Raw genomic sequence first — 144,179 nt, 5'->3', positions numbered from 1 at the left:
GAATTCTAAGGTGTCATTGAGGCATCATGTTAGTGTGGGTCACTGGAGGCTAGGTGTGAACGGCGAGTCATTAGAGTGATCAAAGGATTTCCCGTTAGGGTGATCAATGGCAAATATAAGATGCCATTCCTCACTCAATCTGGCAATCTGACTCTCTCTGCAAATTTAGGCATCTTAAAATGTTTTTATTAATGCCAAATAAAATATCCAGCACAAATTATATATGATAGACATAAATTAATAATTTATAAATTTTATTTCAAACACGTTTTTAGTTAGCGGGACTGCAGCTTATCACCGCTCCCGCCCACACCACATATGTGCACTCCCGCTTCCGCCCACGCGCGCATATGTGCACTTCCGGTCCTGCCCACGCCTGCAATGAGCTTTCAAAATTTGTCCCGCGCTGCACTGCTTTGCGGCGGGTCCCACGAGTCCCGCGGGACTCCCGCGGGAGTGCAGGGCTCTAGCCTGCACCTTTTGATCGAAGTAGTCATGGCAGGTCATAAAGGACCAGAACTTTGCTCAGGTACTGTGGTGCGAGACCATTCAGTGCTTTTAAAGGACAATGGTAGTATTTTATAATCAATACGGAATTTGATTGGCAGCCAATGCAGTGTGGATAAGACAGGGGTGGTCATATTTTCTAGTTCTAGTAAGGACTCTTGCTGCTGCATTTTGAACTAACTGGAGCTTGTTTATACACTTGTTGGAACATCCAGACGGTAAGGCATTACAATAATCCAACCTGGAGGTAACAAAACCATGAACTAGTTTTTCTGTGTCGTGACATTAAATTTCTTATCTTGGCAATATTTCCGAGATGAAAGAAAGCTATCCGGGTAATGTTATCAATGTGAGTTTCGAATGAAGGACTGGGGTCAATAATCACCCCGAGGTCTTTTACTGCTGTACGTGAAGAAACAGAAAGGCCATCCAGAGTTACTATGTAATCAGAAAACTTACTTCTAGCTGTATGCAGTCCTAGTATAAGTACTTCAGTCTTGTCAGAGTTAAGCAGAAGGAAGTTAATAAGCATCCAGTGTCTAATGTCCTTTACACTTTCCTCAATTCTTTTTTTTTGAAACATTTCTTTATTAAGGTTTTGTTCTTTTGTACAAACACACAACAACCCCAATCCCAAGGCACAAACTGAAATTATCTAGAAAGTCTCCCCTGAGAGCATCAGCTCCATAGAAGTATCCACCTAATGTAAAGATATAAAGACTCATGAAGACAGTAAGTCCACATTATGTAGTCCAAAAACAACCCACATGTATGTTCCAAGACACATATGTCTAAGCCTCAATACAATACACACAGACAAAAACAATCATGAAGTGCTGTAAAGGTTATGGGCTCTTTGAGAAGGGGAGAAAGGAAAATACATACATTAAAAAAAGAAAAGAAAAATAAAAAAAGAGGGGGTGCTCATTTCAAATTCCAACAGTTTCCCAGCCTTCTACTTCAATATTATTATTTTCAAGAAAGTCACAAAATATGTCCCAGATCCTCCACAACTTGTCTAGCTTGCCTTTTGTGGTATAACTTATTCTCTCCAAAGCAAAATAAAAGCACATTCCTTTCAACCAATGTGCTAAAACACAGGACACTTCTGTTTTCCATGCCTTGGCCAGACAGCGTTTAGCCTCCAAAAAACAAATATTCATCAAGTGTTGTACATTATTAGAGGGGGTGAAGTCTTCTGGATAGATGTGCAATAGGCATACTTTTGGTTTAAGGGGCACCTCTTCCTCAATTATCTGACTTAACAACCTCTATCACTTTCTTCCAAAATGATAAGGTTTGTGGACACTCCCACATACAGTGAAATGAAGACCCTTTGTCGTGTTTACATTTAAAACAAGTGTCTGGAATGTTGGGATTAAATCGGTGTAGCTTGGCTGGAGTAATGTATAGTCTATTCAACCATTTGTATTGAAGTAGTTTAGAGTTTGTATTTATGGTTTGTGACTGGGCTAAAATATATGCTTCAGACCACTCTTCCTCTGTGATATTCTCCTGTAAGTCTGTCTTCCAAGCTTGAAGGATGTTATGTGATGATTTACTTACCAGGAGGTTATACAATAGAGGTCTGCGCGGGTCGGATTTTTCAGTCCCGCTCCCGCCCGCACCCGCATTGTGCAGTCCCACTCCCGCCCGCAAATAATTATGATTTTCAGTCCTGCTCCCGCCCGCGCCCACAAAAAAATTATGATTTTCAGTCCCGCTCCCGCCCGCGCCTGCCATATTTTGGCCCCGCTCCCGCCCGCAAATCCCGCATGATGCAGACGTTCGCGTTATTTTTCAGGAAAGTTCTTGTCTTGACACAGCGTGATGGTGCCCCGCCCCCTACTTTGAGTGGATTTGAGCATAAATATCTACATCTCACGTTTGTTATTGTTTACCTTGTTTCTAAATTCAGCATGTAGTATCTCTAATAATAATAATTAGTGCTGGCAAACGATTAAAATATTTAATCGCAAATCGCACATTTTTATCACATGAGAAACCATTGTAATTCTCTGATCAGTATAAAAAAGTGAATGAGCTTGCTTTGTACCAATGGTGTTGTGTTTTTTTTTTATTGCAAAGCAGAGCTAGTAAAAGAAGTGAATTGATTTATTTGTTGCGTTAGTCTACAACTTTAATCAGAGAGACATGTTACACAGTGACGGTAGGCTTGACTCAATGCTATCCCAGAAATCCTTCCTGTAATATGCAAATGTGGCCGCCTCTGATTGGACAGCCAAATTTGCATATTACAGGAAGGATTTCTGGGATAGCATTGAGTCAAGCCTACCGTCACTGTGTAACATGTCTCTCTGATTAAAGTTGTAGGCTAACGCAACAAGTAAATAAATTCACTCATGGTTCTCTTGCTAGCTGGGTGTGAACTGCGAGTTATTAGAGTGATCAAAGGATTTCCCCTTAGGGTGATCAATGGCAAGTTTAAGATGCCATTTCTCATTCAATCTGGCAATCTGATTTTCTCTGCAAATTTAGCCATCTTAAAGTGTTTTTATTAATGCCAAATAAAATATCCAGCACAAATTATATATGATAGACATAAATTCATAATTTATAAATTTTATTTCAAGCACGTTTTTAGTTAGCGGGACTGCAGCTTATCACCGCTCCCACCCGCGCCGCATATGTGCACTCCCGCTCCCGCCCGCGCACGCATATGTGCACTTCCTGTCCCGCCCGCGCCCGCAATGAGCTTTCAAAAATTGTCCCACGCCGCACTGCTTTGCGGCGGGTCCCGCGAGTCCCGCGGGACTCCCGCGGGAGTGCAGGGCTCTATTATACAATATAGCGACCTGTCCTCTGGAGTGTAATAAATTGAGAATTAATTTTTCTAAAGTAGAAAGAGGGGGCAGTTGTAAGCTGTAACATTGGCTGCTCAGGATAAAGCTTCTCAATTGCAAATATTTAAAGAAATGTTTAGAAGGGATTGTGTACTTAGACTTAAGTTCTTCAAATGACATGAAAACAGACCTGTCATTGTATAGGTCAGCAACCTTAACTATACCCTGAGATGCCCAGAATTTAAATCCTGAGTCAGATCTACCAGGTTGAAAGGCATTATTGCCATAAATGGGGGAAAACTGTGATAGTGCGTGTGGAAGCTCAGCTAAATGTGCACGAACTTTAAACCAGACTGAAATAGTATTTTTGAGGAAAGGATTTTTTGTCTTACTAGTTAGTATGTTCTTACTGGCAGAGTATAAATATAAGTTTGGGGAGATATTGATTTGATGTGATTCTACTGAAATCCAGGATGGAGGATTATTTTTTTCAAAATAAAACATCCCTGCTCTGATTTGAGCTGCCCAGTAGAGCCCTGCACTCCCGCGGGAGTCCCGCGGGACCCGACGCAAAGCAGTGCAGCGCGGGACAAATTTTGAAAGCTCATTGCGGGCGCGGGCGGGAGGGGGAGTGCACAATGCGGGCGCGGGTGGGAGCGGTGATAAGCTGCAGTCCCACTAACTAAAAACGTGTTTAAAATAAAATGTATAAATTATTAATTTATGTCTATCATATATAATTTGTGCTGGATATTTTATTTGGCATTAATAAAAACATTTTAAGATGCCTAAATTTGCGGATGTGGTCTAATCTCGCGTACGTTTCCGATTCCTTTCTGCTCTTCCGTGTTTGAGATCTCCGATCATGGCAGAAGAGCAGAGCTCCTCTAGTGAAGCTCACAGTGCTTCAGAAGTAAGTGCTGCTTTAAAAAGAGGTACGTTTACCATTAAAAAGTCGAGTATTAGTCCTAAGTATTAAAAAGTATTAACTAGTATTAAAAAGGACTGTGTGTCGCACAGATTGTTCAATTTAAAGCGAGAAATAGACAGTGTATAATCTGAGGAGCTGGTTGTGGTTGCGCAGCACTTCATATGAGAGGAGAATGAAATCGCGGTTGGAATCATAACGCCACAGACTCGGAAGTGGGAGTGCGAGTGCGCAAAGCGAGAGCTGTCAATCAAAGCGAGAGCTGTCAACCATGAGCGCATGCAGCGCTCAACTTGGAATGTGTCAGCAGAATGTCAGAGTCTAAACAATAAACTTACAATAAATGAAGGATCAGTCAGTGGAGAGCTCAGCTAAGCTCAGCATGTTTAATTCCCCAAGCCAATGACAAGAACTTTCGTGAGAAATAACGCGAATGTCTGCATCATGCGGGATTTGCGGGCGGGAGCGGGACAAAATATGGCAGGCGCGGGCGGGAGCGGGACTGAAAATCATAATTCTTTGCGGGAGCGGGACTGCACAATGCGGGAGCGGGACTGAAAATTCTGTCCCCCGCAGACCTCTACTGCCCAGTAATACCACTCAAGGTTTGGGAGCTGTAGTCCACCTCTATCATATGGTAGATACAAAAGTGATAGCCTGAGCCTGGGACGCCTATTGTTCCATATGAAGTTAGAAAAAAGCTTTCGGAGTGAAGAAAAAAAGGATGACGGTGGTGCAAGTGGAATTGATTGAAAGAGATATGAAAACTTAGGTAATATTGACATCTTAAGAACATTCACTCTTCCAATCATAGAGATAGGGAGTTTTGTCCATCTGTTCACAAGCTGAGTGACCTTACCCACCATGGGATTGTAGTTGTTGGGAACAATCTTATCAACACATGGAGAAATCTTAATGCCCAGATAGGTGAAGCCTTTTGGAGAAATCAGAAAAGGGCTGTGTATTGGAGGGTTTTGTGCCTCATTTTCATTCATAAACATAATCGCTGATTTAGTATCATTAATCTTATAACCTGCAAAAGTACCAAATAGCCTAATCAGATCTAGAAGAGCGGGTAAAGTATATTTCAAATTAGAACAAAATAAAAGAATATCATCTGCGTAAAGTGCTATACGATGTTCTACATCTCCGATCTTTATGCCCTCTAAATTAGGATCTTTACGAACAGCCATAGCCAGTGGTTCAATAGCCAGGGTAAATAGCAATGGAGATAAAGGGCAGCCTTGTCTTGTACCCCGTAGCAGATGGAAAGGCTGGGAAGTCAGTCCATTGGTTAAGACCATGGCCTGTGGATCAGCATAGATTAGTTTAATCCAACTAAGAAATTTCCCCTGGATACCATATCTTTGCAAAACTTCAAATAGGTACTGCAACTCCACTCTATCAAAAGCCTTCTCGGCATCTAAAGACAAAATGGCAGTGTCATTACAACCAGATTTTTCAAAGAGTATATTAAGCACTCTTTGAATATTATGAAAACCTTGTCTTCCTTGAACAAAACCATTCTGGTCAGGGTGTACCATCTGTGGCAAGAGTGTTTTTCAAGCCGTCTAGCCAACACTTTACAAAGGATTTTAAGATTGTTGTTAAGAAGTTAGATCGGTCTATATGATGTACACAGGGCAGATGGTTTTCCTGGTTTTAAGAGTGAGATCTCTGCCATGTTAAAGGTCCCATGGCATGAAATTTTCACTTTCTGAGGTTTTTTAACGTTAAAATGAGTTCCTCTGACCTTCTTAAGTCACCCCAGTGGCTAGAAATTTCATAATGTGTAAACCAAACTATGCCCAACATTTGAGAATGGCGCGTCAAAACGGCGCATTGATAAACTCTTCCCTTGCCTACGTCAGCAAGGGAGATGATCCCCACGCCCTCCCTCTGGATTCCCACCCACTGTATTGATTGCCTGCCCAACTCAAAAGTTGCTGTTTGTCCTACCAAGCCTACTGCGCATGCGCGAAGCCTACTGCGCATGCGCAGAACACATGACTACATTTTGTAGTGAGGAGCCCATAGAAAAGACAACATGGAAATTGCGCTGTACATGGATGTGACAACACAGAAAGGAGTCTGTTTTTACTGCCGACGGGAGAGCCCCTGAAGACGCAGTGGCTTAATTTTATTTACTCCAATAATATGCCATCGAGTCTACCTAAGACGGTGTATGTTTGTCAGAAGCATTTTCCTGATGAATGTTTCCACAACTTGGGACAGTAGGGCAGGTTTAGCACATCAACTGTCACTGAAGCCTGGGTCTGTGCCAAGCATCCCTGCCGCATCAGCAACAAACACCGAACAAGTAAGTGTATAACTGGTCGTTTTGCCGTGTTTTAAAATCAGTGTGTTAGCCTAGCAATGGCTACATTAGCTGTGCAGCTAACCGCTTCCTGCAGTTAGCCAGGTACATGGGCTCGAGTTGTACCATTTTTTTAGACAGGGCGGACGGACCAGGGCATTCGCCCGCCTGGCCGTGCCCGACGAGGAGCGCTCTCGGCCGGCTTGGGAGGCAGACGGCAGCCCCTCCCCCTATGGCATGCCCCCACCGTCTACCCTTCCCCGTCTCCTGCTTCTCATTAGCAAAATGACACACTGGGAAAAGCGCTGAAATGGGGCTTTCTCCCAGGAGGCTATATCTACGTACTGAGGGTTCATTTCAAGAAAGGCTGCGGATATAACATCCGGAAGCCTCCATGAGCCCGTTTAAAGCATCAACAAACCACCATGCCATGGGCCCTTTAAGAGATGGGGGGAGGGAACCGCTATTCAAAGATTCATTATACATATCTAATAGGGGAGTTATTAGTTTATCCTTAAATATTTTATATATTTCAATGGGAATTCCATCAGGTCCAGGACTTTTTCCTCCCTTCATGCTGGAAATGGCCAAGGATAGATCCTCAGCAGTTAGTTCCAAGTCCAGAGATTTTACAGAGTCGTTGTCCAGAGTTGCAAAACTTAACGAATCTAAGAATTCCTTTTGTGTTTCAATAGTTGTAGATGAACAGTCTGTGTAGTATAGCGCTTCATAGAATTTTTTGAAAGTTCTGTTAATTTCCTGTGGGTCACTGGTTTCTAAACCCTCATCAGTTGTAATTGTATTTATTGTTCTCTCAGTTTCCAACTGCTTAATACGCCAGGCTAAAAGCTTACTGGCTTTTTCACCTTGTTCATAGTAAGATTGTTTCAATTTCATTAGGCTTTTGGTTGCCTTGTTTATTGACAGAACATTATATTTAGCTCTATGTTCATTCAATTCTTTAAATAAGTCTTGAGAGGGGTTTTTTAAATAATCTGTTTGAATGTTTTTTATCTTTTGTTCTAATTGTTCCATTTCTTTCTTCCAACTTTTATGTTTAAAGCTAGTGTAGCTAATCATCTGACCTCTCAAGAAGGCTTTGAAGGCATCCCATCGTACAGCAGCAGATGTTTGATGAGTATTCATTTTAAAGTAATAATCAATTTGTGCCCCAATACATTGTAAAAAGTCTGGGTCCTTTAGCCAGAATGACTGGAGACGCCATCTAGCGGGCCTAAGAAAAGCTTTGGGTGTATTCAAATTAAATGAAACAGAGGCATGATCTGAAATTACTATGCCATCGTACCAGCTATCTGAAATTATAGGTGTCAAATTGGCAGAGACTAAAAAAAAAAATCAATTCTAGAAAATGTCTGACAAGTGCTTGAATAGCAAGAAAAAGTTAGCTTATCAGGATGGTCTTTTCTCCATATGTCAATCAAATTAAATTCTTTAATAAAGTGAAATAACTCCTTTCTGGTCTGAGTATGGGAGGCATCAATCCCTGTAGATCGGTCCTTTTTAGGTTGGAGAACACAATTGAAATCCCCACCTATAATATAACTACCAGGTAATTCCGCCAAGGTTAAGAACAAGTGTCTGAAAAATGAAGGGTTATCATCATTGGGACCATATAGGTTTTACTGATAGAATTTCACACTGAATGATAATATATCTGCCAAGTTTATCTTCAGCCACATTAATAAGTTGAAAAGGTACAGACTTATGAATCAGAGTTATTACCCCACGTGAGTGTGAACTAAATGAAGCAGAAAAGACATGGCCAGGCCATCTTCTCCTAACTCTAATTACATCATCAGGAGTCAAGTGGGTCTCTTGGAGAAAAACTATCTTAGCCTGAAGATGTTTAATCCTACTCATGACTTGTTTTAACTTGACAAGCTTATTTAAACCTCTTACATTCCAGGAGGTAAATTGCAGTTTAGAAGACATGTTGAAATATTATATATGTGAGAGTAGTGGGCTTATTGCTAAAGTGACTAATGAGCCAAAGGGAGATGTAATAATAAAAAAAAAAAACCTGTGCCTATAAACCTGACGAACATGAACCTGCGTATTTCCCCCAATGAAATACACATACCCCTCCCACAATGTAGATTCCCAGTGACTCCAAAGTGGAGCCAGGCTATGGAGGTTAGCTGGTCCACCCATACCCAAAATACAGTGAGGAACAGCATACCTGTTGAGCTCCACAGAGCCCCACCAAAAGTACAACCAAACTTTTAAACTCTTAAAATATATTCAGTTGGATAGTTGATGTTTACTTTGCCATGTTTTCACTGTTCATAATTTGTTGTTACCTTAATTGGCCACAGTTAGCAAAAAGGATTATTCAATGTTCGGTTCAGCCACTTCGCTTGTGTCAGCTTGCTCTGTGCCAGCTTGCTCAGTGTCCGCCGTCAGCCCTCGGATGAACTTTTCTGCTTCCGATGCAGTGACAAATGTGTGTCGTCTTCCCTTTATGGTGATTAGCAGTGTGGCAGGGTGAATCACACCATAGCGCAGTGTCGGGTATGAGAGGGCAGCCAGCTGTTTCTTCACAGGATCAAAGACTTGCCTCCGTTTGCGCAGGCTAGAAGAGATGTCAGGAAAAAACATAATCCTCTGTTCGTCGCACTTTATCTGGCCTGCATCTCTTGCAGCTGCTATGACCCATTCCTTATCAGCATAGTTTAAAAACTTCATTACAATCACTCTCGGACGCACAGGGGATCGACCATTGCCAGACTGCCTCTGCACACTTCCTATTCGATGACCCCTTTCAATGAGTATGGTATTGGGAAACTCACCAAGCACTTCGGGGATCATGTTTTCAAGAAAAGCACACATATTAGTCCCTTCTTTCCCTTCAGGGAGGCCAACCAGTCTAAGATTCGAACGATGAGTCTGGTTTTCTAAGTCATCCACTTTTTGCGTCATCTCTTCCAATGTTGTTTGCATCATTTGAGACTGTGCTTGTAGAGATGTGATTTCGTCTTCATTGGTGCTAATTCTCTCCTCGGCCTCTGTCATGCGTCCTGATATTTCTTTCAGCTCACCTTGTATTCCTTGAATAGCGCCAAGCAGAGCATCAAATCTCGATACGAAATCTTCCTTCATCGATTCGATGGCAGTGATTATTTGACTGGAGTTAGCTAAATTGCCACTGGCCTCGGAGCCTGATGCTAGCCGCGCTGGGCTAGAAGGGGTGTCCAGCTTTGTGTTCGTCTTCGGAAGTTTAGGAGGCTTATTTGACGGCATATTAGTTGACAAATCAGCTTAGGCCCTGTCCACATGGCAACGGATTCAGGTGAATCCGATAAAATTGTTTATCGTTTTGGCCTGGCGTCCACACGGCACCGGCGTTTTGGGTGCCCCAAGACGAAATCTTTTGAGAACGGGTTCCAGAGTGGAAAGATCTGACAACGGCGCCGTTGCGAAGTCGTCTGGATGAGTAGAACGGATTTGTTTACGATGACGTCACAACCACATGTGCTTCACGCCGGGTAGAAGTGTAACGAACTCGATGCGAGTTGTCAACAAATCCTATAACTTGGTTCATGAAACGCGCTTACAAAATATTTTCACTGTGAATATTTATTGTGTAATGGTGCAAAGTGAGAGAGAGAGAGAGAGAGAGAGAGTCAATCCTGCCAGCAAAAATAGGGAAAAAAAGGAGCAATCTCACCTCTTCAGATGTTGGTTTAAGTCCTACAATATATTCCTCAAAAAGGGCGTAGAAGAACAAATTAATCCATCAACGTGTAGCATTCAATTTATTCCGGACCATTAAAGACGCCGCCTTCCGCGTAGAATCATACGTCATCCTCGCCGCCATATTGGATGGGTCAAAGCGGAGAATAAAGATGCCTCATTCATGTGCTGCGTTTAACTGTACCAACAGGTTTATCGTCCAAACGAGATCACATGGGATTACCTTTCACAGGTGAGACTGGAAAAATACTTTTCATTGTATTTGGTCATTATAACGTAATTTTACGAACAGATTTTTCTGACTTTGTGGCTAATATGAAGTCTCACGCATAATAGTTTATGCGCATGCGTCCTTACTTCTTCTATTGTTGTGGTGTCTCTGATGGGACCGTCTTACAGTGCACCTAGAGGTGTGGCATGTGTATTGCATCGTTTTCAGCAAGCGTTGCGTTGCCATATGTACCTGATATTTTACTGATCTGTTGCCCATGTAGACGCGATTATTATTTTTTTTTAAAATCTCGTTGCCATTGTCGTGTGGATGTAGCCTTAAACACAAGAGTGGCTGAGTATTAGAGCTGAAAGCAATACTTTCTTATTGTCTGACTGTTAATAATTTTACTTTCGGTCGGGAGAGCTCTGTCACGCGTCCACCTAGCACAACGCCATAACCCCTCCCCACACATTCCTCAATTCTATTAAGCTGGTGTCTCATCTGGTTTTGCAGAAAATGACTGACTCGATTTCATTGAACTGTATTTATTTATATAACACACACTTCCAAAAAAGTTGGGATGCTGTGTAAACTGTAAATAAAAACAATGTTTTGGGCAACAAAATGGGCAACAAAAGACTAAAAGTTGTATAATTCTAAAAAAAACTAATTTGGTTAATTGGCAACAGGTTAATAACACGATTGGCTATAAAAAGAGCATCCCAGAGAGGCGGAGTCTCTCCGAAGTAAAGATGGGGAGGGGTTCAGCGCTCTGTGAAAGACGGCGTGGGAAAACAGTGCAACAATTTAAGAATAATGTTCCTCAATGTAAAATTGCAAAGAATTTGGGGATCATGTCATCTATGGTATAGAATATCATTAAAAGATTCAGAGAATCTGAAGAAATATCTGTATGCAAGAGACAAGGCTGAAAACTGACATGGGATGCCTGTGATCTTCAGGCAACACTGCATTAAAAGCAGACACATGTCTGTATTCTATATATTTAGGCCGTAAGGTGAACCTCGAAAAGTCCTTCCGAAAAGGGATCCCGCTCCGACCTCCCCGAACCGCACACGCTTCAGTTCATAAAAAAGAATGAGTTGTGGTAAGATTACAACAAAACAGTTCGCGTCACAGAATTGCATTCATTTCTTAAATCGCAACATTTAATGAAGAATTAGTATCTCCAAGGCGTATGTACATATTCGGCAGGCGTAATAACACTTTGGCTCGCGAGAGGTGCCACGGTTGAAATATCATCAGACTGGACGAATCGGGTAGCTGGTAGCTACCAGCTGTGCTAGGTAAACAGAAGCAGCATGGCAGCCACTGGAGTAGCAGTGCTATCATCCAGCAGTACCGAAGAAGAAGAAAACTCGGCCGAAACTGTTGAAAAAACTAAATCTTCGACACGTAAGACTTGTTATATGCACATATCTTCTGTGAAGCATGAAAAAACACAGAATTTCACCAGCATACGGTGGAATACTTACCGAAACAGCCTTTGGCAGTGGCTGGAGTTGAGGGTGAGTGCAGAGACGTATCCGAACATTACAAACACTGTCTTGACTTGGATTTTGATAAAATTCCCGAAGACGCGGCTTTCCATCCCACATGTTACCGGAGGTTCATTGACAAGCGCGAAATTGAAAGAGCAAAAAGGCGTCTCGTGCAAGAGAAAGAGCGGGGAGATGATAAACAAGACCCCCAGACCAGCGAGGCTATCCCTGCAACAGTGGCACGACTCCGACAAGGAAACTTCGTTCCAGATCAAGCCTGCCTATCTCGAGCTCTGGCCCCGTCCTTCCTGCCATCTGTATAATATGCAAGAAAACCTGCAAATATGTCGTCAAGGCTGGCAGACGACAAAAAGAAGCTTTGTCAAAGACACAGACTTTAACTGCAGGTAAGCTAAAAGGCATCTCACCCTCATCCCCCACTACACAGTAGGTAGTCTATGCAAATGCATCCCATCCCCCAGCACGCGCGCACACACACACAGAGAGAGAGAGAGTAGTTGAATGACTATCTACACTGCTACTGACTGCACACAATCTCCTTGCATTTGTCTAGTTTGAATGTATGTGTGGATTTATAGTACATTGACGTACAGATGTATGGATGGCTGTATGAATATGGAAAGATGTCTATTGGTTGTACTTTTGCTGGTGTGTGTGTGTGAGAGTGTGTGAACTATAATGTGTTGTGTATGTGTGTGGGTGAGAGTAAAATAACATTCCAATACATAACTTCCCTATGCCTATAATATTCCAATGCCATAAATGACCAAAATGCAGTGTTTGAGTTAAGGACTGCCCCCCCCTTCTGTCTTAATGCCTGTTGCAAAGATTTTTGACAATAAAGTACACTTTGACTTTAATAGGGTAGTGTGTATGTTTGTATGGATGTCATAGTATGTCTGTGTGCTTTGATGTTAATATGCCACTGAATACCAGTCCACCAGGAAAAATGAAGTCTGACTGTTTGTCTGCCTATCTATCTATCCATCCTTTTTTCTTTTCTTTTGTACAGACTTGTGCAGGTGTTCCAGCTGTTCAAACACAAAGGAAACAGAAGAGAAAGATGATAACTGCCCTGACACTGACAGTGAGGAATAGCATGTCATGTGGTTTTTACCTCTATTCTATTCTATTCTATTCTATTCCATTGATATCATTATCATTCATTTTATTATGATGTTTATATATGTATATAAGTTTATGCCAGTCAATGTATACTTATGATTGTTTTTATGTGTTGTATATAGTTGAGTGAATAAATGAACAAATGAATGTTCCTTATCATTGATAATTAGAATTATTTCCATTTATTGATAAAAATGACAACATGAAAAGGTCTACCTTATCACCCACTTGCATCATTGTTCTTTGTGCTATAAATAAAGCACTGTTTGGAATCCATTTAGCCCACTTTAGAAATACATGAATGGTTATCACTGATAATTAAATTGTTTCCATTTATTGATCAAAATGACAACATGAAAGGTCACTTGCATCATTGTTCTTTGTGCTATAAATAAAGCACTATTTAGAATCCATTTGGCCCACTTTAGAAGGATATTTTGGGAGATTCCTTTATGTTGGTTACATTTGACAACACCAGGCAGGCTGTCATTTTTCCAGTTTGTTGTCGTAAATCGGCTACGCAATTGGTTTAGCGCGGTCACGTGGTGTCTTGTGACGTCAAAATCGCATTCAGCTCTGAAGAAAATAGTTCTTCGGAAAATGTCTCGATTTAAAAAAAAACGAGTGCGATTCTGTGACACGGAAAGTTTGCTATAAGTGTAACATAACTTGGTCCTTTTTATCAGCTAAAGAGCATGTGATTCAGAGACGTCGGAGTGACCTAAAACGAAAACGGGGTTCACCTTATGGTCTAATTAGCTCGTTTTCCTTACAGTAGTTGACTGATTCATGATCGCAAGGCAAGCTCTAAAACTAGTAATCCAACAAGTAATAAAAACCTGTGCAGGTCTGAGTGCAGCCTTTTTCAGAATCAGAAACACTTTATAGATAGTTTTCACTGACGTCACGGCATTCCAGGGAACGCCCCCCCAGCCGCCATCTTGGGGGGCAAACAAAACGGACCATCGCCACTACCGGCTACGTTATCTCGGACGAATTTATGAAGTTATATAGTCAGTTTTCTAAAATAAAGATCAATGTCGGCAAAATCAAGCAAACAGAAGTATATAGATACATTAAACGACATCTCACGACAACGGTATGCAGCCAAACTGGCCTTGATTGGGGGAATTGACCCCTACGAAGTGGACAAAGATGCATTTTCAAGTGACTATGCAGGGCTGCCAAAGCCTGCTCCAAAGCCTGAAACTGACTTCATCAAACTTTAAAGGCTGTCTGATGTATACAACTTTATATATTCACAGCGCGCCTTTTGGTGGATGCCACCTGAATTGCGCAGATCCGATTTTTTTTTTTTTTAGGGGGGGCGTTGGAGTGTCTGATTATAATTTCAAAGTAAATTCTGTATTAAAATTACTAAATAAGCAAATCCATTACAGTCCATGAAACAAGAAGTATAAGGATGAGAAACAAAACAGTTTAAATCGGAAAGCTGCGCACATACAGAATAGACCTAAAATGTTTTTCAAAAATGACCCTTGCGTGAGTGAAGTAACAAGTTTCAAATAGAAACATGACAAACAAGCGATATTAAGTGTACATTACAATGTAAACGTACACTCAGCAGTTCCAGTTAGGCATTCTCCAGAGATTGTTCACATGATGTTTTGGTTTCCAAAAACAAACTTAAACACAATTGATTGTTTATTTAAACAACTTATAAAATGATCGGAGCAGACTTTGCTGTGTTTGGAAGGCTGATAATCCTTGCGGTTGATTCTCGCAAGCCATAGATTTCTCCTTTGTATGCTGAGTTTGTTTGCTCGCCTTCGTGCTCCCGTACAGTGGGAATTCCATAAAAGCTCCGCTTGACTTCATCATCTGACCTATTACGACAGCCGTGAATACAACAGGTGTGCACCATTGCTAGCTTTAAATAGCCTGCTTGGGTTCTTTTGAAGACTTTGTACTCGCGCGTTACAATGCGTGCTCAGTCACCCGTATGGTAAGCTTGACCCGCAAGATGGCCGCCACTAGGGAATCCCTGACTCTGTGACATCATGTGAAAACTATCTATTGCCAGGTATGTGGACACACACGAGGAATTTGACTCCGGTTTCACTTAGCTCTCATAGTACAAAACAGATAAAAAGCGTATACACAAACAACAAAAAAAAAGGGGGGGTGCAATAGGTGCATGGGGCAAAGTAATCCAGGTGAGTCAAGTATGAAATATATAAATAAATATAAAAGTATACAGTGTGCACAGAATGACGGTATGAGTGTTCAGATATTTTACAAGTGATCTTACTGATATGAGACTGGATTTTAGCTGTTTATCACAGAAAGGATTTTCTGTTTTGGTGCAATATGGTGCAGAGTGCAAAGATCTCATCTCATCTCATTATCTCTAGACGCTTTATCCGTCTACAGGGTCGCAGGCAAGCTGGAGCCTATCCCAGCTGACTACGGGCGAAAGGCGGGGTACACCCTGGACAAGTCGCCAGGTCATCACAGGGCTGACACATAGACACAGACAACCATTCACGCTCACATTCACACCTACGGTCAATTTAGAGTCACCAGTTAACCTAACCTGCATGTCTTTGGACTGTGGGGGAAACTGGAGCACCCAGAGGAAACCCACGCGGACACGGGGAGAACATGCAAACTCCACACAGAAAGGCCCTCGCCGGCCCCGGGGCTCGAACCCAGGACCTTCTTGCTGTGAGGCGACAGCGCTAACCACTACACCACCGTGCCGCCCAGAGTGCAAAGATGAAATAGTAAATATAAATATAAGTAACAGTGAGCACAGAATGACTGTATGAGTGTGCAGATATTTTGCAAGTGATATTACTGATATATGAATCCGGATTTTAGCTGTTCATCACAGAGACAGCCTGAGGGAAGAAACTATTCTTGTGTCTGGTTGTTTTTGCATACAGTGATCTATATCGCCTCCCAGAGGGGAGAAGTTCAAACAGTTTGTGACCAGGGTGTGATGGGTCTGCAGAGATGTTACCTGCCTGTTTCCTGACTCTGGACAGGTATAGGTCTTGGATGGAGGGCAGGTTGACACCAATAATTTTCTCTGCAGACCTTATTGTCCGTTGCAGTCTGTTCTTCTCCTGTTTGGTGACCGAGCCAAATCAAACAGTGATGGAAGAGCAAAGGACTGAATGATGGCAGTGTAGAATTGTGTCAGCAGCTCCTTAGGCAGGTTGAGCTTCCTGAGCTGGCGCAGAAAGTACAACCTCTGCTGAGCCTTTTTGATGATAGTGACTGTGTTGGTCTCCCACTTCAAGTCCCGAAAGACTGTGGAACCCAGAAACCTGAAGCGTTCAACAGCAGGTCACAGTGTTGTTGGTGATAGTGATGGGCAGCAGAGTGGGGGGGGCTCCTCCTAAAGTCCACTGTCATCTCCACAGTTTTGAGCGTGTTCAGTTCCAGATTGTTCTGACCGCACCACCAGACCAGCCGTTCAACCTCCTGTCTGTATGCAGACTCGTCACCGTCCCGGATGAGGCCGATGACCGTTGTATCGTCTGCAAACTTCAGGAGTTTAACAGACGGGTCTCTTGAGGTGCAATCATTGGTATAAATGGAGAAGAGCAGTGGCGAGAGCACACACCCTTGGGGGGCGCCAGTACTGATAGTCCGAGTGCTGGATATGATGCTCCCCATCCTCACCTGCTGCTTCCTGTCAGTCAGGAAGTTTGTAATCCACTGACAGGTGGAGGAGGGCACAGTGAGCTGGGCAAGCTTGGTGTGGAGGATGTCTGGATGTATTGAATGCTGAACTGAAGTCCACAAACAGGATCCTGGCGTACATCCCTGCAGTGTCAAGGTGTTGCAGGATGTAGTGTAGACCCATATTTATTGCATCATCCACTGATCTGTTTGCCTGGTAGGCAAACTGCAGGGGGTCCAGCAGGGGTCTGTGATGTCCTTCAGGTGTGACAACACCAGTCTCTCAAAGGCCTTCATGACTACAGATGTGAGGGCTACAGGCCTGTAGTCATTCAGTCCTGTGATGGTGGTTTTCTTGGGAACCGGGATTATTGTGGAGCGTTTGAAGCATGAGGGGACTTCACACAGCTCCAGGGATCTATTGAAGATCTGGGTGAAGATGGGAGCCAGCTGATCAACACAGACCTTCAGACAGGAGGGTGACACACCATCTGGGCCAGGTGCCTTCCTGATCTTCTGTCTGCGAAAAAGCTAACAAACATCCTCTTCACAGATCTTGAGTGCTGGTGTGGGGTCAGAGGCGAGAAGAGGCACAATAGCAGGGGGTGTAAATGGGTCTTTAATGTCTGAGGGGGGGAGAGGTGTGAATGTGTCGAATCTGCAGTAGAACTCATTCAACTCATCAGCCAGTTGATGGTTCACTGCAGTATTGGGGGATGGTCTCATGTAGTTAGTGATATTCTTCAGGCCTATCCACACTGATGCCGGATCGTTGGCTGAAAGGCTGTTTTTGATCCTTTCAGCATAGCTCCTCTTATGCCGCTTTTCCACTACCAACGCGGCTGAGTTGGGCTGAGCCGTGCCGTGCTGAGTCGGGCTGAGTCGAGCTGAGCGGGGCTGTTGGAGTTGCATTTCGACTACAACCGCGCTGAACCGTGCTGGCTGGAAGTGGGTGGACACATTGGGTGGAGTTAGCGAAAGTGGGTGGACGTCACGTGATGTCGTTAAGCAGCGCAAACAGTGACATCAGTGAGCTTTTAAGCGGTAGTCTCACGACCCGAATAGTAAACAATAAACGGGGGACATGGAGTCGTTAGTGTTGCTGGTCTTGGTTCTGTGGCTTGTTGTCACCGACAACGCCAACAGATACTGGCAAGAGCGTATAGATGAGGCGAGGCGCATAAGGCTTCAGAAATTCTCGTAATTCGTAATTCTTCTTCTTCCAGGTTTACGGTGTTTACAGATCCCAGCATGCTCGCTGGGCGTGTGTGGGCATGTGAGGACACTCCTCCTCACCAATCAGTGCACAGGGGAGTGTCTGCTCACGCCCCCAGCCTCACTCAGCTCGGTTTGGCTCGCTTCAGCCCCACTCCAAAACGGTGCGAGTTTTAGGGGCTAAGCAGGGCTGAAGTGAGCTGAGTCGTGCTGTTCATTGGTAGTCGAAACGCGAGCTGTGTCGGGCTGAAGCGAGCTGAAAAAGGGTAGTGGAAAAGGGCCATTAGCTGCTTTTACCTCTTTCGTCAGTGTGTTTCTGGCCTGTTTGCACAGGACTCTGTCCCCACTTCTGTAGGCCTCCTCCTTGGCCTGGCGAAGCTGCCAGAGTTTTGTGGTGAACCAGGGTTGGTTGTTGTTGTATGTGCGGAAGGTCTTGGTGGGCACACACATATCCTCACAAAAACTGATGTAAGATGTCACGGTATCAGTCAGTTCATGCAGGTCTGAAGCTGCAGCTTCAAAAACACTCCAATCAGTGCAGTCAAGGCAGGCTTGTAGTTCCGCTTTGGCCTCATCGGACCATCTCCTCACCGTCTTAACGACAGGCTTAGCAGATTTCAGCTTCTGCCTGTAGGACAGGATAAGATGAACCATACAGTGATCAGATAGTCCCAAGGCTGCACAGGGGACAGATACCCCTTTTCCACCAAATCAGTTCCAGGGCTGGTTCGGGGCTGGTGCTGGTTCACAACTCGTTCAACTTGCAAGCCAGCTGAGAACCAGTTTGCTTTTCCATAGCTCGCGGTGCTAAGGAAAGCCACGTCATTACGTCGCTGTATACGTCAGTTACGTCGCTACGTTTGCATAAACCTTGGTGCGAATATCGAAGCAAAAACAACACGGAAGAAGCAGCAGCAGCAACAATAACAATGGATGACTTCATGTTTGTACAGCTGCTGCTTCTCGTCGCTTAGAAATGGCGATCTTTCGCGGTCTTGTTATTGTTGTTGTTCTTAACAACTCCCCCCCGCTGACGTAAGCGGTTCTTTCCTCTGGCCCAGCAAAGAGTTGGTGCTAGCCTGGAACTGGTTTTTCTGGCCCCAGAGCCAGTTCTTTGTCAGTGGAAACAGAAAACCCGGTTCCAAACCAAGCACTGGCCCCGAACCAGCCCTGGAACTGCTTTGGTGGAAAAGGGGCAAGAGTGGTATGAGTCCTTAAAAACAGTGTAACAATGGTCCAGGGTGTTAGTGTCCCTGGTGGGACACTTAATGTGCTGTTTATATTTTGGCAGTTCGTGGCTGAGGTTTGCTCTGTTAAAGTCCCCCAAAACAATGAGCAAAGAGTCCAGGTGTTTTTTCCTCCACGTTGTTTATCTGGTCAGCCAGGTGTTGTAACACCTCATTAATACCTGCCTGAGGGGGGATGTAGACTCCAACCAGAATAAATCAGGAAAACTCTCGTGGACCATAAAACAGTTTGTAGTTTATGAATAATGGCTCCAGATGAGGACTGCATGATTTGTTTAGAACTGTGACATCAGTACACCAACCTTCATTAATGTAAAAGCAGACTCCGCCTCCCCTCGTTTTCCCCGTGAGCTCCGTTTCGCGGTCCGCTCGGTGCAGGTGAAATCCAGGCAGGTGGAGAGAAGTGTCCGGGATGTGCTCACCGAGCCAGGTTTTGGTGACGCACAAGGCAGCAGATCTGTTAAAATCCGTGTTGATTGTGTTGAGGAGCAGCAGTTCGTCCATCTTGTTGGCCAGAGAGCAGACGTTAGCCAGGTGAATAGACAGGAGCGCAGTGCGAAACCCCCACTGCCTCAGTCTGACGAGCGCGCCGGCTCGCTTCCCCTGGTGTCTCCGGCGTCCTCAGCGTAATCCATAGAGAGCTGCTGCTCCCCCAACAAGTAGCTCCGGAAAACTTTCCGGATCGATGAAAGCCGATGAAAAAACTTTACTGGTGGTTATTCCAATGTTTATGAGTTCTTCTCTAGAGTATGTGACCAGAGAAGAAGCGCAAGAAACACAACAAATACACAAAAACGTAGAAAGTACGAGAGAGCGAAGTGCCGAGGCAACCGTCCGCGGCGCCATCTTGGAAAGTGTTTTTTTCTGATTGTAATATACATCATAAGCCTGGGTATATAATTATTTTCAAGGCTCTAAAACAGGGGTGGGCAAACTTTTTGGCTCAGGGGCCACATTGACTTTTGAAATTTGCCAGGCGGGCCGAGCCAGCACCAAATTCATACATATCGAACATAAACCGGAAAAGCTTTAGTGTTATTGTAAGGCCTTCACTGACAGAGACCCAAATGCAGATCAGCTTGTCATTTATTTTAGTTCTCAGTCAACAAAGGCAGAGCAGAAAAATGTTTGCAGTTCAATAGATTGGCACTGGATCCATCCAGAAAAGTAACTAACACACACACACACACACACACACACACACACACACACACACACACACACACACACACACGTGACAGTAAGAAAAGTAGCACACTTAATTCTTAAATTACATCTTTGAGCTGCCAGGATGAGTAGGATGCCAGTGTATTTGTATATTTGTATCATTTTATACATACAACTAAATTGCATATCATTAAACTGAACTAAATTACATATCAGTACATATCATTTTTGTACATTTCACTGAACTCGTAGATTTACACCTGAGTGTTTTTTTTAACTATCCACTTCCAGCCTGCCAATCCAACCAACCACCATTAGTAGGAGAGGTACCACACCATACCAACATGTTTGCAGTTCAATGGTTTGGCACTGGATCCATCCAGCCCACAAAATCAAACAAAACAGCTCAAGAAAGCAAAAAACTCCAAACTGGTTTTCAGGTTCAAAGTCACTCACTGAAATATTTCCAGTCCTCAAAAAATCAAAACACAGGTTCCAAACAGGTTTTCATATTCCAAAAGGCCACTCATAGATCAGAATAACCTCCACAGGCAAAAGTCCAGGAACAGATATAAGCAGAAGCAAGGTCAGCTGCTCATAATAGACAGGGACATAAATGAGGGGCGGAGCAGACACCCAAAAGCACATGGTATACTTAAGCCTAGGTCACAACCGGACGTACGATTTTTTGGGCGTGCGATTTTTTTTTGTTCGTGGAGAAAGACGCGTGTTGGCTGTAAGTTTGTCTTTCAACCTGAAAAAAAACGTAAGCGCCCATAGAGTTTGTTTGACATGACAAAGAACCTCTGCAGCCGGTCTGCGGCCAGTCTACGGCTCGAAAATCAGCACGTCACACACGCGCCCTCCGTGTGTTTCTTGCGTTTTTTGCACATAGACCGGCCGTAGGAGCACGTACGGCCGGTTGTGACCTAGGCTTTAAAAACAAACACCAGCACTACAGCAGCCACCCACGACAACCAAAATTACTAAGAGTTATACTTTTTATATTATTATGTCTGTAAACATGTGACTACCATCTTATTACAGCTCCAACATAGTTTTAAAAAGAGAAAGTGTTAATACTCACATTCACTCAGCAACCGCTGAGCTGTATTCTTCCGTGCTTGTGCTGACTGGTTGTTAGCATAATTAGCATGCTTGAAGGAAAAGTGCCGTTTGATGTTATATTCCTTTAAAACTGCAACGGTTTCTTTGCAAATAAGGCATACAGCCTTTGATCGGACTTCAGCAAAAAAAAAAATACTTAGTTGTCCATTCTTTATTGAACACCCTGCACTCACTGTCCACTTTTCTTTTTTTAGGACCACTCATTGTCAGGTTTTATCCTGTGTTCTCGAGATCATCAGTGGCACGGGCGCCAGAATGACTTCCATGGCATGCGCTGCACCACTCTGCAAATGTAATCTCGCGTGAATACGACTGACTGGAAAGACGGATCTCTAGAACACCTGTCTATGTGATAACACTGAAGCTTATAGTTTATAGATCTGCTCAATCGCGTTTATATGATTGTCTTCCGCGGGCCGGATTAAAAACGCCAACGGGCCGGATGTGGCCCGCGGGCCGTAGTTTGCCCACCTCAGCTCTAAAAGGTTATAGAAACATAGCAGTATGGTCTCGGCTTTATACAATGCGAAACATCGACAACTTAGTATGGTAAATTCTTCCATTAGATTAATCTGTGGGGAAAAGTCTCAGAAACTGGTGCAAAGGCGCATAAATAGAAGAAATAAATTAACCCACTCAGAAGTATGTTCACGCCAGGATTCGAATTGACGTTACAAAATCTGTTCCTTTCCTGGACAGCACTCTAGACTGCTCAGCCATGGAGGATTACATTGCAATTGAGGTCATGTCACGTGGCACTTACATAGTCGGTATGCAGTGGCACCACACCACAACTGTGGAATCGCTATCTGAGGCTGGCATGCCAATGACCGTCTTACATTCTTAAACACGCTTGAGCTCAGTTAAACATATTCCAGAGATGAAAGTGGAGCAAAGAAAAAAAACCCTGAACTTTTGAAAGCCACACTAAGATGGAGGGGCAGCATCCCCCGAAAATATTTTAATAACACGCAAAACCCTGCATCCTAGTGCATTTTAGTACTTATTTTCACTAAAACAAGTTATAACTTTTAAGCCTTTTTCTTTCATGTACATTAATGATTAACATGTCAAAAATATCAAATTTAATTCCCCTACTTAATGAGTAATTTTCAGGAGTGCATTTAGAAAACGTGGTGATTTTCCTGGCTACACAGTTCATTACTTTGAAAAAATCAGACAGTTGAAGGTCTCATCTCATGTCATTATCTCTAGCCGCTTTATCCTGTTCTACAGGGTCGCAGGCAAGCTGGAGCCTATCCCAGCTGACTACGGGCATAAGGCAGGGTACACCCTGGACAAGTCGCCAGGTCATCACAGGGCTGACACATAGACACAGACAACCATTCACACTCTCATTCACACCTACGGTCAATTTAGGCCCTGTCCACACGGCAACGGATTCAGGTGACTCCGATACAATTGCTTATCGTTTAGGCCTGGCGTCCACACGGCACCGGCGTTTTGGGTGCCCAAAACGCAATCTTTTTGAGAACGGGTTCCAGAGTGGAAAGATCTGGCAACGTTGCCGTTGTGAAGTCGTCTGGATGAGTAAAACGGATTTGTTTACGATGACATCACAACCACATGAGTGTGAGTGCTTCACGCCGGGTAGAAGTGTAACGAATATCACCAGGAAAAAGCCTTACAGAGCACTAGTGAGAGTGAAACACGAGCTTGGATATTATTATTATTATTATTATTATTATGTTCAGTGTTAGTTCACAGTAGTAAGGCAAGAAGCAGAATAGTGACAGTAATAGTGAAGCAAAAACATGCAATTGTACAAACACTGCAGCTCTACAGCAAAATATTCATTTATGAAATGGTCTGATTCTTAACACCAGTAGTGCCAATGAGCTTCTCATTGCGATGCGAGTTGTCAACAAATCCTATAACTTGGTTCATGAAACGCACTTACAAAATATTTTCACTGTGAATATTTATTGTGTAATGGTGCAAAGTGAGAGAGAGAGAGAGTCAATCCCGCCAGCAAAAATAGAGAAAAAAAGAGCGATCTCACCTCTTCAGATGTGGGTTTAAGTCCTACAATACATTCCTCAAAAAGGGCGTAGAGGAGCAAATTAATCATTATTTAATTAGCATTCAATTTATTCCGGACCATTAAAGACACCGCCTTCCGCGTAGAATCATAGGTCATCCTCGCCGCCATTTTGGAGAGGTCAAAGCGGAGAATAAAGATTAGCTGCGTTTAACTGTACCAACAGGTTTGCCATCCAAACGAGATCACATGGGATTACCTTTCACAGGTGAGACTGAAAAAATACTTTTCATTGTATTTGGTCATTATAATGTAATTTTACAAACAGATTTTCCTGACTTTGTGGCTAATATGCATCCTTACTTCTTCTATTGTTCTGGTGTCTCCGAAGGGACCGTCTTACAGCGCCCCTAGAGGTGTGGCATGTGTATTGCATCGTTTTCAGCAAGCGTTGCGTTGCCATATGGACCTGATATTTTACTGATTGTTGCCCATTTGGACGCGATATATTTTTAAATAACATCTCGTTGCCGTTGTCGTGTGGATGTAGCCTTAGAGTCACCAGTTAACCTAATCTGCATGTCTTTGGACTGTGGGGGAAACCGGAGCACCCGGAGGAAACCCACGCGGACACGGGGAGAACATGCAAACTCCGCACAGAAAGGCCCTCGCCGGCCACGGGGCTCGAACCCGGACCTTCTTGCTGTGAGGCGACAGCACTAACCACTACACAACCGCGCCGCCCCCACAGTTGAAGGTAAACTCAGCAAAATCCTAAAACAGTACTGTTAAAAAGTAAAGGTCTGTTAGGCTACGTTTACATTAGACCATATCTGTCTCGTTTTCTTCGCGGATGCACTGTCCGTTTACATTAAACCCCCTGGAAAAGCCAGGAAACGGGAATCCGCCAGCGTCCACGTATTCAATCTAGATCGTATCTGGTCCGGTGCTGTGTAAACATTCAGAATACGCGAATACGCTGTGCTGAGCTCTAGCTGGCGTCTCATTGGACAACATCACTGTGACATCCACCTTCCTGATTCGCTGGCGTTGGTCATGTGACGCGACTGCTGAAAAACGGCGCGGACTTCCGCCTTGTATCACCTTTCATTAAAGAGTATAAAAGTATGAAAATACTGCAAATACTGATGCAAATACTGCCCATTGTGTAGTTATGATTGTCTTTAGGCTTGCCATCCTTCCACTTGCAAGTAATAAGTGATCTGCGCTGGGATCACACACACAGCGGCTCAGTCCCGAATCGTGGCTTGTTCACTTCACTCGCGCGCTGTGTGAGCTGCGCAGGGCCGGAGTGCGCACCCTCCAGAGGGCACTCGCTGTTCAGGGCGGAGTGATTTGGAGCGCAGGATGCCTGCGGAGCCGAGCGTATCCGCGTATTGGCGTTGCTATGTGCACGGCTAACGGTTTTAGTGTAAACGCGAATCGTTTTAAGAACATTAATCTGATGATCCGCTGATTCGACGTAATGTAAACGTAGCCTTAGAGTTTCTAAAGCTTTCAGGTTTCAACGTTCGGGACATTGAGCCTCGTTTATCAGTCTTTTAGTAGAGTTGTGCATTTGCATAAGCTAAAGTGAACTAAAAATTTCCAGTTCATATTTATGCGAGGGGCGGCACGGTGGTGTAGTGGTTAGCGCTGTTGCCTCACAGCAAGAAGGTCCGGGTTCGAGCCCCGGGGCCGGCGAGGGCCTTTCTGTGTGGAGTTTGCATGTTCTCCCCGTGTCCGCGTGGGTTTCCTCCGGGTGCTCCGGTTTCCCCCACAGTCCAAGGACATGCAGGTTAGGTTAACTGGTGACTCTAAATTGACCGTAGGTGTGAATGTGAGTGTGAATGGTTGTCTGTGTCTATGTGTCAGCCCTGTGATGACCTGGCGACTTGTCCAGGGTGTACCCCGCCTTTCGCCCGTAGTCAGCTGGGATAGGCTCCAGCTTGCCTGCGACCCTGTAGAACAGGATAAAGCGGCTAGAGATAATGAGATGAGATGAGATTTATGCGAGTTGAAGCCAATTGTTTACATTAGTTCGTATTGTCTGTAAATTTAAACACACCAATGAATACCAAATTTCTCATGTAAATCAGGGGCGTAGCTAGGATTTTTCGGGGGGAGGGGGTGTCACACACTGACTGGCAGCCTGAGTACATTATGTAACAAAAAATAAATTACCATTGCTAGTTTTAGGTAGCTTAGAAACTGGCTCTTCCATTATTGCTGTTTTCTTGATGTTGTGTTCTAGAAATGGCACTAAAACTTAGCTTCGAAACCACAAAATGCAACTTTGATGGAAAATATATATATAATAAATTGCTTACCTCTCTTCATTTAACCATTCTTCATTTAATCATTTCTTCAATCAATTAACTGCCTTCTTGATATCAAACAGCCGTTTTGATAATTTTCAGTCAGGATTTCGTGCCAATCATAGCACTGAAACAGCGCTGATTAAAGTTATTAATGACATACGTCTTAATACTGATGCAGGCAAAACATCGGTCCTGGTATTACTGGACCTCAGTGCAGCTTTTGATACTGTTGATCACAACATACTGCTATATTGACTTGAACACTGGGTTGGATTGACTGGTAAAGTTATCAATTGGTTAAAATCATACTTAAAAGATAGAAGCTTCTTTGTTACCCTGGGAAATTGTTCCTCAACGTCAATGCCCTTGACCTGTGGTGTCCCCCAGGGGTCGATTCTTGGACCATTACTTTTCAACCTTTATATGCTCCCACTTGGGCAAATTCATCTCATTCTCATCTCATTATCTCTAGCCGCTTTATCCTTCTACAGGGTCGCAGGCAAGCTGGAGCCTATCCCAGCTGACTACGGGCGAAAGGCGGGGTACACCCTGGACAAGTCGCCAGGTCATCACAGGGCTGACACATAGACACAGACAACCATTCACACTCACATTCACACCTACGGTCAATTTAGAGTCACCAGTTAACCTAACCTGCATGTCTTTGGACTGTGGGGGAAACCGGAGCACCCGGAGGAAACCCACGCGGACACGGGGAGAACATGCAAACTCCACACAGAAAGGCCCTCGCCAGCCCCAGGGCTCGAACCCAGGACCTTCTTGCTGTGAGGCAACAGCGCTAACCACTACACCACCGTGCCGCCCTTGGGCAAATTATCAATAAAAATTCAATTTTGTATCACTGCTATGCAGATGATACCCAAATTTATTTTGCTCTATCACCAAATGATTATGCCCCCCTTGAATGTCTCTACCAGTGTATCGATCAAATCAATAGCTGGATGTCACAAAATTTTCTTCAGCTGAACACAGATAAAACAGAAGTAATTCTATTTGGAAAAAAAGATGAAAGACTCAGGATTACCACTATTCTTGACACAAAAGGGATTAAAACTAAAGAAATGGTTAAAAATCTTGGTGTTTTCATTGACAGCGAGCTAAACTTTGACAGTCACATGAAAGCAATCACTAAAACGGCATTTTATCACCTAAAAAACATTTCCAAACTAAGAGGACTTATGTCAAAACATGATCTGGAAAAACTAATACATGCCTTCATCTCTAGTAGGGTTGATTACTGCAATGGCCTTTTCACAGGCCTGCCAAAAAAGACCATCAAACGACTTCAGCTGGTTCAAAATGCAGCGGCTAGGGTTCTCACACGAACAAAAAGAACAGAGCACATTACTCCAATTCTAAGGTCCCTTCACTGGCTTCCAGTAAGCTACAGAATTGACTTTAAAGTATTGCTGCTGGTGTACAAATCTCTAAATGGTACAGGGCCCAATTACCTCTCTGATATGTTGCAGCGGCCTAACCCAATCAGATCTACCAGATCACAACAAAAAAATTTACTATTAAAACCAGTTGTTAAAACAAAGTGTGGTGAAGCAGTTTTTAGCTACTATGCAGTACAACTATGGAACCAACTGCCAGAGGACATTAAAAATGCTCCTGCTGTTGGCAGCTTCAAATGTAGGTTAAAGACCAAGCTGTTTTCAGATGCTTTCTGTTAAATAATTAATATTTTTACATTTTTTATAATCTTTACTTTCTCTGCATGTTTTAAATGTACTTTAACTTTATTCTATTTTATTCTGCTAGTTTCTTTTTTTTCTTTCTTTCTTTTTCTCCTTTTTCTTTTTGGCATTTTAATATTTTATTTCTACTATTGTTTAATTCTTATTATTTTCTTTTAATTCTTTTAATTCTTTTAATTAATTATTTTAGAATAAAGATAAAATTATTTTATGTAATTTTATTTCTCTATTGTTTACTGTTTTTGTTTTTACTTCTGTAAAGCACATTGAACTGCCATTGTGTATGAAATGTGCTATATAAATAAACTTGCCTTGCCTTCATGTCGAAAGAAGGAGGAAAGTTTTGCTTGTTTTGGCATGGCAAATTATTAACACAAAAGGAAATACTCGTAATTCGCAACTAAAAAGACTGCAGCTACACTTGCAGCTTGAACATGCTTTCTAGTGCGATTGTGTTGCGCTTGCGCAGAACGGTGTCAGTCCTGCACGCCTTAGCACGTGCACCTGAAGGCGCGCCTAACGAGCTCCGGCATGCACGCGCCGTTAACAAAGAACACCTGTCTTTAATCAATGAACTATGTTTGGGCTATTTAAGGACTGTGCCCATGCAAGGATGATGTGAAGTATTACACTGCATCTAGGAACGCGAAAAACCCAAAAAATAAATTTCTCCATTCGGAAAACCGGAGATTTTCAAGAGTTTTGTCAAATATCCGGATTTCTGGGTAAATCCGGAAGACTTTCATCCCTGATATACATACAGACAGGTGCCTCTATAGGCTTCAGCCAAAGGCTGAACCAAAAAAAAAGGATTTTCAAATGGGTATGCGATATCTGGCAGAATCCCCGAGGTGGCAAAGGTCTATATTCTGCCCTCGCTATACGTCAGCTCTATACAGCTAGACAGATAGTTAAGTCAAGTTTATTTGTATAGCGCTTTTAACAATAAACATTGTCACAAAGCAGCTTTACAGAATTTGAACGACTTAAAACATGAGCTAATTTTGTCCCTGATCTATCCTCAATGAGCAAGCCTGTGGCGACGGTGGCAAGGAAAAACTCCCTCAGACGACATGAGGAAGAAACCTCGAGAGGAACTAGACTCAAAAGGGAACCCATCCTCATTTGGGCAACAACAGACAGCATGACTATAACATTAACAGTTTTAACATGGACAGTTTCGTTGATGTTATAACTCTTCATTGATGGAAACTTGAGTGCAAAACTGTTCATGACAACTGCAGTCCTAAAGTTAGCAAGTCAACTGTAGTCCTCAGCCATAAAAGCATTACTGTAAGAGTCCAGAGCATAACCCTCACCTGTCCTCATGGGGCCATCCTTCACAGGAGTGATGCGATAAAACTCCGACCAGACACAGGGCACCAGGATGGATCAAGCAGGTCCGAGGGGCAGAAGAGGCCAGCATCTCAATCCCAGGACCAACATGTAACTCAGAGGGACAGATTGGGGGGGGGGGGGGGGGGGGGGGGGGGAGAAAACACAAGTTGTTAGGTATGCCCTAAAAATGACACAATTATTAAATCTGTGTGGTAGGCTTGCAGAGACGAGAGTCTTGATATCAGGCATAATACACAACAATGGCATGTTAATATGCATTGTTAATATGGTTAAAAAATATCATGACCTGCTCTGGCTGGATGCTTGATTGGGTGAGGGGAGCACGCTCCTCAGCAATGATGAGATGCAGATGGGACCCTTAGGGCTGGCCAAGACAATTCAGTTACATTTCACCAGGTCTGGGACATGCGACAGAATGTCTGACGGCCGATTCCCTGCAGGCTACGATAGCCAGTCGAGGTCTCCACCGTCTCCACCAAAAGATTTCCTGTTGGCTCCATGTAACTCAGAGGGACAGATTTGGGGGGGGGAGGGAAAGAAAACGCAGGTTGTTAGGTATGCCCAATGTCACCTGAATAAGTAGGAACAGTATACATATTGCACTGAGTACAAGCAGGGACTCCGGCAACTAACTATGACAGCAGGGGAGAGCCAGAAGGTAACACAGGCATGAGGGAGCCCCGGGACATAAAGCAGCCAGCCACTACACCGTCAACAAACTCGAGTGAGCGAGCGAGTGGGGACTGACAGCATCCATACATCCCAGTTTACCAAAACACTCTATGTCTGAGGACCCTCTAGATCTACACCTTTACCTCATAAACACCATTAACAAAAGGCTTGACTAAACAGATATGTTTTCAGCCTAGACTTAAATGCTGAGACTGTGTCTGATTCCCGAACATTACTTGGAAGGCTGTTCCATAACTGTGGAGCTTTGTAAGAAAAGGCTCTGCCCCCTGATGTAGCCTTCACTATACGAGGTACCAGCAGATAGCCTGCACCTTTTGATCTAAGTAGGCGTGGCGGGTCATAGAGGAGCAGAAGTTCACTCAGGTACTGTGGTGCGAGACCATTTAGTGCTTTAAAGGTCAATGTATTTTATAATCAATACGAAATTTGATTGGGAGCCAATGCAGTGTGGATAAGACAGGCGTGATGTGGTCATATTTTCTAGTTCTAGTAAGGACTCTTGCTGCTGCATTTTGAACTAACTGGAGCTTGTTTATGCACTTATTGGAACATCCAGACAGTAAGGCATTACAATAATCCAACCTGGAGGTAACGAAAGCATGGACTAGTTTTTCCGCATCATGTAATGACATTAAATTTCTTATCTTTGCAATATTTCTGAGATGAAAGAAAGCTATCCGGGTGATGTTATCAATGTGAGTTTTAAATGAAAGACTGGGGTCAATAATCACTCCGAGGTCTTTTACTGCTGCACGTGAAGAAACAGAAAGGCCATCCAGAGTCACTGTGTAATCAGAAAACTTACTTCTAGCTGTATGTGGTCCTAGTACAAGTACTTCAGTCTTGTCAGAGTTTAGCAGATGGAAATTAATAAGCATCCAGTGTCTAATGTCCTTAACACATTCCTCAATTCTATAAAGCTGGTGTCTCTCATCAGGTTTTGCAGAAACATACAACTGTGTGTCATCAGCATAACAGTGGAAACTAATACAATGTTTACAAATAATATCACCCAGAGGTAACATATATAGAGAAAAAAGCAGTGGACCCAAGACAGAACCTTGTGGAACACCAAACTTTACCTCAGTACGTCTAGAAATATCACCATTTATATCAACATACTGATAACGATCAGTTAAATAAGACCTGAGCCAGGAGAGGGCCGTTCCCTTAACTCCCACAACATTTACTAGTCTATCCAGAAGAATGGAATGATCAATGGTATCAAATGCTGCACTAAGGTCAAGCAACACAAGTAGCGAGATACAGCCCTGATCAGACGCCAACAGTAGGTCGTTTACTACTTTAACCAGTTAACAATAATGAAGAGAAACTCTGGAATTTTCGTTGAGGATTTAGGTTTGGTCTTTTGTTCTCCTTTCCTCAGTTTTATTTCTCAGATTTCTTCCCATTAGTTTTTTGTAAGAAGACAAAGATTGTACCCAGCGCTGTATTGAAGCAGACTCGTGTTGGGTATGATTTTTGTGTAATTGCTTGAGTCGGTCCGTCCCTCAAAACGGTCCGACTAGGAACTAAACTCCAAAACGCCGAAGGGCGGAACAGTCTACATTCCTTGATCATACTTTATCAATTCAACCTCCTTCAGTACAGACAGATGAAACCTATATCAGTATGAAGGTGCCAACTGCCAAGCAAAGGTGGGGGTGGGGGGGTGCTTTCTGAATAGCTATACTGTGCCATGGATCAGGCCTGCCCAAATTTAGACTTTTCAAAATTTACTGATGAATGGTGTGCGCACACACATGCTTGGACATAATTAAGGCATTTCATGTGATAAACCTACAAATAAAATTGTTGTAATTGAACAGTTGTCAAGGTATTCAAGTACTCTTGACATTTTTAGCACTGTAAATAAAATCTTTAATTCCCCTTATACATGAAGTATTCAATTGTGTGTCTATAAATACACCAAAAGTCTGTCAAGTCATTGAGCCATACAGCCAGTACTTGGTTGACAAAGTCATTATGCTAAATTAATTTCATACATGAAAATTAAAAAAGGTACTTCATGAATCAAATTACAGGTTTCAAATCATGTTCAAGTTTCTTCTTTTCACTTTAGCTGAACTTCCCACCACCCCATCTTACCACAAGCAACAATTTGTCCAAAAAAAAGACAACAAGAGAAGAAAGCAGACAAAACCTGAGCTCGTGTAGGACAACTTTTTGGAAGACAGGAGTAAGTCTCATCTCATCATCTCTAGCTGCTTTATCCTGTTCTACAGGGTCGCAGGCAAGCTGGAGCCTATCCCAGCTGACTACGGGCAAAAGGTGGGGTACACCCTGGACAAGTCGCCAGGTCATCACAGGGCTGACACAGACACAGACAACCATTCACACTCACACCTACGGTCAATTTAGAGTCACCAGTTAACCTAACCTGCATGCCTTTGGGGGAAACCGGAGCGCCCGGAGATAACCCACGCGGACACGGGGAGAACATGCAAACTCCACACAGAAAGGCCCTCGCCGGCCACGGGGCTCGAACCCGGACCTTCTTGCTGTGAGGCGACAGCGCTAACTGCTACACCACCGTGCCGCCCGCAGGAGTAGGTAATAGCGCATATTTCCTGTTTTTTTGTGGAATCAATACTATTGATTCCACACTTGGTTTTAAATGTTGTGAAGTAGCAAAAACACTCAGCAATTGCTGCTATTTGTTATAATGATGCCATTCTGATTATTAGGAGTCGTAGATTTTCATGTACTTTTCTACTTTCACTCAAGCATTAATATAAATAAAAAACCTTTACCTTACTGCACATACCAACATTGAGATGCGACATGCAAACCTAGCAGAGAGACAGCAAAAACATTAGGTGTGGCCAAATCAATTATTTCGTACATTCTTCAAAAGAATGAATGTACTGGTGAGTGTGTCAAAGTCAATAATCCAGAGAAGACTCTACCTGAGTAAATACAGTGTTTACCACAATATGTGAAACATGGGTAAGCCTCAAAAACAGGAAAACTAGATTAGCATTTGCTAGCTAGCTAGATCGGTAGGCCAGCCAGCAGTTTTGGAACAACATCCTATGGGATTTCTTTGAGACAGAAGTCAACTTGTACCAGAGTGATGGGAAGAGAATGCAGAAGGGAACAAACTGCTCATGATTTGAAGCACAGATCACCACCTTATTACGTGGGCAGATATGGCTGCTAATGGAATTGGTTTTCTAGTATTTATTGATGTGACTGCTGACAAAAGCAGCATGACTTCTGAAGTAGATAGGGCTATATTACCTGTTCACATTCAGTCTGTTGTGTCCATAGGCGCCAACTTCATGTCAACATTGGGGGGGTCAGAATTATGTTCTTGCACCGTGACGTCATGACGTCGGCAGTGTATGTAGTTGAATATCAAAGACTCAGTTGTAAGTCATTTTCATTCATTACTATTCACCATTGCAAGTGGGAAGCGCCCATTTTAACGATAACTTATTATGATGCATTAAAAAATCTCACGACTTTAAACATTGTATGAAACACAATTTATTCAATAAACAAATTTAGTTTCATGCAATTTTCTTTGAGATGAATTCGGCAGACAACTGTACATGAATGTAGTTTCTGTTAAGAGTTAATGGATATGGCAAAGTTAATTTTAATCTTACTTACAAACTTTAACAACACATCTCTTTCATGGCGACGGAAATTAACAAGTAGGCAGTGAGAAAATCATTCATGAACATGAGAAAATCATATTCACCCTAATAGCCCATCAGCCCTAAAACATCACTCCTTCTGTCACAAGCGCTGAACTCATTGGTAATTTTTTTCAAATCAATGTGGTCTGTATGTTCCTTGTGTGTGTAAAGAACAGCCAAGTAATTCAGTCTCGGAGCAGTCATGGTGCTCCGCAGGTAGGTCTTAAGTCTGCGCAAAGCACTAAAGGACGTGTAAATTTTGCGTAGTGCAACCTGTCAATCATTCACTGCCAACCATTGGAATATTGCAAGTGGAAAAGGGGGCGGGTCATGTCCGATCATAACATTTTAGGTGACGTTTCTATAGATTACTTATTTTGCATTCAAAGCTAGGCTATTATTTGTTTAGGTGGTTTCAATCGTCAGTTAACATGAGTTCATCTGTACTGTTTACTACTTTTTTCATTATTGGGGTGTTTTTGCCCCCCCAACTTTATCTTTGGGGGGTCAAAAAGGTCCGTGCCCCCCGCAGATGTCGCCAGTGGTTGTGTCTAAAAACAATACTTTAAACCAAAGGGGGAAAAATTTAATACACAACATATTTAATCGCAGAAAGAATTCATTTATTGATGATCCACAAACCATACAATAAATGAGTTGACAGCCACTGAAGTACTGAGGGATTAATTTTCCTTTTTATACCATAGTCCTTCGCTGTTACATACAGTAGCTACAATTTGCCTCATTTTCCAAGTCTGAGGATAATGCTCATCTAACTATCATTATTTTTTAAACTCTGGCCCATTGTTCCTTATGTGTGTGTGTGTTTTTTAAAGTATCCATCTGTGGCAGCGGGGGCGTGGTCAAGCGCCGGTCTGTGACAGGAAGGCGGAGTCAGGGAAGGTAAGTGGCAGAATCACTTCACCTGAGAGCAATTAACCTGTGTTTGTGTGTCTTCCCAGTGACCGCGCCCTATATGAGGAGGGAGAGTGAGAGCGGAGGGAGCTCATCTCCAGACCAGACGCTGGTTGTGTGTGTGTGTGTCTGAGTGGGAAGTTGTTCACTGAAAAGTGTAGCAATAAAAGCCATATTAACCAACCTCATCTCTGTCCTGCCGTCCTCTGTGCTCCACCCCTTCGTTAGAACTGTTACACCATCTTTTCTCATACTCAAGAATACCATTCTAATCTTCTGTGCTTCTGATGCAAAACATAGATAAAGGAAACAATGTTAATAAAAAGAAGTGGTCTCATAAAATAAGATACACTGCATGTTTATATAGGACCCAAATTTAGTTTAAACTTGCTTTGGTTTAGAGATTCATATTTTTGCTTTAGATTTACTGGCACTTAGCTTGGAACTTTTATTTTGACATAGCCTAAGGTCACCTGTTCAGGTAAAGATGGTGTCTTGCATTTGCTCAGCCTCGTCTCAGACAATGGAAGATGCTGGTAACCAATTTTTTTTTAAACTGTTTCCAAGATACACTTGAACAATTAGATTTAACTCTTAGATTACTTTGATTTCACCCTTTGGAATAACCCTTTTGTGGATCTCTAAAAACAACTGGATTTTACACCACTGTGTGCCACCTGCTTGCTTGCCTGCCTGCCTGCTAGCTACCTCTCTCCATCCCTGCCTGACCACTTGCCCTCTCCCTGCCATCACTGAACACGGGTATGAATAACAGCCGGGCACAGTGTTTGAGATAAGCATGTAACAACTAAATAGCACCTAAAGTTTTTGGACTTTCTTTCACCATGACAGTTTATTACGAAAAATATGCAGCCATGGACATTCCACATCTGCAACAAATGTCAGGATGCAGTCTGCTTATCAGAAAAACACATTCTACTAGTTGATCCATCCAGCATACCTGCCACCTCAAACAAACAATCCACTACTGAAAAGAGTAGGGATTTCTCAAAGACTGCTGAATCAAATCCATTCTTCCAAATTTTCAATGTATTGAATAAACAGAGAGATTCTCTTAACCCATGGTTCTTGATTAATGTATCCTGGGTGCGTTTTGCTGGGGGGGATCATCCCCCCCTCTGGTTTTTATCTCTGCTGAAAAAAAATCCTCGGGGACAACCCCCTCAATAAGACAAACAAACCCCCCAAAAAGTTGACATGACAGGCATGTTGTGACACAGTTTTCCATGGTCTACATTGCACTCACTTTCAAAATGACCCGAAGTGGCAGCTTTGATGTTCACGAACGTCCCCAGCAAATAGATACATTGTAGATTATAACAATATCTTTGCGTTCTATCGCAGGGATGCAAACAGCGCGCCTTTTGGCGAATGCTGCCTTTTTCACGGCCGATTTTTTTTTAGGGGGACGTTGGAGTGTCTGATTATAATTTCAAAGTAAATTCTGTATTAAAATTACTAAATAAGCAAATCCGTTACAGTCCATGAAACAGGAAGTATAAGGATGAGAAAAAAACAGTTTAAATCTGAAAGCTGCGCACAATGTGAACTGCGCCATCAGAGCAAACTGTTCATTTAGTATTCATGTATTTTAGTGATTTTCGAGTCACTGTCCATTTAATCTGGAGGGAGAGAAACATCACAGCAACGCGACAAGCAATGCGAACTTTGTTGTGTTAGTGTATTTAGTCAGAGAGATAGGAAGATGAATTTACTATCTCTGGTTTAGTGTTCGTTTTCATTTAGTGTTATTCATTTGATATCATTGGATGTTACTGAGCTGTTAGCCTATTGTTACCTTAATTTTGTGACGTTTCATGATTAAAAAAAAAAATCCCCCCTTCTGGTTTTTTGACAAATCGCACCCTGAATGTATCCATTTCTTTTCATGTGACTCATTTGTCCTCTAAAACTTACATTTTAGACTACCATTATAATTCTTTTCCACAAGCTAATAATCAAAAATTGGACTTTAGAGTCATGTCTAGTATGATTGAAGAAAAAAAAATCTTACAAATCAAATGCTTCAAAACTCATTTGATGGCATTTTTCAGTGCAGATGGACAATGACCCAAAATATACTTTAAAAGCAACCCCCAAAAATTTAAGGCAAAGAAGTGATGAGTTCACCAATTACCTGAACTGAATCCAACTGAGCATGCATTTCACTTGAAGGTAAAACTGAAGGGGAGGAAAAAACCCACAAAAATGAGCAGGAATGGAGGACAGCTGCAGTAAAGGATGAGCAACGCATCACTAGTGAAGCCTTTAGGCAGTCACTGACTCCAAACGATTTGTATTAAAAATGACAGCTTAACTTATAATTGTTAGTTTATCCAATTATTTTTGGTCTCTCTAAAATGAAGCGCACACACACACTAGTGCATTTCAAAATATTGAATGAATGAATGAATTTATTTTCGAACATGTATAAAAATGTATGTAACTATTTGTACATACAAAAGAAAGAAAATGAGAAAGTGACAAAAAAAGAATAAATAAAATAACAAAGAGCTAAGACTTTACAATACACCGCACATTGTTCGAAAAAGGAGTGGGAAGAAGTACAATACTTTTTTTAATTTCCCACCCCTTTTTAACTACCCCGAAATCCAAACTACATTAATACACCTATAAAAATATATACCATATATCCACTTCATGAATATCTATATAAATATATAATTACAAAAATAAATATATACTACATACCATATATATATATATATATATATATATATATATATATATATATATGTATACACACACACACACATATATATATATATATATATATATATATATATATATATATAGATACATATACACATATACACATACACTTCATAAATATCCATATAAATATTTAATTACAAAATTAAATATATACTACATTCCGTATATACACTTCATAAATATCTATATAATATATAATTACAAAAAAATATATATATACACACACACTATATACCATATATACTTCATAAATATCAATATAAATATATAATTACAAAAATAAATATCTACTACATACCTATCCCTGTAAATATGAAGGTATCTATCCCCATAAATAAATATATACCATATATACCATATACTAAGTTAGTTCTAATATAACAATCAACCCTATTCTATTTATCCCTCATCATCCTCCGTTAACATACTTCCTCTTCAATATACGTGTTTAAAAATATTTTTTGTACCTTTTTTTAAACAGATTTATATTTGCACTTTGTTTTATTTCTGTCTCCAGTCTGTTCCATAAAGTCACCCCACAGCTCGATACGCACATGCTTTTCATATTTGTTCTAACCTTTGGTTTTTTAAAATTTAGGTCTCCCCTTAGATTATATCCCCCCTCTCTCTCACTAAACATTCCTTGTATATTTTTCAGCAATAGATTATTTCTTGCTTTGTACATTGTGCTGTTCTGAATTTGACCAGATCCATAAATTTCAACATGTGTGATTTTATGAATAGTGAGTTTGTGTGATCTCTGTATCCTGTTTTGTTTATTGTCCCTATTGCTCTTTTCTGTATTGTACATATCGGCTGCAGAGTGGTTTTGTAGGTGTTTCCCCAGACTTCGACACAATAAGTCAGATATGGCAAAAATAATGAATAATATAGAGTATGCAAAGATTTGCAATCAAGAATATCTTTTATTTTCCACAGAATTGCCAAGCACTTTGCCAGTTTTGCTCGTACATATCCTACATGAGGTTTCCGGCAGACTTTATGATCCAAAATCACACCAAGAAATTTAATTTCCTGTACCATTTCTATCTTAGTATTGTCTATTATCAATTCTACATTACAATCTATTTTGTGTCTCCCAAACAACATGATCTTTGTTTTGCTTAGATTTAATGATAATTTATTTTTGTCAAACCATCGTTTTAGTTTATTTATTTCAGTTGTGTTTATCTCTAAAGTCTGCTGCAAATTCTCACTGGAACAAGAAATATTGGTGTCATCTGCAAACAAAACAAATTTCAGTACTTGCGAAATTGTACATATGTCATTGATATATATTATGAATAATTTCGGACCTAATATTGACCCCTGTGGTACCCCGCATGTAATGTTCATGAAATCAGATTTATGGTCACCTATCTGCACAAACTGTTGCCTGTTTCTTAGATAGCTTGACAGCCAGCTCCACCCAACTCCCCTAACACCACACTTTTCTAGTTTACTTAATAATATACTATGATCAATAGTATCGAATGCTTTTAATACGTAGTGGATGTTCATTATGTCTAACTATTACAAATATTTTAAGTTCGTTTCTTAGACAAGGATATTTTTTAAGCTTGTTACCTCGTTAACAGTTTCGGCGAGAATCTCCCGCCTTCTTCAGAATCACATAATGAATTGGGAAGAGGCCAGAGTCATTCGCGCTGAAGAAAATAGATTCCAGCGTTGGATTTTAGAGGCAGTGGAGATACGCAAGCGGGCGCAGAGGACGATGAACCGGGACGAGGGAGCGTATGCACTGTCGCACACCTGGAGCGCCGTCCTGGAGGAGCGACCTGACAGCAGGAGGCGTGGACTACCTGTCAAATTGGGCGGGACGTTCACGCCTCCTGCACGCAACATCAGCTGATAAGGCACGTCACCACTCGACATCTGGTGACTGTTTCTGAAGAAGGCGGGAGATTCTCGCCGAAACTGTTAACGAGGTAACAAGCTTAAAAAATATCCTTGTCTAAGAAACGAACTTAAAATATTTATATTTATATATATATATCGAATGCTTTTTTTAGGTCCACAAATACTCCAGTTGCTATTTTTTTTATTGTCTATACATTTTGTGATTTCCTCTATTAGTTCCGTTAGTGCCATCGATGTTGATCTGTTCGTTCTGAATCCATATTGACTGTCTGTAAGGAGGTTGTGTTTTTCAATGAATTTGTCCAGTCTATCTGAAAAAAGTTTTTCGAGTATTTTGGAGAATTGGGGGAGTAAAGAAACAGGCCTGTAGTTTGTGAAATGGTGTCTATCTCCAGTTTTAAACAATGGTATCACTTTTGCAATTTTCATTTTGTCTGGAAATGTACCTGATTGAAAAGATAAATTGCAGATGTGGGTGAGTGGTTTCACAATTCCCTCAATAACTGTCTTTACTGTTAACATGTCTATATCATTCCAGTCTGCAGAGGTTTTGTTTTTACATTTACTTACAATTTGGATAATTTCTTCCTCATCAGTTGCAGTTAGAAAAATTGTACTTGGATTTCTATCCCCCATATCTTCTATTTCCCCACGTTGTGTTGTCTCGGGTTCCTTTATTTTTGCTGCTAAATCTGGTTTTTCAAAGAATTGATTAAAACCATTCACCACATCCTCCATATTATTTATGGTCTTATCATTTTCAGTGTAGTACTCTGGGTAATTTGTAATTTTGGATCCATTTCTCACAATACCATTTAGTACAGTCCATATACCTTTAATATTGTTTTTATTTTTCTCCACTAATTTATTATAATAGTCTTTCTTACATATCCTCATAATATTAGTTAATTTATTTTTATATTTTTTATATTTTTCCTCTGCCTCTATAGTTTGATGCTTTAAGAATTGTCTGTATAATATTTTTCTTTTTGCAGGCATTTTGTAGCCCCTTGGTGACCCACGGACTATTTGTATATTTATGTATATTACTGTATTTCTTTATAGGACAATTTTTATTATATAGTTCATTGAATATTATTAAAAATTCCTCATATGCTTTATCAATATCTTTTTCTTTATAAACTACATTCCAGTCCTGTATCATTACTTAAGTCATTTTTTAGTGCAATTATGGTTTCTTCCGTTTTTACTCTTATATTTATAATTTTCAGTATCCTTTTTCTTGCTATAATTACAGTAATATACATTAAAAATAGGTAGGTGGTCACTGATGTCTGTTAATAGTAGTCCACTCTCTGTATTATTTTCCAGGATATTAGTAAATATATTATCTATTAAAGTGGTGCTGTGAGAAGTGATTCTGCTTGGTCTGGTAATAGTTGGATACAATCCCATACTGAACATTGAGTTAATGAACTCTTCTGTCATTTTTGTGTTTCTTATGGTTAAAGAGGTCAATGTTAAAATCACCACAGATGTACATGACCTTTTGTGTTGATTTTATAAACATACTTTCCATCCAATCTATAAAAACTTCTATGCTTGATCCAGGAGATCTGTATATACAGCTCACCATTATATTTCTCATTTTTTCACAACATATTTCTATTGTAATACACCCCATCCAATCATCAACAGCTACCGTCATTTTATTATTAATTTTATATTCCAAACTATTATCAACATATATTGCCACTCCCCCTCCTCTTTTGTTCTTTCTATTGATATAATTTAATTCATACCCGTTCAGCTCAAAATCTACTCCCATCTCATCGTTGATCCAAGTTTCTGATATGGCTATTATATTGAATGGAGTATTGAACTGACTAAGGTATTCCTTCATTTTATGGAAATTGGCATACAGACTTCTGGTATTGAAATGAATAATTGATATCTTATTTCTGTCTCTGATCTTTGCATTGTATTGATTTTCAGTGTAATACCGGCAGCTGATATTGATGTTGCTGAAAAGATTATTTTCCGGATCAATATTATTTTCCATATCTTGTGTTTTGTGCTCAGTATAAAGGAAAGTGTCCAGTTCTTGGATCCAGTGTCCCGTGTCCAATCCTTGTGTCATAATTGTAAATTGCTTTGATTGGCTCCCTCAGAATTTGTCCAGTTCCCCAATATCTCGGATGACCAGGATCTTGGCCTCTTCTGGAGATCCCTTCAGCTTTATGAATATCTTGCAGTTTTGTGTCCAAGTGTTCTGGATTTTCCCCTGTTTCCTCAGGAGTCTCGCCTTTCTTGCAATGTCTGAATTTTTTTTTGTTAAGTGCTCATTTAAAAAAACATCTGAGCCTTTCAGTTTCCTCCCTTGCTTTAACAGTTGCATCTTATGCTTTCTGTTGGCAAATCTCATTATTACAGCCGGTTTGCCTGTGTTGCTTCTCCGTGGGAGAGGGTGACATGCTTCAATGTTAGTGCTTTTTACCTCAATACCCTTGGAGTGCAGGAATGCTAACACCTGTTGCTCCACAGAGTTAGCATCCTCCTCGTTCAGTTCCTCTCCGTCTCTTCTCGCCACTGCTCCAGCATATGAGCGGGGTTGAATCTGCAGTGCGGTCACAATGATGTCATTTATCCGGGTGTACTACTCCAGCTCCTCCACTCGGTTCTCGAGAATGGCGATCCTCTTTGCCTTCTCTGTGTTCTGCAGCCTCAGAGCTTTGACCTCTTCTACCAGGTCCAGGATGGTCTTCTGCTGCATCCTGACAGCAGAGATTTCTTCACCCAAAAAGTCGAGGGATTTTTTTTAATATCGTCAATCTCCTCGACCGTAGGAGCTCTCTTTGGGGGCATCGTGTTTGTTGTTACTTGGCCCGTTCCCGTGCTACCTCTTGGCCGCTCTCACGCAGCCTCGCTCCCGCGCGATGCCTCGGTCCGCTCCCGCGCAACCTCTTGGTCCGCTCTCGCGCAGCCTCGCTCCCGCGCTACCTCTCAGCCCGCTCTCGCGCAGCCTCGCTCCCGCGCTACCTCTCGGCCCACTCTCGCGCAGCCTCGCTCCCACGCAACCTCTCGGTCCGCTCTCGGTGATTGAAACATGATTGAAACATCATGAAAGGTTTTTTTTCATAATTAAATTCAAAAAGGTAAACTTTCATACATTCCATATTCTTTACATGTAAAATGTAATATTTCAAGGCTTTTTTGTTTTAGTTTTTATAATTAGTATGGCTTATAGCTCATGAAAATCAGGAATCCAGTATCAGAATATTAGAATATTTAAATTTTGCATTTGAGCAGAACAGTATAAATACTGTGTATCTATCAGCCTAGTTCAGTACATGCAACCACAATCATGGGGAAGACTGCTGACTTGACAGTTGTCCAGAAGACGATCATTGACACCCTCCACAAGGAAGGTAAGCCACAGAAGGTTATTGCTGAAAAGGCTGGCTGGAAAAGGTGCACAAGCAACAGGGATGACCACAGCCTTGAGAGGCGTGTCAAGAAAACTCAATTCAAGAACTTGGGAGAGCTTCACAAGGAGTGGACTGATGCTGGTGTCAGTGCACCAAGAGTCACCACACACAAACGTCTTCAAAAAAGGGGCTACCACTGTCGCATTCCTAATATCAAGCCACTCCTGAAGCAGCAACAACATCAGAAGTGTCTTACCTGGGCTAAGGCAAGAAAGAACTGGACTGTTGCTCAGTGGTTCAAAGTCCTCTTTTCATGGGGTGCCATGTCATCTGCTGATGTTGGTCCAATGTGTTTTATCAAGTCCACTGAGCAACAGTCCAGTTCTTTCCTTAGCCCAGGTAAGATGCTTCTGACATTGGCCGAATCCCATTTCACCCCTTGGACCAACCCCTTGGCCCTTCCCCTCCATTTTGCGCGTTCACGTGAAGGGGTAGGGGTATCCCAATCCCAGTTAACGCGGAGGGGTAGGGGAAGGGGTAGGGCTTCTGTACCCCTCCAAACGGAGATTTTCCTGGAGCTGACTCCGAACGAAGGGGTTTGAGTGATTTCCCACAATGCTATGCGGATTTCAGCGAGATTTCATGCGGATTTCAGAAAGATGGCGGTTCCCGCGGCGAAAGATTGTCATAAATGTATTTTCTCCATTATTTACGTGTTTTAAGTTGTTATCCAGAGGAAACACGCCGCTTGATTCGCTTTCGAGCTGAGAATGAGCAGCGATTTCTGAAATCCAAGCTGCTGCTAAAAAGCTTTGGGAGTGAGTATTGTTTTCGGTTGCTTGACTGCCTACGTTTTGTTCTGTTATTCTCGCTTTTATTGTTTACATGAGTGTTCTGACACCTCATTCTGTCGGATGTGGTGCACGAAGCGCCAAAGATATCCCATTCAGTGGTGTTAGTTAACAAATCACACCCTGCCAGCAGAGATTTCTGGTTCTGCCTCTGGCTCTGACTGTAGCGGCTGGTCGCAGCCAATGACGCATTTGGTCGCGTTTTGCTAACGTAAACGCTGACCGAGGTACGCGATGACGTATGCGATCGTTGAAGGGCTATCCCAATATGTAGGGGTTGAATTTCAAGCCCTATCCCTTGTAGCTCAGTTTCAAGGGGAAGGGCCAAGGGGAAGGGGGAGGGGTAGAAATTAGAATTGGGATTGGGCCATTGTCTCTGGTTCAGGAGTGGCTTGATATTAGGAATGAGACAGTTGTAGCCCCTTTCCTAAAGACGTCTGTGTGTGGTGGCTCTTAATGGACTGACACTAGCCTCAGTCCACTCCTTGTTCTCCCAAGTACTTGAATCGACTTTTCTTGACAATCCTCTCAAGGCTGTGGTCATCCCTGTTGCTTGTGAACCTTTTCCAGCCAGCCTTTTCAGCAAAGACCTCCTGTGGCTTACCCACCTTGTGAAGAGTGTTGATGATTGTCTTCTGGACAACTGTCAAATCAGCAGTCTTTCCCATGATTGTGATTGTGTGTATTCAACTAGACCAAGAGATATATGGTATTTAACTTTTACTCAAACTCAAAATGAAATATTCTAATAATTTGAGATACTGAATTTCTGATTTTCATAATCAGCAAAATTAAAACAAAGTCTTGAAATATTCCATTTTATGTGTAATGAATATAGAATATATGAAAGTTTACCTTTTTTAATTAAATTATGAAAAAAATTTACTTTTTCACAATATTCTATTTTGAGATGCACTAGTATATCAGGTGCTATAATTCATACTGTTCACCTGATTTGTATGTAAATACCATTTAAATTAAATCTGAAAGCACTTTGTCCTATTTATTCATAAATTAATTTTAACTCCAATATACTGCGGTAGAAACCTTAAACAACAAGTTTGTCAATGTACGAATATTTATGGACCTGATTATAGGCTATACTTGCCATTATAATTGAAGCCAATTCAAACACGTCATATTTAACTAGTTTCTATTCTTCACACCAACGACTGCACCTCAAGAGACCCATCTGTTAAACTCCTGAAATTTGCAGACGACACAACGGTCATCGGCCTCATCCAAGACGGTGATGAGTCTGCATACAGACGGGAGGTTGAACAGCTGGTCTATTGGTGCGGTCAGAACAATCTGGAGCTGAACACGCTCAAAACTGTGGAGATAACGGTGGACTTTAGGAGGAGCCCCCCCCACCCTGCTGCCCATCACCAACAACACTGTGACTGCTGTTGAAACCTTCAAGTTTCCGGGCTCCACAGTCTCCTGGGACCTGAAGTGGGAGACCAACACAGTCACCATCATCAAAAAGGCTCAGCAGAGGTTGTACTTTCTGCACCAGCTCAGGAAGCTCAGCCTGTCTAAGGAGCTGCTGACACAATTCTACTCTGCCATCATTCAGTCTGTTCTCTGCTCTTCCATCACTGTTTGGTTTGGATCAGTCACCAAGCAGGACAAGAACAGACTGCAACAGACAATAAGGTCTGCAGAGAAAATTATTGGTGTCAGCCTGCCCTCCATCCAAGACTTGTACCTGTCCAGAGTCAGGAAACGGGCAGGTAACATCTCTGCAGACCCATCACACCCTGGTCACAAATTGTTTAAACTTCTCCCCTCTGGGAGACGCTACAGAACACTGTACGCAAAAACAACCAGACACAAGAACGTTTTTTTTTTTTTTTCCCCCCCTCAGGCTGTCTCTGTGATGAACAGCTAAACCAGACTCAAATATCAGTAACATCAACTGTGAAATATCTGCACACTCATACCGTTATTCTGTGCACACTGTATATTTATATTTACTAAAGTACGATTCGCACGGGATAAGTATTACCTATGGACCTCTGGTAATTCGCAATTACCCCCGCACCTCTGTGTTATTGTGTGGTGCATTCGGACGGGATAAGCAAAAGTCTGTAATTCACTGAATTTACAGACATTGTGACCGGATGTGGCATAAGTTCACAGCATCCTGTTTCGTCTTGTAGACAGTAGAGATGGGATTTATGTCTCTTTGATGGGATCCGCATCTTTGCGATCCGTTCTTTGAAAAGAGCCGTTCAAAAGACTGGCTCATTTGGCTCTTTTTAAATATTTATTCAGTTTTAAGAAGACAGCATCTAAAGAAGCCAGATCCCTCTGCTTAGACAGTGACATCAATATTTCTGGACATACCTTTTATATAAAGCAACCTACACTTACATTATTGTAACCCCTAAACACTCATAAATAACCATTAAAAAACAATGAGGGTTTCAATGAATGTCCATGCAGAACGGCTTTTCTGTAAAAAAAAAAAAAAAAAAGAACCCACTCAAGAACAGTTATCAAGAACGCAAAAATATTTTATAGAAAAACACTTGTTTTACAAAAATATTTAAGTCTGAGATACAAAATAGATACAACTACAATAAATAACACAAGAACTAGTTATCACACGAACATTTTAATAGAAAAAACTTTATATTAAAAATATTGAAATTGTAACAAAAATAGATACAACTAAACAGTCAGATAGATAGTTATAACAAGAACACGATTATTTTAATAGGAAAAAAAACTATTAATGCAAAAAAAATTAGAAAAATAGATACAACTAGACAAACATAAATAAATAAAATACACAAAAATAGAACAAACAAAATGACGATAGAATAAATTAAATGAACGTCAGTGCAAAGTAGTTTTCCCACAATATTATCATTAATATCACACAACAAACTATATACAAAACAATTTGAACTATTAGGCAAACAGATAAAACTTGAATAAATAAAAGGCAAATGCTGTTTAGCCTACTTCTTGTCCTTGGGCAAAAGCTTTTTCATCTGAAACACAGTACAGAAAAAGAACGACAGAAAGAACGGCTCCCCCAGCTCGAGACTCGGTTCTCATCGTTCATGCCTAGGAGCCGTTCAGAAGAATCGGTTCGTTCGCGAACGTCACAACACTAGTAGACAGGAGTTCAAAATGCTTATCTGGTTCAAATACGGGATAGGCCTACTACCACTTGCCCCTGAAATGCTGTTTATCAAAATTTCGCCCGTATCCTCCATTATTCACTCCAGATAAGTACAAGAGACGCGCGTTTAATAATTACAAACACAGACATGCGCATTCACATGGGACTTGTATTACCACTGGACGTCTGTGTTTTGCCGAAACACAGTAGGTAATTCGCGGCGGAATTATTACTTGGCAAATTACGGACATGGCGCATTCGCACGGGACTAAGAACTCAGACATTCTCCGTAATTATTCCGAATTACCAGAGGTCCACAGGTAATACTTATCCCGTGCGAATAGGGCTTAAGTCATCCTTGCACTATGCACCATTTTGCACCAAAAGAGTAAAAAACAAAATATATATATCCTTGTCTATACATACATTTATCCTTTTACATGTACATAGATTTTTTTTTATCTACGCTTTTTTTTTTTTTTTATCTGTTTGTACTGAGAGTTAAGTGAAACCGGAGTCAAATTCCTCGTGTGTTCACATACCTGGCAATAAAGTGATTCTGATTCTAGTGCCTAGTTTACCTAGTGGTTGCAATAGGCGCGTGTAACTTATATGCATTCATTTCTACAACGTAAAACACAAACTAGTTCAAGAAGTACACTTGATGTAAAAAGATGCAAAATAAACATGAACGAGAAGTATGTTTAGTAGAAGGCCAGTCCTTTGCGTTCTACTCTGTAGCATAACTTCCGGTTTAGTTCCGACTCTTCCAAACGTCACTCTGACTGGTTCTTATTGAACAACCTACTTTTTCATTGGATTAGCAGACCCGCCTGCTAATAGAGGACAGTGGGACAGTCTAAGAAAGAAAGATGGCGTTGTTGGGCTGTTTTCTTCGCTCGGGAAAGGTGAGTTACACGTATTTGTTTTAATTCAAGCCTGTGTTAGAAGAATTTTCTTTGTAAACTGCTGCCTTGTTGTTTCAGAATGCTATTTCAGCCGTCCTCCGGAGGGAGTTTCACAAGACGCCGTCTGCTGCTGTGCAGGTTAGCATTGATGCTCTAACCTTCATTACCGTTTAGCATTAGCAGAGAGAGCTGACTGAAGGAAATGACACTGGACAGTACAGACTATAGTTATATTACATTTAGGACTTGGGAAGCTAACTCGGCTCTCCTCAGTCACTGCAATGGTGATGGTCGTGGTCAATTGAACGATTAATTTAATTTTCAGGGAGCATGGATAGTTCTGCCATTACTTCCATTTCCTTGTCAAGTATTTCCGTATAATAATAATATGGATAGCTGTTAAACAGCTCCAGTGAGTGCCTGGATTCTGTAACACACTCCACACCAGGGGTTCTCAATTTTCTGTTTTGATGCCCACCCATTCATACTTGTAACAAGGGCATTCTCAGTCAAAAGGGATTAATGATCCAAAAGTGGAGTCTGGCTGATTAACATGAGAATTTATTGCCATGTTTGTGTTCAGCAAACAAGCAAGTTATTAAAATCAAGCACTTCACTCAAAAGAAGTGGATATAGAAACCACTTAACGAGATAGAGCCTTATAAATTGGTAGGGGAAATTCTGTGTTCTGTCATTTGGCAGTGATTTTGGATAGAACAACTCCATATTAATGCTGTCTAACAAACTCTCTTATTGGTGTAATGGTTGTGTCCACATACTTTTGGCCATATGGTGTACTTGAAAACAGCATGGATACGGCAATCTGGCTGAAATCAACAATACAGATATTCATACATGTTATTTATTATTGCAGGTGACAGTGAGAGATGCTCTTAACCAGGCTATGGATGAAGAGCTGGAGAGGGATGAGCGTGTGTTCCTGCTTGGTGAAGAAGTTGCACAGTACGATGGTGCCTACAAGGTCAGTCAATGTGGTGGTGTGGAAACTCTTTGGTCATTAAGCAAAAATAGTCTTTTGTATTTTGTGGTGTTAGTCATTTGGTGAAATTTATATCGGTATTATACCATGTTAATATTTCATATAGGTGAGCAGAGGTCTTTGGAAGAAGTATGGAGATAAACGCATCATTGACACACCCATTTCAGAGGTGAGCAGATTTTTTTTTTTTTTAACTTTTCACAGTAAGTCCCAGCATGATTTTGCAAACAGTAGAGCAGCTGGAACTTTAGTTAATTGAGTTTTTTGTTTCATGGACAAAACCTGGCACAAACACCCCACCCACCCGAAAGTAGAGAAGGTTTTTTTTGGTGGCATGTGTATGATGTTTGAGGTAGTGGTGTGCATCACAACTGGGTCTTTGTAGGTTTTTGTGTGTCCAAATCTTTGACTTGTATTTGACCACCTTGCTTTCTCTAATTGTCACATTTATTAATCAGTGTTCCAGCTAGTTTTTCAAAAGGGCAGGGTGTTAATGATTATTGCGGGCAATTTTTCGTACATCTAGGGCAATTTTGTGCCCATTATTACAGACAAAGAATCTATTGTGCAAAATTAGCCGTATTGGGCAATTATGCAAGATGGATTACTTTTGTACAACCCCGATTCCAAAAAAGTTGGGACAAAGTACAAATTGTAAATAAAAACGGAATGCAATGATGTGGAAGTTTCAAAATTCCATATTTTATTTAGAATAGAACATAGATGACATATCCAGGGCTTTGAACCGGTTCAAGGAACGAAAACGAAAACCGGGAACTTTTTCTATTTCACATGGAACAGAAACGAAACCAGAAACTTTATTATTTTTTATGTTCCGGAACAGAAACGCTTATTAAAAATAATGGTAACCGGTTAATACCGGTTTTTATTTCGTTCCTCAAAGTTTCTGTAGCCTACAAATAAAAAAGCCATTCTTCTCCTGCGCAAGTTTCTATGACCCGCCTTCCTGTGTGACGTTCGCTGACTGAATGGAGAGTGCGGGAAGGTGGACTATCACGTCTCCATTACTGAGTGTCTGAGCAAAGAAGAGCCTGAATGATGCAACCTCCCTATTGGCTGTTTGTAAAAATGTATCAATTGTTGCCCTTCCCACGGGAATCATCGCAGGCTCGAGAGACGAGACCTGACGAGTTAGTTCGTTGGTAGCAGAACAAAATGTCTGGACACAAATCGGGTTTTCAGAAAAGGAAAGAAAATAAACGGAGGGTCGAAAATACAAAAAAGGAGGCAGAAAATGCAAAACGAGTTTTAAGGTAGGACAAATGGTTACTTTTCTGAGGCAGCCCGCCGTGGCTGCAGGCTTTCAGTTGCGTCATTGAATGGTTACTTTTCTGAGGCAGCCCGCTGTGGCTGCCTGCAGGCTTATTTATTATAGCCCATTTAGTTAAAATAGTTGATATAAAATGTTTATAGTTATAGTTATGTGATGGTTGTCCTGATTTAGACTGGTGTTTTTTTTTTTTTTTTGGGGGGGGGGGTTGTGCGATGTTGCACCCGGGTCCAGATTAGGGCAGAACCGGCCCTGGTTACATTTCAGGTGTAGTTTGTTTTATGTATGTATGTACTTGCATAGACGTGTACTTGGTCTTCCAATATGGCGCCTAACAAAATCTCGCGGCGCGGTGACGTCATGCGGTAGCCCTCTATAGGGCCTGACTAGCCTTTGGTAACACACTAAACGAATTATCTTTCATTTTTGGCACTTTTTCTGTTTGTGTAGATGGGAAGACATACTGAGAATCCAAATTGCCAATATTTGAAATAATTGTTTTGAATTATTTCTTGTCTTATTTAATGAAGGTTGTAATAGAATTAGCCTACATTTGGCTTAAGCCGGATGAGACAGAGACATAACTTTATAGCCATTTGTTAAACCGCTGACAGGGAACGTAATTAACCGTTCCGGGAACGAAATTTTTTTTGTTCTAACCGGTTCGGGAACGTCTATTTAATGGTGGAACCCAAAACCGGAAACGTTAAAATTCTGTTTCTGTTCGGAACGAACCAATAGGAAAAAAATTCTGGTTCAAAGCCCTGGACATATCAAATGTTTAAACTGAGAAAATGTATCATTTAAATAGAAAAATTAGGTGATTTTAAATTTCATGACAACACATCTCAGAGTTGGGACAAGGCCATGTTTACCACTGTGAGACATCCCCTTTTCTCTTTACAACAGTCTGTAAACGTCTGGGGACTGAGGAGACAAGTTGCTCAAGCTTAGGGATAGGAATGTTAACCCATTCTTGTCTAATGTAGGATTCTAGTTGCTCAACTGTCTTGGGTCTTTTTTGTTGTATCTTCCATTTTATGACGTGCCAAATGTTTTCTATGGGTGAAAGATCTGGACTGCAGGCTGGCCAGTTCAGTACCCGGACCCTTCGTCTACGCAGCCGTGATGCTGTAATTGATGCAGTATGTGGTTTGGCATTGTCATGTTGGAAAATGCAAGGTCTTCCCTGAAAGAGACGTCATCTGGATGGGAGCATATGTTGCTCTAGAACAGGGGTCGGCAACCCTAGGCACGCATGCCACAACTGGCACGCCGAGGAATTTCCAGTGGCACACTGACGATGATACACACACCTAATTATTGAACACATTAAAAATGTTCAAACGTCATCTTAAATTGTCATTGGCTGTTGCATGGTGAGCCTGCTCTTTTAGCATGACTACACAACACAATATAGCACCCCCCCTCCCAGTGTTGCCAGATACTGCTGACGTTTTCCAGCCCAAAATATGTTCAAAACCTGTCAAAATGCACTTAAAACCGCCCAATCTGGCAACACTTCCCCCTCCCCATATTTCTCATGAGACGGGCCCACTTGATGCAGCAGTTGTGCTAAGATGGCAAAGAAGCCGACAGTTCGGGCTTTCCTCTCCTCGTGGACCAAAGAATATGGGTTCGTTTCTCAGAGGGACCGTGCTGTGTGCACGTTGTGTGTCGAACATCCAGTGTTAAACATCATTTCGAGGCAAAGCACGAAAAGACTTTCAAAGATCAGGCAGATAGGGACGAATCAATCTCACGCGCAGTGTGCGGATATGGGAAGCAAGCCCACACTTTAAGTCTTTACCTCAGCTAAAAACAATGCCACTGAAGCTAGCTATATAATTTCTCACTGCATAGCTAAACATGGAAAGCCATTCACAGACAGTGAATACATTAAGGAGGTCTTTCTCTCCGGCTCGGATAGTCTTTTGGAGGGGCTGCCAAATAAAGAGACGATAAAATCAAGAATAAAAGACATGCCTGTATCAGCCAGAACTGTTGAGCGACGAATTGGTGAAATGGCAGAAAATGTAAGGGTGCAGCAAACAACTGGCATAAAAGATGCAGCGGTATTTAGCATTGCGCTTGACGAAAGCGTAGATGTGAATGATGTGGCACGTTTGGCAGTGATGGCAAGATATTGTCAGATATAGATTAGGGATAAAATTAGCTCATGTTTTAAGTCGTTCAAATTCTGTAAAGCTGCTTTGCGACAATGTTTATTGTCTATACAAATAAACATTATATAATATAAACGCTATACAAATAAACTTGATTTGATTTGATATTGTGATGTGACTGTGAGAGAGGAGCTCTGCTGTTTAAAGCCAATGAATCCTGCTGGGCATCTTTACCCGAAAAGTTCAACTGTCTTCGCAATATCGCACTGGCTTTGTCAGTGTTCGGATCAACATATTTGTGTGAACAGATATTTTCGCACATGAAGAATGTACTTTGCCCCTCCCGAAGTCGTCTGACAGCGGGCCATTCGGAAGCATGCGTCCAACTCAGTGACCAATTACCATCCCCACATCTCGGAGCTAAGTAAGGGGAAGCAGGGCCAGGGATCACATTGACTGATAGGCAAAACATTTATTTTGTAACAAGGCTACTTCAAATTTGCAGTTTATTGTTAAGCCACTTTATGTAGGCTACTTGTCAATGTTCTCTGACACTCATTATTTAAATTTTTTTTTCTGTAGTTTTATTATTCATCAGTTCCATTTCCATTAGGCTGCTACGTGTTTATTGTGAATAACTTGGGCCTGTTACCTACTGAAAGATCTTGGATGTTATTCTGTGAATTTGTATAAGCTGCTTGCAATGTTATCCAGTGTGTGTGGGGTGTTCTTAAACCTTGTGTGTGAGGTTAATGGCATAAAACAAGTGCAATGGTGTTTTACATTTGCTCAATGCATTAAATATCCATATCGGTCTAAAATGTGTGGTGTCTAATTACACATAGTTAACAACACCTATTTGAATGGCACACTAACAAGAACATTTCTAATTGGCACTACATGGCAAAAAGGTTGCCGACCCCTGCTCTAGAACCTGGATATACCTTTCAGCATTGATGGTGTCTTTCCAGATGTGTAAGCTGCCCATGCCACACGCACTAATGCAACCCCATACCATCAGAGATGCAGGCTTCTGAACTGAGCGCTGATGACAACTTGGGTCGTCCTTCTCCTCTTTAGTCCGAATGACACGGCGTCCCTGATTTCCATAAAGAACTTCAAATTTTGATTCGTCTGACCACAGAACAGTTTTCCACTTTGCCACAGTCCATTTTAAATGAGCCTTGGCCCAGAGAAGATGTCTGCGCTTCTGGATCATGTTTAGATACTGCTTCTTTGAACCATGGAGTTTTAGCTGGCAACGGTGGATGGCACGGTGAATTGTGTTCACAGATAATGTTCTCTGGAAATATTCCTGAGCCCATTTTGTGATTTCCAATACAGAAGCATGCCTGTATGTGATGCAGTGCCATCTAAGGGCCCAAAGATCACAGGCACCCAGTATGGTTTTCCGGCCTTGACCCTTACGCACAGAGATTCGTCCAGATTCTCTGAATCTTTTGATGATATTATGCACTGTAGATGATGATGATATGTTCAAACTCTTTGCAATTTTACACTGTCGAACTCCTTTCCGATATTGCTCCACTATTTGTGGGTGCAGAATTAGGGGATTGGTGATCCTCTTCCCATCTTTACTTCTGAGAGCTGCTGCCACTCCAAGATGCTCTTTTTATACCCAGTCATGTTAATGACCTATTGCCAGTTGACCTAATGAGTTGCAGTTTGGTCCTCCAGCTGTTCTTTTTGTACCCTTAACTTTTCCAGCCTCTTATTGCCCCTGTCCCAACTTTTTTGAGATGTGTTGCTGTCATGAAATTTCAAATGAGCCAATATTTGGCATGAAATTTTAAAATGTCTCACTTTCGACATTTGATATGTTGTCTATGTTCTATTGTGAATACAATGTCAGTTTTTGAGATTTGTAAATGATTGCATTCTGTTTTTATTTACAATTTGTACTTTGTCCCAACTTTTTTGGAATCGGGGTTGTAAAATAAAGTAAGCAAATCTAAAACTTCTTAGATAAATTTAATACAGTGTTTCCTAATTTCATGTTTGCACTTGGTGTACCTCAAGCTGTCGCTCATCTCCACACGCATTTTTGTTCTGAGTGAGCAGTGTGTATTGTGAGATGGCTGCCTCTCCAGTAGCTCTGTAGTTTTTAGCTCTTTTAACCTTTTTTTCCACCTTTTTTACTTTCTGCTCTTACGAAGACTTTTCTTCCTTCATATCCCATGGATATTTTTAACTTTAACATGCAACCAGGAGCCAGTTTTCTCTCTTATTTGAGAGAGGAGCTGCTGGCCCTGAAAACAATGGGATGAGCCGGGATACAACCCCCCATCCCAGCAGAGCTGAGGAGGAAACCCAGGGGCTGCAAAGCCAGGGCTAAGCTAAAGGCTAGGCTAGCGGACAACCAGCGGCGCTACAAACCATCCATTCCCTCTATCATGCGGAATGTGAACTCGCTGATGAATAAGGTCGATGAACTATCTGCACTGAACAACCAGCGGATTTACTGGGAGAGCAGCTTATTTGTTTTTACGGCGACATGGCTAACACACCTTGTACCAGATGCTGGGATTCCTGCGGGGATTCACTGCTGTGAGAGCCGACAGAGACACTAAAGCATGCGGGAAAGGCAAATGTGGGGGACTCATCATTTACGTGAACAACAGCTGGTGTAACCCGGGACATATCTCCGTAAAGACAGTCTTACGTTGCCTGGGCTTGGAGCTGCTAGCCGTTAGCCTGCGGCCATATTATCTGCCAAGGGAGTTCAGTCACGTGATCATCTGTGTTTACATCCCTCCAAGGGCAGATGCAGCTGCTGCATGTGAGAGGATTCACTCTGTCACAGCAAGGCTGCAGACACAGCACCCTGAGACATTTTATCATAATTTCTGAGGACTTTAATCATGTTACTTTGGACTCTAATTTGGCTGCTTTTTACCAGGCTGTGGATTGTCCAACTAGGAACAACAGGACAATTGACTTGCTGTATGCTAATGTAAGGGATGCATAGTCTCGCACCCCTCCCCCCACTAGGGAAGTCTGACCACAACTTGGTTCATCTACAGCCGAAGTACACCCCCTGGTCCAAAGGCACCCTGCAACAACAAACTCCATCAGGAGGTGGTCCCCTGAAATGGAAGATGCCCTCAGAGACTGCTATGACACCGCAGACTGGGATGTGCTGCTTAGCCCACACTGTGAGGACATAGAGGGGCTGACACACTGTCTGTCTGACAGATTGCCTCAACTTCTGTGCAGACGTGGTTTCCCCTGCTAAGACTGCACAGTATTACCCTAATAACAAGCCATGGGTAACACAGGAAGTCAAATCTGTCCTCAACAGGAAGAAGGACACCTACAGGGACAGGGAGGCGATGAAAGCAGCACAGCAGGAGGGAAGCTAAGGACAGCTACAGGAGATAGGTGGAGCAGAAGCTGAAGAACAGCATGAGGGAGGTCCAGGAAGATGTGAAAATCATCACAGGCCACAACACAAAGACCAGAGTCGTGGAGAGGGCGAACGAGTTGAATGACTTCTTCAACCGGTTCAACCGGCCCACGTCTCCCACGCCCTCCCCCTCACTGCAGCCATCTCTCCTTCCCTCAACACACCTCCCCCCAGTCATCGCTGCAGCCCCCACCTCAACACAGACTCCTTCATGCATTACTGCAGACCAGGTCAGAGGTCAACTGAGGAAGCTTCACCCCAGGAAAGCAGCAGGCCCAGACAAGGTGTGTCCCCAACTACTGAAGACCTGTGCTGCTGAACTGGGTGAACCACTCCAACGCATTTTCAACCTCAGCCTGCAGCTGGGGAGAGTGCCCACCCTCTGGAAGTCATTATGCATCGTTCCAGTTCCCAAGAAGAACCAGCCCAGCAAGCTGAATGACTTCCGACTGGTGGCACTCACTTCACATCTGATGAAGACATTGGAGCAGCTCTTCCTCAGCCTCCTCAGACCCCAGGTGCAATATGCCCAGGACTGTCTGCAGTTTGCGTACTGGGCAGGTGTTGGTGTGGAAGACACCATCCTCTACCTGCTACGCCGAGCCCGCTCGCATCTGGATAAGGGAAATGGCACAGTGAGGATCCTCTTCTTGGACTTCTCGAGTGCCTTCAACATCATCTAGCCCCTTATGCTTCAGGACAAACTGAACAGGATGCGAGTGGATCCCTGCCTGGTCACCTGGATCTCCAGCTACCTCACCGACAGGCCGCAGTACATCAGACTGAAGGATATCATGCCTGACACTGTGATTAGCAGCACCGGAGCACCCCAGGGCAAGGTGCTGGCCCCTCTTCTCTTCACCCTGTTCACCACGGACTTCTGCTACAACTCGGAGCTGTGTTGCATTCAGAAGTTCGCAGATGACACAGCCATCGTGGGGTTTATCAGGGACGACAGAGAGGAGTATAGGAGCCTGGTGAGGGACTTTGCCGTTTGGTGCAACAGGAACCATCTGCAGCTTAACACCTCGAAGACCAAGGAGCTGGTCATTGATTTTGGGAGGTCCAGACCAAGGTCACGACCAGTTCTGATCGAGGAAGTCGAGGTGGAGGCTGTGGATTCCTACAAGTACCTTGGGCTGTGGCTGGACAGCAAGCTGGGCTGGACTTGCAACACTAACCACTTGTACAGGAAGGGACAGAGCAGGCTGTAGTTCCTGAGGAGGCTGCGGTCCTTTAACATCTGCAGGAAACTCCTGTGGGTGTTCTATCAGTCTGTGGTCGCCAGTGTCCTGTTTTACACCGTGGTTTGTTGGGGGGGGGGAGCAGCACATCCAAGGACGACACATCCAGGCTGGACAAACTGATCAGGTGGGCCGGCTCTATGGTCAGCATGAAGCTGGACACACTGGTGACTGTGGCAGAGAAAAGGACTATGGACAAAATACTGAACATCATGGACGATGCCAGTCACCCTCTGCATACGGTCATCAGCAACCAGAGGAGCCTGTTCAGTGACAGAATGCTCCTTCCCAAGTGCAGGACTAACAGACTTAAAGGAACAGTCCACTGTATTTCCATAATGAAATATGCTCTTACCTGAATTGAGACGAGCTGCTCCGTACCTATCCGAGCTTTGCGCGACCTCCCAGTTAGTCAGACGCGCTGTCACTCCTGTTAGCAATGTAGCTAGGCTCAGTATGGCCAACGGTATTTTTTTGGGGCTGTAGTTAGATGCAACCAAACTCTTCCACGTTTTTCCTGTTTACATAGGTTTATATGACCAGTGATATGAAACAAGTTCAGTTACACAAATTGAAACGTAGCGATTTTCTATGCTATGGAAAGTCCGCACTATAATATACAGGCGTACTAACACCTTCTGCGTGCTTCGGCAGCGCGTTGATATCTGAGCTCCGTATCAATGCGCTGCCGAAGCGCGCAGAAGGTGTTAGTACGCCTGTCGTTATAGTGCGGACTTTCCATAGCATAGAAAATCGCTACGTTTCAATTTTTTTTAACTGAACTTGTTTCATATCACTGGTCATATAAACCTATGTAAACAGGAAAAACGCGGAAGAGTTTGGTCGCATCTAACTACAGCCCCAAAAAATACCGTTGGCCATACTGAGCCTAGCTACATTGCTAACAGGAGTGACAGTGCGTCTGACTAACTGGGAGGTCGCGCAAAGCTCGGATAGGTACGGAGCAGCTCGTCTCAATTCAGGTAAGAGCATATTTCATTATGGAAATACGGTGGACTGTTTCTTTAAAAACTCCTTTGTCCCTCACGCCATCAGACTGTACAACTCCCTCTCTGGGGGGGAGGACTGGAAGGAGCAGTAACCTAGCCTGACAATAAGCAATACTGGACAATGTGCAATATCTCTTCTGTTGGACTCCTTCCCCATATCTTTTTTTTATATTTGTATATGTAAATACCTTTTTATTTTATCTAGAAGTTTTTCTCTATTTCTATTCTCTGTTTATCCTGTCATGATGCTACTGGAATTTTAATTTCCCTGAGGGAACCCACCCAAAGGGATCAATAAGGTTCTATCTAATCTAATCACAAGGACGTTTTGGAACTGTTTGCCAGCGTGGTTTTAAATAAACTCTTTCAGCACTTGCATCCGAATGTCACCCATCAACGTGACAGTCTAACGTTAGTTAATGCTACTCATAGTAGTAATATTAAAGTGATGAGGTGCTGTGAGCCCCTTGCTGCTTCAACAGATTATTTTTTTTTAGAGGACCTGTGGAGGATCTTAGCCAAATACAGTTGTCCTGAGAAATTTATCACCATTCTCAAACTTCTCCATTACCCCTTTTCCACTAAATCAGTTCCAGGGCTGGTTCGGGGCCAGTGCTGGTTCACAACTCGTTCAACTTGCGAGCCAGCTGAAAACCAGTTTGCGTTTCCATAGCTCAGGGTGCTAAGGGGAGCCACGTCATTGTTACTGCATACGTCAGTTATGTCGCTGCGTTTGCATAAACCTTGGCGCGAACATTAAAGCAACAACAACACCGAGAAGAAGCAGCAACAACAACAATAATGGATGACTGCTGCTTTACTGCATCCATGATATCTCGTCACTTATTTAAAAATGGCGACCTTTCGCGGTCTTGCTATTGTTGTTGGTCTTAACAACTCTGCCCTCTACTGACGTAAGCGGTTCTTTCCTCTGGCCCAGCAAAGAGCTGGTGCTAGCCTGGAACCGGTTTTTCTGGCCCCAGAGCCAGTTCTTTTGTCAGTGGAAACAGAAAACCCAGTTCCAAACTAAGCACTGGCCCCGAACCAGCCCTGGAACTGATTTGGTGGAAAAGGGGCACATGATGGCATGGTTGCAAGAGTCCTTGACAACTGATCCAATAGTGAACCCTTTGAAGTGCGAACTGGTGTTAAACAAGGCTGTGTGATTGCACCTACACTTTTTTTTTTTTTCTCTCAATCTTTATATCAACAATCCTTCAGATAATAAAAGACGACCTTCCTGAAGGAGTAGCAATCACCTACCGACTAGATGGGGGCCTTTTCAATCCTAGAAGGCTGAAAGCAAAAACCAAGACCTGCACAACTTCTGTTCTCAACCGCCAATACGCTGATGACAACTGCGTCTGCGCCACGTCGCAGGAGAACCTCCAGGCTATTTGGGCATGCGTTTGGGCAAGCATGCCAACGGCTGGGCCTGTCGGTCAATGTGAAAAAGACCGAAATTCTTTTCCAACCTGCGCCAGGTCAAGCGAATGCCCACCCTTCCTTTAGGATCAATGAGTCTGTCTTGGGAAATGTTGAATCTTTTCCATATCTGGGCAGTTTCCTTTCTGTCAAAGCAAATATTGATGATGCGATCCAGCATCGCCTTCATGCCGCCAGTAATGCCTTTGGACAAATGTGCGAGAGGGTATTTGATGAGAGAGGCATACAATCCGAAACCAAGGTGAAGATCTATAAAGCCGTGGTACTACCGTCCTTCCTCTATGGCTTGGAAACCTGGACCACCTACAGGCGCCACTTAAAAACCCTTGAAAAGTACCATCAGCGCTGTCTGTGCCACATTCTAGGCATTAGCTGGATGGAACGCCGAACGAATAATGGTGTACTAGAGGAAGTCGACTGCAGAAGCATAGAGGCCATGGTAGTTCAAAACCAACTCCGCTGGACAGGGCATGTCATCAGAATGGATGACACACGCCTCCCCAAGCAAATTCTTTATGGCGAGCTCAGCTCTGGAGCAAGATCGATAGGAGGGCAGAGGAAGCGTTTTAAAGACAATCTTAAGGCCTCTCTGAAAGCCTGTAACATCAGTATAGACAACTGGGAAGAGTTTGCCTTGGATCGCCCGCGATAGAGAAGAGCGACCCATGAGGGTGTTACCTCCTTTGAACTTGCCAGACGACGCAGGCAAGAGGAGAAGCACCAAAATCGTAAAGAGCGTGAAAGGGCAAATCCTCCAACCCTTTCCTATTCATCTGTTCAGTGTGCCAGCGACCTTGTGCCTCCCGTATTGGCCTCATGAGCCACCGTAGGGTGCATAAGTAACCCAGTCCTACTAACTCCGTGGACAGTCCTACTCGTATCGAGGGATTCCTGATGATGATTAAAGTGACTAGGTGCTGTGAGCCCCTTGCTGCTTTAACAGATTTTTTTCCCCCTTCCCCTCCCCCCCTTTCAATTGTTTGTAGCCATTCCTGCTTTTCAAGCATGCCTTGCTTCACTGACTTATGGTAAGAAGATAAAATCGTCGATGGAGTGTGTCTATGACCCCATGCTAATAGTGTGTTGCGATTAGTCAACATGCGTTACTTTCATTACAATTCAGCAACATTCGTTAGGGCATACTTTCTGTAGCAGAACACGGGCCGGCCGCTTGGAAAATTATGAGTAGGGTACATGTAAATTTGGGCATGGTGCTGGTATTGGAGGGCAGGGCGTGGCGCCCTGGTAAAATAAACTAGCTGGAACGCTTAATTCTGGTGAATTAAAGTTACAGTAAAGCACTGCCATACAGTGACCGTTTGTGCTAGATAATCAGTCTGCTATGTGATTTATGAAAAGGACTGAACAGTCATAATATAAACTGTCATTAAAAATAAATTTTCAAAAGTCTGGCTTTTTATTTTTTGTTTGTTTTAGATGGGCTTTGCTGGCATTGCTGTTGGTGCAGCCATGGTGAGTTTGCTTTTTTTTTTTTTAAACTTTCCTCTTTTAGAAATGTAATAATGTTTTAGCCATGTTGTAATCATCTGCTATCGATTTGAGTAAAATGCTGTTATCAATTTTGGGAGGTTCTGGCGATTTATTGAAGGATGTAGCCAATTTGTGATCCATCGGGCCCTTATCAACTCTTTTCTGCCTAGAACCTTTTTAAAAATAATGAACGAGGGTTATGTATATAACCGCGGTTCTATGAGTTTCGGATGACCGCCAGAGGCGGTGCTTTCAGCACATGGATATCCATCACACGAACGTGCAGGTCGAGTAATAGTAACAACAAAGTCACGTGTGACCTGGGTGACGTCACCCCGTGACCCCGGCATAAAAGACCGGTAAACCCAGGAAGTGACCTCTTGGCAAATCTTCTCGTGTACACTCCGAGTGACTGCCAAGCTCTGGCGGTCATCCGAAACTCATAGAACCGCGGTTATATACATAACCCTCGTTCTATTTCGTTTCTACTGACCGCCAGAGGCGGTGCTTTCAGCACATGGATGACTAATACCAACCAGGTCATGAGGAGTGCCTACCCGTACCCAGTGCTGCTGCGACGGGCCTGGAATGACAGCCGTCGCCACAGGATTATGTGGGACGACATTAAGACGGTAAAACCTGGTGAAGGTGCAGCTGGAAGCCCAGGAGGCTGCGCTGCATATGTCTGAAAGGGGCACGCCCTTCAGTGATGCCCATGAGGCTACCACGCCCCGTGCAGAGTGCGCCCTGGCAGCCGGAGGAATCGGGAAGCCACTGTGCCTGTAGGCATGTAATATGGCCTCGACTATCCACTTGGATAGCCTCTGCTTAGAGAGCGCCAGACCCCTCGACGGTCCTGTGTGGCACAGAAACAGGGCGTCACTCCTACGGAAGCCCTCTGTATGCGACACGTACACCCTGAGGGCGCGAACTGGGCACAAAAGTTCCGACCTCTCACCATGGCCCGCCTCGAACGCCGCAAGGCTAAGGGGCTGGTTGACGAAGGTAGCAGAGAGGGTCTTTGGGAGGAAAGAGGGGTTAGGCCACAGGGTGACCCCACTGTCGCCGGAGTGCCACTGCAGGCACTCCCCACTGACTGACAGCGCGTGTAGTTCCCCGACGCGCCTCGTCGATGTAATAGCCAGAAGAAAAGCAGTCTTCAGGGAGAGCCATGAAATGTCTGCCGTGAGCAGGGGCTCAGAACGGTGCGTCGCAGAGAGCCTGCAGCACCAATGAAGGTCCCATGTGGGTACCCGGCTCCGTCGGGGGGGGTCTCAACCGGAGAGCACCCTTCAAGAAACGTGCCACCAAGGCGTGGGACCCCACGGTCCTTCCCCCAACTCTGGCAAGCTGAGCAGAGATGGCAGCTGCATAGACCTTGATGGTGGCAGGGGTAAGACCCTTATCAAAAGCAGAGACTGGCGGAACAGTCAAATGGTCGGCAGGGGGCAGCATGTAGGCTCCTCCCCCCGAGTTAAGCACCAGTTGGAGAAAAGCCTCCATCTGTTGGCATAGAGGGCATTGGTGGGGGGTGCCCGAGAGCTTGCAATGGTATTGACCACTGCCGGCTCACAAGGACCTCGCAGGGGGTCCGGCCCTTCAGCGGCCATACCCAGAGCTGCAGACGGGCTGGATCCGGGTGCCAGATCTGCCCTCCCATCTGTGATAGCAGGTCAGTCCTCACTGGCAGGCACCAGGGGTCGCCGTTCAGAAGTTGCAGCAACTTGGGAACCACACTCTGCCCGGCCACCGGGGGGGCGACAAGCAGCAGCCCGTGGTGGTCCATCGCAACCCTGTGTAGGGTTGGCATGATCAGCAGCAGAGGGGGGGAGGCATACAGCAGTTGCCTCGGCCAAGCATGCGCCAGCGCATCCTGGCCCAGGGGACTGGGCCGTGGAGGCTGAACCACAGAGGGCAGTGTGTCGACTCCCGGCAGGCAAAGAGGTCCACCTCTGCCCTGCCAAAATGTTCCCAGATGGCGAGAACCACCGCTGGGTTGAGTCTCCATTCCCCGGGATCGGGGTCCTGGCGGGACAGCAGATCTGCTGCCCTGTTGGCAGTGCCTGGCAAGTACATGGCACGCAGGCTCAAGAGATGTCGATGGGCCCACCGCAGAAGTTGGCCAGCCACTTCCAAGCACTGGAGGGACTTTGTGCCTCCCTGGTGGTTGATGTAGTACACTACCGTAGCGTTGTCCGTCCGCACCAGAACGTGTCTGCCGGTCAGGCCTAGGAGGAAGTGCTGTAGGCCGAGGAACACAGCCCGTAGCTCCAGCACGTTGATGTGCTGTGCCCGTGCAGCACCGGGTGGAGGTGGAGACCGTTGAACCACCTCTGAAGCGGCATAAGTCCAGAAGTCCCAGCGGGACCAGAGAGGAGGCTGCCGTAAGCATGCCCAGCAGGCGCTGAAAGGTCTTCAGGGCGAGTGACCTACCCCGTCCGAAGCGGCCAAGCAGTAGGCGGATGTTGTGGATCCTTGTCTGGGAGGGAGTTACCATCAACGACCTCGAATCCAGGTGCACGCCCAAGAAAGTCGTCTCCCGGCTGGGCACCAGCGAGCTCTCCTTGTAATTCACCCTGAGCCCCAGCTCTACGACATGCGAGAGCACAGTCGCGATGTTGGTGCGGGCCTGAGCTGCTGACCGTGAACAGACAAGCCAGTCGTCCAGGTAGGGCAGGACACGCAAACCCCTTGCCTGAAGTAGTGCCGATGCCGCTGCCGCACACCCGGTGAACACACGGGGTGCCAGCGATATCCCAAAGGGCAGAACATTGAACTCGAAAGCCTGGCCCTCGAAGGCAAACCGCAGGAACTGCCTGTGGTGTGGCACAATGGGAACATGGAAGTAGGCGTCTTTCAGGCCAAGGTGACAACCAGTCGCCCGCCTGGATGTGGTGTAAGACATCCACTGTACGCAGCATGCGGAATCTCATGGTCCTCAAGTGGGAATTGAGGGACCTCAGGTCGAGGATCGGGCGGATACCGCCGTCCTTCGGAACCAGAAAATACCTGGAGTAGAACCCACCTTGCTGTCTCTGCCTGTCGACGGGAGAGACTGCTCCTTTCTCCAGGAGGGTGGCGATTTCCTGCCGGGGGACGAGGGACTTCCCCGGATGGCTCACGGTGGTGTTTGACCCCATGAAACGTGGTGGACGGCGGCAGAACTGGATGCGGTAACCCTCGGTGAGGGTCACCAGCACCCAGGGGTCAACGCTCTCCAGCTTTGGAGCTGTTCGCTGGAAAAGCGGCCGACCGCCGGCGCGCTGATGTCAGCGCCGTCCAGAGCGCCCCCGTCGGTCACCATGGGGGCGACAAGGAGTGGACTGGGTGTAGGGGGCGGCACCGCGGGTCCGGGAGGTGGTGGGGTGGCGAAAGTCATCAACCCGTCTGGTCTCCTGGCGGGTGCGTGGCCGAGACAGAGTCGGTGTGGGCCCCCTGAAGGACTGGGCAGCATTGCCATGGTGGTGGGCCTGGCGGGGGCCAGCGAACTGCTGTTACGCCTAGATGACCTGGGCACTCCGATCCAGGGCTTGCTGAGTGGCTTCGCCAGACGGCTCCCCGGGGACAACAGGGAGAGAGTGCAGCACACGCCGGTCGGGCTCGGCCAGAGGGGACTGTGCCCGCCATATCTGCTGGCGGCCGAGGGTGAGATACGACATCAGCCGGCCCAGTTCCCGTGACGAGTAGGCAAAGGCCTGGAGCCGCGTCACACAGCTCCCGTGATGCCGCGCTCGTCCCCTCCAGCGTCTGGGGGTCCATGACACCTGGCTGGCAGAAGGGAACTTAAATAGGGCGAGAACGCTCCGAGTAAGTAGCCCAAAATAAACTATCAGGCGGAAATAAGAAATAAACGACCGGGCGAACACACCCGTGGTCGGGAATATTAACAAGGATGGCGCCATGCGCTACAGAACTGATAAACAGCGGCGAGAAACACCGCTTTAATTTAAATGAATGAAGACCGCTTACCTGAGCGACAACAAACCGGCCTCCAGCAGCGAGGACACGCCCCGGAGGGCTAGTCAGCTAACTCCACCGAGCGAGAGCGCTCAGCTTAACGGAGTAACAACCAATACGAATATAACACACAAGACAGCCGGCCCGTGAGCAGGCCGGAGACAAGACTACACAAAACAAGCGGTTGATAATATTAACAAGGATAGGCACTGTGCGCCACAGAACTGATAAACAGCGATGAGAAACACCGCTTTAATTTAAATGAATGAAAGCCGCTTCTCAATGTTGGGCATCTGCAGGAGGCCATAGGTAGGGGTGTCCTGCATTGCCGCCAGGGCCCTGCAGTCACTAGGGAGGTGGGAAGGCATCTAGGGTCCGCCCAACACCTCTGTAACTCCTCGATGTATGAGGCCGAGGGCGGAACAGACAACGAGGAAGGCTATGTGGGACCTCTGAAGAAAGCGCTCTGATGCTGGGCCACCGGGGCGTGTCCAACCCCAGACGGGCCAATGCAGCCCTCAGCGTTGGCTGGATGCTCAGGCACATGCAGTCTGCGCAGGCCATGTCCGTCAGCCCCTGCCGCAGGTGATCAATACCCAGGCATGAGGGGCACTCGCGGTGGCCGTCCTCCGGTTCGAGGGGGACCGGCAGTTGGCGCAGCGAGAGAAGAGGTCCATGACGCCTGGCTGGCAGAAGGGAACTTAAATAGGGCGAGAACGCTCCAAGTAAGTAGCCCAAAATAAACTATCAGGCGGAAATAAAAAATAAACGACCGGGCGAACACACCCGTGGTCGGGAATATTAACAAGGATGGCGCCGTGCGCTACAGAACTGATAAACAGCGGCGAGAAACACCGCTTTAAATGAATGAAGACCGCTTACCTGAGCGACAACAAACCGGCCTCCAGCAGCGAGGACACGCCTCGGAGGGCTAGTCAGGTAACTCCACCGAGCGAGAGCGCTCAGCTTAACGGAGTAACAAACAATACGAATATAACACACAAGACAGCCGGCCCGTGAGCAGGCCGCGCTTCTCAATGTTGGGCATCTGCAGGAGGCCATAGGTAGGGGTGTCCTGCATTGCCGCCAGGGCCCTGCAGCGGGAACACTGCCCCCTGTGGCGGAGGCTGAAGATTCGCCAGCAGGGCCTTCATCTCCTCCAGCTCGGTGGACATCACCTCCACCTTCTGAGCCAAATCGCCCGAGCGCTTCTTTTTTCGCCTTAAAAGCGAAGACATGTGGGGGAACCCACGGCGCTTGCTGGGCCCCGCTGCTGCAGCCGACACCGTGTCCTGTCCCCCCGAGGCCCGGGGGATGTCAGACGGAGAATCCAGCCGAGCCAGCCTGGCGGTCCGCGCAGCCACGCTCAGGCACATGCAGCGCAGCGAGAGAAGAGGTCCATGACGCCTGGCTGGCAGAAGGGAACTTAAATAGGGCGAGAACACCCCAAGTAAGCAGCCCAAATAAACAATCAGGCGGTAATGAAAAACGACCGGGCGAACACACCCGTGGTCGGGAATATTAACAAGGATAGGCGCCGTGCGCCACAGCACTGATAAGCAGCGGCGAGAAACACCGTTTTAATTTAGATGAATGAAAACCGCTTACCTGGGCGACAACAAGCCAGCCTCCAGCGGCGAGGACACCGCCCCGGAGGGCTAGTCAGCTAACTCCACCGAGCGAGAGCGCTCAGCTTAACGGAGTAACAATATGAATACAACCCACAAGACCGCCGGCCTGTGAGCAGGCCGGAGACAAGGCTACACAAAATAAGGCGGTTAATAATATTAACAAAGATAGGCGCAGTGCGCCACAGAACTGATAAACAGCGGCGAGGAACACCGCTTTAAATTAAATAAATGAAAACCGCTTACCTGAATGAGGACAAGCCAGCCTCCAGCGGCGAGGACACCGCCCCGGAGGACTAATCAGCTAACTCCACCGAGCGAGAGCACTCAGCTTAACGGAGTAACAAACAATACAACACAAGACCGCCGGCCTGTGAGCAGGCCGGAGACAAGGCTACACAAAATAAGGCGGTTAATAATATTAACAAAAGATAGGCGCAGTGCGCCACAGAACTGATAAACAGCGGCGAGAACCACCGCTTAAAATTAAATGAATGAAAACCGCTTACCTGAATGAAGACAAGCCGGCCTCCAGCGGTGAGGACACCGCCCCGGAGGATTAATCAGCTAACTCCACCGAGCGAGAGCGCTCAGCTTAACGGAGTAATAAATCAATACGAATACAACACACAAGACAGCCGGCCTGTGAACAGGCCGGCGGCGAGGCTACACAAAACAAGGTGGTTAATAATATTAACAAGGATAGGCGCCGAGCGCCGCAGAACTGATAAACAGCGGCGAGAGGAACGCCGCTTTAATTTAAATAATGAAACCCGCTTACCTGAAGCGAAAACAAGCCGGCCTCCAGCGGTGAGGACACCGCCCCGGAGGGCTAATCAGCTAACTCCACCGAGCGAGAGCGCTCAGTTTACGGAGTAATAAATCAATATAACGACAAGAAGAAAAGAGTTGGTGGACTTAGCGCAGTTTCTTGGAGGGTGCATAAGCACAGCCCCAACCCTACGGGTAACGAAACTACCACAGCGCTTTGTCCAGATTTCAATCCAACTCGCAACCTGCAAACGCGAGAAGATGTAAGAGGTCACTTCCTGGGTTTACCGGTCTTTTATGCCGGGGTCACGGGGTGACGTCACCCAGGTCACACGTGACTTTGTTGTTACTATTACTCGACCTGCACGTTCGTGTGATGGATATCCATGTGCTGAAAGCACCGCCTCTGGCGGTCAGTAGAAACGAAATAGAACTAACGTTTAATTTTGTCATTGTTTTCAGGCTGGCCTGAGGCCCATCTGTGAGTTCATGACCTTCAATTTCTCCATGCAAGCCATTGACCAGGTCATCAACTCGGCAGCCAAGACCTACTACATGTCAGCTGGGCTGCAGCCTGTGCCCATTGTGTTCCGAGGTCCCAATGGTGCATCTGCAGGAGTAGCAGCTCAGCACTCACAGTGTTTTGCTGCCTGGTATGGCCACTGTCCTGGGTTAAAGGTCATAAGTCCCTGGAATGCAGAGGATGCCAGGGGGCTCCTTAAATCAGCCATTCGTGATGATAATCCAGGTAAGACGGGCCTTTACACAAGTATTACAGAAAAATGGAATGTGCACAAATTTGATAAACACTCGGAGCTCAACATTAACTTTTAAACCCATTTGCCCTGGGGGGCAAGTAGGGGTAAATTTCCACTTGCCCCCCCCCCCCCCCCCCCCCAAATCTTTACTTTACTCCTATTTTACAAGTACTACTTTTTTTTTTTTAAGGAAAACCATAGAATAGTTGTGAATTGCAACATAAAACGAAGCTCACACATTGAGTTGAAGTTTGGTTATTGATTAAGTTTAGTATTAAGTTTGGTTATTGGTTACTTTTTACTTGTAACGGACAATAATTTTATCCAAAATAATTTTTCCTGTCTTAGTCAATTTATTTCCGTTTCACATGCATGCAGCTGTTGTAAAGTTCAGTGTGTTTGTGTAGAACTCTCTGACTGTAGGTTCATAAGGCAGCTGGGCCATAGAAGGTTCACGCTGCATGCTGCACGCTACACGTTCACGTGAAGAACCGGACCCTGGGCCATTAAACTTCATGCTTGGATGTTCACGTGTTGCGTCTGTTCTACTTTGACCGAGTAACCAACAATATGGACTCTTCGGATGACGACGATTGCCTCATTCTGCTTTTACTGAGACCGAGGAAGAGAAAAAGGAACAGAATTTGGAGCCGAGAACACTTCCTTCTGAGAGAAACCCGTGGTGAATTTCACCGAACATTCTATAATCTGCTTGACAATCCCGATGAAGAACTATTTTTCAATTATACCATTCAATTATATTTTTTCTGAAGTTTTCCCCTGAAAGCATAGTTATCTCCCTAGACCCGTTCTGATTGGCTGGCGCGGCGGTGACCGCATGCATTGACTGGAATTTCCATCTTCACGCCTAGAAAAAAGTGTGCATGTTCATTTCTCGCTTCACGCGTGAAGTGTGCAGCGTGCAACGTGCAACGTGAACGCCGTTCTATGGCCCAGAGCAAGTCATGCTATGTTTGTCCACTTTTCTTTACACGCGTGTAGTGTGTAGCGTGCAGCATGCAGCGTGCAGCGTGAACCTTCTATGGCCCAGCTGCCTTACTTGATAATGTAGAAATCATAAAATAGAAATGTATAACTTTTGTATGAAGATAGGGTGCCAAGACTTTTTTGAACAGTTGTGTGTGTAAAATAAATATAAATATTTCAGCAACTTGTCTTACCATCCATCAAGCCGCCACGCAAGCCAGGCCAGGGGGATTTCGGACGCACGTTCAATAAACTTAAAGTAAATTGCAATATGATCTTCTATCCTTCTAAATATGCAACAACTTTAAATATCCCGTTCAATGGTGTATTCGTGTGTCAATATAAACGAAAAACTTCTATGTTAATTTGTATGTTCTGGTGTGTTCTAATGTGTTATCGTGGTCAAAAACCTATATCGCTCCCGACTGTGACTACCGTTTATACTCAAATGCGCTCACCTGGCAGGCCTCACTTCCTGTCTACCTATTAAGAGTTCCTGGTGGGGTTATGAGTCAAAGTGCTAGCAGGGGGAGGTAATTTCAATAAAATAAAACTAAGAATAAATTGGCCCTTAATTGTTAGCCATCTTGGGGAACAATTATCAAAAGGAGGTCAATTCAAGTTCTAAATCTAATGTCCAAATACATTAGTCTAAGTATAAATCTAAGTACATTATTATGGTGCAAGTCTCGTGTTATCTGTGGTGATCTGCTTCCATCTTCTGCCTCCATAAGTAGGCATAGTTTGCTCACTGGCCTTTCAAGGATGTTCACTTTGGTCTTCACTAAAACACTTCGCACAAGACCTTTTGATCCAGGCAGAGGTTTGACCACTCTGCCCAGCTGCCAGGAGCTTCTAGGAGCAGTTTCGTCAACAATTACAACCAGGTCTCCGGTGGTTAGGTTTCTCCTGGGTCTATTCCATTTGATTTTTTCCTGCATGAGCGGTAAGTATTCTTTTATCCATCTCCGCCAGAAAAGGTCCAATATGTATTGCACTTGTCTCCATCTTCGCTGGGAGTACAAGTCTCCTTTCTGGAAGAGTCCTGGTGGCATGACTGGTTTCGATTTCAACTGGAGAAGATGGTTTGGGGTAAGAGGTTCCAGATCATTTGGGTCACTAGTCACTGTAGTGATGGGTCGGTCATTCATGATGGCCTCAACTTCACATAGTGCTGTTTGGAGAGCCTCGTCATCCAAGAGTTGTTCTTTCAGAACAGAATAAACAATCTTTTTGACGAGACAAATTAACCTTTCCCACACTCCTCTATGATGTGCTCCAGAGGGTGGATTGAGAGACCACTTCACTCCTTCCTTTAGTAGTGCATGTTGGATTTTGGAGTGATCAATTTCCTTCAAAGTCTCTTGTAACTCTCTGTTTGCACCAATGAAGTTTGTGCCACAGTCTGATCTGATGCTTGACACTGGTCTTCTGTGGCAAATGAATCTGCGCAAAGCGTTGATGCACAAGTCCGTGTTCAGGTAGCTCGCCACTTCAAGGTGCACTGCTCGGCAAACAAGACAAGATAACTCCATAGCGTTTTACCTGCGACCGGCCCCACTTTACCTCGATAGGCCCAAAGTAATCTACCCCCACATGGGTGAATGGAGGTTCATCTGGGGTTATGCGGTCCTGTGGGAAATCTGCCATCTTCTGCTGTTCCACCTTGGCTTGATACCTTCGGCAGAAGACGCACCTTTTGATGATTTTCCTAGCCATGGCATTAGCACAAGGTAGCCAGAATCGTTCTCTCAGCTTGGCTAGCATGTGACCTCGTCCTGAGTGACCCACTTGCAGATGGATTTGCTGTAGGATCAGTCTAGAGGTGTGCGAGTTCTTTGGCAGAATTACTGGGTTCTTTAATTCACTTGGTAAGGCCATTTTGTTGAGCCTACCTCCTACTCTCAAGATACCCAGGTCCAGGATTGGGTCCAGTTTGCGAAGTGTGCTGGTTTTGGCACATGACTGTCCTCGCTTGAGTGAGTTGATTTCCTGCTGGAAGGCTTTTCTTTGTTCATAGTAAATAATGCACCCTTCCGCCTCCTGCAGGCCTTCTACAGTAAGTCCAATTTTTGCTTTGAACTTTAAGTCAGTCTGAGTGTTTCTAGTGACGCTACATAGTCTCCATTTTTGCAGGAGTGCCCGAAACTTCAGCATCCAAGCTACGGCTCTTTTGAGTCTATTCCAGTTTGAGTAATACTCAGTAAGCTTGCTTAGTGGGCTCTTTGCTTCTACAATCAGACTATCACTATCGTTTCTTTTTTCACCTCGGGATCATTTGACTCAATGGGTGGAAAATCCTTTAGCACATTTGGCCATTCAGTGTCTGGTTTAGCAAGAAACTCTGGTCCTTGGAACCATCTTTTGGACTTGAGGAAAGCCTCGATACTCAGACCACGTGAAACGTCATCAGACGGATTTTCCTTCGAGCTGATGTGCCGCCACTGGTCTTTGTCTGAAAGCTCACGGATGTCTGAAATCCTGTTGGCCATGTAGGTTTTAAATTTTCTGTTCTCATTCTTTATATATTTCAGCACAGATTCACTGTCTATCCAAAAGGCTGAGGGCTCTAACTCCAATTCTGACCTCAGCAGTCGATCCATCTTGGCTGCAAGTGTTGCTGAGGATGGCTCTAATCTAGGGATAGTTATTTGCTTCAACGGTGTCACTATGGATTTTCCCCAGAACAAGCGTCACATGGATTTCACCTGCTCTGTTGGTCAGTCTAAGGTAGCTGACACTGCCATAGCCATGTTCGCTTGCATCACAAAAGTGATGCATCTGTGCCTTTTCAACTTGGCCAAAGTTCTTGGGCTTTATGCATCTGTCAGTTTTAACTTTGGACAGTTGTTCCAGTTCAGCAAGCCACTTTTTCCAAGGAGTGAGGTAAGTCTCTGATATGCCATCATCCCATCCGCACTTCAGTTTGCAGAGGTCTTGGAGGATCTGCTTTGCTTTTAGGATGAATGGTGCCAAGAATCCTAAAGGATCATAGAGCTGATGACTGATGGGATCCCCCAACGTGTCTGGGGTCTGTCCTGGAGAGCGACTCGGAATATGAAGGTGTCCTTTTCAATGTTCCATTGAATTCCGAGAGCTCTCTCTAATGGCAGCTTCTCTCTGTCCAGGTCCAGTTCTTCGATCTGTTTTGCTTTGTATTCATCAGGAATGGAAGCAAGCACAGAGCGGCTGTTGCAAATCCACTTGGTGAGCTTGAATCCACCCTGAAAGCAGAGGTCTTTGCAAAGGATAATGGCCTGGTCTTCTGTTGCCACAGACTTAAGACAATCATCGACATAAAAGTTACATTTGATGGTCCTGCTCACCTCTTCAGCATACCCATGACCATGGTCATCTGCAGTCTTGCGCAGTGCGAAGTTGGCACATGTTGGAGAGGATATTGCTCCAAATAGGTGGACAGTCATCCAGTACTCCTCTAGGTTCTTTGTGTCGCCACCTGGCCACCACAGAAATCTCAACAGGTCTCGGTCATCCTCATGGACACGGGCTTGGTGAAACATCCCCTCTATGTCTGCCATCATAGCAATGGGTTCTTGGCGGAACCTTAGCAGGATGGTGAGAAGATTTGTCAGGTCAGGTCCTTGAAGTAGTTTATCATTGAGGGATGCTTGTTGGAATGTCGATGAACAATCAAATACCACTCTAAGGGTTTTCTTCCTTTTGTGATACACTGCATGATGTGGGATGTACCACACTTTTTTCCATCTTGCCTCTGAAGCCTGTCCTGTGGCACCGTCTCAGCATAGCCTTTATGGATGATGTCAGTCATAAAGTTCCTGTATTCCGAAGCATAAGTTTGGATCCAATTTGAACTTTCTGATCAGGTTCAGGGCTCGTTGCTTGGCAACGTCACGGTTGTTCGGCATCATGTCTCAGTCACGCAGTGGAAGTGACATAGTAATGTCCGTTCTTGAGCATTACTGAGCTTTTGGCACTCTGCATGAACTTGTGATCTTCAGCAGACATCTGTTTCTTTTCGTCGAATTTCCTCTCAGGAAAAATCATGATTTGTACTGCTGTACCAGTAGATCCTTCAACTCTGTCACAGAGATGTGGTTTGCGGTTAAAGTCGGCAATCTTAGGAACTTTTCAGCAGTGCAAGAATTGAGTGGTCGATTGATCACCCATCCAAACACTGTCTTGACTGCATAAGGTCCGCTGTCTTCGGCATTGACAATCTGCCATGGTTCAAGGGCTTTTGGAACATTCGATCCTATAAGGAGGTCAATGTCTGTGTCAATTTCATTCAGCTTGACTTCTTTCAAGTATGGCCAGTTTGAGATGTCCTTCTGAGTAGCAACGTTCTCTTTGGTCACTGGGATGGCACCTTGCGTGTAGACCTTAGGGAGTTTTACGAAGGTGTTCCCTTCCAGGTTGCCTATTTCCAGTCCAGAAAGCTCATAACTTGAGACAGTCTTGATCTGCCCCATCGTCCATAGGAGAATCTCAGTCTTGCGGCCTCTAGCGTTCAACTGTCTTCTCAGTCTCTCCGTACAGAACGTCCCTGAGCTGCCTGGATCCAGAAAGGCGTAGGTCAGCACAGACTTTCTTCCCTTTGTGGCTTTTACTTGCACTGGCACAATTGACAGAGCACAGTCTTTGCCGGCCCCAGTTACTCCACCAGCTTTGAGGGTAACATGACCGCTGTTGATGGAGGTCTCCTTCTGTTTTACTGGTTCAATCGGCTTCACTTTGTCTAAATGCAAGATGGTGGGGTGTCTACCTTGACATTTCTCACAAGTCATCCTCCTTTTGCAATCTTTGCTCATGTGTCCTCTCAAAAGACATCCAAAACAGAAGCCTTTGTTTTTCAGAAACTCTACTGTGGCGACATGTGGCCGTGTCTTCAACTTCTGGCAATCCTTTAGGTGATGTTTGCCTTCACAGAATGTGCAGATGACACAGGAGTCAGATATATTTTGACATTTAAATATGGGATCTTTTGAACATGTTCTAATGTTGCAATCATCAATCAACACTGCTACTGTTGTAGCAAAGCTACTGCCCTTGCTCCTAAGTGAGTTTGGCTGTTTGGCTGCGGTCTTGGTCTTGAAGTCTTGAATGTCACCAAACAGAGGGTCCAGGAGAATCTTGGCCTGCTTTTCCATAAAGACTACAAGGTTATGGAAACAGGCTCTGTGACCTGTTCTTTCCAAGATATCACATGCAGTGGATCTCCACTTCTCTTTCAGCTTGTAGGGCAATTTATTAATGATCAGTTTCATGTTGAATGGTAGATCTAACTCTTCCATGATCTTTAGGTTTTGCATTGTATTGCAGCAGCCTCTAAGATACAGTGCATAGCTCTGTAGTGCCTTACCATCATCGGACTTGATGCCTGTCCACTTCAAGGCTTTATCCATGTATGCCATTGTAATTTTTAAGTCATCTCCAAAGTTCTCCTGTAGGAGTCATTTAGCCTCATGATATCCTCTTGAAGGATCCATATGGAAGCAGCTTCGGACGAGTTCTCTGGGTTGGCCTGTCGTATACTGCTCGAGATAATACAGGCGAACTTGATTGTTTGCTGTTTTGTCTTCAATGCTGTATTCAAAGGCACGCATGAATGTTTTGAAACTTAATGGATCACCATGAAAAGCTGGTATTTCTCTAATAGGTAATAGTGCTTGTTTATGTTGTAGTACAAGTAAATCAACAATGTCATTCTGTCTTTGCATGACAGAAGACAAACCGTCATAGTCTGGTCTTGACTCCAGTATAAATGGGCTTTGGACCACTTTCCCTTGGCGGGATCTTCTCCTGCTTGAACTTTAAAGAGATTGGTGTCTTTGTGGCTGTGACGGACTGCTTTGGAGTTGAGACTGGACGCTTGGGGATTACCTGCGGTTGCTTTGTGATTGTAACAACTCTAGCAAGTCTAGGCTGTTGTAGAATTGTTTGCAGCGGTGTTTTAGGAACTGTAGATATTCTAGCAAACCCCACAGTTGACTGCTGTAGTCTTGATGTCTGTAAAGATGGTCTATGGCTTTCTAAGTAGTTCATGCCATCTTCAGACCTTCCTGACTGCTCATCAAAGCTTTCCAGGACCTTTTATCTTGGCATCTGATGCTGCAATTTCTGCTTCGAGTTGGGTGTTTTCAATCTTTGAGTCTAAAAGCAATCTCTGTTGCTCAAGTGCATGCTTAGCGTGCAATGCTTCCCTATATGACAACAGTGCAGCTTGCTCAGCAAGAGCCTTCCTATGCGCAGAGCTCACTGAAGATGATTTTAGATCTACTAACATGAGATGCTATCATTTGGATGGATCAAATCTTGTGGATCTGTTGACTCTGGTGGATCTAATGCAGCCTCTGGTTCAACAGACTCTTGTTCTTCTACAGGCAATTCCTGTTCCTCTAATTCACCTTGCTGTGCCATTAATTCCTCCCAATCCTGTTCCTCTACTAGGAAATCTTGAAATGGTTCCATCCTAGGTTCATACCATTCAGCTTTGTCTTTTCTTTTCCTCTTCAGGTAATACATTTTGCACGGCATCATGAGCATTCTTAAATTCTTCACAAAGTGATTGGAAAATAACAAAATGTTTCACAGCATCAATATCAGAGAAGCCTACTAGTACGGATTGGCCATATTTTGTACGGAAAAGTTACGTAAATACAATGTTACGGCAAACAGTGTTATTCTGTACGGAATTATTATAAAGTCTTAAATTCCACTGAGTTGTTTTTAAATGGCCAAGCGACTTTTTCAATCCATGCGCGATTCACGGCTATTTATTTTTACGACAACGACACATGCTGTGTGTGACATGCGCAGATTCCGCACATGCTGTGTGTGACATGCGCAGATTCCACACATTTGCTCGCACTATTTTCGATACGGTAGAATGGCCGTGCATTACACCCAGTCAAAAGGGCAATGGATATGCGCACTGCAAACTGTGTAGAACTGACATTAACATCACTCATGGTGGTCGCGATGACTGCACGCGGCATGTCAACTACAAAAAAAAACATATGGAGTATGCTGAAATGGCGAGTCAGGCGGAAAGTAAATCTGGGGGTATCCAGCAGTTTTTTACGAAATCTGTGGATGAAAAGACACGGAACGTGACGCGTGCTGAAGCGGTGATGGTTGACCTATGCTTGGAGTTGAACTTGCCAATTAGTGCCATGAAATGTGAGTTAAACTTATTCAGTTTCTTTTTACATGTATGATTTTTATTCACTGAAATATCAAACACTGGCTGTACTTCTTTAATTCAAAGTCTTTTCAGTGTTGCAAGTACAAATGTACATGTAGTATGATCAAAAACAGAATTTTATGATTAGTGTTGTTGGGATTGTGGCAAAAAATTGATCATTCCACTGTTTTAAATACAATTATAAATGTCATTTTATTCAGTGTCTCTTCTGAAGCATTATGCTGAAGTATTTATATATTGGGACATTAAGATAACAATGTCGGACTCTCTTTGGCATGAAATAAGAAATTTTTTTAAAATTTTATTAGAATCCGTAAACAGGTAGAACATTTTGCCAGGCAATATAATATAATACTTTTGAGGAGTTACATTCAATACCAATGATTGGTAGTCAACCGTAACGTCTGCAAACAGGGAACACTATTGTATTTATAAAAATGTGATATATTGTATGCTCTAGAACAGTGGTTCTCAAACTTTTTTCACCAAGTACCACCTCAGAAAATACTTGGCTCTCCAAGTACCACCATAATGACCAACATTAAAATACAGTAGCGTAGTAGGTCTAAGTATTCATTAAAAACAAGGCGGAGGTTTTATTTAACAAGTATATTTAATATTGTTGGCCACTGTAACATTACGCACAGTACTTTGAACAGTAACACTGTGTTTAAATATAGGAAAATAAAACACTGTCCTTAAATAATGAATCAAATAAAATTAATTGCACATAAGTTTAACACTCTGGCAGCTTTCTCTCCACACATGATACGTGTCATCTCTTTGGCTAATGGTAAATACAGCAGTTCCCCGATTGTGTGCGGCTTACCGGCTCTGGCGATCAGGAGGCTGGCACGATATGAAGCTTCCTGTGCTTTGGCTACGGGTGTACCATAGGACAAAATGGTGGACTTGGACTGCTTCAGTTCATCACGTTTTCATAAAAAAAATCCATTGGTTTGTCCTTTAGTGCTGTGTGTTTGGTTGTAAGATGCCATTTGAGATGCGATGGTTTCATGGACTCATTGCTCAGAACGTCCCTGCATACAACACACTGCGGCCTGAGCAGCTCCTCTGTCCCGCTCCGAATGAATCCCAGTTTTATGTATTTTTCGTCATACTTCTTCCTTACTGGTTTCTGCCGTTTCCTAGCAGTTCTGGGGCTGTTTTTGCCACTGTCATTAGCATCTGCGCTCGGCTCACACGTCCTCTTCAGTTCTCCCTCTCTCCTGATCCACGCTCCCATTCGCGGATTTAAGCCACGACAGTAGTTTTGTCGTACTCGTCATAATTAGCAAAGCCACCTCCACCTTTTCCCATCACAGCCTAGTCTACCAGTGGCAGATAACCGTCTGTCAGCGGAACCGCCGGGAATGCGTACGTATGGCTACCCAGAAGCACTTGCAAACTTTATTAAATTCATTTGTATTTCCTTTCATTTTCTTGTCATCGGTTGATAAGATATTTTCATCCATTCGGATATTATGGATAGTATTTCGCTTGTTTTTTTACATTTATATTTAATTAAGTGATTCTTTGGCGTACCACTAGAATGGAGCCCGCGTACCACTAGTGGTACGCGTACCACAGTTTGAGAATCTCTGCTCTAGAAATTTGTTGAGTGGAAATTCAGTTGAGATGGCTGCTCGTTTTTTGTTTATTCAATTCACACAAAACAGTACTTTTTTAATCATTTAAATGTTAAACATATTGGTTTATATACCTCTTTATAATAGAAATGCGCTTAAATTAATGTTACTGAAAGTCATTCCAAAATACTGAAAAATGTTTTCAAGAATACTGAAATTCAAAATTTGGGGTAGGCATCTTTGCAATATCCTTTTCTTGCATTTTTTTAAGTTCATTCATTTTGCGTGTACATGTTGCTAATTTGCCTTTTCTGACCTTCTTTAGTTCCTTAATATGCTCATCCATTTCAACAGATTGAGTACCATCCATAGTGGCCATTAATAACACTACGTTCACACTGCAAGGCTTAATGCTCAATTCCGATTTTTTTTGTCAAATCCGATTTTTTTGTGAGGTCGTTCACATTAACAAATATATGCGACTTGTATGTGATCCTCAGTATGAATGAAAAGCGACCTAAAAGTGTTCCGCATGCGCATTGCAGGATACGACGACGTCACACGCAGTGAGCATGGCCAGTGTTTACGGAAGTAACCTAAAGTTTCCTGTGTATGACAGTAGCCAGCATGGAGTACCTGGCGATGATGCAGTTGTTGCGACGGAGCCAGAACATGCACAATAGCCTGATGTTAAGGAGGAGGTTGAGAAGGAAGAGGGCAAGGGTTTTGGCTCAGGCGTTCTGCGGGGTAGTGACTGCAACCTCCGTTCAAAGGAACATCAAAGCCATGTTGTTGTAACTTTTTTTGAGAGACCCGCCGCCTACTTCAGCGCAGAATAGTGACGTTTGTGGCTTGTTGATGACGTGCAAGTCGGATGAATGCGACCTGGCGGTTCAGACTGAAGTCGCATATGAAAAGATCGGATAGGAATCGGAATTAGGACCACATATCCAAACGGCCTGGGTCGGATTTGAAAAAAATCGGATCTGTGTCGTTCATATTGTCAATAAAAGATCGGATACAGGTCTCATATGGGCGAAAAAATCGGATTTGAGTCACTTCAGCCTGCAGTGTGAACGTAGTGTAATTGAAGGCTTGAATGATGCTGTTTAATAGGCCTTTTAAATGCAGCGTGATTCACACAATTCAAACAAATAAAAGTTCCACTGAGCCTAAACGTTTTTTAAACCGTAGGCTATTAAATCAACTATTCCTCACTCAATAAACAGGTTTGTTTCATTCACGCTCGGATGCATGAGCTTCAAAGGCTATATTTAAGCGCTACAACCAAGCACTTCACTGTCATGACAAAATAGGAAATAACGCAAGAGCACAATGCTATATTGTTGCAGTCTCAGCGTTCAAATGTTTCAAGTCAAAGCACACTACACTATCAAACTTTCTCGACGTTTATCAAGCACTCAGTCGACGTTTATCAAGCACTCAGTCAACGTTATGCTTGTCCAAATAAAACAGTCTGAGTTCGGGTGGGTTATCGCGTTACTCACAACCTTGCGAGAGTTTTCACCATCTGCCGCCTTCTCCAAGGCAGCAGGTGTCCTGATAACAATGTTGAATCCGCGTGGTTTATCCTCTGGTGTGGTTAATCCAATACAGAATGCTTTCGTAATCCTTGACAAAGTTTTTTGACTTTATTTCAGCAACTTGTCTTACCATCCATCAAGCCGCCGCGCAAGCCAGGCCAGGGGGATTTCAGACGCACATTCAATAAACTTAAACTAAATTGCAAAGAAAGTAGGATCTTCTATCCTTCTAAATATGCAACAACTTAAATATCCCATTCAATGGTGTATGCGTGTGTCAATGTAAATGTAAACAAAAAACTTCTATGTTAATTTGTATGTTCGGGTGTGTTCTAATGCGTTATCCTGTGTTATCGTGGTTAAAAAAAACTATATCGCTCCCGACTGTGGCTAGCGTTTCTACTCAAATGCGCTCATCTGGCAGGCCTCACTTCCTGTCTACCTATTAAGAGTTCCTGGTGGGGTCATGAGTCAAAGTAAAAGTGCTAGCAGGGGGAGGTAATTTTCAATAAAATAAAACACTTGCCAAAATTTGTTCATGTATGAATTTTACTTCTGTCAAAAATAACACAAAGTAGTTACCATTGTTCATGACTAATGTGCGTTTATTTCAAGACCCGAGTATTTTGATACTGTTTTTTTTTGCACACTTTACAAATTGGTATTTGCTGTTCCACGTCCTCCTCGCGATATCCAAAAAAATGCCAGATGACTGACCCCTTACTAGTTCTTTTAGGAACCAATTCGTCCACTTCCATTTTTAATTTGTCGCTGAAATTGACAGAGCTTACACGGTAGCCTATGCAACACCAGCGATTGCACGAACTGAGTCAGCGCTGTAAACCGAACTAGGAAATCTTCCTGCAAGTTCCTTTCAGCACCAAGATGTCACCCAGGATTGGTTGGCGAGTGTGTGACTTTTTTTTTTTAAACCCTTAGGCAGTAACGTGAGAGGCTGCCTGAGGGACGGGGAGAAAACCATCAGAAGAGGTTTTAAAAAACGCAACAAACACGAAACAAACGCAAGTCGGCAGATGACCTTAAAATACTCGATAGTTACAATATAATAATTATATGTATCTCACACAGAATTTTCGGAGATGTATCGAGTATATTCGATATATCGCACAGCCCTAGTCTGAATCTTCGCTTCATATGTATTTTTTTATTTTCAACTAGCCAGCCGGGCTGGCTAGTGACAGGAATTACCCGCCAAATGACAAATCAAGTCACCTCGGGCGACCGGACCACCGCGAATCTAGGTTTAAAAAAAAAAAAAAAAAGCGCTGCGTCATGACAGACAGGATAATGTTTGAGTTTAAAATTATGGTTTAGTGTGTAGGCTGTGGGTGTTTTTATACAGACCTGGCAACCTGTAACTGAATCAGTGCAGCTGGTCTGTTATGACGCAGCGTGCCCCCCCCCCCCCCCCCCAAATAAACCTAGAGCTGGATGATATAACAAAAAAAAAAGAGAGAGAAATATTTTGCACAGGACTGTGTTCCTCTGAGAACAGAAACAAAGCTCCAGCTCTCTGCTCTTAATCTGTTCTGTTCTTTCAGGATCTGTCACATGTCACTGCTTGTTGAGGGCTTTTTTTTTTTTTTTTTAAATGCCCCAATTGTTTGAGAACAATCTGGGTTTTCTGTGTTGAATAAGAGAGCTGCTTCACCTGTAAGAAAATTGAACGCTTTTTTTCATGAAGGAGCTAACTCGAATGTGAGCAGAAAAAAAAAACAAGATTCTTAAGCAAATTCTTCCATACTCACTTCTAACTTTCTTTTTTGTAAAATACATTTTAAATGCAATCATGAATTTCTTTGGAGTTTTCAGGCTTAGGTCCTCTCCTTGTATTCTTTAACCACTCATTTCCCCGTTGTTCTTGAAGCATTTGCTTCTATTTAACGTTTTTCTTGATGGCAGGGAGACAGTAATGCCTTTTCATTTCTCTGTTTGAACAAGCAAAAACAACGCAAAAATTAACCATATTGAAGACAGATTAAGCCTTGCTTGCATAAAAGACGGTGTCTGACCCCAGCTGTAATTATCACATTATGTGTGACGTCATGCACAAGGGTACGCATAACAGTATTGCGCACCATACTACAACAGTGGGGGTATATAAAATAACTTGCAAAGCAGTAAATGAAACCAAGACTAAGAAAACAGCCAAGACATAATGTCGGATATGTAGTGTTCCTTTTAGGAACTGAAATAAAAGATCAAAAAGCCTAATTTTTGTGGTGCCAGTTTGTAATATATGCTCATTCCAACTTGCCTGGTCGGGCATGTTGGGGACACATCCCACTTGCCCGAATGCATGTTTCACTTGCCCCGGGCAATTGGGCAGTCCTTAAAGTGCCTTGGTTCAGCCTATTCCTTTTTCGGGTACAGAATTTAAATTTTTTTGTGAGAAAACGTTTAGTGCAAGCATAAATTCTTTGTCAGCTGAGTGCACAAAATTTTAAGTTTTGTACTGCAGATTGTAACCGAAATAAACCATTCATTCAAAGTGCATATCCTGGACCAATTTCGTGTTTTTATATATCTTTTTTTTTTTTATTTTTTTTTTTTTTTAAAATATGAAAGTATGTCCCTTTACACACTCATCCAGAAGGGTAATTTTGCACAAGGCCATCTGTCTACAGCAGAAAAAAATAAAATAAAACGCATCTGGAAAAATCCCAAGGGAGTCTGGAGCCAGATTCGTGATGTCACGTGCGGAACCGCCAGCAGGCTGAGAGAGCTTGCATGGATTCAGTGCACAGTCTGTGTAGACCAAGTTTAGCAGCTAGTGATTTTGCATTGAGAAATGGAATTGTTGCCTGCGCTTTTAAACCCATGGATTCATCTATCAATGCTCATCTATCGTTACATAATATTTTTTCTAATTACTATTATGTAATTTATATATTTCTTCATTTAGAAGAGTACTGGCTACTGTAGGAGAAGGATTTCATAAGCTACACACATGGAATCAGCTAAGCAGGGTTGTATATACATTTAATGTGTTTGACAGGTCCCAGGATCTCAAGCCCTGACACGCATATCCCTTGATACATGTGAAGTGTGTTATTGCCCAGCGCTTTCGTGTTTACTTTTGTATGTCTCAATAAATAACATTATCCGTTTACCACACAAACACAGGAACACCACCTAATTTAGAGTATAGTCTCTTATTTCTTACCCTGGCAACAGTCAACTTGTGAATCGCCGATTTTCTTGGTCTTTTTCTCGGCTCTGCTTTGGTCCTCGGCTTCCGGGTGCCTCACACGAAGCACTCCCATTTTTCTCTCATTGTCTGGTCTTTTGGAAAACGATGAGTACTAATCCCATCAAGATTGGTGTTGCGATACATCTGTTAACCATTTTAATAATTACGTGATAACGTTGAAGAAATTTGCAGAAAACCACCAGGTTGTTTTCTCATAAACCAGCGCTGACGTAGGATTCAGAAGGAGGCGTCCCGCACGTGACGTCACTAAAATCAATGTTTGCCGGGAAATCCAAATGCCAAGTTTTTTCAGAGGCAGACGAATTTGCCTCAAATGGCTTGATTTCAACTGAATTTTTCTGGTATTGTACAAGGTAAAAAAAAAATTGCACAAAAAGCAAAATGTGACAGATATTTGACCAAAGTTTAATATAAAATAGGAGAATTACATTGATCTTGCTCCTGAATTTACCTGTGATATGCAGTTTAATGTCAAGCCCTGATACTGCTCTAAAATACTCAATCCAACTTGATCTGACCAGCTGCTAAAATACAAGCTGAGTATGTCAAGCTATTGACTTTTATTTTCCAGCTTTCCTGTTCCCTGATTAAACTCAATAATAAAGGTTTGAGATTTTCTACTTGCCTTGCTCTTGTGGTGTTTTCTTGAAACAATCTAAGATGCTACATTAGTAGCTGCTACTCTCACATTTTTCCCCAAGCCTCTGCACTTACTAGACAGTGTTGTGTTTTTAGTAGCTGGTAGGTTGAACCAAGCTGTTTTTTTTTAAATATAATCACAAAGACCATAAGTTAGTTTAACATTGGGTGATCTGGAATATTTGTAATGCTTTACAATAATGTTTGATCTACTGTCTGGCCAGAAACTGTGTTTTATAAAGCCTCTTTCATTGGTGTCCTTGGCAAAACTTCATGGCAGCACATTTGTTTATTAACTTTGTCAGCATTTTATTGTGTTTAAATTTGCTTGCTGAGAAGCCAGTGTGAGCAAAACTCTGTTGAATCTTGTGGAGGCAGTTTATAACCTTACTTATTTTCTTGTCTGACTTTCCCAAAAGTTAGCAGTATCTTTATCTCTCCACTTTTGGAAAGGTTTCTATTAGTTTATGAATCCGATTCAGGTTTATTGGCAAGTATATTGACGCACACAAGAAATTTGGTTCTGGCAGTTGGGGTCTCTAGTGATTATAGGAAAAAGGTGTCTATATATACTGCAGCCCTGTTATAACGATCTCCTTGGGGGATGTCCAAGTTGTTCGTTATACTGAAATGGACCTGCTTGTCACACCAAATGCTCACTCTTGCATAAAGCAAAACCAACTGTGTTTAATTTATATTTACGCTTAATTCACTTAGATATGTACGAAGAAAAATGTGACTTATTTCCTTTACTATGCCTCCTGTAAAGGAGGCGGATGGACAGATGCAATTAGTGTTTATTTACAAACGGGCAGGCAAACGGATCCAAAACATAATCTGAAAGCAGAGTATAGAAATGGGTAAGGATTATGAGAAGCACAAACAGAATAGCTGAGGCAAGAATGAAAGGCAGAATTCAAATGTTCAAAACCAGAAGGGCAATACAGAGACATAAGGTACAGTATGTATGCTTCACAAAGTCTGTCTGTTTTCAGAGTCCTTATAAGCACACACTATGATTGTGCTCTGATCAGCAACAGGTGCATGGCAGTTAGTCCTCATGAGCTTGAGTGCAGTATGCGCATGAATAGCAGTTCGAGGCGAGCCATTACACGTGACAATGTCATAAAAATAATGTGGATAATGTAAATTTCCAGTAAGTAAAAGTACAATACTAGTGTCCCATCAGTTTTACTTGCCAAAGAAACTTGTAATCCTGGACTGCCTTAATTTTAGGCACGTTCTCATCACAAATTTCTCCTTCTGAGTCATTACTAGAGTTCATTGACTAAGTTAAAGGATCATGAACAGAGGTGATTTCTTTGTTTATTATGGAAATGGAGGTTACAAGTGTATCGTCAATGTCCACTCACTAACCCACTAGGGGTAATTCCGCCCCAAATCACCAGATTTAGAAAAATGTTCGTCACTGACCATCTCAGATTTGCTTCATACTTTCTGGAAATATTGTCAGTGTCTCGTCTCGTCGTCTTCCGCTTATCTGGGGCTGGGTCACGGAGGCAGCAGTCTGAGCATGGAAGCCCAAACTTCCCTTTCCCAAGACACCTTGGCCAGCTCCTCGGGAAGAACACCGAGGCGTTCCCAGGCCAGCCGAGAGACATAGTCCCTCCAGCGTGTCCTGGGTCTTCCCCAGGGCCTCCTCCCGGGGGGACATGCTTGGAACATCTCCCCAGGGAGGCGTCCAGGAGGCATCCGAAAGAGATGCCCGAGCCACCTCAGCCGATTCCTCTCGATGTGGAGGAGCAGCGGCTCTACTTTGAGCTCCTCCCAAGTGACTGTGCTTCTCACCCTATCTCTAAGGGAGCGCCCAGCCACCCTGCGAAGGAAACTCATTTCGGCCGCTTGTATCCGCGATCTTGTTCTTTCGGTCATTACCCAAAGCTCATGACCATAGGTGAGAGTCGGAACGTAGATCGACCGGTAAATCGAGAGCTTCACCTTTTGGCTCAGCTCCTTCACCACCAACAGACCGGTAAAGCGACCGCATCACTGCAGAGGCTGCACCGATCCGCCTGTCGACCTCACGCTCTGTCTTCCCTCACTCGTGAACAAGATCCCAAGATACTTAAACTCCTCCACTTGAGGCAGGACTTCTCCACCAACCTGGAGAGGGCAAGCCACCCTTTTCCGGTCGAGAACCATGGCCTCGGACTTGGAGGTGCTGATTCTCATCCCAGCCGCTTCACACTCTGCTGCAAACCACCCCAGTGCATGCTGAAGGTCCTGGTTTGAAGAAGCCAACAGGACATCGTCATCCGCAAAAAGCAGAGATGAAATCCTGTGGTTCCCAAAAAGGATTCCTTCCGGCCCCTGGCTGTGCCTAGAAATTCTGTCCATAAAAATTATGAACAGAACCAGTGACAAAGGGCAGCCCTGCCGGAGTCCAACATGCACTGGGAACATGTCTGACCTACTGTCGGCAATGCGAACCAGACTCCTGCTCCGTTCGTACAGGGACCGGACAGCCCTTAGCAAAGAGCCCCGAACCTTCCGCGCGCTGGAGGACGGCCCGGCAAAGGTCCGCGTAGGCCAGCCGGCGGTCGGCGGGGAGTTATAGCGCGGCCAGCTGCGCCTCTCCCGTCAGGAGGGGGAGGAGGCGCGCCGCGTGCTGCTCCATCGGCCACCCCGAGGCTTCGGCGACCTGCTCGAACAATGTGAGAAACGCCTCGGGGTCATCCTGCAGGCCCATCTTGGTCACGGTGAGGGGAGACGGGCCCGCGGCCGGGGCGCTGGTGGACCCCGCCGACGCGAGGAGATGCCGGAACGCCTCGCGATCTTCCTGCTGGGCCAGCACCAGGGCTTCGAAGCGCCGCTCTTGCTCCTTTCGGAGCGTGACGAGCGCCTGGTGCTGGCTTTGCTGAGCCGTGGCGAGGGCGTGGACCAGGTCCGCGAACGGGGAGGATTCCATGGGGCTGCGAGGTTGGTGCTCCACCTTGTCCCGGGTTTTGGCACCACTGTAGAGCTATCTGAAGTGTGGGTGGAGCACAGAGGACGGCAGGACAACGCTTCAGATGCAAATAGGCTTTTTATTGCCAGACTTTTCAGTATAACCGCCAGTTTTAATCTGATAGCGAAACATGCACACACACTGTGTTCTTGTCCCGGGATGAGCTCTCCTCTGCCTCCTTAAATAGGGCGTGGTTACTGGGAAAACGCACAAAACACAGGTTAATTACCGTCAGGTGTAGTGATTCTGCCACTCACCTTCCCTGGCTCCGCCCTCCTGTCACAGACCGGCACTTGACCACGCCCCCGCTGCCACAATGTGTTTTTTAAAAAATAATTTTTTTCTATCAATACCTAGCCATGACCTTGAAATCAGATCCATTGATGATAACAGTCACAAATAGTGTTCAGTGTTCGTTGTTACAGCCAAACACAATACACCGATTAGGCATTTTGTATCACAGAATATTAATACATCATTTCATAGTGTTTTGAGTGTTCAAAACTATCCACAAACTGAATAAATCCGCAATGTAAACAACTCTGGTAAACGCACGCTATAGAGAAAACATGGCGACAGGCCAGTATCACCCAAGGGAGGTTACTGGTATGACATCACACATAAGTTGACCTAGTTAACGGCTGGCTGCCTAAATTTGGCTGTGCGCGTCAACTTTAAATGCTTGTAGCGGGCGCATCGTGACACTGAGATCGCGGGAAACCGAGGGGCTTGAATAACCCACCAAACCCGACATTTTGACACATGATATAGCCTGATTGCTGAAATTACCGCACGACGCCTTTAAAGGTTTTACCATATGTATGCCATTTACATCCCCAGCTGAAAAAGGTAATTTACTTCAGTGATTGATCAGTAGCCCAATACAAAAACTATAAAAATTTCACAAATCTAATAAAGCATGCAGATGATTTTGGACTTTTGGCAGAATGGCATTTCTTTGCCACTTCTCATGGTAAATCACCCTGTGATTGTATTGGAGGCACTGTAAAGCAGTCAGCAGCTCGAGCTAGCTTACAGGCAGCCACGAATGATCACACACTAACCCCATCTGATCTGTTTTTGTGGGCAGAAAAACATATCAAGAACATCCATTTCATCTGGGTTGGTACAGGGGAAGTTATGGAGAGTGGAAAAGCATTGGAGACTAGATTTTCAAGGTCAGCTACTATTCCTGGAACAAGAGAGAACCACTCATTCGTTCCAATCATGTCCAACCAGCTGCAGGTCAGCAGGGTGTCAGGTGGTCCTAGTTTCATTGTGGATATGAGTGGGAATTGGCCACAAGTAATGCATAAAACCCCTGTTAAATCAGCAGTCTCTCTGGCAGATACAATTCCTGGTAGTATATGGAAGGTGCCACAATCCAAGTTGTGAAAGAGGTTAAATTCCTTCGTTTGATACTTGACAATAAACTATCCTTTATTCCACATATAAAGACTCTTAAAAAGAGATGTTTTAAATCTTTGGTCATTTTAAAGGTACTGGCAAAGACAAAGTGGGGGGCAGAGTGGACTATACTGCTACGCCTGTATAGAGCACTTGTAAGATCCCGTTTGGATTATGGCAGTATTGTCTATGGATCAGCAAGACAATCTTACATTATGATGCTGGATACTGTTCACCACCAAGGTTTAAGACTGGTCCTAGGGGCCTTTAGAACCTCTCCAGTGCAGAGTCTTTATGTAGAAGCAAGAGAACCATCCCTTAAATTGCGACGCTTGAAACTTGCACTTCAATATGCAGTCAAAATCAAAGGGAACAGAGATAACCCGGCATACCCCACTGTCTTTCAGCCACAGTATTTGGACTTTTATGAAGCCAGACCGCGGACTATCAGACCTTTCGGATTAAGAATTAAACCTTTCCTTCAGGATCTGAATATTGATCTGGATGGACTAATATCCTCTTCCCTTTGTTCCATTCCTCCTTGGACTTTGAGAAAACCTGTAATTGTGCAGGACCTGAGTCACAGAAAGAAAGCTAACACACACCCAAACGAGTACCAGAGTTGCTTCCTCGATGTAAGACAGCGCTTCCCTTTGCACACTCCGATCTATACTGATGGCTCAAAAACTGATACCTGTGTGTCCTCAGCAATGGTAGTCGCCTCTAATCAGTGTGGAATACGCATCCCAAGTCTGTGCTCAATTTTTACAGCCGAAGCCCAAGCCTTGCTCTTAAGTCTTGAATACATTGAAGAGTCCAAACTGCAAAAAGCCTTGATTTGTACAGATTCTAGATCATGCCTACAGGCATTGGAGTTCTTAAAGAATGACCACCCTCTTATTGTCAACATACTTGAAAAAGTGGAATACTTAACTAAAATCAATATGGACATTATTTTTTGTTGGGTCCCTGGCCATGTGGGTTTGACTGGTAATGAAAAAGCAGATAATGCTGCTAAAGGAGCCCTGAATGAAGAGATTTCTGAATGCCAAATCCCTGTCTCTGATATCAGACCTGTTCTTTCTTCCTACATAAATGACAGATGGCAAGCCGATTGGACTAACTGTGTTGGCAACAAGCTGAAAGAAATATGCACTAATGTGAAACAAGTGACTATTCAATCTTTTTCATGTAGACATGACCAAGTTGTCTACACAAGGGGTAGAATTGGACACTCTAGACTAACACATGGTTTTCTGTTAACTGGAGGTGAACCTCCACTTTGCGATCTTTGTGGTGATCTATCAATTAAGCACATTTTGTCTTGCCCTGCTTTTAGAATACAAAGGCAGAAGTTTTTTAAAGAAAGCACAATGCTAGATATTTTTAATAAGGTTTCACCGTTAAAGGTTTTAAACTTTTTGAAGTGCATTGATGTGTACAAACGTATTTGATGTATTTATTTATTTATTTTATTATTGGTTTTAATTTTATGTGATATTTATTACCTGTATTGGCCATGAAATAGCCATAGATGCTTAAATGGCAATAAATGTAAATAAACAAACAATTCCTGGTAAATATGTTGTATATTTGTATGACAGACAGTGGTGGATAGGCAACATTCGTGCATTATCAGAGGAGGAACAAGATGTACAAGTAACATTTATGCATCCTCATGGTCCCCCTCAGACTTACAGCTGGCCCAGGAGAGAGGATAACTGTTGGGTCCCTCTGGTGCATGTTATGAAAATCATTGATGCCCCAGTTGCATCAACTGGCAGGCAGTATAAACTTCCATCTAATGTGGAAAAGCAAATCAATACACTGTTTAAGCTCTTCAAATAAAGTATTTTTAAGGTTATTTTTCCTACACTGTAGGTTTGTAATTGTATTGTAATATGCCTTAAAACAGCATTTCCGTCTATCGTAAAACATGCCATACTTGATACCTTAATATTTATAGTTTGGTTTAGGGTACCAACTTCATATTTTGTGCATTTGCTAAACAGAACAAGCTCTTTCCAGTGGTATAATTGTTTTTATGGTAGACCTTGTCATACATTTGCAATATGCATTTGAATTATAGGTGCAAAATTTTATACATATTTTATTTTTAAAGCCTAATAAACCAGAAAGTTTTATTTCTTTTGAACACATACCTAGTTGCCTAAAGAGTACTGTAATGTGAGTAATAAATAAAATTTGAAAGATCTGGTGTGCTTTTAATTTGGAGATATGGGGCATCAAAGTTGCTCCAAAGCACGATAGAAGACATTTTTTTAATGATTTTCAGGAAGCCATAACTTGGCAAAATATTGAACTGTGAACTTTCTATTTTAGTATTTAAATGCGTCTGGCACTGAAGAACAATCCTTGAAAATTTCATGTATCTTGCATGAATAGTTTAAAAGTAATGACTTATGGAAGTTAGGTCCGTTTTCTGTAGCACGCGTTTCAGCAATGAAATTGGGGCCAAGCCCCTTTTTTTTAAAGCTCCTATATCTCAAACTAATGAAGGTACAAACCGAAAATTTTGTACACTATTTATTGGGCACACTGACAATATTTCCAGAAAGTATGAAGCAAATCTGAGATGGTCAGTGGCGAGGCCTCTGGGGATTTCATATGGATTGACCCCTATGTTTTCTAAATCTTCACCATTCAGTTAATTCATGGGTTACAAATCACAGATGATATCGGCAGTAATTTTGTACTTTTATCAATTCTTTGATCACCTTTCTCAATAATTCTTACTGATTTGACAGCTAAGCGAGGTTTAAGTCTGTTTTATGACAACACATTTGTTAACTTGACTGTGGACTTGATTACTTTATTGTTTGGCTCTTGGGGGGGGGGGGGGGGGGGGGAAGAGAAGCGCATGGCTTGATAATGTGTGTAGAGGGGGTGACATTTATTTATTTATTTATTTATTTATTTGAAGATTGACGTTCATTAAAGGAGGGGGACACAGTTCGTTATATGTGAATGTTCATGGTAAAAGTTTTGTTATAGCGCAGTTGCAGTGTATGTATATGTAATGTCTATTATACATGGTGTGTGTGTGTATTTTAAGTTATTCCACGAAATCGAGTCGTACATGAGCTGATAGCCAGCAAGGCATATAGCATACAGTTGGCTATAAGCCATGTACGATGAGATTGAGTGGAATAATTTGTATTCAGTCCACATTCGCTGAATTTTGAGAAACTGAGCATTTTTTATGCTCTGCCATTTTGTTTTTCTCTACTCACAGTATACAAGTTGATCTCTTAATAGTAGAGTAACCAATCAGAGCGCGTGATTGCTCATATCCAGTGAATGTGGATAGAATAAATGTATTTATAGTGAGTAGAGAAAAACAAAATGATGGCTTTATCAAGTATTTAAAAGAAACAGCTAAAAGAATAGTCTCGTCTCCTTTCCTGTTTTACACTCCAGCCCAGTCAGTGGCAGTAATGCACCTTTTAAGTTGGTTTGCCAACCGCCTAAAGAACAACAAAATAATGGCGGAGCCTGTGTTGCTGAACCAACCGAGGATGAAATAAAATCTACTCGAAAAGGAAACCCCCAAAAATACACAAAAGTAACAAAATATGGAATAAAAGTATTTGATGGCAGTGTGGGAAATAAGGCTGGCCTGGTGGACATTTACCGTTAATTTTCGCATTTGTCCATCTTTATTTCAAAAGCATCGGACCGGATGGCCCATGAAAAATTGTAAAGATATGGGTCTAATCAACTTCTAATTTTCTTCCAAATGTTGAACTGGACATGTACATTGTCACAACGTGCCTGGTGAAACGGGGGGGCCCCCGCCGGCCTGACTTTAAAAATTCATAACTCAGCCACTGATGTTTCTAGCCCAGCCAAAATTTCCAGGCACATCCCTTTCCCTGAGCTCTTTCAAGCCAGTGCAGGCACAGCCTGCTACAACCGCAGCTCAGCCCACTATGCGACCCATTGCGCGCAGGGATTTAAAAATTCTTAACTTGGCCACAGAAGGTCCTAGCCCCATCAAAATTTACAGGCACTTCCCGTTCCCTGAGCCCTTTCGAATGAGCCCAGGTACAGCCCAGTATGACCCTGCCTCGGCCCGTTATTCGCCCTCGAAGCTCCTGTGAGCGCTGCTCTCTGAAAATTTTGACTCGAGCCAGGGCTCATATTAGCCTTTTAAAAAATTCATAACTCAGCCACTTAATGGCCCAGCCCTGCCAAGCTTTACAGGCACTTTCCTCTCCCTGAGACCTTTCGAACAAGCCCAGGCTCGGCCCAATCTGATGTCAGGAGCAAACATGGCTCGCGGAAAACTTTTAGCACGATCCCTGGCTCCAGCCACTCACACGCGTGTTGATTTTAAAAATTCAGAACTCAGCCACCGAAGGTCCTAGCCCTGCCAAAATTTACAGGTGCCTCCCTGAGTGGCACACTGAATAAAATAAATAAATAATAATAATTTTATTTTTTGAATTGCATGATGCAGTTGAACCTAGTGTTTTAAGGTTGACATTATCTGATCCATACAGTTGATTGAGTTCAGTTTACATGAAACTTTGCAGTACAGTTAAGTGCTAAACTGCCAATCAATGGTTGTGCATTTTTTCATCCCCCCCCCCTCCCCCTTCATAAGAGTAACATTTTATTTTCTTCTATTTTTTTAAGTTCTGGTCCAGCAGATTTTAGTCTGAATGCCAAATTATTACCATGTCTAGTTTTGAGTCATTTTGTTAAAGTTACTCGGAATCTCGAACTCAAAACTTTAACTCTATGTAAGAGTAGTTGTATTGGTAATTACAAAATTTCTTATAGACCAGTGCTTCTCAATTATTTTCTGTTACGCCCCCCCAGGAAGAAGAAAACATTTCATGCCCCTCCACTCTCCGCTGCGACTATAAATAGTATAATTTGTCTATAAAATTGTTCAGACTTAACAATGGCGTTAGGTGTACTTATAATGAGTACACCTCTGCATAATATTGTATCCTTATTAACATTAAAGAAAAGAAAAAGAAATATAGATCAACTTACAACAAAGAATAACTTTTTTTTTTAGTCTGTAACAAAGATTTAAAGTCCATCGAAGTGCTTGCAATTTGCAAAATAAAAAAAAAAACTTATTTAAACTATAAACGTTTTTTTAACCGACTAATTCGGTCCTTTTCAAATAGTGGGGCGGGCCCCATTTGATACTGAAAAATAAAATCAATAAATAATAAATTCAAATTGATCAGCAACATTAACTCAGGAGCACAATATATAAAACTACATAAAATCAATGTGTGTTAACTGCACTTCATATCTCCTGCTCTGTGCTGTGTGTACGCAAAAAACCCTACCCCATAGCGCTAATACTCCCCGCGCACACCCTGACAATGAGAGCGCCACTGCCACCTACTGTAGTGGATGTGCAATTACACTTTATTCTAGTACGGCAAAAGCATGTTCCCCGGGGTCACACACGTCCCCCTGGCATCATACCCCCCCCAGGGGGCGCGCGCCCCACTATTTGAGAAGGACTGTATAGACTTATAAACACAGTATAAGCAATAGTCATGTTTCATGAGTGTTACAGTATCCCCATGGCGTCTCTTACAGAGCATTTGGACCTGAACAGTTAAAGGAGTCATTTTTAAGTCCACTTTTTTTTTTTTTTCTTTTTTTTTTTAATCCAAGTTGGATCAAAGTCACTGATCCTGTGGTGAGTCCTGTGCTGAGGGGATGCAGGAGCACTGGTAGTGTTCTATTCAGGCAGAGGACAAAGTACAGGCACAAGGGCTTAAGTTTTTCAGAAACATACCCCTCTCTGAGATCTATCTGCTGTACTCAGGTCTTTCGTACAAAAAAAAAATCTTGATCTCAATTAAAGGTTATATATAAATGAGGGAATATCTTATGTATTGAGTGAAGTACAGTAGTAAACTGTGCTTGTTTGAAATGTAAAAAAAAAAAACTCATTTTCTATGGCTAGGTTTTTTTGTTTTTTTTTTAAAATGCATGTTCTCAGTCTTTTGCCACTTTGTGGGGGTTCTGACAGTGCTAACTATTGTTTGAACCATTTGAACGCACAAGAGGAGAGCAAAGCGGATGAGGAACCAGCAGCTTAAGCAGGGACGTTTCTGCATTGTCCTAGTGCTTGCATCTTCTCCTGTTTTTAGCAAGCACTCTTTCTGCCTGCTCCCCCCCCCCCCCCCCCCCCCCCCCCAAGACCTTAAAATATGCGGGGGGAGACATTCAGGGGTGTGCAGGGTCCTGTTGAGGGGTGCTCCCCCAATATAATGAAGGGGAAACACTCAGTGCGTTTACATGCACATAGAGAAAATCGAATTTCTGCCGTAGCTCGACTGAAATCGAAGTTCTAAATGCCATGGATACACCTTAGCTCGGCTGAAATCGAAACGAACTGGATTTCTCGTAATCGAGCTACACGACCTAGATTATGCGATTGTAGCCGAGCTACTTGGTGCATGTAACCCTATCGAGCTACGTAGTCGAGCTACTTGCTTCCCTTCCGGAAGTGACGAGTGACGAGACCACAAGTGGGAAACACAACAGCTTCGGTCGGCATGACAACAGTAGTAGTAGCGAGCAGCAGAAGAGGTCAGGAGGAACAAGGAGACAAAAAAAAACAATTGAACTTTGTGTGTTTATTAAGACACAAGTTAAATTGTAAGCAAAAAAATGGACTTTAGAAAAATATACAATTGTGCAAAATAAGTTGTCTTACAAAACAGTGGTCTGCACAGGGCAGTTTGTAGCCAACAGGTGGCAATGACATGTGGTGTGAATGTAAAGTGGAAATCACTCGTCGTCTTCATGACGACAACCAGAAGTGTACCAACACGATGGGGCGTGTAGCACCACCTGTGGCTCGGGTGCACAATGTACCTCACACAATAGCTTGATTCCCTTGTGTGCATGTAGGATTGGATTTCTCTGGCACCCCTGCTGGGACCCTTAGCTCGATTACCAACAGTAGCTCGATTTGGATGTGCATGTAAACGCACTGACTGGTCCTACAGTCTACCAGTTCAATTTAAATGTGAACAATGCACACAGTTTTCCACTTGGTTCAAATGTAGTTTATCAGCTAACACATTTGCTTTTTTTAAAGTTTGTCTTTTCCAAGTTTGTTCTCTCTTATGTTACACAGTGGTGGTACTGGAAAATGAGCTGATGTATGGTGTGGCCTTTGAGTTGTCTGAGGAAGCACAGTCTAAAGACTTCACTATCCCCATTGGAAAGGCAAAAGTTGAGAGATCAGGTAAGTGAGATTTGCAGCACAAATGTTTGTTGGGGAAAAATTTCACCGTTTATTTAAATGCATATGAAAAGCAGGAGTGTAAAGACACACTTACTGAAGCATTTTAAATTTACTTTCATGCTTTACAAGCATTTCAGTCCACTTCATATGTTCCTATCTGTGATGCTTCACTCACACTCTTGTACGTTAGACCATTAGTTTCTTGAAACATGCGGTCATGCTGATGGTCAAGATAAAGTAGTACTGCTGTCTTTGTAGCCCAGCAGTGTACAAATGGGTTATGCTGCTTGTCTAAAAGCAGGCTAAATAATTGTACACTTTTAATGAAAAGACCTGTGCATATGCGATAGGAATTTACTCCTACAGCAACAGAGATGTCAGAATTAGTTATTTTGCCATTTTTATCAGGGTTCCATTGAACTTCAGTTAAAGATTAGAGTTCTCAAATTGGTGTGAGGTTACAATTTGTAATTTTATCCATTATTTTCAAGAATTTAAATTCTGGCGATAACCATCATTTGGGTATGATCAAGTTTTGAGTTATAATGAAAACATTTTGTGGTCTATATCCTTATTTTAATCAGGAAGTCACATCACTCTCGTCTCGCATTCCCGAATGGTTGGTCATTGTCTTGATGCTGCTGCTGTCCTGGCCAAAGAGGGGATTGACTGTGAGGTAAGATGCAAGGCGTTTTTAAACAAAAAAACATTCAGCTAGTAAAACGGACACATCTTATTGTAGACAGTCTGATACTTTTGTTAACAAATGTGGCCATAAAGTGCCTACAGTCGCAAGAAGACTGCCACCCAACCAACTGCTTATCACTAGCTGTTTAAAAGCTGCTGTTTTTTTAGCCAGGTGTGTGGTGTTCTTTCATTATTTCACTCACTTGTAAGAATATAAAAGGAGTTAATTGTGGCATTTGGACTCTCTTGCTTTGAACTTTGCTCTTTGGACTACATATTTAAGTCATTTCCAGTGAACAAACCCATCAGAGCACAAAAACAGCCAAACTATTTGGTGCATCGTTTATATATATTTAAAAAAAAAAAAAGAATGCACTGGAACTCGGGAGCACCAAAAAGGTCTCCAAGACCACAGAAAACAAGTGTGGTGGATGACAGAATTCCTTCCCTGCTGAAGAAAACCCCCTTCACAACAGTTGGGCAGATCAAGAACACACTCTAGGAGGTAGGACTATTTGTCAGTCAACGGTCAAGAGAAGACTTCACCAGAGTAAATGGAGGGTTTACCACAATATGTAAACCAAGCTTCAAAAAGACCAGATTAGTTTGCCAGAAAAAAACCTAAACAGCTCTGGAACAACATCCTCTGGACAGATGAGACAAATATCAACTTGTACCAGAATAATGGGAACAGTAAAGTATGAAGAAGAGAAGAAGCTGCTCATGATCCACAGCACATCGCCACATCTTATGATGTGGGCATGTGTGACTGCCAGTGGAATTGGTTCCTTTGTATTTCTTGATGTGACTGCTGACTGCAGTTTAAGCTTCTGTTTAAGAGCAGATTTGCGTATTATATACGATAAAGCAATCGGATTCAAATCCGCCATAAGTGTAAATGCATGTGATTAAAATATTGTCCAGTACACAATATGAGGCATGAAATGACCAAGTATAGATGGGACCAATCAGGAAGTTTGCAAAAAAATTAACCTCCTAAATGTAATTCTCATGATTAGAAAACCCAGGGAAGATGGTTTGTATTTTCTTGTTGAGTGTTGCCTTAATTTTGACTATTTTTGTATTGATTTACAGGTTATAAACCTTCGCACCATCAGACCCCTTGATGTAGAAACTATTGAAACCAGTGTGATGAAAACCAACCACCTGGTAACAATTGAGGGAGGCTGGCCCCAGTTTGGAGTTGGTGCTGAGATTTGTGCCAGAATCATGGAGGGTAACTACTCGTTTGTTTGTTTTACATTTTAATTGAGCTGTTGCACTAGTTATATTCCAGTTATCAGTGTTGCTCTTCTATGCTGTCCAAGCCAGCATGCATTTCATTGTCTCTGACTATAACAAATGGATTTTGCAAAGTATTTTACAAAATTTGCTGTTGATAATGGCAGGTTTGTAGTTTGCATGCTCAAGGTTATTTGCTGTCATAGTTTGTATCGTAATACAGGTTAAAAAAAATAAGAGCTCTATTTAGAACATGAGTGAATTGTCCACCTGCTCAACTCCACTCATCTGCTCCATGTTGCATTCTATTCTTTTTATAAACTGTAGGTCCTGCATTCAATTACCTGGATGCCCCTGCTGTCCGAGTTACTGGAGTGGACATCCCCATGCCATATGCAAAGATTTTGGAGGACAACAGCATACCACAAATCAAAGACATTATTTTTGCAGTGAAAAAGACACTGAATGTGTAGTAGGCAGCAAAACCCTGTGAATTGTCCACCTGTAACCCTCCCCCCCCCTTCAGGAAACTTGGCATTTAAAACCCATTGTGATTTCCTCATAGCTACCAACTAATAAGCCAGAAAGGATATATGAAGAGTAGTTAAGAAACTGAATTTTATAACTGTCTGTTACATGATGGGTCTCAACCAATAGTCAATTGGTTATCGTCTTGTATCTGCAAGATGTCCTTTGTCATAAGTGTCTTGACAGTGCAGGACAAGAGTTCCGAGACCGCTGGAGCACAAACTATGTAGTATTTTAAGTACATTACATTAAGGGTAGGTAGTGACAGCCTTGGCATAGAGGATTCAATTGCAACAAAACTGAGCAATATTTGTGCCATACAAAAGCCAATAAGGGTATAAGACTTGGGCAAAGTAGATAGATTCAGTTTCTCTGAAAATTTGTCTAATAGTTGGCAGAATTGGTTCAGTTCCAGTCCCAAAATCCTGCTCGAACCATGGTATTCCTTTTTCACAACGACCAGTTATTTACATAATTACTGATATAAATTACTCGGATAAGTCCATAATACAGGTGTTTTGAGTGTGTGTGTGTGTGTGTGGGGGGGGAGTCAAATTAACATGGCAGTCATGCATTGGTGGCCTCAGAAACAGTCATTTTAGTAGTGATTACAGCACTAAATGGTAGCTACTTTGCTTATGTTTATTTAAACAGGCATTGTGTATCTACATAAAATAAATGACTAAAATCAATGAAAATGTTTCTTGTCTATGAAGCTGTCTCACCTCCGAATACGCACTGAACAATTTAAGTTCAGCATAATGTATAGCATAGCTCTCCAAAGCCAGTAAAACTAAAGTCATATAAAGATGTCAAGAAAAAAAAAATCACAAATTGACACTTTTCTTTAGGCTGAACATACTATTTCATGTAGCTGACATCAATTCTCACATTGATAACATCACCCGGATAGCTTTCTTTCATCTCAGAAATATTGCAAAGATAAGAAATTTAATGTCATTGCATGATGCAGAAAAACTAGTCCATGCTTTCGTTACCTCCAGGTTGGATTATTGTAATGCCTTACTGTCTGGATGTTCCAATAAGTGCATAAACAAGCTCCAGTTAGTTCAAAATGCAGCAGCAAGAGTCCTTACTAGAACTAGAAAATATGACCACATCACGCCTGTCTTATCCACACTGCATTGGCTCCCAATCAAATTTCGTATTGATTATAAAATACTACTATTGACCTTTAAAGCACTAAATGGTCTCGCACCACAGTACCTGAGTGAACTTCTGCTCCTCTATGACCCGCCACGCCTACTTAGATCAAAAGGTGCAGGCTATTTGCTGGTACCTCGTATAGTGAAGGCTACATCAGGGGGCAGAGCCTTTTCTTAAAAAGCCCCACAGTTATGGAACAGCCTTCCAAGTAATGTTTGGGAATCAGACACAGTCTCAGCATTTAAGTCTAGGCTGAAAACATATCTGTTTAGTCAAGCCTTTTGTTAATGGTGTTTGAGGTAAAGGAGTAGATCTGGAGGGTCCTCAGACATAGAGTGTTTTGGTAAACTGGGATGTATGGATGCTGTCAGTCCCCACTCGCTTGCTCACTCGAGTTTGTTGACGGTGTAGTGGCTGCTGCTTTATGTCCTGGGGCTCCCTCATGCCTGTGTTACCTTCTGGCTCTCTCCTTTTAGTTATGCTGTCATAGTTAGTTGCCGGAGTCCCTGCTTGTACTCGGTGCAATATGTATACTGTTCCTACTTATTCAGGTGACATTGGGCATACCTAATCACCTGTGTTTTCTTCCCCCCCCCAAATCTGTCCCTCTGAGTTACATGGAGTCAACAGGAAATCTTTTGGTGGAGACGGTGGAGACCTCGACTGGCCATCGTAGCCTGCAGGGAATCGGCCATCAGACATTCTGTCGCATGTCCCAGACCCGGTGAAATGTAACTGAATTGTCTTGGCCAGCCCTAAGGGTCCCATCTGCATCTCATCATTGCTGAGGAGTGTGCTCCCATCACCCAATCAAGCATCCAGCCAGAGCAGGTCATGATATATTTTACCATATTAACATGCCATTGTTGTGTGTTATGCCTGATGTAAAGACACTCGTCTCTGTAAGCCTACCACACAGATTTAATACTTGTCATTTTTAGGGCATACCTAACAACGTGTTTTCTTTCTCCCCCCCCCATCTGTCCCTCTGAGTTACATGTTGATCCTGGGATTGAGATGCTGGCCTCTTCTGCCCCTCGGACCTGCTTGATCCATCCTGGTGCCCTGTGTCTGGTCGGAGTTTTATCACACTGCTCCTGTGAAGGACGGCCCCATGAGGACAGTTGAGGGTTATGCCTGTTAAAACTGTTAATATTATAGTCAGGCTGTCTGTTGTTGCCCAAATGAGGATAGGTTCCCTTTTGAGTCTGGTTCCTCTCGAGGTTTCTTCCTCATGTCGTCTGAGGGAGTTTTTCCTTGCCACCGTCGCCACAGGCTTGCTCATTGGGGATAGATTAGGGATAAAATTAGCTCATGTTTTAAGTCGTTCAAATTCTGTAAAGCTGCTTTGTGACAATGTTTATTGTTAAAAGCGCTGTACAAATAAACTTGATTGATTGATTGATTGATTGATCAATGAAATGTTGTGGGCTTCTAGCATCCGAGGTCACATTACACATATGATGGATCCACACGTAGTGGATCAAGATACTGATACAGGAACAAGTACATATTCTGTCATTCCTACACAGCTGCAGTTCTCCATGTAATTTGGCATTGAAATGTGATTTCATCTACAAACAAAAATGGCAATTATTTAATGTAAAGTTATCTACTCACCATCAATTTTATGAACACCTGCACATTCATGCAGTTATCTAATGGCTAATCATGTGGGAGCAGTGCAATGCATAAAATTATGCAGGTCAAGAGTTTCAGTTGGGGGGAAAATGTAATCAATGTGACTTTAACTATGACATGGTACCAGATGGGCTTGTTTAAGTATTTTAGAAACTGCTGATATCCTGGGATTTTCACACACAATAGTCTCTAGAGTTTACACAGAATGATATGGGGGGGAAAATATATTGAACGAGTGACCATTCTGTGAGTGGAAATGCCTTGTTGAGAGAGATCAGAGGAGAATGACCAGACTAGTATGATCTGACAGGAAGGATATAGTAACTAAAGTACTTTTTACAACCGTGGTGAGCAGAAAAGCATCTTGGAATGCACAACACATCAAGCCTTGCGATGGATGGGCTACAACAGCAGAGGGCCAAATCAGGTTCCACTCCTGTCAGCCAAGAACAACAATCTGAGGCTATCATTGGCACAGTCTCACCAAAACTGACAGCTGAAGGCTGGAAATAGACCAGATGATTTTTAAATATTCAGCTGTCCTGTTTGGGGGAGCCTTGCCCATAATAGCCTTAGGTTCTAGGTCTTGGCTGACAGGAGAGGAACCTGATTTGGCCTTACACACACACACCAATCAGCCAAATACAACACAACTTGTGCCACCAAAACAGCTCTGACCTGTCAAGGCATGAACTCCACAAGACCTCTGAAGGTGTGCTGTGGTATCCAGCACCAAGATATTAGCAGTAGATCCTTTAAGTCCTGTTACTTGTGAGGCAGGGCCTCCATGGATGGGACTTGTTTGTCCAGCACATCCCATAGATGCTTGATCAGATTGAGATCTGTTGAATTGAGGCCAAGTCAACACTTTAAATTTTGTCATTCAGTTTTTGCTATGTTACAGGGCGCATTATCATGTTGAAAGATGCCACTACCATTAGGGAAGACATGAAAGGGTGCATTTGGTTGCAACAATGTTTAAGTAGGTGGTATGTGCTGAAGTAACATCCACATGAATGCTAGGACCCAAGGTTCCCCAGCAGAACATTTCCCAGAGCATCACCCTGCCTCTGCTAGCTTGCCACCTTCCCCAGCTAAGCAACACCCATGCACTTAGCTGTCCACATGATGTAAAAGAAAATGTGATTCTTCAGAGCTTCTATTGTTCCATGGTCCAGTTCTGATACTCACCTGCCCACTGTTGGTGCTTTTGGCTGTGGACTAGTCTCAGCGTGGGTACCGTGACCGATCTGTAGCCACACAACCCCATATGCAGCAAGTGCATCATAGCCAGCATTAACATTTTGAGCAATTTGTGCTACAGCAGATCTTATGTGCAATTGGGCCAAATGATTATTTGAAGTTTTACCTCTTTTTTTTTCTCTAAAATAAACACTTGTTTCAATTTTGATTCTTGCAACACATTTTTTTAAAAGTTGAGACGGTTAAGCATTTGCCACTTTGTAATATTGCAATTCCTTCTCACAACAATTAAAATATGTTTAGGGACTGAAGGCACCAAGTGATTAACCATTTCACGTCTAATTTTGTCTTATCCTTCCTCCAAACAGGTCCTGAGGTGTGCAATAGGATGGGGGTCATCATTTTATTTTTTCCCCCCAAAATTCACCATATATTCTCTAATGGGGACAGAGGGGACAATCATCATCTTCTGCAGCCATGCCTTTGTAATGTGTGTGGAATGTGATTTTGCATTGTCTTATTGAAATATCCCTGGAAAAGATCTTATCTTGAAGGCAGCATATGTTGCTCCAAAATCTCAATATACTTTTCTGCATTAATGTTGCCATCACAGAAGTGCAAGTTACTTTTACCAAGGGCACTGACAACCCCATATCATGACAGACCCTGGCTTTTGGACTTGTTGCTGATAAGTCTGGATGGTCCCTTTCTGTCTTTGGTCCAAAGCACATGGTGTCTATTGTAATGTAAGGGAAAATGTATTTTGAAAAACAGGACTCTTAAGTTTAATATTTTGTTGTTTGACCTGTGACCTCTAGTGCCTGTTAAGGCAGCTATTTTGGTTTGAATAGTAAAGGAGACGCATGTAAATGACACAGCAGATGGAAGTTCATGTTCAGCCTACACATCTAATCCTGGTGTTTTTGTGCGGTAAACTCAGTAAGTTTATTAATGGACTTGTAAGAAAGAGAAAAGAGATGTTAGATATATTTTGTAACTTTGTGATTTTTTTCATTAGCAGCATTAGGTTCAGCTTAGAACCTGAAAGGTTAAAGATTAGCGTAACCTGTGGAAGAAAGATTATTTTATCACTTGTAGCATTTTGTATTTACTTGTGTAATTTTAATTTATTGCAGTTTTACCTTTTCATTAAATTGTCCAAATACGAGACTCTGCCTGTTTCTTGGGGAAGATAATGAGGAAACGAGTTTAACTTGCTGTTTCATGCTGGATGAGAACAGTACAGTAAAATGGGTGCCCCTTAGCAGAAGACAGCACGGGATAAAGGTGCTCAGGCAGCAGTTACAGTCAAAGCAACAACAAGGATGCAAGGTGAAAAAGACCATTTTGATGATAGATTCCACTCTTCGAGCTCTTGCTGTTCCACACGCTCATCGCCAAGTGTTAGCCTGGCAGCTACAAGGGCACGAGCAGAAGCGGAGACAGCGAAGGCTAGAGTGTCATTTAGCAGAAAGGAAATGGAGATTAAGTTGGAGAAGGCTTAACTGGAGGCAGAATTAGAAGCGCTCAACCAGTTGAGAGAAGCAGAAGCAGCTGTTGCCAAAGCAGTTATTATGGAAGCTGCAGTCATTGAATATGGTTCTGATGGAAGCTTGGAAGAGTTTAAAGTGCTGCCAAAGGTTGGAAGTGCTCATGAGAAAGTCAATGAATATGTAGTAAAGCATATGCAGATGGCGAATAGCCACCCGGAGGAGGATGAATTAGATTTGAGCCAACAGTCTTGACAGCCATCCAATCTACTTACCCTGGATGAGGTGTACGGCTCACCTGGTCCACTGCAGCAGAGGAATTGTCCAGATCAGAGGATCCAGCAACACTTCGGCCCACATCATGTGCATTGTGGCCGCTCTTGGTTGCATGGGCCAGGCGGCCAGTGGGAGGTCTCAGAGCTTGGCATTCGGGGTCTTCGGCCGGTCGATGGGTTGAGCAGTCAAGGAGAGCAGGTGGCAAGTCATTACTCACCAAGCTCTTCACCCAGCCATGATGTAAGTAGCAGTACATCAGATCTGGCCAAGTTTTTGATAAGTCAACTAGTATCAGGTGGTTTAATCAAATTTGACGACCACCCTGAAAACTACCTCAGCTGGAGGTCAACATTTACAAGTGTTGTGAACAACTTAGATCTCTCAGCCCATGAACAGATTGACCTGCTCATAAAGTGGTTAGGTCCAGAATCAAGCCAGCTAGCTCGCAGGATAAAATCAGCTAATATCAGACATCCATCAGTGGGTCTTAATTTGATTTGGACAAGGCTGTACGAATGCTATGGTGCTCCTGAAGCAATAGAGAAGGCTCTGTTTGCTAAATTGGATAATTTTCCAAAGATCACCAACAGAGACAATCAAAAGCTCAGAGAACTCAGTGACTTGCTGTCCAAGCTAGAAGCTGCAAAGGAAGATGATTATCTAAGTGGATTAACTTATCTGGATACAGCACGAGGAGTTGGTCCCATTGCAGAGAAGTTGCCATTCCATCTACAAGAAAAATGGATAACGTTTGGGTCCAAATACAAGGAAGACAACTAGGTGCCTTTCCCACCATTCTCAGTCTTCTCTCAGTTTGTGAGAAGAGAAGCTAAAGCAAGGAATGATCCAAGTTTCAATGCATTCTGTATATAGCATCTACCTCAAAAAAGGAAAATAATGGAAATCTAAGAAACCAAGTTACTGTGCATAAAACCAGTGTGCGCGTGCAGAATCCAGTGATAATGCGAAGAAGCAAAGTGAGGATCCAAACACTATGTCCAATCCATAAAAAAACCTTTGATTAATTTCTTAATTAATTAATTTTGCTTAAGAAATGCAAGAGTTTCAGGGCAATGCTATTTGAAGACAGGAAGAAACTGCTTAAAGAGAAAGGCATACGTTTCTGCTGTTGTGCTTCAGTCTTCCACCTGGCTAAGAATTCACACACACATCACATCACATTATCTCTAGCCGCTTTATCCTTCTACAGGGTCGCAGGCAAGCTGGAGCCTATCCCAGCTGACTACGGGCGAAAGGCGGGGCACACCCCGGACAAGTCGCCAGGTCATCACAGGGCTGACACATAGACACAGACAACCATTCACATTCACACCTACGGTCAATTTAGAGTCACCAGTTAACCTAACCTGCATGTCTTTGGACTGTGGGGGAAACCGGAGCACCCGGAGGAAACCCACGCGGACACGGGGAGAACATGCAAACTCCACACAGAAAGGCCCTCGCCGGCCCCGGGGCCCGAACCCAGGACCTTCTTGCTGTGAGGCGACAGCGCTAACCACTACACCACCGTGCCGCCTGGCTAAGAATTGTGAAGCTCAAATAAAATGTGCAGAGTGCGACAGTGAGAGACATGTAGCCGCTCTCCATCCTGGCCCAGCAAAAAAAGGAGTCAGCAAAGATGCAGAGCCCCACCAAAGATCATGGCGAGGAGCCAAAGAACGTACCTGAAGGTGGGTCAAGCACGTCCGTGACAACTGCATGTACACAGGTGTGTGGCAAGGGCTTCAGTGGAAAGTCATGCTCTAAGATATGCCTGGTTAATGTATACCCTCAAGGCTGTCGTTCAGAGAACAAGACGATGTACGTGATCTTAGATGATCAAAGCAACGTATTATTAGCCAAGACAGAGTTCTTTGAGTTTTTCCACATACAAGGACCATCAGTGCCATACATCTTAAGAACATGTGCAGGAGCTGTTAACACGTCTGGAAGAAGAGCCCATGGCTATGTCATTGAGCCACTCACAGGTGAACTTAGCATTCCTCTACCAACTCTGATAGAGTGCAATAATGTGCCAAACTCAAGAGAAGAAATCCCCACTCCAGAGGCAGCATTTCATCATAGTCACATGCAAGCCATGGCTAAAGAAATACCTGCTCTGGCTAACTCTGCAGACATCTGGCTTCTCTTGGGCCGAGACATACTCCAGGTCCACAAAGTACGTCAGCAGTACAACAGGCCACAGAACGCTCCATTTGCCCAGAAGCACGACCTTGAGTGGGTCATTGTTGGCGATGTATGTCTCAGTGGAGTTCACTCACCAAAGACAGTGAACACTTTCAAAACATGTTTTACGGAAAAAATGGACATCCAAGCTACATGCAACCCTGCGACAACGCTGTTAAGGTCAAAGACGACTTCAGTTGGCGTTGTACTCAGGACAGCTGTCTATCTTGGTCATGTGCTCCAGTGCAGCAAGACGACTATCTAGGCAAAGCAGTCTTTCAAAGGTCTGAGAGAGACAATCAATTAGCACCTTCAGTTGATGACTTGTCTTTCCTACAGATAATGGATAAGGAGTTCGTCAGAGATTAATGTGGCAGCTGGACGGCACCATTGCTATTTCAGAATCCAAGAAGGCATCTGCCCAACAGGCAGTATGCGTATGACCGCTTCAAGTCTCTGCAGCGTTCGTTCCAGAAGAGACCCTGCATGAAAGAGGATTTCATGGATTTCATGCACGAGATCCTCGAAAACAACCATGCTGAAAGAGCACCATCACTAGAGGAGGGAAAGGAAGTGTGGTACCTTCCCATGTTTGGGGTATACCACCCACGGAAACCCAGGAAAATTCAGGTAGTATTCAACTCAAGTGCCAGCTTTGAAGGAGTGTCGTTGAATGAAGTCTTGCTTCAAGGGCCAAACCTCAACAATGGACTCTTGGGAGTGCTTATGAGGTTTAGGAGAGACCCTGTTGCCATCATTGCAGACATCAAGCAGATGTTCTACTGTTTTCTAGTTCAGGAAGAACACAGATGTCTTACGTTTTCTGTGGTTCAAGGACAACAACCCTGAAAATGAAGTGGTGGATTATCGCACGAGTCCATGTATTTGGGAATAGTCCATCCCCGGCAGTAGCAACATATGGGTTAAGACAATCTGCTCAGGAAGGTGAGGAGGACTTTGGCAAAGATGTGTGTCAGTTCATTAAGACAGACTTTTACATGGATGATGCCCTCAGGTCCTTCCCAAATGAGGCCGACGCAATTGATGTCTTGGAGAGCCCAGAAGTTGCTGGAATGTTACAACACAAAGCTTCACAAGATTGCCTCTAATAGGGCACAAGTCATGGATGCTTTCCCTAAAAAGGACCGTGCCAAGGGCATTGAAACCCTGGATCTAGCAGTTGATGACTTACCTGTTCAGCGTAGTCTAGGTGTGGCTTGGAACATGATGGAAGATAAATTCACCTTCAACATTCTTGAATCCCAGAAACCCTTCACGCACAGAGGTGTTTTGTCAATGATAAACAGCCTGTTTGATCCATTGGGCTTTCTGGCGCCAGTGACGGTCCAATGCAGACTCCTCCTACGAGAACTAGTGTCTCAAAGTACAGACTGGGACACACCCCTGCCTAATGAGAAGTTAATCAAATGGCAAAGATGGCAGAATTCTCTGCAAGAGCTGAACGAGTTGACCATCCCACGTACCTATGCCTCGTTTCCATTAACAAGGGCCAAGGCCACAGAACTGTGCATATTTTCAGATGCCTCAGTAAAGGCCATTGCAGCAGTAGCTTACCTTAAGGTGGAATCGGAAGAAGGTTTCAAAGATGTTAGCTTTATCTTTGGCAAGGCAAAACTCACACCTCTAGCAGAACTCACCATACCTAGATTAGAGCTCTGTGCAGCAGTGTTGGCCATAGAGATCGTAGATCAAGTCAGAGAGGACATTGGTCAAGAACTGGATAGGGTAACATTCTTAACAGACAGTAAGGTGGTGTTGGGCTACATAAATACATCTCCGCGAGTCTGTGTGTTTGTGAATAACCGCGTACAAAGAATCCGTTAGTCAAGTCACCCGAGTCAGTGGAGATGTGTCCACCGAAAACAATCCAGCTGACCATGCCACAAGGTGTTTGCCAGCTAATCAGCTGCAAAGTTCCAGTTGGCTGACTGGGCCAAAGTTTTTGCTGAACCCGGAGAATTCAACATTGGATGCTCACTTTGAATTGATTGATCCAGACTCCGATGTGGAGCTTCATCCTGAGGTTACAGCTTTCCTGACAAAGGTCCCAGGAACACAGCTGGACACAGAGTGCTTTGAAAGGTTTTCATCCTGGAGCAGACCGATAAGAACCGTAGCACGGCTGAAGCACGTTGCACAGAGTTTCCAAAGGTCATTGCAAGATCCACAATGTGTTGGTTGGCATTTCTGTGGAAAGGGCATGACAAGCACAGAACTCACAACAGCAGAATACGTCATCAAGGCTATGCAGCATGAAGTGTATGCAGAAGTTGTTAAGTGCATTCAGCAGAGTCAAGATTTACCTTCACACAGTCCTATGAAGAAACTCCACCCTGTAATGGACAAAGAAGGTTTGTTACGTGTAGGAGGCCACATCACTCACTCAGACTTACCTATAGATGAGATTCACCCGATCTTGATTCCTGGTAGGCACCATGTTGCCACATTGCTTGTCCGTCACCATCATGACAGAGTCCAACATCAAGGAAGGCACTTCACAGAAGGTGCTGTGTGTGCAAGTGGCCTATGGATAATAGGAGCTAAGAGAACCATCAACAGTCTTATCTTAAAGTGTGTGACATGAAGGAAACTATGTGGCAAATTGGAACAACAGCAAATGGCAGACCTACCCCAAGAGCGATTGCAACAAGAACCCCCATTTACTTACGTAGGTCTGGATGTCTCCGGTCCGTGGGAAGTTGTCACACACCGAACATGAGAAGGCAGTTCCAACAGCAAGAGATAGGCAGTATTGTTCGCATGCATATCCACAAGGGCTGTTCACATACAGTAGAAGTGATTGAATCCATGAGTGTTTCGAGCTGTATAAACGCCCTTCACAGGTTCTTCTTAGTTAGAGGACCTGTGAAACAGTTGTGGTCAGACCGTGGAACCAACTTTGTTGGGGCCAACACACAGTTGAAGTTGGGAACGGGTCCTGATGAGGACAGTGTAGAGAACTACCTTCACACCCAAAGGTGTACTTAGCTCTTTAATCCCCCACATGCCTCTAACATGGGCAAAAGTTGGGAGCGTATGATGAGAACAGCACGATGCATCCTTGATTCAATGTTACTCCAAGCTGGAAAGTCAAAGGTCACTCATGAGGTGTTGTGCACCCTGATGTCAGAGGTTATGGCTATTATCAACTCTAGGCCACTCATTCTGGTTTCCTCAGATCCTGAGGCACCTCTGATACTTACCCCAGCTATGCTTACACAGAAGATTGGCATACCACCTGCTCCACCAGGAAACTTTGCAGAGGCTGACGTCCTGAAACATCAGTGGAAGAGAGTTCAGGCTTTGGCAGAGACTTTCTGGGCCAGGTGGAGGCAAGAGTACTTGAGCACGCTTCAGGTCAGACAGAAGTGGCACGCCAAGAAGTCGAACCTCAAGGAAGGAGACAGTGTTGTTGAAAGACAACCAAGCCAGAAGAAATGAGTGGACAAAGGGAAGAGTCATGAAGGCCATCCCAAGCGCCAATGGACTAGTGATGAAGGTTAAAGTGAAAGATGTGTCCCACCAGCCCCCCAAGACTTACCTGAGACCCGTCTCTAAAGTGGTCTTACTCCTGGAGTCAGAGGTGGTTTAGGTAGAGATGTGGCACTCTAAAGGTGCCAGGCGGGGACTGTAATGTAAGGGGAAGGGAAAATGTATTTTGAAAAACAGGACTCTTAAGTTTAATATGTTGTTGTTTGACCTGTGACCTCTAGTTCCTGTTAAGGCAGCCATTTTGGTTTGAATAGTAAAGAAGACACATGTAACAAATGACAGCAGATGGAAGTTCATGTTCAGCCTACACATCTAATCCTGGTGTTTTCATGCGGTAAACCCAGTAAGTTTATTAATGAACTTGTAAGAAAGAGAAGAGAGATGTTAGATATATTTTGTAACTTTCTGAGATTTTGTTCATTAGAAGCATACCTGAAAGGCTAAGGATTAGCGTAACCTGTGGAAGAAAGATTATTTTATCATTTGTTACATTTTGTATTTACTTGTGTAATTTTAATTTATTGCAGTTTTACCTTTTCATTAAATTGTCCAAATACAACACTCCGCCTGTTTCTTGGGGAAGATAATGAGGAAATGAGTTTAACTTGCTGTTTCACGCTAGATGAGAACAGTACATCTATTTCTTACAAAAAAAAAAAGACCTGGAATACTGATTCATCTGGCCACAATACACCTTTCTGCTATGTAATGGTCCATCCCAGATGCTTCCAAGCCTAGAGAAGTCAGTGGCACTTCTAGACACAGTTAACAGAGAGCTATTTTTTGCACAGTAAAGTTTAACTGGCATTTTTGGATGCAACTCCATATTTTAGTGCTTGACAAAGGTTTGCCAAAGTAATCTTGAGCCCATACGGTTATATCAGCTATAGATGAATGCAGTTCCTGATGCAGTGCCATCTGAGGGATTGGAGATCATGGGTGTTCAACTTAGGCTTGTTCTCTTGCCCCTTATGCACCTAAATTCCTCCAGATTCCTTGAATCATTTGAGGATGATCTGCATCATAGAGAGTGAAATATCCAAATCACTTCATATTTTTCTTTGAGAAACATTGTTTTTAAAAAATTCAATCATTTTCTCACACATGTTGACAAACTAGAGAGCCTCAACCCATCTTTACTCCTCAAAGATTAAGCCTTTCCTGGATACTGATTTTGTACTAAATCATTATTACAATCACCTGTTGACATCACCTGTTTCAAATCACATCATTATTTAATTGTTTACCTCATAAAAAAAAAGAAACTAAAGATTAATACTGTCTGCAATGAAATACAAGCTAAAGTAAATTTAGAAATCAGTACTTTTTTTATTTGCATTTCCATACCATTCCGTTTTTATCCCTTGCTAGCCAAAAGGCCCAAAGGGGGATTGTCATGGCGATATCCATCCGTCCGTCCGTCCTGGGAAGGGTACTTACCTTCTGAAATCAATTCCTCTCACAATTTTTGGAGAAATTTCAAGAAACTTGACAGGATTCTTTGTTATATGTTGGTAATACGGATATTGCAATTTCGTTCAATTCAGTCACAATTTACCAGAGTTATGGCCTTTGATTACCAAACGTGTACTTTGACAATTTCATGAGGGTGTATTAAACACTTACAGCATACAGTGGTGCTTGACAGTTTGTGAACCCTTTAGAGTTTTCTGTTTCTGCATAAATGACCTAAAACATCAGATTTTCACACAAGTCCTAAAAATAGATAAAGAGAACCCAGTTAAACAAATGAGACAAAATTATAATACTTGGTCATTTATTTATTGAGGAAAATGATCCAATATTACATATCTGTGAGTGGCAAAAGTATGTGAACCTTTGCTTTCAGTATCTGGTGTAACCCCCTTGTGCAGCAATAACTGCAACTAAATGTTTCCGGTAACTGTTGATCAGTCCTGCACACTGGCTTGGAGGAATTTTAGCCCATGCCTCCATACAGAACAGCTTCAAATCTGGGATGATAGTGGGTTTCCTCACATGAATTGCTCGTTTCAGGTCCTTCCACAACATTTCGAATGGATTAAGGTCGGGACTTTGACTTGGCCATTCCAAAACATTAACTTTATTCTTCTTTAACCATTCTTTGGTAGAACGGCTTGTGTGCTTAGGGTCATTGCCTTGCTGCATGACCCACCTTCTCTTGAGATTCAGGCTACATCCACACAATGGCAACGAGATTTTTTTTTTTTTAAATATCGCGTCCACATGGGCAACGGATCAGTAAAATTTCAGGTACATATGGCAACGCAACGCTTGCTGAAAACGATGCAATACACATGCCACACCTCTACGTGCGCTGTAAGACGGTCCCATCAGAGACACCAGAACAATAGAAGTAGACGCATGCGCATAAACCCCTTCTTCTGTAGCATTAGCCACAAAGTTTTGATTATTAATCAGTAGAGTAAAACAAAAGACGCGGAAAGAGGAATGAATGGGGGTAGATGGAAGCCTCTAAGCCAACATTCTGATATCCTCCAGAATTCTTTAATGGTCCGGAATAAATTGAATGCTACATGTTGATGGATTACTTTGTTGTTCTACGCCCTTTTTGAGGAATGTATTGTCGGACTTAAACCAACATCTGAAGAGGTGAGATCGCTCCTTTTTTTTTTTCCTATTTTTTGCTGGCAGGATTGTTTTTGTTTTTGGAAAGCGCACAGGCGGTGTGCGGTTTGGTACTGCTTCCGCAGTGTTTGGACTAAAGACTCTGCCCTAAGGGCTATTCTCTCTCTCTCTCTCTCTCACTTTGCACCATTACACAATAAATATTCACAGTGAAAATATTTTGTAAGCGCGTTTCATGAACCAAGTTATAGGATTTGTTGACAACTCACATCGAGTTCGTTACACTTCTACCCGCCGTGAAGCACTGACAGTAATGTGGTTGTGACGTCATCGTAAACAAATCCGTTCTACTCATCCAGACGACTTCGCAACGGCGCCATTGCCAGATTTTTCCACTCTGGAACCCGTTCTCAAAAGATTTTGTTTTGGGGCACCCAAAACGCCGGTGCCGTGTGGACGCCAGGCCGAAATGATAAACAATTTTATCAGATTCACCTGAATCTGTTGCCGTGTGGACATGGCCTCAGTTCATGGACCGATGTCCTGACATTTTCCTTAAGAATTTGCTGGTATAATTCAGAATTCATTGTTCCATTGATGGCAAGCCATCCCGGCCCAGATGCAGCAAAATAGGCCCAAACCGTGATACTACCACCGCCATGTTTCACAGATGGGATAAGGTTCTTATGCTGGAATGCATTGTTTTCCTTTCTCCAAACATAATGCTTCTCATTTAAACCAAAAAGTTCTATTTTGGCTTTCTCCTTGCAACCCTGCCATGCACACCATTGTTGTTGTTCAGCATTCTCCTGATGGTGGACTCATGAACATTTACATTAGCCAATGTGAGAGAGGCCTTCAGTTGCTTAGAAGTTACCCTGGGGTCCTTTGTGACCTTGCCGACTATTACACGCCTTGCTCTTGGAGTGATCTTTGTTGGTCGACCACTCCTGGGGAAGGTAACAATGGTCCTGAATTTCCTCCATTTGTACACAATCTGACTGTGGATTGGTGGAGTCCAAACTCTTTAGAGATGGTTTTGTAATCTTTTCCAGCCTGATGAGCATCAACAACGCTTTTTCTGAGGTCCTCAGAAATCTCCTTTGTTCGTGCCATGATACACTTCCACAAACACGTGTTGTGAAGATCAGACTTTGATAGATCCCTGTTCTTGAAATAAAACAGGGTGCCCACTCACACCTGATTGTCATCCCATTGAGTGAAAACACCTGCCTCTAATTTCACCTTCAAATTAACTGCTAATCCTCGAGGTTCACATACTTTTGCCACTCACAGATATGTAATATTGGATCATTTTCCTCAATAAATAAATGACTAAGTATAATATTTTTTTCTCATTTGTTTAACTGGGTTCTCTTTATCTACTTTTAGGAGTTGTGTGAAAATCTGATGTTTTAGGTCATATTTATGCAGAAATATAGAAAATTCTAAAGGGTTCACAAACTTTCAAGCAATCTGTGTTTGGTAGAAGAGAGCAACTGGACTTGCTTGAAAAGTCTTGAAGACGTTTCGCCTCTCATCCGAAAGGCATCCTCAGTTCTGTCTGTCTAATAGGGAGTATCAAGTACTTATCCTCTCATGGATCATCATAGAATCCGAATCAGAATGCTCCACTGTAGTTGCCAGCAGGCAATATTGCGCTCTCAGAGCACCCTTGGTCTTATTTGGGGTTGTATATCCCACCCCTTTGACAGGTGCTACTGTAATGACTATTATTATTATTATAACAACAAGTTACATTTATGTAGTGCCTTTCTCAAACTCAGGGTCGCTTTACAGAGGTCAAAGAAAACACACAAAAAAAGTTGCTAAAGAGTGGTAATAATGAATGTTATTCACTTCACCCCTCATTGGTTTTAATATTATGGCTGATTGGTGTCTACACTCACTGGCCACTTTATTAGGTACACCCATACACCTGCTTTTTTTATGCAGTTCTCATCAGCCAATATCTTGACAGCAGCACAATGAAAATCATGCAGGAATTTAACAGACACTCTTATCCAGAGTGACATACAACATACCCAGTTGGGGGCACTTCAGCCATTTCTGCTAGTCCTGAGAATTGAATTAGCGACCTTTTGGTCCCAATGCTGCTTCTCCAACCATGAAGCCATGGCTTCCCTATTACAAATCAAGAGCTTCAGTTAATGTTCACTTCAAACATCAGAATGGGAAGATTTGTGATCTCTGTGACTTTCACTGTGGCATGGGCAATACCCAGATGGACTGGTTTGAGCATTTCAGAAATCGCTGATCTCCTGGGGTTTTTCACACACAGCGGTCTGTAGAGTTTACACAGAATGGTGCAAAACAACAAAAACAAACAAAACAGCGAATGAGTGACAGTTCTGTGGGTGGAAACATCTTGTTGATAAGAGAGGTCAGAGGAAAATGGCCAGATTGGTTCAAGATCTCAGGAAGGATGGAGTAACTCATGTAATCACTCTTTATAACCGTGGTGGGCAGAAAAGAATCTTCTGCAACAGCTGAAGACCACATTCGGCTGACTTGATTGACTGCTTTGCAACAATGTTTATTGTTAAAAGCGCTACAAGAATAAACTTGACTTGACACTCCTGCTAGCCAAGAACAGGAATCATAGAATCAAGAACAAGTTGCTATTAAAGTGACCAGTGAGTGTATATACTGTATGTTTAAGAACAGAAACAGTATTAACTAGACCGGACAATTCCCCGGGGGAAATTGTGAGAGGATGCAGTGCGCGAAGCAATTCGGTCACGCATGTTCGCTGGCCGTGAATGTGTGACCTGCAATGATGTTTCAATGCAATGATTATGTGTGTGCTTGAGACAGCAGCCGTCATGAAGAAGAGCTATCAGGCGGAAATTAGCATGTACTGCTATAACCTGGGACAGACATATGTCCTTACCACAAGGATAATGTGTAATTTGTGCGCTGTCCCTTTTAAAAATAAAATAAACTCTAAACTCTAAGAAGAGTGTTTGTAGTTTGTATGTACGAACAGAAGTGTTCCTAATAAAGTGGGCAGCTAAGGTGAAGTGTCATGCCGACCGAGGCTGTTTTTCTGTCACGTTTATAATGGGTGTGAATGAGGCCATTCGGCTGCCCTCTTCGCAGTTTGAGGCTTCTCATTCAAAAACTGTAAATCCTATCGTTCAGGTAGACACATTGTGTGAATCAGGACAACTTTTCCTACTACTTTTGAGAAAGTCATGTCTGTAGAGTGAAATTTGTGGCTGAAAACACAGTTTAAGCGAGAAAGTTTGAGCTTTTTTTCCAAGCCGTCTCCACTCTGACTTAACGAGCTTCACTGGTGTGTAACGCAATAGACACCCATTCAAAAGCCGAATTTTCTCCCAGAACCCACATGGCGTTTGAGCCGGGACTGATCCGAAAGTGTAGAACCTAGCAGAAAAGTTGAATGCCAGATCCACAGAGGAGAAGTTTTCCTACGTTTTAGAGTTTGAATCACGTCTCTAGGTGAAAGCATGCCAGAGCAGCAGACGTTTGAAAAACGTTGAAAAAGTGCTTTTTTTCAATTAATTCCATAGAAATGAATGGGGGGGTTTTCGACGATTTTTTCGCGACTACGTCGCGAAAAAATCGTATTCTGTAGAGAAAAGTAATAGCATAGCGAGTCCGATCGAGCCGCACGTTTTGATATATTGTTTGTCTGTGTGCGATGTACGGTTGTGTGACCTGCTATGAAGCTACAATGCCATGATTTATGTGTGTGCTTGAGACAGCCGCCCCCTCCCCTATCTGCTCCATTACTGAAGCCAGTAAGCATGGTGACGGGCCTGAGCAGGTTAAGACACACACACAAGATTTTGTCAGGTGTCTGCTGTAAATTGCTAAGGACCAGGCCTCGAACAATGACAAATAACTCGACAACGGAAGCAGCTATTCACAAAATTATTTCACAGTGAGCGCTAGAAGGGTCTCCTGAATAAAATGATGTATTTTTTTGTCTGTATTATTAAAAATAATGACACTAGAGCGATTTAAAAACGAGTGACTTTTCTCTCACATTTATAATGGGTTTCAATGAGGCCTGTCAGCTTCCCTGTCCTCAGTTTGACGCTTGTCATTCAAAAACCGTAAATCCTATCGTTTAGGTAGACACATTGTGTGAATCAGGACAAGTTTTCCTACTACTTTTGAGAAAATCACGTCTGTAGAGTGAAATTTGTGGCTGAAAACACAGTTTAAGCGAGAAAGTTTGAGCTTTATTTTCAACCTCTCTCCACTCTGATTTAACGAGCTTCACTGGTGTGTAACGCAATAGACACCCATTCAAAAGCCGGATTTTCTCCCAGAACCCACATGGCGTTTGAGCCGGGACTGATCCGAAAGTGTAGAACCTAGCAGAAAAGTTGAATGCCAGATCCACAGAGGAGAAGTTTTCCTACGTTTTAGAGTTTGAATCACGTCTCTAGGTGAAAGCATGCCAGAGCAGCGGATGTTTGAAAAACGTTGAAAAAGTGCTTTTTTTCAATTAATTCCATAGAAATGAATGGGGTTTTTTTCGACGATTTTTTCGCGACTACGTCGCGAAAAAATCGTAATCTGTAGAGAAAAGTAATAGCATAGCGAGTCCGATCGAGCCGCACATTTTGATGTATTGGTTGTGTGTGTGCGACGTACGGTTATTGAGTTATTCTAAATCAAAATTTGCGTAGGAATAATAATAAGAAGAAATACGTAGAACAACAATAGTTGCAGTGCTTTGCACTGCAACCTATGGGCTCCCCTAGGGGAGCCCATAGGTTGCTGTGCTGCAGCACTGCATCCTAATTAAAAATAAATATATAAACAATGTAGTAATACTGTACTTTTGTTTGTGTCTATATATAGTAGTGCTTCTCAATTATTTTCTGTTACACCCCCCCCCCAGGAAGAAGAAAACATTTCGCGCCCCTCCACTCTCCGCCGCGACTATAAATAGTATAATTTGTCTAAAATTGTTAAGACTTATAACAATGGTGTTAGGTGTACTTATAAGTACACCTCTGCATAATATTGTATCCTATTCACATTAAACAAAAAAGAAATATAGATCAACTTACAACAAAGAATAACTTTATTAACATTGTTTTTTAGTCTGTAACAGAAAAGATTTAAAGTCCATCAAAGTGCTTGCAATTTGCAAAATTAAAAAAACCCCAAACACTTAAACTATAAGCATTTTTAACCGACTAATTCGGTCCTTTTCAAATAGTGGGGCGCGCCCCATTTGATACTGAAAAATAAAATTAAATAAAATCAATAAATAATAATAAATTCAAATTGATCAGCAACATTAACTCAGGAGCACAATATATAAAACTAAATAAAATCAATGTGTGTTCACTGCACTTCATATCTCCTGCTCTGTGCTGTGTGTACGCAAAAAAACTCTACCCCATAGCGCTAATACTCCCCGCGCACACCCTGACAATGAGAGCGCCACTGCCACCTACTGTAGTGGATGTGCAATTACACTATTCTAGTACGGCAAAAGCATGTTCCCCGGGGTCACACGGCCCCCCCGGCATCGTACCGCGCCCCCATTTGAGAAGGACTGATTTAAAGTAATACAGACACCTAAATAAATTCACTCTTCCTTATGACTCCATGAAAATAAAGATAGTTATGATAATTTCCACCCACAATGCGATTTGATGATGGAGAAAAGAAAAATAAATAAATGAAAGAAAGAAAGAAAGCCCAAAGCGGCACGATAGAGCAGACGGGAACTCGATCGGGGAAGCTCCAGAAACCGGAAGTGTGCGCACAGTATCTGAAGCCAGGACTTTTAAACATAATTTTCCATCACTACCAAAGGAATACAGACAAGCCCAGTCACATAATAACTTGGCAATTTATTTAAAAATATTATGGTATTAATGCAGTATTCCTTTGTGGTACTTTACAATCCTGAAAAGGTTTTAAATTAAATACTGACACCTAAATAATTTCACTCTCCTCTAGGACTCCGTGAAAATAAAGCAATCTGGCAGACAGATGGCGCACTCTATTGCACACATACCCCATTACTCCACTGTTGAAAATGCTTGAAAACAATGACAAACAGGCTTGAACAGTGGGTAGGTACTCTTAGGTAGCTGGGAAATATTCTATTTTGCCTTGAGGTTAAAAAAAAAAAATTGAGTAGATCTAACCTAGCACTGTTCCGGTATGCTGGCTGCAGTGACTACTTTCCACTACAGTTGTCTTCACACTGTCACACCTGCGCGCCGTGGTATGTGCATCAGACTGACTCTCGGGCGCGCTCCGGAAAGCGTGCGCGCCGTAAATGGGTCACATCTGCACAGGATTAAGGCGCAATTAGTGCACATATATAAGGAACTGGAAAACACTCACAGGTCGTGAAGTATCGCATTGCTAATACATTGCCGAATCTTAGTAGATTAGAATCTCTAATCTAAAAAAAAAAAAAAAAAAAATCTTAATTTCCCTGAGGGAACCCTCCCAAAGGGATCAATAAAGTTTTATCCAATCTAATTGCTGAGTCTCGTGTTTGTTTCCTGCCTAGCCTTTGATAGTCTGTTTCTCGATTTATGCTCGCCAATTTGGATTGTTTGCCTGTTTTCACTTTTCTTAAGAATAAACTATCTTCTGCACTTTCATCCGTCTCCCACCCATCCTTGACAGAATACTTCGCCCACCTGATACACTAAGAGACATATCTCTGCGTCACACTGTGCTTTTGGGAGGCCGGTATTCGGTAGGCAATTGTCGAATTGGAACAAAAACAATCATTTTATCTTGACCTTATTGACAGGAATTACTATTATACTAACAAGTCAGTAAAAGATTCTAACAACAGCTGGTATAATGTAAACAAAAACAGGTGGTCTGTTACAATCATCCCTCCACCATGTCCACTTGTCAGCTTGTCGAGATCTGAGTGGCACTCCCCCCATTGTGGTCGTCAGTGTGACGGTCCTAGTAAGGCTCTATCTCGAGCCCTACATTCTCCCTCTCCTCTTCCCCAACTAACTCGTCTTCATCCCCATCATACAAAACATGCGCTGTGTCCGAAATCACTCACTATATAGTGAGTTCACCATTTTGTAGTGCTGTCCGAGTATATACGTATAGTGAGAATTATTACACCCTATATAGTGGAATCCTAGGTAGCGGCAAAGAAGAAAGTATTCAGCCTTGATTAAAAAGAACTGAAGGATGCAGCAGACGCAAAGTACTTTGTATTTATTAGTGTGGGAAATACAGTGGGGCAAAAAAGTATTTAGTCAGTCACCAATTGTGCAAGTTCTCCCACTTAAAAAGATGAGAGAGGCCTGTAATTTTCATCATAGGTATACCTCAACTATGAGAGACAAAATGAGAAAAAAAAATCCAGAAAATCACATTGTCTGATTTTTAAAGAATTTATTTGCAAATTATGGTGGAAAATAAGTATTTGGTCAATAACAAAAGTTCATCTCAATACTTTGTTATATACCCTTTGTTGGCAATGACAGAGGTCAAACGTTTTCTGTAAGTCTTCACAAGGTTTTCACACACTGTTGCTGGTATTTTGGCCCATTCCTCCATGCAGATCTCCTCTAGAGCAGTGATGTTTTGGGGCTGTCGCTGGGCAACACGGACTTTCAACTCTCTCCAAAGATTTTCTATGGGGTTGAGATCTGGAGACTGGCTAGGCCACTCCAGGACCTTGAAACGCTTCTTACGAAGCCACTCCTTTGTTGCTCGGATGGTGTGTTTGGGATCATTGTCATGCTGAAAGACCCAGCCACGTTTCATCTTCAATGCCCTTGCTGATGGAAGGAGGTTTTCACTCAAAATCTCACGATACATGGCCCCATTCATTCTTTCCTTTACATGGATCAGTTGTCCTGGTCCCTTTGCAGAAAAACAGCCCCAAAGCATGATGTTTCCACCCCCATGCTTCACAGTAGGTATGGTGTTCTTTGGATGCAACTCAGCATTCTTTCTCCTCCAAACACGACAAGTTGAGTTTTTACCAAAAAGTTCTATTTTGGTTTCATCTGACCATATGACATTCTCCCAATCCTCTTCTGGATCATCCAAATGCTCTCTAGCAAACTTCAGACGGGCCTGGGCACGTCTGGCACTGCAGGATTTGAGTCCCTGGCGGCGTAGTGTGTTACTGATGGTAGCCGTTGTTACTTTGGTCCCAGCTCTCTGCAGGTCATTCACTAGGTTTCCCCCCCCCCGTGTGGTTCTGGGATTTTTGCTCACTGTTCTTGTGATCATTTTGACCCCATGGGGTGAGATCTTGCATGGAGCCCCAGATCGAGGGAGATTATCAGTGGTCTTGTATGTCTTCCATTTTCTAATAATTGCTCCCACAGTTGATTTCTTCACACCAAGCTGCTTACCTATTGCAGATTCAGTCTTCCCAGCCTGGTGCAGGTCTACAATTTTGTTTCTGGTGTCCTTCGACAGCTCTTTGGTCTTGACCATAGTGGAGTTTGGAGTGTGACTGTTTGAGGTTGTGGACAGGTGTCTTATACTGATAACGAGTTCAAACAGGTGCCATTAATACAGGTAACGAGTGGAGGACAGAGGAGCCTCTTAAAGAAGTTGTTACAGGTCTGTGAGAGCCAGAAATCTTGCTTGTTTGTAGGTGACCAAATACTTATTTTACCGAGGAATTTACCAATTAATTCATTAAAAATCCTACAATGTGATTTCCTGGATTCTTTCCCCCCATTCTGTCTCTCATAGTTGAAGTGTACCTATGATGAAAATTACAGGCCTCTCTCATCTTTTTAAGTGGGAGAACTTGCACAATTGGTGGCTGACTAAATACTTTTTTGCCCCACTGTATGCTCAGTATAATATGTATTTATTATTTTGAAAACCCACCAGCCGACTGATCTGGCACGTTTTAATTGTGTGCCACAGTGTTGCCAACTCCTCAGTAAGGAAAATCGCTATTGGCTGCCCTTAAAGTCGCTAGAAGTCACCAAATGACGTTCTCGCCTAATTTGCATAATCGACAATTTGCAAGTAATTGTAATGGACGCTGTAGGAGAGAGGAATAACGCCATGAAGGAGAGACAAAAAGTGAGTAACAAACACCCTAAATATGTTTAGAACTGCAAATGAACTTTTCTTTTTTTATTTTGTCATTGAAATAGGCCATCACTTCTCAAAATAACTTAATGACTTTAGTCAATTTTTTTTTATATAGTGCCAAATCATAATACAATTATCTCAAGGCACTTTCCATGTTACATAAATCAATTTTGTCCTGTATTGTTAAATGTTAGAATATCAAATAGAATCAAAAGACTGTTATATTGTTACCTCTACATCCAACCCTTCTCCTTTATCTGGGCTTGGGACCGGCAAAGTGACCCAAAAGAGACACTCTGGCAGAGTTACTTAGGTTTTTTTTTTTTAGTTTTTTTTGGGGGTGGGGGTGGGGAAGTGTTCTTAACTTTATGCTTCACTTAGGAGCCTACAACAAGTCATAACATTTTTTTTTTCTATCTTAAATGGACCAAAAAGAGACAATAGAAAAAAAAACTGTCAATGGCAATGTAAGTAAATGATGCTAACTAGTCTGGCCCTAATTCGCATTCATTTTTTTTTTCAGACCCTCTCTCCACACACACAAGCTGTGCTGGCTCACAGAAAGAGTAGGTCATCCTCATTATGGTCAAGGCTTCCTATGGCAGGTTCAGCAACTGAGGAAGCTGACTTAAATGAGTAAGCAGCTGATGTGCCAAAGAGCTGCAAACCATCAGGCAGCTTGTGCTCATAGCAAGCCTCACCAGACAGCTTCAGACTAAATCAGACATACAGGATGGAGTTAAGGGTCTGCAAGGACCTCTGATTTCTAAGTTTGCTTCTTACCACACTCATCTGGCTGAATAATCTCTCGACTTCAGCATTCGAGTGTGGCAAAGACAACACAGACACAGCAGCCATGGCAAGTTCCTGAAACAGGTTGATATCAGCTGCATCCCTGAACTTCTAAATCTCACTCCAGAAGCCCACTGTGTTTTTTGTTTCATTCCACTTACTAAGATAGATGACACGCCATTGCTGGACAATCTTGTCTGTGCAGGAGAGTAGCTAAGGAGCTTGGCTATTTTTTCTATTTCTCCCAGGCTCTTATTGTGCTTCAGAGTTTCCTCTACATTGAAAACTGACATGTACTGCAATGCTTCTATGTTGTCCGGCAGTCTCCCCCTCAACTCATTAGTGAGGGAGATGGTGAAGGCTACACACCGCTTTCGGACATTGTCCTTCTCCTCAGGCGCAAGATGGAGCTCAGCTGCCTTTGACTCAAAAAGGTAACCAAGGTATGGTTTGAGACTGATGTATCCATCACTTGGCTCTTTGAGTACATCAATATTTGCCAGTGGATTCAGCACCCTGTTACTCAGACTTTATCAGGCTAACCAAACTGTCAAGAAGTTTAAGAGGATCTACCTGCTCTCCCTCAAAAGCCTTGATGGCCAACTGTACCTCACCCAGCATTGACTTCAAAAAAGTCAGATCCAAGATGTTTTGAGGATCATTGTACATGGAGTATAAAACCTCAGCCATGTAGCAGTGTTCACTGGACTTGGTGACTGCGAAATGCAGTTTAAGCGCCTCCCACTGGTCCAAAATGCATGAAACCGCTGGTTCAATGGAGAGCCAACGTGTAGCACACACCTTGGTTATTTGTAAGGGTTTCTCCCCACAGTTGATGGTCTCATATAGTGCTTTGTAGGCCTCCCTGCGCTTTGGAGACACTGAAAACCAGTTATACTGTAAGTCTCCCGTACCAAGTACTCCATACTACGGGGGATGGTGTCATTGGAAGCATGGCTCACAGCAAGCTGCAGAGAGTGACATACACAGTGAATAAGAACCAGATCTTTAAGGCCATACTCCTCCTTCAGCACTTTATGAACCCCATTGTTAATCCCAGTCATAACGGAGGCATTGCCAGTCCCTATCCCCAGGAGTTTCTCTTTAAGATGACACTTCTCCAGGAAAGCCACAACAGCTCAGGCTATAGATCTGGAATCTCCTCCCTCCAACTCAACGAGCCCCAGAAATGTTGAGACAATTGTGTGTTTGGTGTCACTGAAGTACCTTATCACAACCCCCAAGTACTTAGAAACACTTATGGCCCTTTTCCACTACCCTTTTTCAGCTCACTTCAGCTCGCTTCAGCTCACTTCAGCCCGACACGGCTCGCGTTTCGACTACCAAAAACCGGCACGACTCAGCTCGTTTCAGCCCTGCTTAGCCCCTAAAACTCGCACCGTTTTGGAGTGGGGCTGAAGCGAGCCAAGCCGTGCCGACTGAGGCTGGGGCGTGAGCAGACACTCCCCTGTGCACTGATTGGTGAGGAGGAGTGTCCTCACATGCCCACACACGCCCCGCGAGCGCGCTGGGATCTGTAAACACCGCAAACCCGGAAGAATAATAATTACGAATTACGAGAATTTCTGGAGCCTTATGCGCCTCGCCTCATCTATACGCTCTTGCCAGTATCTGTTGGCGTTGTCGGTGACAACAAGCCACAGCACCAAGACCAGCAACACTAACGACTCCATGTCATCCATGTTTATTGTTTACTATCCGGGTCGTGAGACTACCGCTTAAAAGATCACTGAATCAATGACATACAGAGCATCGTGGATGAGATCGCGGAGCGCAAGGCTCATCGTATGCCCTTCAAATAATGCGCGCAGTAGGCTATTGATGTTTTATTATGAGCCATGTACAGTATGTCACCTAATGTTTTTTTGTTTCTGAGTTACATGTTCGTTTGAAGGACTTAATGTACAAACTAACATAGTTGCACCCCGTAGTGTTGAAATTGGTAAACACAGTGCATTCAGTGAGGTTTGCACCGCCCTCCTTTTATTTCTGACTCTTCCTGTCACCGTTGCAACCTCTGAGCGCTCATTCGTATGCCCTTCAAATAATGTGCGCAGTATAGGCTATTGATGTTTTATTATGAGCCATGTACAGTATCCTAATGTTTTTTGTTTCTGAGTTACATGTTCGTTTGAAGGACTTGATGTACTAAATAACATAGTTGCACCCGGTAGTGTTGAAATTGGTAAACACCGCAGTTGCGGACATTTTGTAGCCTAAAATGATGTTATGATAAGCTTTAATAAAGTGCCCGGTCATTTGCCCCGCCCCCGGCCCGGCTCTGACTTGTTCCGCCACTGTCACTGATGTCACCATTTGCGTTGCTTAACGACATTACGTGACGTCCACCCACTTTCGCTAACTCCACCCAATGTGTCCACCCACTTCCAGCCAGCACGGTTCAGCGCGGTTGTAGTCGAAATGCAACTCCAACAGCCCCGCTCAGCCCGACTCAGCTCGACTCAGCACGGCACGGCTCAGCCGCGTTTGCAGTGGAAAAGCGGCATTAGATCCATGGACTCATCGAGGAGGAGGCTGAAACGCTGGTCACCCACATCTGCAACTAACTTTAGAGAAAGTATGGTGCTAGAACACCATTAATCATTTCCATGCACTTTGTTTTGTGCATTTTGAAGTGAGTAGCAGCAGTGAAGTCCTAGAAAGCAGCTTTACATGCTTCCCCAATGTGATCACATGCCAGCAGGGAACAGTGTTCAGCAATAGCTAATGCCATGGTGGCTTCAGCCTTTTTTGCAGTGTCAATTTTTTTACACATTAATGGCAGCTTGCTTTGGGTGGAACTGTTTATAAGGCTTTGCCTTTTGAGTACTTTTTTGAGTTGCCATGTGTTTTTTTTATGTCACAAAGTTTGGCGTAGAAATCAGCCTTACAATACAGGCAGTATGCCTGTGTATCATCCCCAGTAAACTGTTTCAACCAGCCTTTGAATTCAGGGTTTGATTCCCACTCCTTTCTGTATTTCTGAGTGTACAGTTTAGACTGAGACATGATGAGCTAGCTAGCTAGATGTTTAGCTTATGTCAGAGGCACACACACAGTGGACGAGGTAAGTGACTGAGGCTGTGTGAGTAAAATGCAGTGGTTTTAGTGTGACAGTGAAGAAACGTTTACATCCTGCTCTCTAAGCCAGGGTGGGAATAGCGGTGGCTTTGCACATGCACAAATCATTAGAAGTCTGGAGTGGAGAGGAGTGCCCCCACCACTCCTCTCCACTCTGATTGCAGCTGAGACTGCTGCGCGAGGCCACTGTGAAACTGACTGCCTGTGAGTGCTGTGGGACGGCGGAGGGGCTCACAGCAGCACCTGCTGCTCGTTGAGGACAGTACCTGCAGAAATATACGTGCTTTCATGTCAGAGTCTCCAAAACACCAGAAAAATCTCCAAAAACAGCAGTAAAAGTTGCTAGATTTGTCGCTAGTTGCTTTTGACAAAAAAAAGTCACCAAGAGGATTTGTAAAGTCTCCAGATTTAGCGAGAAAGTCGCCAAGTTGGCAACACTGGTGCGACAGTAACAACGTAAATAACGGCATGGTGGAGTAGTGTCCGAGTGTTTTCATTTGACCAATGAGCTCACCATATAGTCCTCTAGATAGTGAGTAGGGAGTAGTGAGTGATTTTGGACACAGCTTATGGACCCTTTTCACGTGACGTCACGACAAACGCGGCCGCCATTTTGGACGTGTACTACCAGTAGTTTACCACAGCCAGCATTGAGGAACGGCAGCAAAGAAAGTGTTTATTTTCAGCAAGACTTCCATCATGCCACTATATTGTTGTGCACCTGGATGTAGTAACCATCAACAAACAAGGCAAGGGTTATCATTTTATCAGATCCCGGTAGATGCTGACCGACGGAGAAGATGGATAGCGGCCATAAACAGGAAAGATTGGCAGCCCTCGGCATACCAGCGCTTGTGCAGTGACCACTTTGTTGGAGGTAAGACGAATAAAATTAGCCAGAAAAGGCATTACATTGCTGTTAACTTTCTGTGGCGGCGAGTGTGTAACCAAATAGGCTAAAATAACCCATTGTAACCTCTTTGTTCTTCTGTAGTAGCTATTAGCTAACGACATTAGCTAGCGTTGTGTTCCTTTGCTGTTGGTAGACTGTAGGACAGATCAGAGGCAGTGTCCTACAAACAGCGCTTAATTTGAGGGGGAGCAAGCCGGAGCGTGCTCCGGAACCTCAGGCGTTGGCTCCGGCAGCTATTTACACTGGATCCGGTGATCCGACACCTCTTTTGACTATTGCCGCTTTTCCACTACAAACGCGGCTGAGTTGGGCTGAGCCGTGCCGTGCTGAGTTGGGCTGAGTCGAGCTGAGCGGGGCTGTTGGAGTTGCATTTCGACTACAACCGCGCTGAACCGTGCTGGCTGGAAGTGGGTGGACACATTGGGTGGAGTTAGCGAAAGTGGGTGGACGTCACGTGATGTCGTTAAGCAGCGCAAACAGTGACATCAGTGAGCTTTTAAGCGGTAGTCTCATGACCCGAATAGTAAACAATAAACATGGAGTCGTTAGTGTTGCTGGTCTTGGTGCTGTGGCTTGTTGTCACCGACAATGCCAACAGATACTGGCAAGAGCGGGCTTCAGAAATTCTCATAATTCGTAATTCTTCTTCTTCCGGGTTTACGGTGTTTACAGATCCCAGCGTGCTCGCGGGGCGTGTGTGGGAGTGTGAGGACACTCCTCCTCACCAATCAGTGCACAGGGGAGTGTCTGCTCACGCCCCCAGCCTCACTCGGCTCGCTTTGGCTCGCTTTAGCCCCACTCCAAAACGGTGCGAGTTTTAGGGGCTAAGCAGGGCTGAAGCGAGCCGAGTCGTGCTGTTCTTTGGTAGTCGAAACGCGAGCCGTGTCGGGCTGAAGTGAGCTGAAGCGAGCTGAAGTGAGCTGAAAAAGGGTAGTGGAAAAGGGCCATATGTAACAAAAAAAAAAACCCAAATAATTAAATAAAAAAATGCAAGTTTATTTAGTGTTAATGTCTGATTTTGATATCTGTCTTGTTGGTGATTTCTCTCATGAAACGACATCCACAAAATATCTGCAGATGAACTTAATTTGCAGTGTTATTACAAAACATGCCCAGAAGCGCAGCGCCACACCCCCCTCCCCCCTCTTTTTTTCCGCACCGGAGCCGCTCATCCTCTGCGCTCCGGGACCTCCCACTTTACAAATTAAGCACTGCCTACAAATAAGTGTTCAAAACAAGAGGAACATGTATTTGTCTCTTAAATCCAGGCCGTTCCCTGTAATCTGTAACAACGGTTGGAGAAAGTAATGGCAAATAGTGAGTGCACAAACCATAGAAGGTAAACTGTACACAGCGCCAGGGCAGTGTGATGGTATGTCTACTTTTAGATTGTGTTAGCTTATCAATGAACACACTCGTCACTCGACGAGTTTCACGTCTTTACGACGGATACTTAAATGTGTGTTAGGTATTATTGTTGCAGTCTAAGGCTACATCCACACGACAACGGCAACGAGATGTTATTTAAAAAAATATCGCGTCCACATGGGCAACGATCAGTAAAATATCAGGTCCATATGGCAACGCAACGCTTGCTGAAAACGATGCAATACACATGCCACACCTCTAGGGGCACTGTAAGACGGTCCCTTCGGAGACACCAGAACAATAGAAGTAGTAAGGACGCATGCGCATAAACTATTATGCGCGAGACTTCATATTAGCCACAAAGTCAGAAAAATCTGTTCGTAAAATTACATTATAATGACCAAATACAATGAAAAGTATTTTTCCAGTCTCACCTGTAAAAGGTAATCCCATGTGATCTCGTTTGGACGGTAAACCTGTTGGTACAGTTAAACGCAGCACATGAATGAGGCATCTTTATTCTCCGCTTTGCCCCATCCAATATGGCGGCGAGGATGACGTATGATTCTACGCGGAAGGCGGCGTCTTTAATGGTCCGGAATAAATTGAATGCTACACGTTGATGGATTAATTTGTTCTTCTACGCCCTTTTTGAGGAATGTATTGTAGGACTTAAACCAACATCTGAAGAGGTGAGATTGCTCCTTTTTTTCCCTATTTTTGCTGGCGGGATTTACTCTGCCCTAAGGGCTATTCTCTCTCTCTCTCTCTCTCTCTCTCTCTCTCACTTTGCACCATTACACAATAAATATTCACAGTGAAAATATTTTGTAAGCGCGTTTCATGAACCAAGTTATAGGATTTGTTGACAACTCGCATCGAGTTCGTTACACTTCTACCTGGCGTGAAGCACTCACAGTCATGTGGTTGTGATGTCATCGTAAACAAATCCGTTCTACTCATCCAGACAACTTCGCAACGGCAACGTTGCCAGATCTTTCCACTCTGGAACTCGTTCTCAAAAGATTGCGTTTTGGGGCACCCAAAATGCCGGTGCCGTATGGACACCAGGCCGAAACAAAACAATTGTATCGGATTCACCTGAATCCATTGCCGTGTGGACAGGGCCTAAGCAGTCATTGTAGCAGCTAGATGAGCGAGAACCGAAAGGGTCTGTGCCATAAACCGTCATTTCTGTACGGCGTTGCTAATGTGTCGTTACTGTTGTTATTTCTCCCTCTGCTCGCCCTGTAAATGCCCTACATCGCTGGATAGCGAAGGTGTTTTCTGCATCTCGCTCCTTTTTCTTGCATGTTCTCCGTTTGTCGCCTTCCTTGCATTCGAGCCGAAGTCCGCTACATGTCCAAAATGGTGGTCGCGTTTACGATGGTCACGTGACTGAAAAGGGTCTATAGCTCATGTTCTGTCATGAAAACATGTTCTGCACACCTTCCAGGCAGGGGTTCCCCGATGTACATCATTTCCGGTTTGGGCCATTCTTGGCAGAAGGGAAGGGAAATCCAGGCATCGCTTCGTGAGGGGAGGTTTTTATTTATTTGAGTTTATATCTCCACGCCTTGTGATTACATTGAAAATTGAAAGTTTGTGTTAAAATCTATAAAATGACACCAAGGAGACCTGTTCGTGTCAGTATCACTTTAATTCTCACTTAGATAATCTCCTGTTGGCTGACTCACCTACACATCAGCGTATATCCTGTCATTCCAATGTTTACTTTGGTGAACATTATATTAAGTGTCAGTGGTACACTGGTTAGCACTGTCTGAAGATTCTCAGTAGTCCAGGTCATAGTAAACTGTGGGTGGTAAAAGAGAGCAACTGGACTTGCTTGAAGATTCTTGAAGACGTTTCACCTCTCATCCGAAAGGCTTCTTCAGTTCTGTCTGACTGGTAGGGAGCATCAGGTATTTATACTCTCATGGATGAAAAGCTCATCTAAGGTGTCATTGAGTCATCCTGTTGGTGTTGGTCACTGGGGGCTGGTTGTGAACGGCCTCGAGAGTCGTTAGGATGATCAATGCATTGCCCGTTAGGGTGATCAATGGAATGCTGATTCTCTCTGTCCTCCTGTGAGTCACTCAGTACGTTTACATGCACGTCCAAATCGAGCTGCTGTCGGTAATCGAGCAAAGGGTCCCAGCAGGGGTGCCAGAGAAATCCAATCCTACATGCACAAGTAAAATCGGGCTATTGTGCAAGGTGCATTGTGCACCCGAGCCACACTTGGCGCTACACGCCCCATCGTGTTGGTACACTTCCGGCTGTCGTCATGAAGAAGAGCTATAGTGTTGCCAGATACTGCTGACGTATTCCAGCCCAAAACATGTTCAAATCCGCTAAAATGCACTTAAAACCCCCAATCTGGCAACACTGGCAGTTCCGTGTTTAAGCTGTTAGGCTTGCTCTAACAGACTGTATGGCTACAAACTGTCCAGCGCAGACCACTGTTTTGTAAGACAACTTATTTTGCACAATAATATTTTTCTAAAGTCCATTTTTTGCTTACAAAAAATATATATATTTTTGCTTACAATTTAACTTATGTCTTAATAAACACACAAAAAGTTCAATTGTTTTGCTTTTATTGACATTCTTCAGATGTTGGACACATACATATATATATATATATATATATATATATATATATATATATACACACACACACGTACACACACACACACACAAATACAGTGACTTGTTTATGTACACAATTCACAGCTATGCAACAGCTGTACAGATGTATTTGGTGATACAGTAAGTTAGCTAAATTTTAACAGTGCAAACAATGCCACAAAAAGAAAAGATTCATGCCGTTGTCATGATTCGTTGTCATGCCGACCGAGGCTGTTGTGTTTCCCTTGTGGTCTCGTCACTCGTCACTTCCGGAAGGGGCAGTGCTGAAGTAAGTAGCTCGAATACGTAGCTCAATAGGGTATACATGCACTAAGTAGCTCGGCAGAAATCGCATAATCTAGGTCGTGTAGCTCGATTCCGAAAAATCAAGTTCGGTTCAATTTCAGCCGAATTAAGGTGTATACATGGCATTTTGAACTTCGATTTCAGTCGAGCAATGGCAGAAATTTGATTCTCTCTATGTGCATGTAAACGCACTGACTGAAAACAGCTGGGTTTTGGTGTGCATTCAGTTGTCTGGGAAGTGTGCCAAGGACTGCATTGTAGGTGGCTGATAAATGATGTCTTAGACCCCCACCTCTGTTCAGTGATGGCCGTTCCAGGTGCTTCACAGGTGCATGGCTCAACACAGGAGAGCCAGTTCCTCAGGCCAGGACTCTGCTGTCTACCTTCATCTTAACAACAAAACACACTCATTTCAGGATTGCAACGTACGCATTTTAGCCAGAGAGGATCATTGGTATGAGCGAGGAGTTAAAGAAGCCATTTTTGTCAACCTGGAACGGCCATCACTGAACAGAGGTGGGGGTCTAAGACATCATTTATCAGCCACCTACAATGCAGTCCTTGGCACACTTCCCAGACAACTGAATACACACCAAAACCCAGCTGTTTTCAGTGACTCACAGGAGGACAGAGAGAATCAGCATTCCATTGATCACCCTAACGGGCAATCCATTGATCATCCTAACGACTCTTGAGGCCATTCACAACCAGCCCCCAGTGACCCACACCAACAGGATGACTCAATGACACCTTAGATGAGCTTTTCATCCATGAGAGTATGGACCCTTTTCACGTGACGTCACGACAAACGCGGCCGCCATTTTGGACGTGTACTACCAGTAGTTTACCACAGCCAACATTGAGGAACGGCAGCAAAGAAAGTTTTTACTTTCAGCAAGACTTCCATCATGCCACTATATTGTTGTTCACCTGGATGTAGTAACCATCAACAAACAAGGCAAGGTTTATCATTTTATCGGATCCCGACGGAGAAGATGGATAGTGGCCATAAACAGATTGGCAGCCCTCGGCATACCAACGCTTGTGTAGTGACCACTTTGTTGGAGGTAAGACGAATAAAATTAGCCAGAAAAGGCATTACATTGCTGTTAATATTCTGTGGCGGCGAGTGTGTAACCAAATAGGTTAAAATAACCCATTGTAGCCTCTTTGTTCTTCTGTAGTAGCTATTGTTGACTAGCTAATGTCAACAAGTAGCTGGTATGTTACTGTAGCAATGTTTACGTTCAGTCATTTGGATGACTGTTAAAACCTTTCAGTCTCAAGTTTTTCCTTTACTGTAATTATGATCCGGCAGCTATTTACACCGGATCCAGTGTAAATAGCTGCCGGAGCCAACGTCCGAGGTTCCGGAGCGCGCGCCGGCTTGCTCTCCCTCAAATTAAGCAGCGCGCGCCGGCTTGCTCTCCCTCAAATTAAGCAGCGCGCGCCGGCTTGCTCTCCCACAAATTAAGCAGCGCGCGCCGGCTTGCTCTCCCTCAAATTAAGCAGCGCGCGCCGGCTTGCTCTCCCTCAAATTAAGCAGCGCGCGCCGGCTTGCTCCCGGAGTGCTCCGGCCGAGGTTCCCCTCAAATTAAGCAGCGCGTGCCGGCTTGCTCCGGAGCAAGCCGGAGCGCTCTCCGTAACCTCGGCCGGAGCACTCCTGGAGCAAGCCGGAGCGCCCTCCGGAACCTCGGCCAGAGCACTCCTGGAGCAAGCCGGAGCGCCCTCCGGAACCTCGGCCGGAGCACTCCGGGAGCAAGCCGGAGCACTCCGGGAGCAAGCCGGAGTGCGCTGCTTAATTTGAGGGGAACCTCGGCCGGAGCACTCCGGGAGCAAGCCGGCGCGCGCTGCTTAATTTGAGGGGAACCTCGGCCGGAGCACTCCGGGAGCAAGCCGGCGCGCGCTGCTTAATTTGAGGGGAACCTCAGCCGGAGCACTCCTGGAGCAAGCCGGAGCGCGCTCCGGAACCTCAGACGTTGGCGTGTATGTGTATGGCGATGGGTTTTTAACGACATAGGTATACAGATCATGTGGGCTGAAGTCAGGTAAAGACGAGGGCTTCGTGTACTTCCGTACGTCAGTGAACAATTCTGGTGGAAGCAGGTAAACGTCGTTCTCTAAGCCTGCTAACCTCAATTTTTGCAAATACTCTCCCTCTACTCGACCTGTAAATGCCCTATGTCGCTGGATAGTGAAGGTGTTTTCTGCATCTCGCTCCTTTTTCTTTTATGTTTTTCGTTTGTCGCCTTCCTCGCATTCAAACTGATTCGAGCCGAAGTCCACTACATGTCCAAAATGGCGGTCGCGTTTACGAAGGTCACGTGACTGAAAAGGGTCTATAAATACCTGATGCTCCCTACCAGTCAGACAGAACTGAAGAAGCCTTTCGGATGAGAGGTGAAACGTCTTCAAGAATCTTCAAGCAAGTCCAGTTGCTCTCTTTTACCACCCACAGTTTACTGGTTAGCACTGTCGCCTCACAGCAAACATGTTCTTGATTTGAACCTGCTAGTTGACAGGGACCTTTGTGTGCAGAGTTTGCATATTCTCCTTATGCTGCAGTCCAGAGACATGCAGATTAGGTTATCTGGCTACTCTAAGGTGGGGTTTACATTAGACCGTATCAGCGGATCATCAGATTAACGTTTTTAAAACGATTAGCGTGCACACAGCAACGCTAATACATGATTCGCGTGCACACAGCAACGCCAATACACGGATACACTCGGCTCCACAGGCATCCTGCGCTCCAAATCACTCCGCCCTGAACAGCGAGTGCCCTCTGGAGAGTGTGCACTCCGGCCCTGCGCAGCTCACAGAGCGCGCGAGTGAAGCGCACAAGCAGTGATTCGGGACTGAGCCGCTGTGTGTGTGATCCCAGTGCATATCGGGCATGCGCGTAACTTACCACTTGCAAGTGGAAGGATGGCAAGCCTAAAGACAATCATAACTACACAATGGGCAGTATTTGCATCAGTATTTGCAGTATTTTCATACTTTTATACTCTTTAATGAAAGGTGATACAAGGCGGAAGTCCGCGCCGTTTTTCAGCAGTCGCGTCACATGACCAACGCCAGCGAATTAGGAAGGTGGATGTCACAGTGACGTTGTCCAATGACGACGCCAGCTAGAGCTCAGCACAGCGTATCCGCGTATTCTCAATGTTTACACAGCACCGGACCAGACACGATCTGGATTGAATACGTGGACCCTGGCGGATTCCCGTTTCCCGGCGTTTTAATGTAAACGGACAGTGCATCCGCGAAGAAAACGAGACAGATACGGTCTAATGTAAACTTGGCCTAAATTGCCTATATTTGTGAATGGCTGTCAGTCTTCATGTGTTAGCCTTGCGATAGACTGGTGACCTGTCTGGGGTGTACCTGGCCTCTCGCTCAGTTTCACCTGAGATTGGCTCCAGGTCATCCATGACCTGCAGTGGAAAGCGGTAAAGAGAATGAATGAGCTTTATATTAATTGACAGTGGAGCTGGTGTGAACTGTGGGACTAAGCTGCATATTTTGTGGTGGTCAATAGCAAAACCAGATGATCTAAAATCTACAAATGCATTAGTTTGACACAATGCATATTTTAGCTCACCCTAGATAAACCTCCTGTCGTGCATATTCCAGTGTTTTCCCTGCTCTTAAAACACCTAATTCAACTAATCTGGGCTGAATTTTCCAAAAGGATTATAGCACATCAAAGTGCGTGCACACACACACACACAATCATTGTTGTATGGTAGTGCACACAACACAATAAACACAATCTCTCCCAGTTAAGATGATCTTAACCTTTCACCATGCTTTTGTGAAACTCAGCCCAGTTAATTAATAGTCCTTCCTGAATTGAAGTGGGTGGGTTACAGCAGAGAAAAAAAAAAAAAAGTGCAGGACAGAGGGACTCCAGGACCAGATTTGGGAGATTGTGCTGTAGCCTTTGCTCAAATAAATGTTTTTCAATATTTGTGTTAGAATCAACTGTCATGTTTGTACTATACATATCGTGGAAACTCTCTCAAGCAAGAAGATTTCAAAGTCAAAGAGTTTGCAGAAAAGTTAGACTTTTATTCAATCAAAAATAAAAGCCAAGTCAGTCTGCAGAGTGATATGACTCAAAAAATCACAAAGTTCTGATTTTATATGGTTTCAAAATAACAGTGTATGCAAATAATCTCATTGGTTAACATGTCACGTCATACCACTTCAGCATTTTCTATTGGGCAGTACATCTCACATTTCTCATATTTTGAATTAACTGAGCCAAATTTTCCAGTATGAATGGTCAATTCAGGAAAGAGTTGAAAACATGATAAGAATTCTTATCATGTTTTCAACTCTTTCCTGAATTGACCCACAGTTCACACCAGCTCCACTGTCAATTAATATAAAGCTCATTCATTCTCTTTACCGCTTTCCACTGCATCTCTAATATAATTCCACTGCAAGCTCTAATATAATTCTCAGAGTTTCTCGACTTAGATCAATGCTTTGGTTGTTTTTAATCATGTTGACTTTATTGTAATCCACATGATTTTTTAAAAATTATGTATTACTGTACTCAGAATGAATTGATTGAAAATTTATGATTGTAGGCTGCAAAGACCTTCTGCTTTTATATTAATTATATTTTCTATGAATAATTTTAAGTATTCCAATGCATGCAATTCAGGTTTTTTTTCATGAACCACATAAAAGGTAAAATAAAAACAACAGTAATTTATTGGTAATTTGAGAGCAATAAAGTTACTATTTCAACAAAGTCCAATATCAGAATATAGCACTTTTTATCACTTAAAAATACTACAACCACTACCATTGCCTCCAATAGCGAACACATTTGTGAAAATAGTTAGGAAAATAACTATCAAAACAGTAAACAGAAAGCCACACTTTTGACATTTGCATTGCGGAAATTTATTTTACAAAATGCCAACAAAAACCAGTATAACAATATGTTTCACTGGACATCTCAAAAGCAATAATCTAACAATATTAGTACATGGAACATTGCACTCATCACAGTCTTTCAAGATAATAAAACTATATTAGCATCCAACAATGTAGCTTTTAAGACCAAGAAAATACATTTCAGCTGTATCAAAGTTTAACTGCCAAAAGCTCAGACCATTAGTGGTGTCAATGTAGTATATTCAGATGTCTGTATCTTCTCATGTTAAGCCCCAAAGTGACCTATTTGTGTGGCAGTAGATTAATAAAACTATTGAGATCACTGACATTTGTCTTGGTATGGCATCACAATACTATCTGCCCATCAACTTGAGACTTTACATTTTCAGTAAGGAATTTCTACTAGTTGGAAAAATCATGGGCTCTTCTGTTCACAATAAGATCATGTCTTTGAGTTCATAATATGTTTAGTCCCTTTCAAGTTTGTTAGGGAAATGTGCAGTAAACACAATACCAGGCATTGAGGACAAATCAATGAACATCAACTTTCCCAAAATACTTTCAAGTCCAACTACTGTCCTTTTTACAGGAACTTCCAAGAGGCTCACAATATGGAAACATGTCCCACCTGTCAAAGTGTCCCTTAGAAGATTTATGCCTGCAACTGCAAATTCATTCACAAATACAAGATTTATCTCATTTTGACCTTCACTGGTTTCTTTGTAGGAACACAATAATTCAATCTGGCCGTATTTGATCTGCATACCATCACAAAATAACACTGTGGAATTGTTCTGTCTTTTGGCTTTGACATACTGCTTGGAAGTGTAAACCGTTTTCCCTATTTGAGCTCTGTTATATGCCTTGACAACATTAGTATATAAAACTTGACCAAGAAACTGTTCCAGAAGAGACATATCATCAGTCTCAAGACATCTGTTGAATGATGCCCCTATCATGGCCACACTATTGACAACATTAGTAGCTTGATAACTAATGCCATTTGTCATTCTGGCCAAAAACTCGGTAGCTACTGTGTTCAGTTTTATGTTTTGTGTGATGCTAGGGAGAGATTGTATAGTCTTTACAGCATTAACCATTTGGACAGGTATATTCTGGGTCCCATGTATAAGACGAAGTAAGTACCCATTTTTGTCTTCAAAGTGAAAGCAAGAGTGTGTCCACAGAGGTCCAAGAGCTCTTACACTATCTGCTAAATGGACAAGTAAGTGGATATTGGCTGTCATGTATCGTTCACCATAAAGTCCACTCATTTGAGAACAGAAATTCCAAAGTAGTTTTTCAGCATGATCTATTTGCGCAGGGGTTATTGTCTCCATCATAAGAATAAAGATCGCTTCACTAAGGAGCAGGAAATGGTTGTAGTACAGGCCTGCAAGAATGCCCCGGAATACAACTGGCCCGAAAAACAGCAAAATGGACCGATACTCAGATGCTTTAAAGAACATTCTGTGAGAGGACGCAGAACGAGGAAATCTGATCAAAAATGGCGGTCTTATTTCTTTCATGCGTTTGTCAACTTCTCTGACTGACCTAACCATACTGAATGCACATCGGGAAAACTCTGTGGAAAACCACAAAAACATCAATAGACGCATTACTCCCAGTAGTACAGAGTGCATATAGTCTATACCTGTACCCAAGACCAAATCATAGCTTTTTAGTCTACTGAGAAAGGTAGGTCCCTTCACCCCACGTACAATGCTGTTGGAATCATAGGCCATCTTGGCATTATCTACAAACCCCTTCTGGGTACGAGGCAGGCCTTTTGGATCTGTCCTCTGGAAAGGAAAGGCATGGACATGACCTCTTTCTCCTGTCTTTACTGTTTGACCTGGCTGTTCACACTTTAGACACCCAAACTGTCCATTGAATTGAACAGTATTAAGTACCAATGCTTTTGCAGGCAAATCGCAGGTCCCTGCAATGGTAAAGGCTTTGCATATGAAAGGCTCTTGAGCTCCTGCAAACTGAACAGAAATTCCATCTCTTTCAATTTTGTTCAGAGTGTCACATAGTGGTTCAAGGAATGTCAACATTGACGGCTTTGAGTCCCCAAACCAAAGACCTGCAAATATCATGTTTTCTCGTTTAGTGCGTTCAACAAAGTTTAACTCGTTTATGACACAATAAAAAGGCCACACAGAAAACTTTGAAGACTTAAAAATGGGTATGCCATCAGTGTTCCACATTAAAGAAATGTTTCTGGAATCACTGAGAGGCCCATTACAAGTAGTCAATTTCTGATAGGCTTCTCCATCATATATGTCCTCAATACTGTCATGACACTTTTTATGTCTATTAAACCTGAACATAAGTTTTTCTTCAAAACTTCCCTTAGCAAACAATCTCTTCACCTGTGCTTCAATGGGAACCTCAATGAATTAGGAAGTTGACCCCTCCATCAACACATTGGCTTCACAGGTTTTACACTGGTTCTCTGTACTCTCAACAGTCATGAAGCATGCACTACAGTATTTGTGCAAAAGCGGAGAGGAGGAATCATCAAAAAAATTTTTAAATTTGTGTAAATTCTGAAGACATTCAGTCTGGTTATCAGAGGGGCAGTGCAGAGAGATTAGTGTAAGCAAGTCACTGAGAGCTTTTCCTGTTATTTTGTGTCTATTTGCAAAAGTCATTATGAGGAGAAGACTCTCTGCAACAGAAATTGGCGCATCTCTGTAAACTGGACGATCTCCAGTGTTTGTAGGGCTTTTGGGTTCTGTTCCCTCCCCTTGGTTTAGCTCTAAACCATCCTCAAATGATAGGTCATCATCAAATGACAGGTCATCGTCAAATAACACATTTTCATCTAAAGTCCCTTCTTCAACAAATTCAGGTAGGTGATCAACAAATGTATCTATGTGAAAAGGCTGTTCAGGCTCTGATTCAACAAGTCCAGAGTGATGCATCTCACTTGTGTGTCCATTGCACTGGGATGGATGGTTGGTGTTCTGGAGGTCACACAAATTTGTGATCGAAGAGTCTTCCAGATCTGCAACGTCATCAGCTTCCAGATTAGCAGAACTGGTCTCTTGCTCGGTGCGGCAGTCATCTGACCTCGAGTTTGTTGATTCTAGAAAAAAAATTCCCAATGTATTTAGCAATTTTTTTTTCTTATAGCAATGACTCATTTGTTGAAAAGCAGTATTGGCGCATTTATAGCTTACTAGACTAGACATGTTTATTTTTCACTATACTTCTGCTAAACACATTACTAATTACTAGATTATTAAAGTGTTATAGTCACCTGAGCTGCCAGTAAAACCTTGACTAACCAAGTGAGGTTCACAAGTCTCACATAAGTAACAGTGATTTATTGGATACATTAACTTTTCTTTGAAATAACACTGCAGTCGATCAAAATTTAAAGCTTTACAACATGCAATTTCTTACATGTCTAACAGAGTTGTTTACATTTTTGCACATTCGTTACCTCTGTTCTCCAGTCCTTGTGTGTCCAGCTGAAAACAGAGAATAATACATTTAACATATTTAATACTCGCATGCAATTTTATTAGGCATACCTAGGTAAAATCAATGCAGTATATGACAAATCCTGCTATAAATCCCCCTTTCATGTAGATTAAAATGTTAATATTTTATTGAATCTGTTTGAGAGGTGTCAAAACTATGTAAATTACATATATATTTACATGTACTGTGTACCGGAGGTGGGCTGATTATTGACACGGCCGATTACCAGATCTTAACCATTTATCTGACTATCTGCATCAGTTAAATCATTTAGATAAATTAATAAAAAAAATGTGGTGCTTTGGCTCTGATGCTTCATACAATCTGTAAGGTAAATAAAAACTACAGTAATCAGATAAATGTAGTGGAGTAAACAATAAAATATTTGTCTCCAAAATGTAGTGGAGTGGAAATATTAAGTGGCAAGTTCAGTACCAACACTTGAGTAAATGTACTTATAGTCTATCCAATCACTGCAAGTGACAATAAACAAATAATAAAATGTAAATTTCCTTACCTTTCTTCTGTATCTTTTGCAAATATTTTGTTGGCTCTTCACTCTTCTCCTCCAGCGTGAGTTGTGCCTCTGTACCATTTTCAAATGAAAATCAAACGAGTTGCATTTGGCGCGAACAAGTTGTGAACTTTTAACCCGGTAGATGATGCAGCCCTAACGTCAACATTTCACTGGGAGAGAGCGCCATCAGTCACAAATGCTGCATCATGATTGGTCAATTGACATCGGTCTGACTGACGTAAAGTCTTACGTTAATGGTTGGAGTGCGGGAAGGAGAGCTGGAGGAAGAACTGTTACGGGACGTAAAAGAAGGTAAGCGACATCTTTGTCAAGCGTAATTTGGGTAAAACTTTGTAAAAATTTAGATGGCGTGTGTTTATGTTGGTTCAGATACTTTTTTTTGAAGAAACTGGTCGGCATATGTAGCAAATAGTGAAGCTAGCTAGCTAGCTTCATGTGCTAGCTACGTGCTAGCTTCATGGCTACATGTGGCCATGAACTTATGATTAGCTAATGTTAACTGGTAACTTATTGCGGTAATATCTTTATGTAAAGAATATGCACTTTGGGATATTTTTTTTTTCACAAACAGTGAAGTGAGTAATACTGAACTCCATTGAAAAAACCTTCAAATTAACACAACGATGATTGTGATGGATCGCCTGATAGCCGGTCATTTAAGTTACATTGTTACCGAAATTAGTCCATATTTACCTACAAAATATGTGCCGAATTACATTGAAGTGGCTAATGAATGTTATTTTTTCAGTATTATCCATGTTGTTTATCCTAAGACTGCTCTAAACAAGACTTGTTATAAATGGTGTATGTTTATAAGGGAGCAGGCAGCTGGACAGAGTTCAGTATCTCCAGCACACACCTCCAGCGTTTCAGAGCAGGTCATACTGCTTATTGTTTCATGACTTAAACATAATTTTATATACTTATTCATGTGTTAATTCTTCAGATTTCTGTGGGTGGTTAATCATATTTTATTATATATAAAATTAGCAAACAAGACAGCAAGTCTGATTTGGTGATCAAATCTTACCATAAAAGTATGATTTTTGGCAATTAAGATATTTGCATTGGAGCCTCATGCATATTTAAAGTGCTTGCTGTGGCCAAAATTGTTATGTGTTGAAATTTAAGAGGATATGTCCTCTTAAAGACCATGTTTTTCAGTTCCTGAGTTGTCCGATATGGTTACAGTAACATATCTCTGTATCCAAATGTTTCAACAAGTTGCTGTACCAAATTATGAGATATGACATGATAAAACTAAATAAGACATTGAACCACCTTTTTAAATAATTAAAATGTATTATACTTTTATGTATTTAACAGAATTGATGGCCCAGCAGGAAATGCTAAAAAAAGAGATGCCCAAAAGAGTGCGATACCCACCGAAGAAGATGCGTTTTTATGAACCAGACCCTGGCTCACCCAAAGATGACTCAGATGGTAATTATTTCACTACACGGCTTAGCTAATTTTTGGCGTGATTGTCATTTCTAACTTACTTTGGACACTATAATAACCAAAATCTTTGACAGTCTCTGGTCTCTTATCACTGGGATTATTATTATCAATATATTGGCAGCTTCAGCCACAAACATTGATTTACAGGATTTTTTTTTAACTAAATGTCAAGAAAGGCAAGAGTAACCCCCACTTGAAACTGTATACATTTTAGTGACAGAATTTTACAACTCTATTGGTCAAATTATCACTACGTTTGGGGCTGGGAAATTGATTTAAAAAACGTTATTTCTAGGGGTGCAACGGATCAAAAACTCACGGTTCGGATCGTTTCGCAGATCAGAGTCACGGATGGGATCATTTTTTGGATCAGCAAAAAAAAAAAAAAAGACAAAACAACATAACTTTGTTTTTTGTTTATTATGTAAAACACTTACGGTCGAGTTAGTACATGGTAAAAGTAATTAGGAAACGTAACAATAGCACTTTGTTTATTTGCAGAGATGAGAATTTTCCGTGGAGCCGCGGAATTCCGAGTTTTTCACGCTGAAAATGTCATTTTTGTGAAACGTGTAAATCCGTTGAGAAAATTCCGGGGGGTCGGCGCGAGGCGAGGCTTGTGGTGGCACAAGCAGGCAGGACCGACCGACCGCCAGCATCTTTCGCAGGGATGAGAATTTTCCGCCAATTGGCGGATTTCCGACTTTTTCAGACCAAAATGATCGTTTTTGAGATCGATGTAAATCCGTTGAGAAATTTTTGGGGTGTGTGTGTATGGTTAACGATCTGTGGTCACCTTATAACGCAGACATCCCGAGTCTCCCGCATATTGATAGCGGCTCCCTGATGCCCGCAAATTGGAGAATATCTCCCGGAATCTAGAGCAAGCAAGCAAGAGCGTGCACGCGCAACATTGTCTACCTCGCGCATCTTAGAATGTGTGCATATGACAGAGCGCGAGAGAGAGTGTGCCTGTTCATGTAGCGCATGCTAGACAAAGAGCATCCTGATTGGGTTACTCAGCAAAATAAGCCAATCAGCTTTCAGTATGGGCGGGCTTTTATCCCTTTTCTTGAGGACCGACGTTTTCAGTTGAGTCAGTGCAGCCTACAGGATTGGCATGGCAGAGAGAGAGCGCGCGCCCCAAAAAACGAAAATACAAAACCCACTTCACCTCAGATTACACAGAAGAATCTCCCTGTCTAATAATCTCCCTGTCTAATAAGGGTAAACAATAATGACAGTTTCGCGCGATGTACTGTTTGCAGCAGTGGTTTCAGCATTGCCCATGGTGGCTTAAATGATTGTAAAGGACATGTTGAGGTGAGGAGTGTCATTTCATGTGCATTATATTTAGGTCAACAACAGGCTGGCATGAAAAGACCAAACTTACTGAAGATTTCCGTAAAGTAACAATGTATGAATATACATCATGTATATCATATATATATATATCTCAAATACACGTCATATACAAGTGTGTATCTTTTATAAATGGGGTTAGCTTATCTAATGTAGCATGTTGGGGAGAATCATAGTATCATATCTATATTTCTGATAAAATTTTAGGTATGATACCGTGTATAACTTATTGCTCATTTTATGGGGGGGAATTGCTGGCATGTGCCGCGCGGGAGCGTCTGCCCAAATTTTTTAGGCCGAGATGAACTTATAGTTTTTGATTTAAAGAAAATTTCCAATATGTAATGCCCATTGTAGATGCCTGTTCTTTAATTCAAAATCACCATCTCGATCTTCAGATTGACCGTATGGTATCTGTATTACATTACACAACATCCTGTCCAGATAAAACCTAGTTAGTGTACACAACAGTTGAAAGGGAAGTGATGAGTGATGTTGAATGTTGCCTGCTTAATATGCAAGACCTCCTGCTACCATGATAACATCAGAAGAAAGCTTCAGAGAATATGATAGAACTTTTTTCTGGTTTGCACTTCATTTTAAAGGATTAGAGTACTCAAAGACATGAATAGCAAAAATGCAGAAATATAATACTGTAGAGCTCGTTTATATTAAAAGGTGCGTTGATTTTTTTTTTTGAAATCATCAAATGTGAATTGATTAAAAACAAGTCTCTTTGTTCCATATTAATCATTTTCACCTGGTAGTCCACCAAGAAAGGGAATTTATTTCCAAATAAATTGCAACTATTTGCTGATAAAATTAATGGTTTTGGGGTAATAAAAAAAATAGCCAAAAATCATTAGCTCCAGCCCCCTGGGCCTCGCTGGGTGCTTGCGGCCCCCAAACCTCTGGCTTTTTTCAGACTTTTTAAATGTTTTTCATTCTCATCCCTGCTTTCGGCAACGCTCAGCGCAAAATTAGTTGCAGCTGTGATAACGGAAATTGTCATTGCTTTCTTCAATATTTATGCTAACGACAACTCACGACGATTTCCGGCAACGTTTTGGTGCTAGTTTCATCTCACTTCTACAATTCACGGAGAAACAAGCTATACGTACACGGTTTTGATCACTTCTTAAGTTCTAGTTATTTTGGTTAGTTTTCAAAGTTATTTCGCCAATATGGCGAAAGTTTTGGACCGCAAAAATGAGGATCGTACCAGGGAAATCGATAAATCGAATGGGATAAAGAACTGTTTCTGATGGGCATGGCTCGATAGTAGCGTTACCGTGCAGATAGGGACACAAACTGTGACGACGTGCCTGACGGAACATGTCCGAAAAGTGGACGTGCCAGGAAAGGTTCTGTGCATTCTGTGCTCAGATATGATCAATTAAGGAAACAGAGGAGCTAGAAACATCCAGGAGCACATCAAAACAAAAAAGCACAAAGGTACGTTTTACTTAAATTGTCAAAGATAGAGTCAGGAGGAATCTAATATATCGTTACGGTTACCTCCATTATCGCTCACAATATGTATTTGTTATCTTAACCCTTTGGTGACTGACCCCTTGAAAATGGTTCCTCCAGGAACGATGACGTTTCAGTTGTCAAGACAACGGAAAAACTAAAATACAAAAACAGAAAGATACATCACAATGCTCTTGTGCACAAAACAAAATGCTCTTGTATTTGTGTTTGAGTTTTTCCGTTGTATTGACAACTGAAATGTCATGGTTCCTGGAGGAACCATTTTCAAGGGGTCAGTCACCAAAGGGTTAAAGTTTATAAACGTTTTAAACCATCATTGAATTTGAAAACATTCATAAGGCGCACCCCCCTTTGAAACCCCCCCATGCACGCTTTGCGTGCGTTATGTCTGCCCTTGGCAGACATTTCAGAGTTTTTTTAAATGTCCCATTCTCATCGCTGTATTTGTTTTATGACCAGTTATGGTCACAATTCATAAATTATCGTATTATCAAGTTATTGATTAATCATATAGGGTTAACAAAACCTCGGGGCACCACCTTCCTGAAGCTAGGTCCTTGGGAGGCGAAAGGAATCTCCTAGGAAGCTTAACAATAATTGTATAACCCAAATTAATCAATATCACAAGATAATAAAGTCTCATTATTAAAAGCAGTCTCAAACTTTAGTAGTCTCAATTCTCAAATGGCCCTTTTCCACTACCCTTTTTCAGCTCACTTCAGCTCGACACGGCTCGCGATTCGACTACCAAAGAACAGCACGACTTGGCTCGCTTCAGCCCTGCTTAGCCCCTAAAACTCGCACCGTTTTGGAGTGGGGCTGAAGCGAGCCAAAGCGAGCCGAGTGAGGCTGGGGGCGTGAGCAGACACTCCCCTGTGCACTGATTGGTGAGGAGGAGTGTCCTCACATGCCCACACACACCCCGCGAGCACGCTGGGATCTGTAAACACCATAAACCCGAAGAAGAATAATTACGAATTACAAGAATTTCTGAAGCCTTATGCGCCTCGCCTCATCTATACGCTCTTGCCAGTATCTGTTGGCGTTGTCGGTGACAACAAGCCACAGAACCAAGACCAGCAACACTAACGACTCCATGTCCTCCATGTTTATTGTTTACTATCCGGGTCGTGAGACTACCGCTTAAAAGCTCACTGATGTCACTGTTTGCGCTGCTTAACGACATCACGTGACGTCCACCCACTTTCGCTAACTCCACCCAATGTGTCCACCCACTTCCAGCCAGCACGGTTCAGCGCGGTTGTAGTCGAAATGCAACTCCAACAGCCCCGCTCAGCTCGACTCAGCCCAACTCAGCACGGCACGGCTCAGCCCGACTCAGCCGTGTTTGTAGTGGAAAAGCGGCATAAGAGTCAGTCAGAGACATGCAAATTTAGATTTTGGTACAAAGAAAGCTAGGTTATTAAAATAACACACACAACACAAAGTAAACAAAGAGTACGATCTTAAGTTGTTACAGCCTAACCTCAGCAGCGGTGTTATAGCAGTCCTGACGTCGGTTCTTCGTCTAGCTTGATCGTAGTTACTTCTTCCTGCACCATGACTAAGGTTTTAGCAGCTGCTATCTGGCTTTTATCTACAATTTATGTTGGCGGACTTACAGGCGTGTCTGCCTGAGGAAAGGTGAGGAAACATGCAACCAGGTGTTTGTTTACCTGGAGGAGGCGGACATCTTGGAGAAATTAGTAGAAATAACCTCATGCATAGAATCTTGTTGATGTTGTTGATAATAAAATCCATACAATAATCATTAAATAATGAAATAGAATAAAAACAAAGTGAAAAGATAGAATACAGAGTGCATGATTTAAATCAAATACATTGTTATTGTAAAGTGTCACATGAGTGAAGAAGTGTGAAGCAATTGCAAAAAGAATAAAGTTAATGCTAGTTGAAGGCTAAAGTGAAGAGATGACATTTTTATCTTTGCTAAGGTCTAAGAGGATTAGAATTGAGACCAATAAGATATAGTAGCATGTTTATGTAAGATTGATTTTTAGCCTGTACTGGTTTACTCAAAATCTCCTTTATTTACTCTATGTTCATTTTCAGGACTT

General features: G+C 43.1%; 1 protein-coding gene across 1 annotated transcript; it reads left to right on the top strand.

Annotated features, from left to right (window-relative positions):
* Nucleotides 1–47,043: 47,043 nt before the first annotated feature.
* pdhb (pyruvate dehydrogenase E1 subunit beta) lies at nucleotides 47,044–97,267 on the top strand. The gene is made up of 10 exons (XM_060910567.1): nucleotides 47,044–47,147; nucleotides 47,226–47,285; nucleotides 48,022–48,129; nucleotides 48,254–48,316; nucleotides 60,129–60,164; nucleotides 67,001–67,286; nucleotides 94,002–94,112; nucleotides 94,697–94,788; nucleotides 95,895–96,036; nucleotides 96,369–97,267. The coding sequence occupies exons 1-10, from the start codon at nucleotides 47,112–47,114 to the stop codon at nucleotides 96,512–96,514; spliced, it is 1,080 nt and encodes a 359-aa protein (XP_060766550.1). The 5' UTR covers nucleotides 47,044–47,111; the 3' UTR covers nucleotides 96,515–97,267.
* Nucleotides 97,268–144,179: the final 46,912 nt, after the last annotated feature.

The sequence above is a fragment of the Neoarius graeffei genome, chromosome 26 (assembly GCF_027579695.1).
Source record: "Neoarius graeffei isolate fNeoGra1 chromosome 26, fNeoGra1.pri, whole genome shotgun sequence".
Classification (NCBI taxonomy): Eukaryota; Metazoa; Chordata; class Actinopteri; order Siluriformes; family Ariidae; genus Neoarius; species Neoarius graeffei.
Note: the sequence above shows the minus strand (reverse complement) of the source record. Positions and strands in the feature narration are given on the sequence as shown.

Bases quoted from the DNA above. Each gene is read 5' to 3' on its own strand.
- pdhb (XM_060910567.1), top strand. From the start codon at position 47,112: ATGGCGTTGTTGGGCTGTTTTCTTCGCTCGGGAAAG. The intron at 67,287-94,001 runs GTAAGACGGGCC...TATGTTACACAG, and splicing joins CATTCGTGATGATAATCCAG to TGGTGGTACTGGAAAATGAG. The intron at 96,037-96,368 runs GTAACTACTCGT...TATAAACTGTAG, and splicing joins TTGTGCCAGAATCATGGAGG to GTCCTGCATTCAATTACCTG.